The sequence below is a fragment of the Danio rerio genome, chromosome 5, assembly GCF_052040795.2.
Source record: "Danio rerio strain M-AB ecotype USA chromosome 5, GRCz13ab, whole genome shotgun sequence".
NCBI lineage: Eukaryota > Metazoa > Chordata > Actinopteri > Cypriniformes > Danionidae > Danio > Danio rerio.
The window spans coordinates 52,866,285-53,010,463 of NC_141025.1; the positions used below are offsets into that span (position 1 = coordinate 52,866,285).

At 34.8% G+C, this 144,179-nt stretch overlaps 3 protein-coding genes across 17 annotated transcripts; 2 read left to right on the forward strand and 1 right to left on the reverse strand.

Annotated features, from left to right (window-relative positions):
- Positions 1 to 7,534: 7,534 nt before the first annotated feature.
- rasa1a (RAS p21 protein activator (GTPase activating protein) 1a) lies at positions 7,535 to 110,509 on the forward strand. 5 transcript variants are annotated; one of them, XM_087254112.1, is made up of 26 exons: positions 7,535 to 8,456; positions 53,937 to 54,089; positions 57,998 to 58,133; positions 59,658 to 59,728; positions 64,347 to 64,464; positions 64,577 to 64,608; positions 66,418 to 66,470; positions 66,970 to 67,120; positions 73,442 to 73,520; positions 73,608 to 73,731; positions 76,621 to 76,777; positions 76,982 to 77,069; positions 79,284 to 79,364; positions 79,709 to 79,866; positions 83,238 to 83,314; positions 87,662 to 87,834; positions 89,766 to 89,925; positions 91,436 to 91,578; positions 92,239 to 92,354; positions 95,010 to 95,096; positions 95,184 to 95,251; positions 97,465 to 97,553; positions 97,635 to 97,712; positions 97,800 to 97,934; positions 101,404 to 101,483; positions 109,094 to 110,509. In XM_087254112.1, the coding sequence occupies exons 1-26, from the start codon at positions 8,080 to 8,082 to the stop codon at positions 109,140 to 109,142; spliced, it is 3,033 nt and encodes a 1,010-aa protein (XP_087110238.1). In that variant the 5' UTR covers positions 7,535 to 8,079; the 3' UTR covers positions 109,143 to 110,509. The 5 variants fall into 5 exon arrangements, 4 of the variants coding, with proteins under 4 accessions (XP_087110238.1, XP_087110241.1, XP_087110239.1 ...); XM_087254113.1 differs by lacking the exon at positions 7,535 to 8,456 and adding an exon at positions 30,043 to 30,769; XR_015491736.1 differs by lacking the exons at positions 101,404 to 101,483; positions 109,094 to 110,509 and adding an exon at positions 99,264 to 99,938 and having other exon boundaries at positions 97,800 to 98,104.
- Positions 105,557 to 117,013, reverse strand: ccnh (cyclin H). 11 transcript variants are annotated; one of them, XM_087251852.1, is made up of 10 exons: positions 116,968 to 117,013; positions 116,507 to 116,636; positions 115,150 to 115,272; positions 114,931 to 115,004; positions 114,641 to 114,851; positions 114,321 to 114,484; positions 112,218 to 112,288; positions 110,573 to 110,675; positions 105,833 to 105,896; positions 105,557 to 105,754 (listed from the first exon to the last, which is right to left on the reverse strand). In XM_087251852.1, exons 2-10 carry the CDS (start codon positions 116,621 to 116,623, stop codon positions 105,722 to 105,724), a joined length of 960 nt encoding a protein of 319 aa, XP_087107978.1. In that variant the 5' UTR covers positions 116,624 to 116,636; positions 116,968 to 117,013; the 3' UTR covers positions 105,557 to 105,721.
- Positions 117,014 to 117,337: 324 nt separating this feature from the next.
- Positions 117,338 to 118,942, forward strand: LOC100150296 (uncharacterized). Its single transcript, NM_001386791.1, is given in 1 exon segment — positions 117,338 to 118,942. A coding segment is annotated over 1 exon segment (1,308 nt). The 5' UTR covers positions 117,338 to 117,364; the 3' UTR covers positions 118,673 to 118,942.
- Positions 118,943 to 144,179: the final 25,237 nt, after the last annotated feature.

The following is a 144,179-nucleotide window of genomic DNA, read 5'->3' on the forward strand; positions in this document are numbered from 1 at the left end:
GTATGCAGAATTGTATGCATAAAAGCATATTTGTGTTTGTACAGTAGATGCAAACCAGTTAATTTATTAAACTTAACATAAATGGCCACTGCAATGCACAGAGAGAGAGCTCGTATTATTATGACAGAGGCAAGTGTTTGGTCTCCTATACTATGACATTTGAGAAATGTCATTGAGCTTTATATAGTGTCCTCAGCACTAGATGAGGATGTTTTGAATGTACGAGGAACAGTGGACACAGATGAATCTTAGTTCCCATGACTACATCAAATTATTGCCTGATTACTGACATCCAGCAACATCTCTGCATCTTCTCAAGCACCTCAACTGTACAGATACACTATAGAACTCATTCATTCAGTCATTCATTTTCTTTTCGGCCTAAACTCTTTATTAATCTGGGTTCGCCACAGCTGAATGAACCGACAACTTATCCAGCATATGTTTTACGCAGCGGATGCCCTTCCAGCTACAGCGCATCATCATATACACTCAAACACTACGAACAATTTTAGCTTACCACTCACCTGTACCACATGTTTTTGGACTTGTGGGGCAAACCAGAGCACCCGGAGTTACCTACGCGAATGTGGGGAGAAAATGCAAACTCTACACAGAAATGCCAACTGACCCAGCCAAGGCTCGAACCAGCGACCTTCTTTCTGTGAGGCGACAGCACTACCTGCTGCTCCACCGCACTGCCACTATAAAACACAATAAAATTACTAATTACAAATGTATTATATACATTTAAAAAAGTAAAAATAAAAAAACTTTCATCTTATTTTTCTTCGGCTTAGTTCCTGATTTATAAGGGGTCACCACAGCAGAATGAACCGCCAACTTATCCAGCTTATGTTTTACACAGTGGATGCCCTTCCAGCAGTAACCCAGTGCTGTAAGAGAGAGAGAATTTTTATTTTATTTCCATTTCAGCTTCTATGGCTGTCATGAAAAAAAAAAACAGATCAAGTTTACCACATTTTTTAAATACCACTTTTCATTCATTCATTCATTTTTTTTTGGCTTAGTCCCTTTATTAATTTGGGGACACCACAGCGAAATGAACCGCCAACTTATCCAGCACATTTTTACGCAGCGGATGCCCTTCCTGCCACAACCCAACTCTGGGAAACATCCACACCCACTCATTCACACTTATACACTACGGACAATTTAGCTTACCCAATTCACCTATACTGCATGTCTTTGGACTGTGGGGGAAACCGGAGCACCCGGAGGAAACTCACGCGAACGCAGGGAGAACATGCAAACTCCACACAGATATGCCTACTGACCCAGCCGAGGCTCGAACCATTGACCTTCTTGCTGTGCGGCGACAACACTACCTACTGCACTACTGCGTCGCCATACCACTTTTCTATAACTATAAAAATCATCTTAAAATTTTAAGTCATCAACAGCAATAAATAATACACAAGTTAAAATACACAATAATAATATAATAATATATAGGATGAAAATTTTAAACAATCTAAAATCAAGTTTTTTAAGGTTTACTTTTGATAAAAATTTTACAATTTTAGAAGGATTCACATATAAAAATATTTCATTTAAAGACTCTCCAGATAACAATTGTTGTCTGATAACATTAAAAATAGGGCATTCCACAAGTATATGTTTAACAGTTTGGTTTCTGCTGCAATATTGGCATTTTGGGGGTTCTTCTCCTTTGAGTAAATGTTCATGTGTGAGTCTTGTGTGTCCGATACGGCATCTTCTTTAAACAATCTCATATGTCTTGAGTTTAAAAATTAATTTACTTTTCTTCCTATTTCTGGCTGAATTTCAAAAAGTTTATTTTCTGAGCACTGATCCCATTCTGTTTGCCATTTGTTTAGAGTATAGCCTTTTATTAGTGGCTTTAAATCCGAAGTTGGGATTTTGCACTCCTTTAGCTTATCGGCTAAAGGGCTGTTTTGGGGGCTTTGCCAGCTTGTTCATTTTCAAATAGTCCAGCATGTCCTGGGATCCAGCATAAAACTATATTATATAACTTTCTCTTTAGTTTGTTCCCCAGTACTGGGAAACACCCGTACATTCACTTGTAGCACATGTGTTAGACTGTGGAGGTAACCCATGCAAATGTGAGGAGAACGTGCAAACTCCACACAGAAAGGCAAACAGAACCAGCTGGGGCTCGAACCAGCAACCCTCTTGCTGTGAAACGATGGTTAATTGGTTTATTAACCATTTAAATAACAATAAAGACAGTTAATACATTGTTTCCTAGATTTTAAATAGTTTTTCTTTTCCACAAGCAGTTCATGTTGTTCATCGGTTGGTCAAATGCCATTTGACAGTTCACTTGTGGAGGCAACAATCAGATTTTAAGCAATCATGCAATCTCTAAACATTTAAACTGACACAAGAGAAGTCAATACTGTTTTATTTGTCTTATAGTTTTTACACAACACTAAATATTCAATGTAACAAACATAATGCGTATGCACAGTAAGGGACCAAAAAAGGTAAACACATAATTAAAAAATAAACAAGTTTAAAAATGCTGAATTATTTTAACTAAATTTTGGCTAAAATATGGACAAAAACTACTGGTGGGTTCATATTTCAATTGAATTTTTAGGACTAAATTTACTCAACATTTAGGTTTTTCAATATTTTACTCATTTTGGTTTTTCAATATTTTCCTCATTTTGGGTCAAAATAACCCAACATTTGGGTTAAAGTAATCAAGCATATACTGTGTTACAATCCTATGTTTGTCTTGTCTCATCTGTTTTTTTTTTTTTGTTGTTTTTTTCCTGTTTTGCTTAGAACACATCCAATTGGCCACTTCCAGCTTGCTTGATCCTGATTGGCCTACAGTGTTTTAAAAAGCCATGACATCACTTCCTTGGCAGCCATCTTGTTTTTGGTCACTTGCTTGTGTTTGTTGAAATGTTTGAATGTAGTATAGTGCAGAGTTTTTGGATGTGTTAGGACTGGGAATTTTGAGATTTGTGAGTACTGTTTGTTTTGTTTGACTTCTGAGATTATGTTGAGAATTGTGAGTACTGTATGTTTTAGTGTTTGCTTTGTTTATGATACTTTGTTCCACCAGCTTGTTTGACCTTTGTTGCCTGCTGACATTGATTTTGGATAGTCCTTTAAATATGGTTGCCTGTTTTTGTAAATTGATTGTAGATAGTGTATATATTGGGATGGTAAGGAGTTTGACGCCATTTTCTTTGTAAAACCTTTTGGCCTCTGTTTTTGTGTTAGGTAGTTATGGAAGTGAATTGTACTTTCTTTTCTTTTATTTTTGATCAGGTAAGTTAGAGATTTAAATAAAGGAATTTTTGTTTGTTATTTTGGCCTTGTCAGCTCCTGAATTCAAACCCCAATAAATCTTTGAATTCATTTTTGTTGTCGTGTCTTTCATGTTGTGCACCATCCCTAGACAGTGCGTAACAACTGTTTTTTTTTCCTTTTTTTCTTTTACTGCTAACAAGCATTGTGCTATACTGAAGCATGTTTTAAAAACTGTTCACACAGCTGCAACCCACTATAGGAAACACCCATACATTCTTATTCACACAAACACACTCGTACACTATGGCCAATTTAGTTCATCAATTATTCTGTACCACATGTGTTTGGACTGTGGGGGAAACCGGAGCACCCAGAGAAAACCCGCGCCAACACAGGGAGAATATGCAAACTCCACACAGAATTGCCAACTGGCCCAGCCAGAGCTCGACAAGCGACCTTTTTGCTGTGAGGCAACAGTGCTAACCACTGACCCACCGTGTCACCTCTATTAAATAGATGAACAACTTTTATTTTTGAGGTTTGAATGATTCTTTATGTTCATCATTTACCACCTGTTGTGTGTCTTGAATATTATAAGAAATTTGTGATGGGGAAAAAATGTGCAATTTCTTGCAATGTAAATGCAGTACTTTTACAGTAAATGTGAAGATCACAGTTTTTTTTAATCTCTAAATCAGCAAATATTTCAAAACACTAGCTAAAAGCTAGGGGGGCAACCTTTGAGTCGCACAAAACATTTCTTGTATTGTAATACACATCAAAATTCTTCTACATGTGAAAATATAGACAATAGACATGTATCTCCTTCATCATCAATTGATTTTGATCTCATCTGTTTTGTTGTACGGTTTGTACTATTGATGTACCGGTGAAAGTGTGCTTATTAGGCTCTCTAAGCCCAAAGTTTACAACATGCTCATGTGGCCATGGTAAACTCTTTATCTTCTCAACACTCTCACTATCACCATCTTTATCACTATATATCTTCCTTTTCTCTACCAACCTGTATTTTCTGATCCATTTTCCTAACAAAATCAGTTCTAAGTTATTTCGTTTAAAAACAATTAAATAATAAATGCCAATGACAATAAATCCAGAGAATTACAAAACTAAAGTAGGCTTTAGGCTGAATTGTGATCAGCTTGGAACTATCATGACATTTTCAAAATAAATACAGCAAAAATGCATGGATGCATTGTGCAGCATCATTGATGGCATACAAGACCAGTGAAGAGATGAAGCCAACCATCGAAGACTTCAAGGACAACATATACATTTCTTACACAAATACACATCATTAAACATGTACACAAAGACATAATACCTACATGCTATAAAATGCAAGTTAACATTTATAAACAATACGTTCAACTGTTTAAATCTATTGTTAATAGTTAATTAAAGTTATTAGTAACTTGTAATGTTATGGTTTCTATTAACCGTAAAAAAAAATTCAGAGTTTGATTGTATTGCAATAAGCTGCTTCGAAACAATTATTACCTTGAGGAGGGCTGTAAACTTTAATTGAATGGATTTGACCATCAGTCCATTTTGAAACTAATGTTAACACAGCATGTGAAAAAATATCAGGCGAGCTTTTTGCCACTTGTAGAGAATAAACAACAAAAGTGTTTGAAAATTTTGAAAAACAAACAAACAAACAAAAAAGTGTTCAAGCTAATCAATGTCTTACTAGTTATACTTGAAAAATCCAGGCAGGTGTGTTGAAGCAAGTTGGAGCTAAACCCTGCAGGGACACTGGCCCTCCAGGACCGAGATTGGTGACCTCTGCTATAGAGTGTGATATGTGAATTAACTAAGTTGAGGAATGATATTTGAAAACAAGTATACACTTACATCCTTTTCTTGGTACAAAAATAGATTACCATCAACAAAACATCTGGCAGCACATTGGTGCAGTGGTTAGCACTGTCACCTCACAGCAAAAATGTCGCCAGATGGCATTTTGGTGTGGAGTTTGCATGTTTCTCCCTTCGTTGGTAAGGGTTTCCTCAGACATGTGCTATGGGAGAATTGGGCATCAAAATAGGACATAGGGCGAAGCAGTGGCGCAGTAGGTAGTGCTGTCACCTCACAGCAAGAAGGTCGCTGGTTTGAGTCTCGGCTCAGTTGGCGTTTCTGTGTGGAGTTTGCATGTTCTCCCTGGGTTTGCGTGAGTTTCCTCCGGGTGCTCCGGTTTCCCCCACAGTCCAAAGACGTGCATACAGGTGTATTGGGAAGGCTACATTGTCCGTAGTGTATGAGTGTGTGTGTGTGGATGTTTCCCAGAGATGGGTTGTGGCTGGACCAATTTTTTTGGTTCATTCCACTGTGGTGACCCCGGATGAATAAAGGGACTAAGCCGACAAGAAAATGAATGAATGAATGAATTGGACATAGTGTATGAGTGTCAGACTGTATGTGTGTTACCCAGTACTGGGTTGCAGCTGAAAGGGCATTCGCTGTGTAAAACATATGCTGGGTTAGTTGGCAGTTCATTCCACCCCTGATAAATAAGAGACTAAGCTGAAGGAAAATGAATAAGTCACACTTTATTTTGATGGTCCGTTTGTTGAATTTTAGTTGCATTGCATCTACATGCCGACTAACTCTCTTTAGATCACAAGTAGACTGTTAAGTTGGGGTAAGTGTAAGTTGACATGTATTTGCAAAGTTTCTTATAGTCAGTTAAATGTCTGTTATAGGAGCAGAATTAAAAGATATAAAGCAGACAGTCTACGAATACTCAAATATACAATTAAAATAAAGTGTTACCAATGAATGAATGAACAAAACAACTTTAGTTGCATTTGCAGAGAGCCCATGTTTTCTTTATTGAGTGTAGTAACAATTACAAGCAAAACATGACTCTGTTTGAGAGCAAGCAAGCTGTCAGATGCAAGATAGTCATACTAATTACTAAAATGACAAAAAAAAAACTTAAATTCAATGACTTAAACATGAAAAATGTAAATGGATTAATGAAAACTTTATTTGAATAGTTAAATAAAATAATAAATACTTTTGTGTAGACCTACATTGACTTACATCAGCCTGGTGAAAGGGGTGTTTTTTTTTCTCAATAAGTGGACCTTTTTGCAGTTATATGCCTCATTTTCTATTTAACTATGATGTTTAAATAGTGCATTTTAGTAACATCTTAAGCACTATTTCAGCTGGATTCTGTGCATGGTCATCATAACCACACTTGATGTCCAAAAAATATTTCCTAAAGATTTACCATAAAGAAATATGAAATAATTTCCAATTATTTCCAGTGGCCTATTGTTTTTTTATCAGACAAATAACATACAGATCATTCAACTTTCCTCAGTCAGAATTTTGACATTTGAATGATGATAAATTCAAACTTAATAACAACAACAACTTCACTAAGTTATATTTTTTAATGTCATGGATAACAACAATCAAAATTTGTATTTAAATTCATTTTAATGGGCGGCTTTTGGTGCTTCACACATTTTAATTGGTCATTTTTGTTTCAAAGAATAGATTTAGAAAAAAAGTTACTTGTAAAATGTTTTCTCTATTTAAAAAACAATACAGTAGCGAAAGATGGCTTCACTTACGTCAGATAGTATGTTCTCTTGCACAGCTGGATGTTGGACTGATGAAAATAATTTATAGCACTGGCCAAAACTGATTTGAAATCACACAGAAGCAAAAGCTGACAAAGGGTTCCGCTTGGTTTCAAAGCCTTTTTAATGGGTTATTTTCACTGTTTATGGTGGCATAGCAGTCAGAATAAGAAAAATGAGCTCATATATGACAAACTCTGGACTTTTGACAGTGAGGGTGCCACCCAAACCACCTGGCTATATGGGGCCCCTTATTGAGCACTGAACATATATTTTCAGAGATGATCGGATCTTGCTATTTGCAGACAGTTGTTTACTAATTTAGATTGTGATTTCGGCATATTCTTTAGGACAAATTTGATTTTCAAACTGCATGATTATTAAAAGAAGGAAAAACTCAGCTTCTAGTATTTTTATCAGTTAATTTGACCACTGGATTAGATTAGACATCTCTAGAAAGGACACTTAAATCATTTTTAAGTTACATAAAAGTATGTTTTGCGATTATAAACCGGTAATTATGATCCCGAAGCTGCACTATCATGTCTTGTCTTACAATGCTCGGTCGTGTTGCGAGCCTCTGTAATCTACTGGTTTGGTCTGTAATCTGCTAGCAGGGTCTGCGCATGAGCGGGGACGGGCAGGGAGAGGAGTGGGACTGGGAGCAGCTGTGGCAAATGTTCCACCAGTCCAGCAATATCGAGAAGAAAAGACAATTTACGGCTGAAGAAAACACTTTGACGCGCTCTTTGAGCGGAATCGAGTGGGTAGACGCGTGTCGGGCGTCCGCGGTCAACTGCGAAGCGTTGAAAAGTAGCAGATCGGCTCGGTTTCTGAACTCACTGCAAACAAAATAACAAGCCCGAAAGACTGACAATAAAGCCACAACTGACACCAGACTGAACCAGGGCCTCAATACACCATCCTCTAATCTACTCGGACATTCACCCCGCATCAATTCACAAAACCCCTGCTTGTTTTTGTGAAACTCGGGAGACAATGAAGATCTGAACTCATGTGCTAGCCGCTGAGCTGAGTGTGTGTGTGTGTGTGTGTGTGTGATAGAGTGTGTATGAACTCTTCTGTTTTCAGGAAACTTTCTCCCCTCGCATTAAAAGCCTGGACGTAGAAGAAGCTTTAGCAGACTTGGGGAGGAAGCTTAGGCTGTCTTCTTGATCTCTGCATGGAGGTGAGGGGCGAGGACAGGGGATCGGACGGCAGCAGAGGCCCCGACTCGACCCACTTTCCTCTTTACAGCAAACCCGCGCGAGTACGGGTCCCTGTCCCGGATCCTGACATGATGATTTACCCGAGCGCCGGAGGCGAAGAGCTCGCTGGGAGAGCCGCTGCTGCCACCGGCTGCGAGTCTCCCTCTTCGGACGGACCGGGTAGCAGCCGGATGTCGCCCACTGACGGGCCCACGGTCTTCCCACCTTTACCGCCCCCTCCGCCGTCTGGACTTGGGGGGCAGGGGAGTGTGGATGAAAGCGATCAACAGGATGGGCCAGAATATGAGGAAGAGGAGGTTGTTTTCCCCCTTTCAGCACCGCCCACCAACCAGTAAGGATTCATCCCGCACACATGTATCATTTTTTATTCATTTATCTTCTTAATTCATGATGGGAAAGCATTTCTGCAGCTCAGCTGTGCTCATCTTTTTGTCAAGTTATGCTTCTGTGTAGAACTGCTTTTACTAAAACTCGTCTACATATTTACTAGTATAATAGATCACATTTTAACTCTCATAATATGTTTTCAAAATAGTTTGTATTAAAATAGTTAGGTAAAAAACTGTTATCTGTTATAAACAATAGAACTGTTTTTTTCAGCTGGTAAATTGCCACACACTATTCTCAGAACCAATAATGGGTAATAATAGTACTTTTGTCAATACACCCTGGCATATATATATATATATATATATATATATATATATATATATATATATATATATATATATATATATATAGTTGAAGTCAGAATTATTAGCCCCCCTGAATTATTAGCCACCCTGTTTATTTTTGCCCTAATTTCTGTTTAATGGAGAGAAGATTTTTCAACACATTTCTAAACTTTAGTTTTATTTACTAATTTCTAATAACTGATTTATTTTATCTTTGCCATGATGACAGTAAATAATATTTTACTACATATTTTTCAAGACACTTCTATACAGCTTAAAGTGACATTTAAAGGCTTAACTAGGTTAATTAGGTTAACTAGGCTGGTTAGAGTAATTAGTCAAGTTATTGTATAATGATGGTTTGTTCTGTAGAATATCAGAAAAATATCTAGCTTGAAGGGCTAATAATTTTGTCCTTAAAATGGTGTTCAAAAAATTAATAACTGCTTTTATTCTAGCCGAAACAAAACAAAAAAATCATAAAACATGAAAGATATGATATATAACAGAACATGGAAAGTATGCAATTATAAAATATATTTAATATTCTTATTTATTAGTTTATTTATGGTTTTCAGTCATTAATTCCACTTCTTGTTTGTATTGGGGTCAATGACGTGACGCTCATTTTTTTGTGTCCATGTCTTTTAAATAAATTCAAGTAGGTTACAGTTTCAAAATAAATAAGCAAATTACTTGCATACATTCTCTATTTTGAGGACCAAGTTTAATTTTTTGGTTTTAATCCATTTTAAGAAAATTTTTAGGGGATTATTGCAAGAATGTCAATGTGGTGTAACCAAAAAAAATTGGTACCAAATAGTTTACCTTGTTTAAAAAATGTGAAAGCCTCAATGAAACATTGTATCGGCTAGTCTGGCATAATTTTACATTAGACATATTTAATAGTAAATAAAGGTAAATATAGCACAATTGTTTTAAATATTATAATTCATTTGGGGAATTTTTTCTGTCACCTCAAATTTCTGAAATGTCAAGATGGTGTAACCACCATTTATTGAGCCATTTTGTTAATATTGTGCACAAGACAGTTAGACAGGAAATTGAATCACAGAGAAGAACTCTTGATAAGACTAATTGCTGCATGCAAAGGTTAGTAACTCTTTTTAAAATGTGAGATACTTTGACCTTTTTAAGGTATGGTCAGCTATTCTTAGATATGCATGTCAAATGGTAAGACCCCAGAAATGCACTGATAATTGTTCATAATTATAAAAATAAGTATTATATTTAAAAGTTAAATTTGAAATATTCCCACCAAGCCCATGTGCTTACATAGATGTTATTGATAATGCCTGTCAAATTTCATTTTAAGTTGAAATGTCAAGGGGTGTAACTGGTTACACCATTTGACTCATATAGCAGGAGTCTTTCTGTCAGGGGTCAATTTAGTCAAATATCATTAGTTCATGATGCTGATCAAAAATGCGACATAAATTAAACTACTATTTGTGTTCATAGTGTAGATTATTTATTTATTTTTGTTTGAGAAATAGGTGCTTAATCCACAACCTTACTATTAAAGCTTTGTAAACATAGGATAAAATTATTTTACTGCACAACATGAATGTTTTTTTTTGTTTATGTTAATCCATGTTTATATTCACACAATATAATGTACACACTCTCTCATTCACACACACATTCATACACTACAGTCAATTTAGTTTTTCTAATTCACCTATACCGCAAGTCTTTGGACTGTTGTAAGTATTTTTTTTCTTCTTGAGAAAGTCTTATTTCTTTTAGTTTGGATAGAATAAAAGCAGTTTTTAAAATGTTTAAGCAGTTTTTAAGGTCAATATTGTAGCCTTCTTAAATACAGAACAAACCACAGTTACCCAATGACTTGGCCAATAGATCTTACTTGCCTAATTAACCTAATTACATTTTTAAATGTCACTTTAGGCTGAATACTAATGTCTTACAAATTATCTAGTCAAATATTATGTGCTGTCATCATGGCAAAGATTACGGAAGAAATCAGTTATTAGAATTTAGTCATTTAAACTATTTTGTTTAGAAATGTGTTGACAATAATATTCTCTCTGTTAAAGAGCACTTGGGAATTTCTTTTTTAAATAAAAGAAAAAATTAACATGGGAAATGAAACAAGGTTGACAAGCCTCTATAGACTGAGTGCACACAGCCTTAAGTTTTGGAGGTTTTCATACTTGATGCGCTTGCTGTTGTACTATTATTATTAACAACTGGAGGTGACTCGGAGGAACTTTAATGATGAAAAGTTGTGAAGAACAAGTCAGAAGTTGCTAAACAAATGAATTGCAGTTGAAATCAGTTTTGTTTGGGTTTTTTTACAGCATGTCTGATAAAAAATTTTCTTCTGGAGAAAGTCTTATTTGTTTTATTTAGGCTAGAATAAAAGCAATTTTTAAAAGCCATTTTGAGGTAAAAATTATTGGCCCTTTTAAGCTTTTTCCCCGCGATAGTCTACAGAACAAACCATGGATATACAATAACTTATCTAATTACTCTAACCTGCCTAGTTAACCTAATTAAGCCTTTAAATGCTACTTTAAGCTGTATAGAAGTGTCTTGAAGAATATCTAGTCTAATATTATTTACTGTCATCATGGCAAAGAGAAAATAAATCAGTTATTAGAGATGAGTTATTAAAACTATTATGTGTTGAAAATGTGTTGAAAAAATCTTCTCTCTGTTAAACCGAAATTGGGGAAAAAATAACAGGGGAGCTAATAGCTCAGGGGGACTAATAATAATTCTGCATAATTCTGAAGTTAACTGTATAAAAATAAATAGTTTGTGGATAAGTTGTGGATACACTCATGAAATTATTTGTTGTCAGTCAGTCGTGTATGCTTACAAAAATTGGCCTTTAATCCCAGCACCAAGGCAACAACGAGTAAGCAGCAGTTCTTACGTACTAGTGATTTACGTACAGTGTTTGGCAAATTGTTTCTAAATAGCTTAAAAGTAAAATAGTGGATTTTTTTCTAATATCATCTACTTATTTTTATTTTAATTAAGCCAACTGAAAAGAAACAGTGATGGAAAAGGTGTTAAATGTTAAACATGTTTCTTTAGTTTGTTAATTTTCTATTGATGAGGGCCACACATTTAATATAAAGGATGTTATTACTTGGTGTATTAAAGTTCAGCAACCTGGTTTCATTGTTCTAAACACATTTGTCAATGACAATCCCACTGAAATTGTTGACTATCATTCTTAATTTGAATTGATTTTAATTGTCAATTTCAAAATCTTTGGCTGTAGAAGCAACACTGTCAGGTGGTGTAACTGGTTTTTGTCAATTGGTGTAACCAGTATTTTACATAAAAATATAATTATGTACATGGAAATAATGTGAAATTAAAATTAAAACACTTAGTTTAGTGTAATAAAATAGTTTTTAACATTTTTTACATAATTTGTCAAAGATTATTTAGAAACCAGAAGTGTTTTTAGCATGTGTCTGGCCGAATATTGCAAAAACCCATTAAAATGTACATTTAGAGATAATGCGAATACAATAAATGTTATTGTGGTATTTTAAAATGAAGTATTTATTTCAGTGTGTACACTTGCATATCATCTAGAAGGAGTAAATTTTTTAATATTTCACAATTTTTGGCAGTTACACCATTTGACATTTTCAGTTGCATTCAGTCTTAATGTCTGTAAAAAATGGTGTAAATGTTATTTTTAATTACATAAAATCAACATGAATACAATCTGTACATTTTAAAATATCTGACGGATGCTTTTAAATCAACTTTGTAAAAGATTTTTAAATTTCCCATCTTGCCAAACCTGTTTTGTCACTGACCCATTGTTTAGTGTAGTATTTCTACATATTTTTTTACTGGCAGTTTTTGTAACACAAACACACTCGCACTCACACAGTTTTCTATTAGATTAAAGATTGTTTCTATGACATAGAAACCCCTAGACATAACCAACACGGACACGTTCAAAACACTAGATAAAACAAAACATGTTATGTCCTATTTGTAATTCTTTCTAACCAATGAGGACCAATATGTCCTTCTGCAAAGGATTACTTGCATGTATATGAATCCGCTTTTTATGACTTTCAGATGATTTCACTTCCTCATATTGCAGAATGTTAGATTATGCACACTGTAGCAGTTAAACCATTTAGTTTATAAGGTTGGACAGCCATATAATCTAACCACTTTCTTTCATCAGATAAGTAGTTTCATGTTAGGTTTTATTCTCTCTCTTCATTCCACCACTGCATAAGGCATTAAGCATTTTAATATCACTAAGTTTTAACCCCTCTATCGCAACATTCACAATAAAACCTTACATGGATCCAGACTTTCCTTATGCACACATTGTGAAACCAATTACTGATAAATGATTGTGACTGCTTTTTGTGCCGTTCATTATCATCATGCTGGAAGGATCAGTGGCCGAATGTAATGAAGAATGTCAGGGCGGCGACACTGACTGTTTCTGCTTTTTATAAAATGATAAGTTTAATGATAGTGTGTCATTTATTATAGCTCTCTCATATCCTTAATTGCTCAAGAGCAGATTGATAATTGGGCTATGAGCTTTATATTTAAAAATTCTAAATTTGCTTTATAAAAATACATGCAAAATGTTAATACATTTCCAGCTTTATTAGATTACCAGAAGCATGATGTTAGGGCTGCATGATATTGGAAAAAAAACGAACGTTGCATTTTTTTTTATTCTGGGATATTGTAATATCAAAACAGTTTAGCTAGATGTGTTGAATAACTATTTGAAAAAATGTATCATTTTAGATTGATTGGGATGATTCTGTAGGGGAGAGCATATGCATAAAATATAAGAAACAACATAAAAGCATATACATATTCAAAAAAAAGAAAAGAAAAATACAAATCAAATAAGCAGCTTTTGATTGTTTTCCAAAGAGTTGAACTGTATTCAGGTGTACAGTAGTTAAATAATAATCAAATGTAAAACAATACTCTGAAGTCTTTGTTTTATAAACAGTTAAATTCAGTACAAGTTCTTTGCTTTTAAAGAGCCCCTGTTTGCTTTATAAATGGTCATATTTTGGTTCTGGGCTCTCCAACAACAGGCTGATATGCATACAAGGTCAAAAACACTCTCATTGTCTTATAATAATATGCATTTATTTGTACCTAATTATCCCAATGACTCCCATTTGATTCGTTCAGCAATTAATTTGTTTCCAAACCCCTCCTTAGCAAAGCTAATCTGTGCTGATTGGGCCGATAACACAGTCTGTTGTGATTGGTCAACTGCGATCAGCGGGAGACAGAGAGAAACGGCAAAAACTATTGAAATAGCAAACAGAGAATGTGAGAGCCAAATGCAGGAATTCAATAAAGCAATGCAGTTAAACACCAACTATTAAGCAGGTCGCACACCAGAAGCGCCGCTCGGCGGCGCGCCGTGCAGCGCCATGCAGCGCCATGTATTTTAGAATTCTAAACATAGGTTTCTATCAGGATACACACACCGGCGCCGCAAGTCGGCGGCTGTCGGCGGCACCCGGCGACGGCTCAGGACGCAGTTCATTTTTCAGCCGCGCCACAGAGCGCCATCTGATTAGTTTCATGTTAAATATCATTCGAATGTGCGCGTCTGGTGTGCGATACTTTAATCTGTCATGTACGCGCCGTGTCGCGGCGCCGAGCGGCGCTTCTGGTGTGCGACCTGCTTTACTCTACTTTTTATCCTAACCCCATTTGATTTCAAATGCTGTACACTGTATATCACATAGGACTATGAATCTAATTGGGAGCATTCAGAACATCCCGTTTAAAGTTTATATATTGAAGCAAAAGAACCATCCCTTGAAAGACAGTGTTTAAAATTAGCAATCCAATGTACTGTCAAATAAAAATCAAAAAAGGATTTTCAACCTAGCTTTGTATGAAACCCCATCTGATGAATATGGGTGTTAATTATGAAAAGCTTTCACTACCTGATTTGAGCCATATTCCTCTTTGGTGCAACTCAAAAATAAGAATCTTATGGAACTTAACCAAACAGAAAGAAGTCCTTGACTCACCCACACAAATACAAACAAGAATTCAAACAAATAACAGACAGTCTCCCTCATCATAAACCCATATATACAGATAGATCGAAAACAGACAAAGCAGTAACAGCAGCAGTAGTGTTTAAAGATGATGTTTTTGGTACTCGGATTCCAGGAGAAAGTTGAATTTACACAGCAGAAGCTTATGCAATAAATATGGCTTTAGAACAAATGAAAAGAACACAGTACAGTAACTTTTTTTATTTGCACAGATTCCAAATCCCGTCTTCAAGCACTGGAAGCTTCTAAGTGTGATCATCCCATATTTTCCATGATTGTAAAGAAAATTACAACACTAGAAAATAAAAGTTTAACACTATCTTCTGTTGGATTCCAGGTCATATGGGACTACATGGAAATTAACTGTCAGATGAAGCAGCAAAACAGGCTTGAAAGTGACAGAATGTTTAATTCCTCCTGAGGACTTGAAACCCACTATCAATTTGTACATAAACGAAACATGGCAAAGAGAATGGGACAACCGCATAAATAATAAATTACATGAAATTAACCCGGAAATAAATTAAATACATTTAGCAAATTATAATGAGACAAAGCATGATTGGACTGTCTATACTAGATTTGGACAATCTAGGTTAACACATTTATATTTACTGAATAATGAAGACCCACCTAAATGTAATTACCCTCAGGCTGCTCTTACCATAAAACATAGTTTGTTAATGTGGAAGTTTTAAAACCATTAGACAACTTTTTTTAAGGATTGTACTTTGATGGACATTTTTAAAAAGGTACCACAGGGAAAAAATTAAAATTAATGATCAAAAATTTAACAAAAAAATCATATTTAACTTTGGATATATTTTTGTGTGAAATTTATCTAATTATATTTTATATATTTGTCTTTTTATTGTAATACAAATTTGTTTTTATCATGTAATATTTTATGTTTATCCATTTTGCCACGAAATAGCCATAAGTTGCTGATGTGGCAATAAGGAATAAATAAATAAACTTAAACCTAACCCCAAGTTATAACAATGACACATTTAGTATTAATCCACACAGTGGCAAAAGTTGAACTATTTTAAAAAATTGACCTTGCTGTGTGTGTATGACCAGCTGATGGTGGCCATAGCAAAGGCAAACAATGGAGGATCACAAGTTCAGAAACACTTTGAATCGGTAAATGAAGAAGCATGTGTTGTGTTTTTAACGTGGTTTTGGATGCAATATGTGAATAGCCCCATAAAGGTTTAACTTGAGAGATACAGTTCAAGCACTGATCTATAAAGATGCGTGATTACAAGCCGCATGGTGCGATTACAACTTATAATGCAAAATTAAACACATATTTTGCAAACCAAACAAAACGAGGCAACAATCTTAATCACACTTGCATGTTATGATGTGGATAAAGAAGAAACTGGTCCAAGTGAACTGTAACAGTTTTTGACAAAGTTACCTGCCAAAGTCTGACAAAGTCCTAAACATAATAGTCTCTGCTGCTCCTTTCTCTAATAGCAAAAAGCAGACGAATCCTGCATTGCAGCGTTGGTTATTATATCAAAAATCTAAAAAATGACAAGAACAATAACAAAACTAAGTTGGCTATACTGTGGTATCGTTGCGAAAATGAACTTTAACCCTTTATTCTCCACAGCCGAAGCTCTATCTGTTAGTGATTGTCATCTATTGGCGTCATGAGCACTCCAATAGTCCCCCATGGGCCCATACTCTGCTAGTGTCTGAAGGGAAAGCCCGTTCACATTTACCGGAACGGGTACTACATATTTGGTAGTGGTGTAACGGATCACAAATCTCATCGTTCGGATCACACTCATGGACCATTTTTTTCCGATCAGCAAACAATGGAGGATTTGGTTTTCATTTATACAAAATATTATTGCAAAAACCATTTGTTTTAACAAAAATAACTTAAAACCTGCAATTTTAATAAAAATAAAAATCAAGAAAGAACCAGCTGAAAAAAAGAAAAATATTCAACACAAAAAAAATATATTTTTTTGCTACGGTTGCTGATAATGCTAAATATAGAAATGTAACATCTTGTACAACACATCATATTTATTTCCAATTAATGATTCAACGATTCACACAAAAAAACCTATTCAGTGACATCATTTTGATAGTTGTTTGTCGCCACCTATTGGTTAAATAATGCACTGGCTACAAAAGTCACCAGCATTAAGTTCCATTAAACGGTGATTTCAATCTTTGCTATAAGCATTAGTGTTTGTATCTGAACTATGAACTGTTCTCCCAGTACTTCTGTGTTGTTTAATTGTTTGTAACGATCAAACGCAGATTTAAATGCAAAAGGGCATCAAATGATTAACAAATATATGCAAAACATTATCATTTATCGCATGTTTGAATTTAGATCACAATATTTTAATGTTTAATTGTGCAGATTTACATTGAATGCATTAATGCAGGCTAAACAAACAGTGAGAGAAAATACCTTTATTGAATAACCTAAGTATGCATTTAGGTCCCACCAAAACTTTTTCTATTATGTTTTACAGGGAAACCAAAATACTTTCATGCATGTGATTTAAATGACGCGGGAGGCGATTTCTCTGCTGTTGTCATTAATGTTGAATTAACCTACAAGTTAAAAAAAAAAATTTATTAAGTTATTAATCCGCGGGTCACATGCGTTCCAAACTGTGGGTTGTGATCTGTTTCACCCCTAATATTTGATGATGAACTATATCAACGTTGATGCGTTCATGCAAAAGATCCGAACCCAACACGATTCATTCATTTGAGTCTGAGTCGACAATTTTGTTAGAATTAATAGTTTTAAATACAATGCACTTTTAGATTTAAACTTCAGCTGGATGTTTTCATTCATTTAGTGCTGCATAACTCACTGCATGGAAGGTCATTTTCAAAAACCTACAATAGGGGCTTTTTAAATGCCTCACACAGTTACAGGTCTCAGAAAACACTTTTATTATTTTATTATATTTTGTTGTATTAAATAATTATAATCCAAACTCAACATTGTATATACTTATGATATGACTTGAGAATGATAACATTGCTATATTGATGCTGAAACGATATATTGTGCAGCCCTACATAATGTCTCAATCACATTACGTTCCAAAAATACAACAAAAGGTGCTCAGGGGTAGCTTAAATAATGTGTTCGTGCTCTTTGAGTAAGGGATATTAGGATAAGCAGCAAAAGTCATTCCAAGGCACTCGAAAAATGTGGAAAAAATTATAAATATACAGTCAAAATTATTATTTTTCCCAAATCATGTTTAACAGAACAAGGAAGGACATTTTCACAGTATGTCTGATAATAGAGCTGCACAATCTTTTTTGCTTAAAATCAAGATCATGATTTTCTCACGATTCTGTAGATGTAAAATAAAGGTTAATATTAGTGACCATTATTATTGTTAATTCTCAAACGTATGGTAGAATAAAACTAATAATATTAGACCTATGTGTAGCTCTACTGTTGCTTAAAATGCTAAATTTTGTATAGTCATTATGGTGGACCTGAACAGACTTTCTGATGTCCTGGTTGTTAATTCACAGTGACGTGATGACATCAAAATACAACTATTCATAATTTTAAAGTTGATTTATCATGTTTGAAACATATGCTTGTCATTTGTCATTGACAACATTATTAGACCATTTGTTTTCACTGGTAAAACAAGTTATTTTGTGGCTGCAAATACATCATTACATTTAGACAGAAAGGACATTTCTGGGTGAATTAAACCTTATTAATGCAGTATGTGACACTTTTAACGCTATTTGAAGGTGTCTATGTTGCTATGAAGACTTGTGCAGCCGCCTTTACGCTTCTCTCCTGACCTTGAAAATATATTTGGCTGAATCGTAGGAAAGCTGAATTAAGATTGTGTGTAGGGTCGAATCGAGATCGTGATCTTTTTTCGATTAATCGTGCAGCCCTATCTGATAATATTTTTTTTTTCTGGAAAGAGTCTGATTTGTTTTATTTTGGTTAAAATAAAAGCAGTTTTTGATTTTTTTAAAAGACCATTTTAAAATTATAAGCCTCTTATATATTTTTTCGATAGTCTACAGAAAAGAACACCTTCATCAGGGTAACCATGTTAAAACAAAAAAAAAGCATTTCCTGCTTCATTAGACAACCAGAAGCATAATGTGTCCATCAAATGATTTTGCAATGACATTTTGGATGATTTGTGGTTCATTATCAGTGGTTTTATTGAATGTTCTGAAGTTCTAAACATGAGATCTTTGGCTTTCTGTAAAATATATCTTTCATGTGCTGAAAAAATTTGACCTGTGGGTTTTGCACTTCTGCATAGAGTTGTTAGCTGGTGAGGTACACTTTTGCCGTAGACTGGTGACCCAATTAGGATGAAAGTTTCCTCAGAGCTTCCAGATGATTGACTCTGACAGACTTGAATCCCTAGAAGGCTGTGCTGCGTTGCTGAACCAGAGGTGATCCATAAGCTTATATTACTGCATGCACTCAGCGACTGCTGAGTTTTTGCCATGATGAGGTATTATTCACATTTTAGCCCTTCTCTGCTCAAAATGGCTTAGGCTGTGACATAACTGAAGGCTGCGTTGGCTTATGGCTCAGTGCACGTCTAAAATGTGCAACACCTTTGCAGTGAAAAGGAAGCAAGCAAGTGTATGCGAGGCAGGTTACATTAACAGCTTGTAGTCTGTGTTGTTTTATTTTTGATGTACATGTTGACACCGGAATGTCAAAAAAAGAAAAAAGCTTCCTCCTCAGTGTGTAACTTGTAACCTGTATAACCACATATTGTCATGACTGATCATTTCTAGATCCATTTCATTTTCTTTGCAACTGAGATGGTTGTTTCAGCATTTTCTCACTGTAGCAGGTTGAATGGCAGCGCAGCACGCTACACATTCTGTCTTATGTGTGACTAAAGTTAGTGCTTTCGTCACTCACAGAAGACAACCACAATCATTCATGCCTCTCTACTGTGCGCTTCATTCATAAACAATGATGCCAGCAGCAGAATAAATATTTCACAGATGCTTTCTACTGTTTAGCGAAGACAAAAAAAAGGAGTGCACATGAAGAGCAGAGCAGTGCTCCTCTCAAGCCTTGGGTCTTGAGCGAAAACAAACAGCACTGTGGAGAAAGAGCAGGTTGATTATTTCCACGAAGATTAGAAAGGATTTGGAGTCATAAACGGTTTCCCTCAAGAGCTGGAAAGAGAGCGAGAGAGTATGATTTGGAGATCAACAGCGGCACATATTGTGTCTGCTAGATAAGCAATTGCTCAACAAACTCACTTTGAGTCAAGGGCTAATTGAGCACCCATGCTGGTTAATGAACTATATGCACAGCTAGTGATTTCCAGTGATTAACTTCAGGTGAAAGGTTTATGTGAATATTTTCAAAAACGTAAAATTTCAGCATCGATGTTGTAATGTAAATACAAAACATTCTGTAAAATAACTTAAGCATTCATTTAGTTGTTCAAGCGTAAAACGAGGTGAAAGACCATGCAAGGTTATAACCGTTTTGGATTTTTCATTAGTTTTAGTTTTTATTTCGTTTTGACTTTTTGTTTCCAAATTCTATTCGTTTTAATTTGTTTTAGAGTTAGATTTACTAGCGTTTATAAGTTTCTATATTTTGAAATTGCTTAGTTTTAATTTAGTTTTTATTAGTTTCAGTGTTAGTTTTATTTATTTATTTTTTAAATAAGGATATTTGTTAGGTGCAACATTTAAAAATAAAATTCTTAAAAACTCAACCAAAAATACATTTTTTTGAACATGTATTCAGAGAAAACTATTATTTACCACTATGTATTCTCAAATTTAAATACAATAGCCCACAAGACAGCTGCCTTTAAATACGCGTGCAAGGCTGCTTCTGATGTTAGATACAAGTAGTGATAGAGGGGGGAGGGGGGGTAAACTGAATTTAAGTATTTATAATGGATTTATAAAGTCAGTTCACTGGAAGCGCTGAGGCTGGCTGGCTGAAATTTCAAGTCCTTGTGCAAATATTCAATTCCCTTTTTTCCCTCTCTCTTTTTAAATTTTTTTTTTAGAAATACAGGGACTTTGGAATGCCAAATTGTGCAGCAAAACTCCTGGTTCCTCCACTGTAGAGTGTTTATGTAGCTGAGAGGCTTATTTGTTATAGAAAAAGTCTTCTCTTTCCTCAAAAAACAAACAAACAAACAAAAAAAGCTTACAACAACTTCTCCAATTCGTTTTTGTTTCTTTTTTGACTGCATTTATGACCTTTTAGGTTTAGTTAAAGTAATAATTTTTTTAGACCATGCAGGATTTTTCAGAAATCTCTAAATTGCTCTTAATGTTCTTCCAGATGTGCTTTTAACCGCCTGTTTTGTTCCCATTTGGTAAACAACATCTGAGTTCTAGTTTTCATTGTAACATTGCACGTTTAATATCATTCCTTACTGTCCATGCTGTTGCTGGACATCTATTGATTTCTCTCGAAAAGAATGTAGGTCAAGCTCATATGATGCTTTCCCTATTATAAAAGGTCTAATGCTGTAAAAGCTCTGCCCTTTTATGGATTGTCTAAAGAAGTTACTACATCCATTTGTTAGATTTCATCATATATTCACGAGGTTCCATGAATATTAAAAATACATTGCGGAAGTAGAGCATTTGGAGCATATTTTCATTTTGAGATTGTTGGCACGCAAGGATAACCATGTCTATGTCAGTTGCCAATAATGCACAATATTCTATATATTCACAATATTACATATATTAATATTTTAAATCTTAAGGCCCTGTTTACATCTAGTGTTAACATGTAATTTGAGTGATCCAATCAAAAGTGGCCAATCAAGTAGCAGTTTCCAGTGTTAATATGCGTCTCATGACTAGGGCCAGACAGAATTTGTCTGTTTGACCCTAATAATTTTGGGTCTATCATAACTAAAAATAATATGTTAAATAAAAAATAATACATTTAACTTTTATTTAATGTTTTACAATGCAAATCCTATTAGAGCCACTTATTTGGTAAACAAAGCAAGTACCTCATGTAGTACATCTAACACATATCTACTAAAAGACTGCTAAATCTACTAAATTATTACTTTATAAACTGTATTGAAAGTAAATCCTAAAACAGTTTTCATATTAGTAAGTAATATTACTGAATTAATTAAAAAAATGAATAATTATAAATTTGCACACATTTTCACACAATCAAATAAATAGATTCAATGATGGAATGAAAATCTGCGGAAATCTGTGGATTTCTGCATGCGTAGATTTTGTGTAGGCCTACTCATGACCCATGTGTTCAGAACGTTCCCTCTCATTTCATCGTACTTTAACTTTCTGGCAGTCATTAGTCTAATGTTACTGATTGATTGAACTGATCAACTTACAAGGGAATGGGAAAGCAAGTGAATGAAAAGATATGAGTGGCACCTATGATTTCGATCAATGAGTGCTTTTGATAAGCTTACTTACAACAGATGTTGTAGGTAGGAGGAGAGTAGGTAGTTATTTGGGGCTTGTGACTATATCTGAACATTTGCACTACAGGAGCAATCTATTCTTTGAAAGTATAGTCAAACTAAAAATGTTGTGGACTTTAGATCAGAATGACAAAAGTGCATTCCCAAAGGTAAGCTGCTTGTTTGTAGGGTGTTTACTCAGTGTTTTTGTGCAGCTGAATATGTCAGCGCTCTTCTAAAAACTTCTTAAAATCATTTTTTTAATTGCTGAGTAGTTACTATGGTGCTGGTGTTTTAAAAACATGGTGTTTCAGTGACGACAATAACAAAAAATTAACACTGAGCTTGACAAGAAAATAAATAAAAATGCTTTGTTGTAGGCAAGCCCTATAAGCGTGTGAAAGAGACTCCATGTAACTGTAGAAATTTGTTTGGAGCATACACATTTACGACAAAAATGTTATTATATTTAAGTAATTTATTGTTTTAATGTAATTGTATGTTTATAATGGTCCAAAAATTATCCATAATCTTAGTTTTAGTTTTTCACTAAGTTGTGTCGGGGATGGCTGGGACTGTCATTTCTGTGAAGAATAATTGTTATGGGGTCTTTGTTTGAATTTCATCTTAAATTGTCAGTGGCTGCATCTTTATTTTGGAGTTAGTTACAGTTTTTCTTGTTTGCTTTGACCTGGTTAAAGAAACTAGGTTCCACTTCATTTTCATTATCACTATTCCAGCAGAGCAGAAGTAAGGTCTTGCAAATGTGTAAGCCCTTTCTCATTGGGTTGACACATTTTCCCCACCATTTTTTAAAACACTGAACACGGATGTCATTCAAGCAGTCCAAACTCCATTGTTTTAGCTATGGTAACCAAACAGAAACCATCTATTCCTAACCATTAGACACTACCAAGATCAGTATGATTTCACTGAAGCACTGGTTTGACACTCCTTCACACAAATCCTCAGTTAGCAATCAGTCTGCAAACATAAAAACGGTGGAAGCTCTGTGATGTTCTGTGCCAGCATGGATTGAGGAGGTCAATAGTGGCTATGTCCTATACTCCCAATAGATTTGACTGTATATTGGTTTACATGTGTTTTCTTTAATATTTACAGTATTTTATTACTTTTGTCTTTTTTTTTTTTTTTTTTACAGTATTTCAGTTTTCAGCCACACTTTGAAAAATTTCTTTAATTCAATAAAAGTTTAATCAAAGCATTTCTTATTCTAAATCCACTTTTTTGCAAAAAGGCAAATTTGACAGCCCAAATAGAAAGACATCAAATAAGTTCTGTATTTTGTATTTTGTTGTCCATTGTGTAATGATTAGTTGAAAGAGCTCATATACTTGTTTGCAAGTTGTGTTTTTTGAAGGTAAAATTAACTTTTGTTGCATATTTTAAATGTTTTGACACGATATGTGCGTTTTGTTAGCAAAACGTGTCATTTTGACCACAAGTGCCGCTGTTTAGGCCTGTGTGTTAACTGTTTTGTAAATGTGGAGTTTCAGTTGACGGCTACATCAAAGCAATCAAGAAAAACTGTAAAATAAAAGAATGTTTACAACTAATAATGTAAAATCAAAACATAATTACCAACTTAAAAAAAAATGAAGCACTCAGTCAAGTTTAAATTATTTTGTACAAACATAATTTTAAACAAACCCTATTAATGTTACTATTTAGAAGAAAATGGCATGTTTTACCATAGCTTTTATGCTGCGTTCACACCAGACGCGGACCGCTCGTCAAGCGCAAGTGATTTACATGTTAACTTAATGCAAACGCGCGAATAGACATCCTGCGGCGCAATACGCATGAATGACGCGAATTGCGTGAATGGCGTGGCGCGAATGGAGTGTTTTGGGCCTTAATTATTCACCCTCCAGTCTTCTGAGGTGTAGGTTATGGCTGCACAATTAATCAAAGGGGATTGTGTGCATGTTTTATTAAGTAGGTTCTGTAACCGGAAGTAAATCATGCTTTCAGATGGGACATTTTGTTTAATACACAGAGTTGTAGTTCACTTTCAAGCTACTCAAATATAAAATCAAAGATGGACTTAGAGGAGTAGTTACCACTGGCTTGATTTACATAGATATATACATTAGATGTTGCCTATCCTGCTGTTGTCTATTTGGAGGAATCTTTTAACATAGCCGCCATTTTAGTACAGGGTAGCGCTACTTTGAAATGAATGCGGGACCAAGGTGCAGTGCAGGACTGTGGCCATCCAAAGCCAGAGATATGCACACATATATGTATATCTATGATCAGGAGTTTTCCCGGTTGTATGTAAATAATTTTTTTAAATTACTAAAAATACAATTTTACATCTTTTTCACATTAATGGATGTGACCGCACGGGCATAAGAGTGTGTGTTTGTGTGCATGGAAATGTAGTACTGTCCTCCCTCCTCGTTTAATTTGATCTAATCCGAGTCCTGAAACACACCCCTCTCCTGCTTTCACTTCTCAATATGACAGAGGGAGCGATTCGTTTGTAAATGAATCTCCGTTATGAACAACTCATTTACTTAGTCGACAATAATACAAGTTTCTAGCACAGCAGCATCTTGTTGTCATATTTCATAACATTTTTTGCTTATTTTATTCAACAAAACTAGCATAAGCCTAGTATTTAGTGCGAGTTGGTGCTCCTTTGCCTTATGATGAATGCAGTAAGAGACTGTATTATCATCAATAACATTACCTGTTAAGCACAAAAGTTCACAACATAAAAAAAAACTAAATTTTATCTATGAAATGTGATACCTTTGTGCTTTGTTCTCTTTGTTTGCTTGTTACTACACCCGTACACAGCGTTAAAGTCCAGCATTTTCACATTGGCACCCTGTCTTAACCAGTGGGGTTGAATGACATTTGTCCTGGAGCACTGTATAAATGTGGCGACGCTATTGACGCATGCTCAGGGTCTGTATGCGGCATCCAGTGTATATATTTATGCTTAATTTATACCCATCCAATGCAAAAAAAACTTTTGTCTTGTTGTATTTCATGCATTTTCAGCACCATAGAAAAGCCACTTTAGCTGGGTTTGTTTGCACTGCTGTCACGTTCTGCACACCGTTTGTGGATAAGGGAGCATGCTGCTGGCAGCGAGTTGTTCATCAGAGCAGCGATTTGAAATTGACGAGAAGTTTCAGAATGTTACCTATATCATATCACTCATAGAACTCTTAGAACTTGTTGGTCACCAAGTGATTTCGAGTCCACAAGAGATTTAAGTTTATGCACCTGAGCATCGGAGCAGCGAACCGCTTTGAAATTGGGGGTGCGACCCGGCGTGACTGTTCAGACTGACACAAGGAGTCAATTTGTTTCTTTTAGCGACTGCAGTAAATAACTGAACAGTTATTTGAAATGTACAACTGCTAAGCTTAAAATGTACATTTATTTTTGTATCTTTTTTTATCCGCAAAGTGTACAGCTTTTGTCACCGCAGTCTATCGTTCTGGGCTTCTGGCAGATAGATATTGATATTAGTATACTTACTAAATAAAGTAGACTTTTATACTTGATCTTTACTTAGGTATACTTCTTTTTCCTTAAGGTGTATTTACTAATTTAATTACTAAGATCGGTCCTGTACAGCCAAAGAGAGTATTGTCGCTGTGACAGACAAGTTGGGTCAAAGCTAGGGATGCTCTGATCAGGATTTTTGCAGCCCATATAGAGTACCGATTCCTTTTCATGGTGATCGGCTCTTACGGAGTACCGATTCTGATGCTTAAAGCTTTATAATGCATTAAGCACATTTCCCTCTAAATATGAATCTTAAGAGAAGATCTTGCCTTACCCAAGAGAATAAATCAAGGATGCTGCATATAATCCCTTAAACACATCCCTTTAACCATTTAGGTGTTAATGTGTCATGGCCAGAAGCAGCTTTACAGAAAATAATTCATTCATTCATTTTACTCTGGCTTAGTCCCTTATTTATCAGGGGTCGCCACAGCAGAATGAACCGCCACAGAAAATAATATAACATAGATATAAACAAATTACCAAAAAAAGGAATAAGCCGAAAAAGAAAATAAATGAATGATTGCATGAAATTACAAACAATGCAATTTAGAAACATTGCAAATGATAAAAGAAGAGTTCAACATGTCTCAATCAAGAACAAGTTTACAATGCATATTTAATGCATAAGAAGTTAAAATGCACACCTATAAAATATTCATTGCAATAAATATATTGCGAGAAGTTATATTATTAAATTTTCATGTTAAATAAATAAAATTTTATCTATCTATTAATTCCAGCCAGCTTTTAGTGAATTTGCAATATTGTCAAAAACAGAACTTTCAGTTGTTATTTGTAAAAAGGCCTAAATACAATCAAGACCATACAAGTATTTTGCTCGTCTCCAATATTGACTGCAGATCTTTTAATGAGAGGGAGAGAGAGAGAGAACTTGTAATATCTTTACTGCTCTATTCATTTAACCTAGTAAGTTTAGACCATCACTGTGCCTCTTGCGATCTGTTGTCTCTTGTCTCGTCGCCATGATTTCCGGGTAATATTAACTTGGGTCGACATCGCCCAACCCTAATATACTCATAAAATCCAAATCAACAGCTACCAGCACTTTTAGAGTAAAAAAAAACAAACAAAACAATTATACACACACAAGGCAAAATCATTTTTCATACTGTAGCTCCTGACAATTAATTGGTGTTTTTATGCAGTGAAACGATCTGTGTACAAACTAAACCTAATTACATTTGAGCCACATCCCCAGCAGCATGAGTGTGTAACTTCATGCTTTGTGTTTCTAAAAAAGTTATGCTAAATGGTTTTGAATTTTAGTAGAATTAAAAGAAAGGAATTTGCATAAGACTTTGGAAATAATGTAGATTTGCAAAATCATTCACACAAGAGTTACTTTAGTTTCTTTTAAGGCAGTCTTTTTCAGCTAACAGTAGATTCATGGATCATTGGACAGCTCTTTGGGGATATATAATCCATCCCTTATGTGACCCCGTTTCAGCTCGTACAGCACAGTAACTGCTTGCTGAAGATGGACTCTTTAGTCATCCATCTGTGTGCTGGAGGATAGTCCCCGTGTGCTGACTCTAACAAGCTGTGACACTCCATCATGTGTGAAGAAAAACAAAGCTGTTTGGCAGCTGCTCCCAGACCACATTCATCTCCACCTTTTCTCCAGTGTGGAAACTTCTGAAAAATGACGTTGCTGATTCAGCCACTTTGCATAATGGTTGGTCATTGAACAAACCAGTGGGATTTCGATGGTTTTGTGTGCCAGCTTGCTCATTAAGGGTATTTACACTACATTTTCAGCCAAAATGTTTTGCTTGTTCATCTATATGACAATGCATTTTGGGGATTGATAATGCAAAGTCAGTCATGAACAATTGTTCACATCAGTGGTGGTGTACATTGTAATTTTGTCTTCAACAAAGTGGTGTTTTTTAATTTTTTTTTACCAATATTAAAACCAATAGCAGAGATGCATAATATACACCCAGCAAATTCTAAATACATATCAGCATTGAGGGCAATCTTTGAAGCCATTTTACATGAGGCCTGGGAGATCAGGCCTATAAACTACTTTCCACAAAGTGCTAATCCTCACTTCCCTCAAGATACTGTTTACTATCAAGTTGAACATGCCAAATACTGCCCTAGCATACATAATGACAGCATTTTTGGCACTTTTCTTGAATATTTGTTGATGTTCATTTTAGAACTGAGACCAATACGATGCACATCTTGTTTCAAAGCCAACAACACAATATATTAAAGATACATATGAAGCAGCAACTGCTATGATAGGATTCACACCTATCACAATGTTCGATTAAATTTCAATTCAACACAATGTAATAAGATGCAATATGATGCAATGGAAAAAAATATGATCACTTTTTGTGTTACTGTCAGGATAAGCTTGGTTCCTTAAACAGTGACAGTAGGAAAGCTGCTATGTTACCTGCTGATTCTTTCTCATGGGCTTCTATTATAGCTTGTAGATTCTCTATTTTGGTTTATGCCAGCTTTTACTTTTTAAAGATAGCTGAACAGCAGAACATTAGAAAGTATAATCTAAAACTGCTATTTAAAACAACTAAAATCAAATTATAAAAAAAAGACAAAAGTTTAACACATTTGCTTAAAGAAACACTCAACATTTGAGCTTGGACCTTATCCCATTAAAATGCTCCCTTTACAGTTACTGCTGCCATAAAATGTATGTACATGTTAGTATTAATTTCTGCAGAAGGCACATTTAAAGTCAACAGCATATAGCAAAATGCATATTTTGCACAAGATTATTAATCTGTTTAGCACACATGGGTGCAGTCATTTTTATGTGTGTTTTTTTAGCAATTCAAATATATTAAGCATAATGAATAGCAAATTAAATGCCAACTGGTATCTCATGCAAGAATTTTAATCTAATGCATTTTGTCGTTAATTTATTTACAGATGCATCTTCCTATTTTTAGTAGACACTAAAAACTGTCATCCATATGTGAAACTTTTTAAAAAATGGTCAACTAAAAACCGTCAGTCATTGTCATGTAAACAAAAGTCCCTCTCACGCATCGATACCGATAAATATCCGGAAAATTTCCAGAATGACTTTAGTAAAAAAAAAAAAAAAAAAACGCTAGGGATATGACTGTATTATAATTGTTTTGCACAAAAGTTTGCAACACAAATTTGTAAAAAAAACTAAATCTTACCTATGAAATGTTCTGCCTTTGTGCTTTGTTTTCTTTGTTTGCTCATCACTACACCTGTACACAGCGCAAAAGTCCAGTATCTTCAGACAAGTGGAGTTGAATGACTTTTGTCCTGGCAGCACTGTACAAATGTGGCGGTCCATATGCGAAATGTGTGCTGGCGCTCACTGGAGCACTCTTTTAAGTGCACACATGTCAAGCAACAGAAGCAGAGCTTGAAGGTAAACAAACAGTGGTTTATCTTAAACATTTTGTTGATAATTTTTTACACAGTTGGCATTAAGAAGGAACATATAAACTCTATCTGACTAGCATCTAGCAACTAAATGTGTTTGGAAAAACATTCAAAGGCTTTTACTTCCACAAAATTCGCGGATGTGAATTCATTTGAATGTTCTGATTAGCTGGAGTAGACGTCTCATGTCATCACGTTCTAAATGTGAACCGGCACTTTTCCATTTGCGTTCACAGATAGCAGCAAATTACCGTAGCGTAGGCCGATACGCTGTGCATTATAGGATATGGAGGAAAAATATTTGTTGACAGCGCTTTACCAACAGAGAGAGAGAGGGGAAAACATTACCTGATGGATCATTGGTAATATTTCCGCAAGATGACTATGTTACAGTTTAGCTAAATTAATTCACGCCTCCTCCTGAAGTGACGAGCGATGCATTAAAACACTGTTTTCCAGCCGCAACTGTGCTTCATTCTCAAAATGTATAGTTTGTCTAAAGCAGGCATACAATCAGTCAGCGCAGTCGTCCCTCCAGAGTAAAAATGACATTTTGTGTCTGCCGGTTTTGTTTACATGCGGGAGTTCATTAGCATTTTCCCGCACGTGAATTCTAACCAATCAATAAGCAGTTTAGGAAATATGTACAACAACATCAGGCCAATGAGAGATCTGGATTTTGTCAGATGACTGCATTTTTGGTTCGTTTCAACTGGTTTCAACTCGTTTCAACTCGTTTCAACCCAAAGACGGCAGAAAATGCAACAATGTATCATTTATTGCCCTTGGTCCGGACCAAATGAAGCACCCTTAAATCTTTTTTTTTGTTTGATAGGAAGACAAAGGTATGCCTACGTTTTCATTGGATTGTAAAGGTTGAGGAAAAACTCAGATTGAATTTACAGATGTAGCCGACAACGTAAGGGTTGGAAAAAATGCTATTTATACTTTTTCTGTTCAAATCTTGAATTGTCGTCAGGTCCCACCTTTCTTAGCATCTCGCATCCCGTTTGTCCCCTCCCTTCCCGTCCTGCCTCCTCTCTCTTTTGCTGAGCTGTTTTTAATGCTATGCATTATTTGAGTGACTGCCTTCACAGAGGAAGGATGTGAAAAGCAGACCAGGTAAATTCAAACAAAAACTTTATCCTACAGCATCTCTTCGCGTTTACTTGGAGTAATTACCGGCAGGGATTATTTGACTTTTGGATGTCAAATCAGAACATATGTGAGGTGGAACCCTCCTCCTTTTGATGCAGACTGAGTTTCTGTTCAGTGACTTGAAGAGGCGTGTGGTGAGCGAACAGCAGGTTCTCTGGGACATGGCGACAACCAAATGGGAGGTTTGTCTGGTAAGACTGAGACGAGCGACCCCAGCAATACGGCAGCTGAGCGGGATTAGTTTGTGAGTGAGTGAACCGGACAGCCCAGGATGCAGCAGAGGATGAATTCAGCGTAAGTGGGACATGAGAGCTGCTTTTCAGAATCCGAGAAATCCAACTGACAGAACATAGAAAAGAAACATAGTAAAGAACATCCATTTTCCGTTTTACTCTCTTTGCTAAGTTTACGTTCTTGCTTTCCAAATTTATCAGTGAAATTTTTTTGTTACATGCTTATGCTTATATCAGAATTGATACTTGATGTGTTCAAATTAACATGTTTATATTTTCTTTCTTAAAATGAATATTTCCTTAATAATTTGGTCTGTTATCATGCTTTGAGCAAAAAATCTAATATTTTTTAACCACACTTTACAGAAAACAACTACTAAAATGTCATAATTGAATGTCAGACAGGTGGCATGGTGGCTCAGTGGTTAGCACGGCTGTCTCACAACAAGAAAGTTGCTGGTTCGATTCCCGGCTGGGCTAGCTGGCATTCCTGTGTGTTGTTTGCATGTTGTCCCCGTGTTCGTGTGGGTTTACTTTGGGTGCCCCGGTTTCCCCCACAGTCCAAAAACATGCACTATAAAAGCATATTTATATATCTGCATCAAGTGCACGCATATGCTTTGGCGCAGAGATCTGCGCGGGACTAAATTTTGAATCCTGCTCCCGCCAGGTTTTAGCCCGAACCCAACCGCTCCCGCTTGTATTCAGCATTTGTTGTGCCGCTGCCCCCCTCCCCCCACCCCGTTTTCTACCCGCCGCGCCAGTTCCCGCTAACAGGGCGGGGGGAGACGAAAACCGAAAACCACCCAGCTATACAGAGTCCAGACAGCCTATAACAAGCTGTCTGTATAAACACACACACACACACACAGAAGCAAGCAAGTCACACAGACAGCATCACACTCTCTCTCATTCACACTCATACACACACACAGACAGCACAAATCTCTCTCTCTCATTCATTATTTAATAGGAATTTAGGTACTGGTCAGAATAAGTGACTAGCTGGTAGCTAGCTCTCTGCAACTCTCACATCGTCACCCACTGAAGCTAAGCAGTAAGCATTTGGGAGAACAAATGGGAAAGATAGTTGGCTGCCAGAAGGGCTGTTAGTTAGACCAGCTGGGGGTGCTCAACCTGTTGTCTGTGTGGGTCCTAACGCCCCAGTATAATACAGGGGACTCCGTACTGTTCAGTGAGTGCCATCTTTCGGATGAGATGTTAAACCGAGGTCCTGACTCTCTGTGGCCATTAAAAATTCCTTTGAAAAGAGAACGGGTATCCTGGCCGAATTTGCCAAGTGGCCTCTGTCCATCATCCTTATCACTTGATAAGGACAACAAAATAAGACATTTGTGGATGTATTTGTCTATATGCACATTTTTATCAACCTAAAACTCAGCTAGGTTTCTTTTTTTTCTTTTTTTGTAAAAAATATTTTTAGCATTATGCATACAAAAATAAATAAATAAAGGAAAGTTGTTGCTTCAGCATTAAATAGTTAATCTAGTTAGTTGGCAAAAGCTACTCTAAACAAATTACTGTGTTGTTTAAACCCAAATTTGGGTCAAATTTGGACAAACATAACGTATATTTTTAAAACAGCGGTTAGGTATGTACATATTTGATACATATTTGACCTAAATTAGGGTTAATGCAGCTCAACGTTTTTTAGTTAGTCTTGTAATACATAAATATTACATCAATATTGAATATTACCCGAATAGCCTATGGACATTTTTATAAGCTATCACTCTCCACTAGCTAACACTGAAAATATTTGATTGATAAAAAGGCTATTGTTTGTTTTTTTGCCATTTATATAACGTGACTCATACCATAAACATTGCATTTAGTCATGAAATATTAATGGAATGTGACTAAATTCAGATGAAAACCAATTGTCTCAGGTGGACAAATATTATGCATGGTTTTGTTGATGTCGTTTGACAGTTGTTTTGAGTCACAGAATTAGGTTTGTATGTTTTTTATCTTCATTGTAAATGTTTCAAACCATTTGAGTTGATTATTCATTGTTTTCAAATAGGGATGCTCATTTTGGTTAATTTTGCTAACTGACAACTGCCGCTCGTTAATCAGATATTAACGGTTAATTGATCAGAATTATATTAAATTATTCTAAAAAAATTGACACATTAAATATTGATAAATACTGATTTATTTTAACATGCTAGCATATTAATAACAGAACAAAACAACAGAGCATCCTCACGCACCCGCAGTGTTTCCAACAGCATAGAAAAACTAAACAAAATTAATAAAATAAACAGGCCTTCCCTAAAATATTTCTCTCTTAAATGATTAATTTAGATTACAAAACGAAAACACTGACTGAATCCTTTTTAAGAACCTGCATGGGCTGTTTTTTTTTTTTTTTCCAATCATATATTTTTGTCTTTGGTCAAATAAAAATAGCAGATTTCCTCAAATTGCTCGCTCCATGTAAAATATGCATTTATTTAATCCCCGCTGTTATTATTGAAATACAAATCATAATTTTAAAGATTATGTCTTGATATAGTCTATAGTTTCTCCTCTCACTCGAGGTTCAAATGTGCGCGCTGCGTGATGAAAAGACAATGACAACGCACACATAAGTTGACTTTTTGTAAACAGTTTTGTTGTTTAAATATGATATTGCATTAATTTGCATATATGCTTTATAATCTTTAAAATGAAAGCTAAAGCCCCTGTTGTTGTGTTTATGACGCAAATCCAGGAGGCTATCAGCATCAGCACTGGTTTGGCATCAACTCGTCTTTATCAAACAGCAATATTCTTCCATTTTGCTGTTTTGGCAGATATGTCTGTAAGCACGTGTGGTTAAACATTATCGTCCCGGGAGTTAACAAATATGTGTTGCAGTTGTATATTAAGGGGCCGATCGCAGCAAACGCGTTTTTTACTTCCAAAAATGCGAGACGCACCACACCGCTTTTTATGTTGACAAGAAAAAAATAAGCGCAGTGCTCTTTTTTTTTTTTTTTTGTCCCTATGAAACGACTGAGTCAGCTGGGTATAGATTGTGCAAGAGTGTTGCTGTCTATGTTGTTAGAATTGTAAGATTTGTAAAGTCATACAGCTCTGGATAACTTGAAACAGCGAGCACTAGTCTCTTCTATATCTTCAGTGTTTCCTCTAGGATTTTTTCCAGCTGTGGTGGCATAACTTTTACACAAATCTACCAAACTACCTATGTCATTATTTCAATGGCAAATTGAGAAATGTTGTAAGCTCAGTATTATAAGTCGAGATCGTATTTTCGTGCAATACGAGTGTGCTTGTGCGTCGATTTTCTCTGCTTGTGCACGAAACCTCTTGCATGCCCTTAAATATGCTGCTCAAGCGCAGATCTTCTTGTGGGCTCTCAAATAAACGCTGCTGAAATGTGATATAGCATGTTTATGTTGTGAGTATAGCTCCAACATTTATTAGATTTGTTAGGAATATTTATGAATGTCTCCAATAGACCTACAGAGCAGCCTTGATGCTCCTTGCAGTAAAGTGAAACGGCTATAAACTCGAGCAAGACAAAGTCATTATTTCCAGAACCACAGACCTTTATCTAATAATAAAGTATAATTATGCAATGTGTGTTTATCATGGCTGAAAGCTATGTTGTGTTTGCTGGCCTCACGCATCATGCACCTGTCAGTCAGTCAGTCAGTCAGTCAGCCAGCACGTATCCTCAAAGGGTTAAACAAATAACACACAGCACTAAGATTACAGAAGTTTGCGCTGTTATAAATCACTTACCTTTTAATACGTTTTGGTGCAATCATAATCCGCTATTAAAAACAACAACAACAATGACTGAATGTTTTGAATGAGCTGTATGCTAATGTAGCTGTGGCGGGATGCATTTTGGTATGGAAGAATGAATGTAGCGGAAGCCAGGCTCTTTAAAAGTTCTCTGAAGTTGTCTTGACAACACAAACGCTGCTCTGGGATGAGTCGCGTGCAAAACACTTGCGGCCATTAGTAAACCATTTAAAAGATGCCCCTCTTTACACAAAAGGCGCATTCGATCAGCCCCCTATGCAGCCAAACTCTAATAATATTTAAAAAATTTAATAATTTTAATAATTTAAAATTTTAATCATATAACTGATACCATTAATCGGTTACAAACGCACCTTTTCGGTTAACGGTTAATCGATTATTTTTTAGTACAAGTAAATTGTAAGTGTGCAAGATCAGCCAGAAGAGCAGGTAACAAGTATTCCAGCTTTAAAATTAAAGAGCTTGACTAGAAATTGTGCAGCTGTCAGGAAGGTTCTGATCTTTCTGATTTTGCATAGTAAAACCTGCAGCTTATGATTATGCTTTCTTTGCAATGTGATTCTTAAAGGACAGCTGGTCAGTTGGGATTGCCAGCTGTTATCTCATAGATGCGATAATAGTTGGTGATCCCAACTGGATGGAGAAATTGTTGGAGGGAAAACAATAAATTACGAGGTCTGTGCAGCTACTGTTGTATCATCTGGTTGAAATGGAAAAACAGAGCTGTGTCGTTCGGCACAATAGTGATGAATGAAAACTTGTAATCAGGTTATGGGTCATAGTATGTGGCATAAATTGAGAATAGAAGAGTACTTAGAACTGATCCCTAACTGATGTGGTTTGGACACCTATTCCCTCCAGGCAATCCTGAAACATCTGCTGGTGAGGTAAAACTCCAGCCAGCAAAGTGGACTTCCAGTTATGCCCACTGAGAAGAGAGGATGGATGAGTGAATTTGAAGTGTCTCTGTATCATGTAATGTGTAATGTAATGTATATTTGTATAGAGCATTTATTGTGTATGGCCATTCACCCAAAGCGCTTCACAATTATGAGGGGGGTCTCTCCAAACCACCACCAGTGTGCAGCATGCACCTGGATGATGTGACTGCAGCCACAGTACAACGGCGCTAGGGCAATCACCAAACACCAACTCTTGGTTGAGTGAAGAGATAGTGATAGAGCCAATTTAGTGGATGGGGATGATTGGGAGGCCATGATCGTAAGGGCCGATTGAGGGACTTTGGCAGGACACCGGGGTTACACCCCTGAACTTTACGAGAAGTGCCATAAGATTTTTAATGACCACACAGAGTCAGGACCTCAGTTTAATGTCTTATCCGAAAGACTGGCTGCGTCCGAAACCGCATACTTCCAGACTATAGTACGCTAAAATCAGTATGCGAGCCGAGTAGTATGTCCGAATTCATAGAATTCGAAAATCGGTATGCGGGAAGTACCCGGATGACTTACTACTTCCGTCGAGATTCTAGAGTGCACATCCCATGCATGCTGCGCTCTCCCATGATGCCCCGCGAGCGAATTCATGAATGGGAGTAAAGCGACACAATTTATGCAGGTAGGTCATGTGACCATGACAAAATGGTGGATGTAGTACGTCTGAATTCCATTCATACTTTTCACGTTCACACTGTATAGAACAGACTTTTCTAACAGCCGAGTAGCACGTTTAAATTCAAATGCAGCACCTACTGAGTAGTAGGTGGTTTCGGACGCAGCCAGACTCTGTCTATCATAGGCAGAGGACACCTCCAGTTCCCCAAAGCGGAACCTCCTTTAGCAGTCTGTAATGGCTCATTTACACTAAGTGGTACAGTATTGTACGGTAATGGTACAGGTCGGTAAGGGTCACCTTTATCAGGCTTGCTCTTCCACTGCCAAAAGGATACCAATGGCAAATCTCAAAATAAAGCTGTACGGGTCATTTACATATCATATGAGAAGCAATTCTCACAAAATAGAGGCTTTATACAAAAAATACTTGTGTTCATTACTAACCTTTCTTTGAACATGATTTGATTTAAACTGCAGATCAATGCTAAAAAATAGCAAAATATCCTACTGTAAAGTCTGCACTTATATAGAATAAATAAACAAATGCAACGTATATAAACACAAACAGACCCATTTACAGACAGCATACATTAAGTCCTTAATTGGGTTCATTTTTTGCAAACCTCTCATCGTTTTAGGTTTCTTAAAAGAGTCATTTGCTCCTTGTTTTTTTGGGCTTCTCCTTTGTTTTTTAACGCTTCACTCTCATGTTTGTACGTTTCTAAAAGGATCGGATATCTGAAGCACTTCAATAATCACATGTTCGTTATTTCAAATATAGATGCGCGGCAAGCTCAGAAAGTGAAACCGCTTGTGCTTTAGACGGCCTTGTAAACAACGAGGCACACCGTAGATTCTGCTCTTCTAATTGGCTTTGTCGCTGTTCATCAAGACGATGACAAGGTTTGTTTAAGCTTGGGTCGACCATGGCTCATTATTATATGTATATATTATTAAGATGTAATGTCTTGGCTGTGTTTTAAAAATGGCACATTCTTTGTTTTCATCTAGTGACGTATCTCTGTAAACCAATAGCATTCAGCTGCGTGTCTTGCTCTGCCTTTTGGTACCCTTTTGTTGAGCTGGGTACCCTTCCAAAAGGGTAACCAAAATGTGGTACGGTATGGTTTTTGGTACTTTTTGAAAGTGGAAACGGCCATAAAAATGTAGCGAACCAAACCATACCCCTGAGTGGAAATGGGACATAAGGCAGTGATTGAGAGTAGTGCAGTCTTAGTGGAGTGTCTACATTTGAAGCCTGATTGGTTCGCATTATTAGCAGGTTATTCTGAGCAAGAGCAGGTTATTCTGAGCAAGAGCAGGTAATTCTGATCAAGAATAGTCAAGAATTAAGTATTCTGTTGTACAGCATTGCAAAGAGGGGTGAGAGAAAGCAAGTTGATTGGACATGATAGCTTAAAATTTCTCTACAGAGAGGTCATGTTTTGATCTTCTGTTAGTCTTACACAATTACGTGATGCGATTTCACAGGTTAGAGTTGATCAAGTTTGAAATTTGAAATGTGGTGACATTTCCGGTCTGCCGCATCCGTATGTGTATGAATGGCAAAATGGCCTCATGACAAACTGAAGTTTGACCCAATGCTTTACGATGGCAATAAAAACCCATCAAAAACAACCCACTTTCTTGAGACTGAAAAATGAGTTTCCTCAAACTAAATGAGAACTTACCTGGATCGAATTTTAAATGGAGTGCAACAGGCCTTAGGTTTTTTTCATTTGGTGTCCCCCTTGTGCAGAACATGAAGTAGACTCAGTTGACAGCTGGCAGCCTAGTTGAAGGGCACTGTTAATGCCATTTGGTTTCATGACTCTCATACTAATGAATGGTGACATGACATCTTTAGAGGTGTTTCTGAGGCATTTGAGACCCATCAAGAGAGATGGATAAGTCGAAAGCGATTAAGAGAGCGAATATGACCCCTCAATCAAGTCTCAAAAAGCTTGCTCTGCCCTGACTTCCTTCCAGATGAAGTGTTGTAAATTGAAAGGTCCACCTTCTTTTCCTGATATCTGGTATGGACAAATTGCAAAAAAGCAAAAAAGGTCATGTTTTGGCTAGCTAGGAAGATCACATACAGTAAGAATAATGTTCTGCTTCCCAGCTATCTTGTCAGGATCTTTTTGGGCCATTTTTTTAGTGAATAATTTAGACAGTTAGTTTCTTTCAAGGCTTTTTAGATCTAAAAATACCAGCTTTGTCTGGAAATCATAAGATATTCAAGTGTTTCAGATTGAGGTTGAAGTTGAGTGTTGAGTGCCGGCAAATTCACTCTCTTATTGGGTTAATTTTGCACTCAAGGCATTTTCGCTTCATGTGTGAAGTACAACTTTTCTTGTGAAGTGTCATGATGGTGTCTTGTTTGTGGGTTAACAAGCACATGGTTTTCTCATCTTTATTTGTGATACAGAGTTCAGTTCTGTCAAGACTGTGAATGTACTTGCTGATCTTGTGTTGCAGTCTGTTTATTTTTGCCTGCCTTGCAACACACATCATTTGATTTCAATTAAAACAAGGTGCAAAGAAGGCCGTGTCAAGGCAGGCTTTATTGAGAAAATGCCACATGTCCACTTCCTGTTTCTCTTCTTTTGCATAAATCGGGTCGAGGCAAACAGACTTTTGCAGTGATGCTTCAGTATGTTAGCTCTTTAGTCTCAAATGCAGATGTGTAGCCACAGATCTCGAGATGGTTAAAGTGTGTGGTCTCAAGGCGCATACTTGTTTTTTGGCATGAAAACAGGGAGGTTATTGCATACAGTTTTAACATATTGAAATGTCAAAGCTCTGAAAGTTGAAGCATTAATTTGCATTGATTTCTGCTTGTGGCCCCTTTTATATAGTGAAGTTAAAACAGCAGATCTGATATTCTTAATCAGATGAAGGTGGTGATGCTTTTTCTGTACTGGTGCACCTTTCCTTTTTTAAAAATGTATTACTGTTTTTTATTCATTTATTATTTATTTTATTCATTTTAACATTCTTTTTTTTAAACTGCTTTTAAGATTCCCAGTATATATGGGTTTATATTTGAATAAAACAACCTTATTTTATATGAAAAACATGACTTTTTTTTTTGTAATTTTATCACACATTTATAGAATAAAACTATTCATATGTTGTCCAATATTCCTAATGAATCCAGTAAATTTAGTGAAACTATTGATTTATTTTCTGTTTTTCCCATTATCAATGATTAGCATATAAATGTAGAACAAAGATATTTTCAAATTTGGGGAATATGAATGATGCTAAAAATTCAATGATAAAAAAATATTACAATCATAAATATGAAATAAATCTAATCCAGAGGTCACTTTATGAGCATTTCACCATTTAATTTGATTATCGTCATATGAGTACCTAAACTTAAAACATCCTTCGTTTATTTTATCAAAGTAAAACCTTCGCTTATCTTAATTTGTGCAATTTAAACAAGACAAAGGTTTCAAAGCAAAAGCATGCACGTTATTTAAATCACCATATTGCATTTAGTTTTGTTAGTATTTTAATTCAGTTTGTTATTAGATTAGATTGATCTGAAAAAAAATCACGATCTTGATTCGACTCTACACACGATTTTAATCCAGCATCTCTACGATTCAGCCAATTATATTTTTAAGTTTGCAAGAAGCATAAAGGTGGTCGCACAAGTCTTTACGTTTACGTGGTGTGTAAAGTGTCACATGCTGTATTTATAAGGTATAATTTACCCAGAAATGTCATTTCTGTCTTAATGTAATGATGTATTGGCATCCGTGAAATGACACGTGAGCTGATACACTGTTTGTTTGCTACTGAGAGAACATGTGCTTGTCCGCAAATCATGTATAGTGAACAGAACCTGCATAGACTGTAAATAACAGGTAATAAAGGTGTAAATAACTTTCAGTTTGTTGCACAGATTGATTGTTTGGGAGCCACAAGGGAAGTATGATTTGCATGGATGTTTTTTTCTCAGTGATGGCAGCCATGACGTGAGTGTATATATATATGTATATGTATATATATATATATATATATATATATATATATATATATATATATGTATATGTATATGTTTGTATAATTACAAATGATGCCAATTTAGAGTATTGTGTGAGGGGTTATTGATGAACAGGCCTCTTGGCTTTGCTTGTGTGTTTGCTTCATCATCTATTGTTCATTATGTCCAGCACTAAAGAGTCCTTCTTAATTCTTTTCTCATAGCTTTTGTTTTTTTGGGCCAGTGATTCATTTTATTATGCAGTAAAACTGTACATCAAAAGTAATAATTACTCATTTTTAATAACACATTTTTCTTGCATCCATGTGCCATTTTGTCTTCCCAAAAATAAAAGGCATTGTTGCATTTTCATTTGATTCAAAAAGGATATTTATTTTTAAAAAGGTTGTGCCAATACGATTTCCAATTTTCTTTTTTGATTTATGAAACCTTCTGAAATTCTTCTGACATTTCGAAAACCTTACAGCATTTCATAGGCCCTACTATTGTGAAAGTTTGAATGTCATCATTGTACACTATACTGTAACCAAAAGCAGATATGAAACCTTTACCTGCTTCTTGTCAAGTGCACCACATGAATCACTGGACTGTTGACACTGTACACGCATCTAATTTAATACCAGTGTTCCGCTTCCAAAGAGGAAAAGAGATTATGATGTAATTTACTATTTTGATTCATGGTTTCTGTTCATTGGAGGCTTCAGCTAGCGATCAAGCACTGACATGATCAGGCATTCCTCAGGATAGTGTGCTTGTCTTTATCTCATCTGGATGTGTTGTTTACCCATAGGCCTTCGTTGTCGGCACAGGAACTGCTGCTATGAAGGAAAGATGATAAAACCCCTAGCTTGACTGTTTACAATGAACCTGATGCCAGGCCTGTTTCACACACAGTTATGTAGTCTGTATTTTTTCTGTGCCTTTTTTAACATATTGACATACACCAAACAGGAATGTGGTTTTAGGAGCAGTGCGTTAAGAGCATTGCAGCAAGTCTCAAAAATAAATGGATTGACTCAATTTGGTCATTGCATCATAGATGCATGTATTTACAGTCTACTGTGTCTTATAATCAACACTTTTTTTTTCTTCAACTATTGAAAATGAAAGAAAATTATGCCTTTAAGGACCTTTCAAGAGTTCACACTTAGCTGATGATTAATTATAAAGCTTGTTTGGCATGCTTTCCCTGGAGAAACCCCCCTCTCATAAGATTCTCGAGCCTGGGGCTCCCTCCCGTTGCAAGGCGAGAGGGGAGTTTGAGCTCAGGTAGATCACGAGAACTCCTCTGCTGTAGTAGCTAATGAACAGATGGTAATTGCTCTTAAGAGATAACTACTTACTAGGTGCATGTCTATGGTGCCAATTTGGATTAGTCAACTAACTTAAGTTGCATGTTTTCGGATGGTGGTAGTAAATCGGTGAACCCAGGGGACACCCACGCGGGAAATGCACTAAAATGCTGTGAGTTTTAGTTACAAAAAGGAACTGAAAAGATAATAACTAACTCAAACTTCTATTCAAATTTGTTTAGAATATTCAGAAATTAAACACTAATTTTTCTCTAGAGCAAACAATAGTTATGGCGTTAGTTATCACCTGATGCCTTTGTGACAGCTGCAAACAACTCTGAAATTATACTTTGCTGTTGCTTGCTACTAGATATATTGCTTGATACTAGCATATAGCTGCCTGTGGTGCTTTTTTAGGTGATGGTTGTTGTATTTCCTCGTATTGTGGCAACAGTTCTGCGACAGCTTTTACAAATTACCTGTTTTTGATTGGTGTCTGGAACTTTGAAACAAATATTCTCATATTACCATGGGTCAACGATAAGCATTGCCCGATAGCCCGGGGCAAGAATGTGAGACGCTCGGGACAGTAGACAGGATCGTAACAACATCATAACAACCTATACAGCAAAGAGACAGCAACATCAAATGATGATGCTAAAAGAAAACGTTTGTTTTTAACTTTTTGGAAGCAGACATTGTGAGGGTACATCACGACTAAAAAAAATTAAGTGATGTTTTGAATAGTTTGCCATCAGTTTGGCAGGTCAGCCACGTTTTGTTCTGCAATAAAACACTTGCACATTTTCCATACCACTACTTTTGTTTGCATTACACTTTTTAAATTTGCTCATTATACATTAATTACCATTTTTTTATATTTAAATTCTAGATTCACAAACATTTAAAAAAAAAAAAATTGTGGCTAAGAAATAGCTATTAACTTTTTTGGTGGGGCCAGTGAAAAATCTGAACCACTGGTCCAATCAGGCCAGTAGAAAAAATCCTTAGCGTTATACCCTGATTATCGACATGCTGTTTTTCTTTTATATGAATTAATGCTTCTGAAGGGGCAGATGCCATCATCGCACTTGTCTACGCTTTCCTGTTTGTTTATTTTATTTTCAATTTCTGTACCTGAATACTGTTAGACTTCCGAGAAAACCATCAAATAGAGCTATTTAAACTATCTTGTAAAACAGTATATGCATCACAATATTGCAGAAAAAAATTATTTCTCAATATCAGATTTTTCCAATATCGTGCAGCCCTACAAAATACTGTATGTAAGATGCTATTGCTACTTATATATGTATACATCATTATAATAATAGCAATATAGAGTATGGTGTGATGGGCTAGATTTACTCTTAGATTTACGACTTCTGCCACTTGTGTGTTTGCTTTTGTACATCATCTCTTTTTCATCATGGCCAGCTCTAAGGAGTCCTTCCTTATTCTTTCCACATAGCTTTTGTTTTCTTGGGCCCATGATTAATTAGAAGTTTTAATAGAGCACGTTATCCAGCTCACTAAAAACCCTGCATTGCTGACGTCATTTTTATAGTGAACAGAACTGCAAAACAGTCCCGCTGAGAAGAAAACGCAGCCTCTGGGAATTATGAGGGACTCTCCTTCTGCTAACAGTGCACTTTTACTCAAAGGACTTCTTCATAGAGTCTGTCTGTTCAATAAATTAATGCAGAGAGAAGAGGAGCTTAGCCTAGTTAAGCCTGCAGTGTGCAAATTACGCCTACACACTTTATCATGCTTGAAAAAAAATGGGCCAGAAGTTGGCATGGCCAAGTGTGATCAGTTTTTACCTTCAAACTGCATGATATGTGTTATAGAGCAAGCTTTTGACAGTCGTGATCACAACATTTTTCTTTAATTATGTAGCCTAATTTAATATCTGTTTTGTGCCACTTACAGCCTAAGTCATGGAGGGTTGCAAAACTTGTAATAATAAAGTATTCACAAATTGACTACACATTTTTTTGCAGGGGTGTGGAATCAAGGAAGGGAAAATTCACCAAAAACGAAACTTCTGTCATTGTTTACTCCAGTGTTTTCCAAACCTGTTCCTGGAGGCACACCAACAATACATATTTTTGACTTGGCTTATCTGGCTTATCTGAACCATTCATTTCAGGTTTTGGAATCTCTTCTAATGTTCTGCTGAATTGATTCAGGTGTTTGAATTGGAAGAGCAGCGCTTCCCTTAGGTTCCCCACACCTTTTAGCCACATCACATAAATAGTTTTAACACTATTTTATTATTATCTGTTTTAAGCTTTTCTCTTTTCAATGGGTTAAAGTAAAAAAAAAAAATCCACCATTTATTTTATGCTATTCAGGAGCCATGTGCACCAACTGACAGGTCAAATCTGCTTCTCACTCCCACACAAGTTCAGGTGTAATATATTGTCAAGTGTAATATATATATATATATATATATATATATATATATATATATATATATATATATATATATATATATATATATATATATATATATATATATATATATATATATATATATATATCAAGTATATATATCAAATATATATATAATATATAATATATATAATATATCAAGTGTAATATATTGTCATCATCAAATCAATAAAATATACTCACTATAAAACCCTAAAGGTTAAGATAACCTAAGATAACTTAATGTTTTAAGTTCAAAAACTAATCCTAATGAGTACTTAATCTATTTGAGTAAATGAAGCAATTTGAGCACAGTAAAACCCATTAAGTTAAGGCAACTCCAACTGTTTGAGGAAAACGTTTCCAAAAAAAAATAAAATAAAAAAAACATTTGGGTTAAACAACCAATATATAAGAGTACTGTGAGCTTCATTTTACTTAAAGTAATGAGGTATTTAATTAACTCATTTACTTCAACACTGAGTTCAAAGCTCTTTTTAAATGAGTAGAATTAACTTTCAGTCAATTTTGAGTGAACTACATTAATTTCATTTGATAAAGTTGACTGTTGTGTTTTACAGTGCAGCAAATGAGAAATAAATGACAGAAAAAGGAATAAAACAGACAAGATCTCTAAAAAATTATAATAATTACAAGAATAAATGTGTGTATATTGTTTAGATAAGACAAAATAGTTGATTAGCCATTTCTAATGGTGTACAAATATTCTGCAGCCAATTTCGATGTAATTTCGTCCTCTCTGAGTGTTTATTAAAGTTTTTCTGAGTCATTTAGATTTAAAGAACTAATTATTTAATAACTCTCACTCTCACGGCTGTGCGCATAAAATTAACTACAGCTTAGAAAACAAAAGCAAAACCAAACACTGGACATTTTAGGACGTTTAGAAACGCCAGCCGGACGCAAAAAGGTGCAGGTTTCTGTGGGCCTGCAAACTGTCTGTGGTAGTGGTGACAGTTCTTGCGCACACAGACCGAGCAGTATGAAACGGGCAAAGGAGAGATTTTCCACTGCTTAATTGCTCGTGGATGTTTGTTAATATCAAGCGGATACAAAATAAGTGTAAAGTATGATAATAATATTAAAAAATTTGGTGGCTATTAATAAACCTGGGCGGCCTGCCCAAATAAAGTCTATAGCAGTGTTCCAAATGGCACACTATACACTATGCACTTATGCACTTACACACTCAACAGCAGAGTATATGAATGTATGTCATCCCAAATGGGACACTAATGTTTTTTTTACTAAACTGAAATACAAACCGTTTCCCTGATGATGTTTGATGGTTGCTAAATAAATTACCAAAGTACCAAATAATACTTGCCATAAGTATAACCGCATTCACAATCGGGAGGCTGTATAATCACTCTCGTAGGAGAATTTTGCTTTCACAATCTAAAATAAATAAAGTAATCTAACATGTGTGCACTATAGCTCCATACCTTCCACTACATGAGGAAAGCAGCAGCCGTTGAGTGTGTGAAGTGTCCAACATTCCACACTTCATTTTACCAGTTGAATAAGTGCATCATAGGTAATTAAAGCACACTTATTATTTTTAGAGTTTTCAGTGTGAATGCATTGCTTAGACTATTTATACTACAAAATGGCGTAGAATAGTGCATAAGTATGCGATTTTGGGACGCACCTTATGTGTGGGAAGCACTAAGGAGGTTGAAAATGTGTGCTGTTGGTGTGCCTTCAAGAACAGGGTTTAGGAAACACTGGTTTACTTTATTTGATTTTCTTCTGTTGAGCACGAAAGAAGATAGTCTAAAGGGAAAAAAAAATCTGTATGATTTGTTGATAAATATGGACACCAATGCCTCCCTCCTCAAAAAAAACAAATACACATTATTTAGAACATTTTGTTTTGTGTTAAACAAAAGGGTGACACTTTAGTTTAAGTAACAGTTCACACAATTTACTACTCACTTATTACCCGTCTATTATTAAGATATTAAGAATTTATTAGTAGGCAACTTAAAGTACGATCTTATTCTACATCCTTAATCATACCCAATACCTAAACACTACTGTTACCCTTCGAACAATTATTAAGCAGCTAATTAGTAGTTTGAGCAAAAAATTGCAGTTAACGATTTGTTAATAACATTTATTGTATATTAAAATAATGTGCGACCAACGTAAGAAATTCATAAAACCACATAAGAATAAATGATGAGGAAACCTCTTTAGATATGGTTTTTAGCTGAACCCATGGTTGTTGCTGATTCATACAGTATACAAGTCATTTATAATTAGGGCTTGACATTAACATCCACCAACCCACCAAATGCGGGTAAATTTCCGTTATGGTGGGTAAGACAGCTGCTCCCATTAGCCACTTTAGCTGGCTGAAAATTATTTTTAACTTGTAATTTTTTTTAAAACAATAAGGTTTGACAATACAGATGGCCCAAAATGCGAGCTAATGTGATCTCAGAATCAAGATGCAGCAAGACTAACAAAACTAATTGTGTTGGCACAAGCAAAAGAAAACAGGTAAATACCGAATAAGAGGATGATCACTAGCACACACAGGTGATGTGATGCGCGTGACTGTTAAAAATCGTGCTCGAAGCAACCGTGCCTAGAGAAGACGCAACTGGTGAGATCTTGCACCCACAGTCCTGCTGCTTTTAAGAGCTCAAGATTCAAAAATAAAAAAAATATTTTGTAAGCAGCAGCGGTCACTGCTTTTGTTTTAATTATTTTTTGAACAGATTATTAACAGGTCTAACATTAATCGTGTGCTCGATTGATCATACTTTCATTATCACACACAGTATGTTTTTTTTTACTTGCTATCATTGCTTACAAGTGTTGTTGTTAATATAGTTTAATTATCATTTTTTTTACAATAACATTGTGTTAATATGATATTACCTCCCCATTTATGTGTAGTTAATTGCTAATCTGGGACATTTAGCCAGGACAGACTGCTGTGCATATTTTAGATATGACAATAATTATTTTCAATGTAATTTTCTTTAAAAGAAAAGTTTTGAATTAAAAAGTGCATAGCTATATTTTGCTTGTTTTGACACATTATTTAAAATTTGTGGCTAAAATAATTATTTATTTATTTTTGATGTGAGATCAATTTGGTAAATCTTTAATTTTAAGCTTTGAAAAGTCATGTGAAATAAAAACTAATTGCAATGCGACAACCCAGTTGCTCGTGCACATTAAGCAAGCTCATACAAAAAGTGAATACAAACACACACAAAAGATGAAATGAATGAGGAGGTATGTGGACATAACACAAAATCTAAATCAAGTAATTTTAGCACGCCAAAGTCAAATTTATACATATAAAACTTATTTTACCAACAACAAAATTGTGACTAATGAAAATACCAAGTGACTAGTAATGTTGTAATTCTGCTAGCCACAGTGGCCGGTGATCAAAAAAGGTAATGTCAAGCACTGTTTATAATCACTATGAGAGTCAAAACATGAATAATTATTACCTGTGTCTTATAAAACAAAATATTTTGGATTATTTGCAAAAAATACTTTAGAAATGGCTCTTTCCAGAGAACTAGATGAACCATTTTGTGAACCAATCATTTTCAATGTCAAACTCTCGATCAAAACTCAAGTCTGCCAGTCACTTCTTGAAATGAGGCAATGATACTAGGTGTGCCACCCAAAATGTCTCTAACTCAAACATGCTGACCAGCTTTACGCAGATGCTGATTTAATTTTTTTTCCAGGATTTTTATTGGTCTGAGGTAATATTAATTTTTTTGAGCTACTGGATTGGCTTTTTAACCCATAGTCATTTAATTTAAACACCAAACAAAAAATAATATATAGCATAATATCAAAAAAATATATCAGTCTGCCTGTAACGAATCTGTCTCATACGAGTTTCCCTGTTTAAATTGATTTACTGAAATTAACTTTTCTATGATATTCTAATTCATTGAGATTCACCTACACAAAATGCTGGGTTGTTTTTGAGTTGTAAAATATAGACAATCCCAACTACTGGGTTAGTTTTGAGGCCAAAAACGGCAAGTGATAAAAACTGCTTAAAACAGGGACAATCATCATTCTTTTTTGTTTTATACAACATTATATGCAGTAATAAACATGTTTTAACAAGTTGCCAGTGACAATTAATGAGACGAGAGAGATTGCAGAAGTGCTCAATTGTGCATTGAAGGAATCAGCTTGTCTCAGCTTTTTGTGTTACATTTGGTTCAAGTTCAGTTAATCCATGATTTAACAAAATTTGGATTGAACCAAACTGTCCAGCATTAATGTTAAATGATAAATAATCATAGATAATAGATAGTGTGTGTTTACATCAATTATTTTAAAATCAAGTAATGCACCCTACATGCAAAAATCTCTCACTTGTAATATTAGAGCTTATTTACTGTATGAAACTTGTCAGTGAACTATGAAGGCAAAAACATATAAGTAAATAAAATGTTTATTCATTAATTGTAATTAATAAAAATGTTCATTTAATCGAGATTTTGATTGTAGTCCAAATCACCCATGCCTAAAAGCTATAATCAGTTTTCTTTTTTCTCATGGTTTTTTTTTTCTTTGTAATTGAATTTTTTATTGACACAACACTTATAAAAACCTATCCAGAACAGCAGAGATGCCCCACTTTATAATCATTTTACTACCCACACGATACTTTAGAAATGTGAAAAGCCTTTCCTGTAGACTGAGCACAACTTTACAAAGTTCCCTTAGAAAATGTGACATTCAGCACTAGGGATGGGAAAATAACCGGTTTCAAGGTTTACTGCGGTTTGGAAAAGTCAAGGTAATAAAACCGCATCAAAAATGTATGATATATTATTCCTGAGGTATATGTAAAGTTCTTTTTTAAAGAGATTTTTCATGTATTGTAAAGAAATTTCAAATCTGTGTTTTTGAAACTAATGATTTATTTAAATTATTTAGCCTGACATGTTTACTGTTCCAAAATATTATAAATGTTTCTTAAAATGAAATATATTGTGTTTAATTGGGGGAAAAATTGTTGTTTTTTTACTTAGACCAAGGTTATCAGACCTACAAAACCATCCCAATCAATATCAAATTATGAGTTCTTTTCAAATTGAGCTATTCAAGTTAATCTGGTGAAATAATTATATACTTATATTGCAATAAATATTGCAGAAAACAAAATATCGCAATTTTCCAATATTGTGCAGCCCTACTCTAAACATGGTATGAGAGTGCACATATTCTATGGCAATGATATTCTATGATAGAATGTTCTTTGGAAAAATGTACAAAATATAATTTTCGTTTTTAGACATATGCAGTGCACAATCTGCAGATTTAGAGATGGATGTTTTACCTTGGTTTGTTTTTGAAAGGACCTTCGACTTTTAAAGAAAGTTTATTCCTGGTAAAAATCTTTTTGACTTTGCCATTTTTTATATTTGTTAAATTATTTGTTTATTTTGTTTATTTATATTTGTTTCTTTACTGTCAGCTTAAGATTGGGAAAAAAAAACGCAGCTGTCTAGCTCCGTCTCACACCTTCAAATGGCACCACACGTTCATTGCGTGTCGGCATACTGTCTTCTGAGGCACAAGTCATATATTAAATAAGGAAAAGATTCACGCAGCTTCTCCTACCACAGCAAATTCCATCTTTACTGTTGATATTTGGCACCAGTTAATCAGGAAGTAATGATTTGGTTCTTTTTGACTCGTTGGATGGAAACGCTGCTTTATTCGCATGTCTTTTATGCGATAATCCAGTTTTGCTCATAAATTTAATTAGCATCTTTGGATGGAAACATTGCTAATTTTAAATGTAATCTCGAGCTAATCTCAAAATGTAAATGCTTCTTTTGAGACTATTTTTTTATCATAATGTGATTCCTTATCATTATTATTATTACAATTAAACTTATTAAAAGTTATTGTGGTTTGTTTTTAGCACTAAAATGGTTTTACATTTTCAGGTTGTAAATTTGGAAAATGGCTTTAAATTTAATTTTATTTATTGTTTTTGTTTTAAATAAATTATATTGTGATATTAAAATTAATTAATTATATTATAATAAAATTATATGGTATCCAATCTTTCTAAACAAGAATTGAAATGACATCTGTATAAACAAAATAATACAACTTGCCATAATATTCAATGAACAGAGCTTATTTCCCTGTAACAATAAAAGGAACTTACGGAAGATGTTGGCTTCCCACTCATGCTGTATTAACAGAATCTTATGCTGGTTTCACACCAAAAGTGGAAAGTATTTATGCGATTAGATTAAATACCAAGTAGGGGTGTAACGATTTATCGTTGTACGATTTATTGCGATGCAAAAATGTCTCGATATGCATCGTGGCGTTATGACAATTTGATTACGATATGACGTCCGTTTCTCTTATTAGTTGAGCTGTTTGCACGTGGGCTATGTTCCACCTGCTGTCGCACGTGAGTTCAGATTGCAGCAGCAGTAATGTTAGCAGACCAAGATGAGTGGAGTTTAAATAAAGGATGGCCCATCCTCTCAAAATCAGACGTCTGGCAACATTTCGGTTGTAGTCATTGCTTTAGACTCGTCCGCTTTTTGACACGCATACTGGGTCAAACATCCTAAGTTTTAAAGTCTTCACAGTGATTTACATACTTTGCACAGCGACAGGTATACCTCCTAATGGTGTTGAAAGAGTCACAAACTGTATTTATAAGGTACAATTCACCCTAAAATATCATTCTGTCTTCATATAATGATGTATTGGTGGCCGCAAAATCACACATGACGTGAGCTGTTACTACAGAGGGCGGACTATGATAGACGCGCGCGTATGGCAAGCCGTTTTAGCATTTAAACCTTTGATCTGACTATCCATAAATATATTTAGAGATATCTCTAATTATATTTTGACTAGTCATAATTATAATTCGACTAGTCAAAATATAATTAGAGATATCTCTAAATGAATTAAATTAAATATGAATTAAATATATTTATGGATAGTCAGAACAAAGGTTTAAATGCTAAAACGGCTTGCCATACGCGCGCGTCTGCTTCAGTGAACAGAACCTGCAGGTTGTGACTAATAAAGTAGTAAACAACATTCAGTTTGTGGAACAGAGTGATCTTTCAGGAGCCGCGTGGGAAGTATGAACAGCACTTAGCAGTGGAAATGAAACCGAAAACGTACACATTATTTAAACAATCATATCGCATTTTAGAGTTATGATTACGACGAGCATTAACCCTTTTGAGTACAGAGGTACACAAAAATGCACGTCAACATGATACACTTGATAGCGCCGACATCAGCGACGCAGAAGAAATAGTAAACCTGCCTAAACTGCTGAAAAGAGCCACGACTGTCCTGTGTAATGAAAAGACGGCCACCCTGTCACTCATCATGCCCATGAAGACAGCCATCCATAAAAACCTCTCAGACAGATACACATAAGTTCAGGATTATCTTATAGAACTGCTGATTACCTGAAAATGTGGATTTTTTTTGCACACACAAAAAACGCAAGTGACCAAGCAAAGCCTTAAGTTCTTACTGTTAAATTCAATTGAATAGAAAGCTTATTTTTTTTGCACCTTTACTTAAATTGTTCCTTAATTTTGTCTCTGTCATTTCAATAATATTTTTTAAGAAGTTTTTAAATTGTTTTATTTTCCAGAGACAGGCCTGTTTAATATATTTTCTAAAAGAAGGTTCAGTTTAACAAGTTGAAACAAAAGAAATACATAAAAATAGTTTACTTGGTAAAATTTGCATTTCAGTTAAATTGTAAATTTTTATTCCAAATATCGTGATACATATCGAATCGTGAACATTATATCGTGATACACATCGTATAGTGAGCTGAGTGTATCGTTACACCCCTAATACCAAGTCAATGCAAACATGCGATTGACGGTGAATTTCCACCAGGTGGTGCGAACAATGCAGAATGTTTGTGAAATTGGCTTCAATCGACTACGGTGGGTAAAAAACATCCCACAAATAAACTAGAGATAAACTTAAATACTAGATTTTTGAGATAAACAGCATTCTTATCTTATTTCACAGAGGTATTTTTTTTATTTCTTGTAATATTTCATGCCAAATACCTTTTTGAGCGTATTTAACACAGCAAACAAAAGAACGCCTGTGCCATTGCCTGACCCATAGGATAAGAAGTTTATATACACAGTAATTTATTATAGTAATGTTTTATCTGCAGTTCAACTGAGGCATTTGACTGACACACAGCCTGATGATAAATTAAAAGGCTGTGGGATACTGCAGAAATATTTGATTGATTGATTAATTTATTCAGTTTGAAAGTTTACTTACAGTTATAATCAAGCTACAGTTTATTTATGTCCAGCAGTGATCACGTAAAGTTGTTTCATTTGGTTAGCTGATGATTTGTAAGGTTAGGGCACATTGGTTAGGTCTTGACTTTTTTTTGCAAAACGTTAAATCAGACAAGGAAAAACTACCATGATCTAAAACTTCTAAAAATGTGAGCAGTGTTGTTAGAAAAGCTACTGTTTAATTTAGTGAGCTCCGTGTTTTTAATGGATGAGTTCCTGCAGTAAAAGCTTTTTAAAATTTCTCGCTGTGCTGAGGCGCCTTTTTTAGAGCGAGATTTCACTTTTGATATATCCGCATGAGTTTTTGTCAAGGGAAAACTCTGCGGCAGGAACCCTGTCATATCTCGGTTTAGAGGGTGACTTGCAGGATTTTCCTTCTTAAAATCTGTTCAATCTTATAAAATCCTGTTCAAATACAATCTCTGCAAGTCTCTCCTTCTTTTAAGCTAAGCCTTTTTCACAAATATGGAAGGTAATTTGGAGTAAAGTGAATCAAATATAGCAGGGCTATTCAATCAGTTTGTCATGGGGGCCAATTGATGAAAAGCATGCCAAATGAGGGGCCTGAGAGATATGACTTGCAATATAAGTGATGACATCAGCAATATAAGAGCCCATATGTTGTATTTTTGCACCCACAATTTTCTATATTTAAACATTAATATGTTGTATTCTGAAACTACATAACATCACTGCATTGTACAATGTGGCTTTTTTGTACAAACATATTTAAATGTTGTATTTCAAATCTCAAAAAAGCAGTGTATTGCTCAAGTAGGCTTCTTCTACATTCAAACACATTCAAATATTATGTTTTAAACTGCGTAACATTTAATGATGCAAGGATTATAGATTTTGGTTGTACGACTATAGTCTGAAGAATAATCATGGTTTCACGTTTATCACAATTATTAGGCTTTTATTAAATTAAAAAAAGTGCTAGCTTAGAAAATCACAAGAAAACTGCTTATATTTTAAAGTGTTCTTTATTGCTGCTCAGTAACCAAATACAGCACAAAATATGAATAAAAAACAAACAATAGTCCATTTCACTCTTTGGACTTTTTGATTTAAACATGAGTGTTAATTTTACAATTAAAATAAATGACAGAACAATGAATAATAATTAAAAAAAAAGAATTAAAAAAGTATTTGTAATGTTCATTTAGGCTATATATTAGCTAAGAATTCAAATAAACTGTTGTTATTATCTGTGCTCATACATACATAGTCATTTTAATAATTTGTAATAATTCATCTAATGTATCTTTTGTTTACATTGCACTAAAAGCCACGCACAGCTCTCCCCTCTACAGTATTTCGGAGAGCGTGAGTGCATCGGTCTGCTTCCAATATGCATACGTCTCTATTGGAAATAATGAACTTGTGTGCGGAAAAGACGCAATATGTAAACAGCCTGCTGCTTGAGTTAATCCAAAGTGCATGCACAAAGAAACACAAAATACTATGGAAATCAAAGCAGCCAATAATGCAATGACATACATAGTAGAAACCCAAATACTATGGAAATCAACCCCCAATGGGGAATGAGTAATTTATTTCAGAAATGGTGAACTATTCCTTTAAAACTGTAAATATCAAGTGTGAACCTGGACTAAATTTGTAATTTTGTCCAGATCAAAGAATTTAGGATAATTAAACTACAAATCTGAACACCCTTAACCAAGTTTGTTGCAGAATGATCTCATTGATCTGTGTGCTTTTCTTTCAGATGGTACCATGGAATGTTGGACCGAACCATTGCTGAAGAGCGATTGCGTCAGGCTCGGACACCGGGCAGTTACCTCATCAGAGAGAGCGACCGCCGGCCTGGCTCCTTCGTACTATCTTTTCTCAGCGTGACCAGTGTGGTCAATCACTTCAGGTGAGTGGCCTTTACTATCATGAGATTTTCATGTGTGATTAAATAATATTACTAGGGAGGCAACAAAATTAAAATTCCAGGCCAAAACTGGCCCTAAAATGTAGGGTTGCTCTGATCAGGATTTTTGCAGCCGATACAGAGTACGCGTGAAGAGCTGATACCAAGTACTGATTCTGATGCTTCAAGCTTTATAATGCATTAAGCACATTTTCCCTTTAAGTATGAATGATAAGAGAAGATCTTGTCTTACCTAAGAGAAGAAATTAAGGATGCTGCAAGCTACATATAATACCTTAAGCACATCTCTTATAATCATTTAGGTGTGAACATGTCATGGCCAGAAGCAGCTTTACAGAAAATAATTCATCCATTCATTTTACTTCAGCTTAATCCCTTATTTATCAGGGGTCTCCACAGCTGAATAAACAGACCACAAAAAATTATAAAACACAGAAATAAAAAATGGTAAGGGAAATTACAAACAATGCAATTTGGAAACATTGCAAATGATGAAGGAAGAATTCAACATGCCTCATTTAAGAAAAAGTTTGGAGCACATATTTGATGCATAAAAAGTTTAAATGCGTACTTCTAAATCTAATATTTCTTTACTAAAAGGAAACATGCTTATAAACTACTGTCTATAGCAACAAGTGTGTTACAAGAAGTTTTATTATTAAATATTTATGTTAAAAAAAGTGTTGAATTTTTGTTTATCTAATAATTCCAGCAAGCTTTTAATGAACTTGCAATATTGTCAATTTTTTTTTTACTTTCAGTAAAAGGGCATGCAAGACCATTCAAATATTTTGCTCCAACTATTGACATCAGATCCCTTAATGAGAGGAGGGAGAGATTTGCACTTGCGATATCTTTACTGCTCTATTAGAGTACACAGTGCCTCTCGCAATCTGTTTTCTTGCTCATTCACTCTTGTCGCAATAAATTCTGGATATTTTAACAAGTTTTTGGAGATCAAGGAGCTGGTATGAAATTGAGAGACTCGCAGAGCTTCTGGGAGAGGTTCAGAAACGCATTTAAATTGGTAAAGGAAAAAGCACGCATCATGCTTCTAGCATAGTTTTGGATGCAATATGTGAATAGCCCATGAAGATTTAACCTGAGAGATACAGTACAAAGACTGATCTATAATAGATATGTGAGTACAAGCCGCACAGGGTAATTACAACTTATAACACACAATTAAACACATATTTTGCAAACTACAGTGACACAACGAGGCAACAATTTAAATGACACTTACATGTTATGATCTGGAGGAAGAAGAAACTGGTCCATATGAACTGTAACGGTTACTGACAAAGTCCCTATCAAAGTCTGACAAAGTCCCTTACAAAATAGTCTCTGCTGCTCTTTCAATAGCAAACGGCTGGTGAATCCTGCGTTGAAGCTTATGTAGTTGTATCAAAAATCAGAATAATGACAGGAACAAACATGGCTCTAGGTTGGCTATACTGTGATATCGTTGTGAAAATAAACTTTAACCCTTTTTTCCTCGCATCCAAATCTCTCTTTTTGTTTTAAAATTGTATTTGCTAAACATTTCCAGTCATATATATATATATGTGTGTGTGTGTGTGTGTGTGTGTGTGTGTATATATATATATATATATATATATATATATTTTTTTTTTATCTATGTACAATGACATCTCTTTTCTTAATAATAATTCTACTACCACTCAGTATATTAAATAGACATTCAAAATAAAAAAAAAAACAAAAAACAAATGCATAACAGTCCCAACATCCATTCCGCAAAAAACACACGATTCAGATCAACTTTATACCTCTTGAGAAACTGTTTAGTTGGATATATTTTATGTATAATTTTAAAGTAGATTTCACTGACTTTATTAGTGATAAAATATTTGTTGTTATAAGAACAGATTAAGTTCCAATTGATATTCTCAAATTGGTTATTCCAAAAGTATTTGTGTCTAAAAATTGCAGGACAATGAATCAAACTTTTAAGAAACCGCAGCCAAATCTCTATCTGTCAGTGATTGTCATCTTCACGTCATGATCAGTCCCGTGATCTCCCGCGCCTCTGCTAGTGTCTGAAGTGAAAGCACTTTCACATTTTACCAGAAATGGAAGTACATATTTGATGATGTACCGTATCGGTGTCGATGCCATCAAACAAAAGATCCGAACCCAACTCAATTCGTTTATTTGACTCGAAGTCAACTATTTTGCTAAAGAATCAATAGTTTTAAACAAGGTGCACTTTTAGATTTAAACCTCAGCTGGATGTTTTTATTCACTTAGAGCTGTGTTACACACTGCATGGATGACCATTTTCAAAAACCCATAATAGGGGCTCTTTAAGCACATTATACATGTTCTTTAAGTAAAAAAAAAGCATTTTTGGCTGTATTTATAAACTGCTTACTAATGTCTGTTAATGTAGAGGTAATGCTCAGGGCCAGACGGAATCTGCGGACGTTTTTTGCTATTTCTGCGTAGAATTTTGGTAAAAATCTGCGGATTTCTGCAGAATTATTTTGGGAGAAACCAGCAGAGTATCATAACTAAAACCTTAATATTTGAAATAAAAAGTAATAAATTACTGAATAAAAATTTACACATTTACTCAAGTAAATAAACAGAATTAATGATGGGCTAAAAATCTGCAGAAATCTGCGGAATTCTGCGGAAATCTGCACGTGCAGATTCAGTGTGGGCCTAATAATGCTTAACAAATGTTGACATGACTATTTGCTGATGCTTAATAAACCAATCATAATGTACAGTTATTATGAAGTGTTACTGATAATGTTGATGATATAAGCTTGACCTCTAAACAAGAGATACCCAAACTAGGGCCCGCAGGCCAACGGTAACCTTTGATTTGGCCTGAGATCCCTTCTGAGAAGAGAGGGAGAATGGTGGGGATGGTTTAGAGATTGTCATTTCAAACTTAATTTCACCTTTTATTTATTTGTTATATTGTAAAGCCGCAAAAAGCTAACTGAAATTAAACATTTCAATTTAAATCGTGTCATTGAAGCAGATTTTGTTTAAATACTGTCACCTGACGGGTAGAAGACTTAAGTGAGCAAATCAAGGCAAAGACAGATTTTGCTTGGCTAGTGTATTTAGCATTGAACTCCACTGTGTTATAAATGTGATTGATTATGTTTTTGTCACAGTAAGTTATAATTTAAAAAGGTTATACTTCATTAGTTAGTATGATTCAATGTGATGTTTTTTAATTCGTTTCTCAATTTTATGAAATAAATTAGGAAATGATCCATGGCAACTTTAATGTAAAATAGTTTGGAATATTTGTCTTTGGCCCACGGCTGCCAATGCTGTTTGATTTTTAGTCCTTCATATGAAAAAGTTTGGGTATCCCTGCTCTAAAAAAATTAAGAACATTAAAAGCAAGCAAACAGTCAGAAGAGCCAACAGTTTTTGCAAAAGCAGGATTCAGGTAAAAATTAGATTAGCTTGCAAATGCAGCTCACATCTCTGAATAATAAAAACTGTATGCTCAGGGTATTTACAGCAAAGATTACAGTTCAAGCTGCACATCATTAATAATGAACCAGCGCATGCATCTCATAATGATCTGCTCATAAAGGAACAAGCATTAAACAAAGTCTTTTAATAGTATAATAAATTTAAACCACAAGCCACAATCTTCACGAGTGTTGCATTTTGATTCTGCTGCTGAACAAAGCTCTCGCATTAAAACGAACATGCCTATTTGCACTACTCAAGTTATACAGACACTGCAAGTGCCTTTTAAGCATCTGTTGAATATTTGAAGCGACTCAGTCAATACTTTATCCCAGCAATTGTCAGTATGATTTATTTTGCCGTTGTGATTTTAATGCTCTAAGGTAATGCAACATTTTCTCATTGATGTGTGTTTTTAGGATCATTGCGATGTGTGGAGATTACTACATCGGTGGACGACGCTTCTCGTCCCTTTCAGACCTCATTGGTTATTACAGCTATGTGTCTTGCCTACTGAAAGGTGAAAAACTGTCGTCCCCAGTAGCTCCCCCTGAGGTACAGTCAAAATTTTGACAATTTATTTATGTCCTATTTGTGTTTATTGCTATATTTGAAGTCTGCATGAACTGGAATCGTGAAATTTTGTGCTTAATTTACAGTCACACTTTATTTTGATTGTCAGTTTATTGAATTTAAGTTACATTGCATCAACATCCCAACTAATTCTCTTTAGATTATAAGTAGACTGTTAGGTTGGGGTTAGAGTAAGGGTTAGTAAAAGTTGACATGTTCTTGCAAACTTTCTTATAGTCAGTAAGAAGCTGAAGCAGTCAAACATGGGCCTGCATGATATTTGAAAAATTGCACATTGCGATATACAGTTGAAGTCAGATTTATTATGCCCCCCTGTATTATAAGCCCCCCCTGTTTATTTTTCCCCCCAATTTCTGTTTAATGGAGATTTTTTTCAACACATTTCTAAACATGATAGTTTCAATAACTCATTTCTAACAACTGATTAAATTTGATCTTTGCCATGATGACAGTACATAATATTTGACTAGAAATTTTTCAAGACACTTCTATACAGCTTAAAGTGACATTTAAAGGCTTAACAAGGTTAATTGTGTTAACTAGGCAGGGAATAATTAGGCAAGTTATTGTATAACAATGTTTTGTTCTGAAGACAAAAAAATGGCTTAAATGGGCTAATAATTTTGAATTTAAATTCTTAAAAAATTAAAAACTGCTTTAATTCTAGCCGAAATAAAACAAATAAGCCTTTCTCTAGAAGAACAAATATTAGCAGACATACTATGAATTTCCTTGCTCTGTTAAACATCATTTGGGAAGTATTTAAAAAAGAAATTAAAAAGGGGCTAATAATTCTGATTTAACTGTATATTGCGATATGAATACCATTTCACCAGATAGCTCTTTTTGGAAAGAATTTATTAATTTAAACTTATTTTGGATTATTCTGGAAGATTATGGAATTCTTATAAAATATTATTGGGAAGATAAAAACATTTTATATCACATTATTCAGGTACAGAATGATCAAATGTTCAACCACTGTATAGTGGACTGTAACTACAAAGATGTAGTTATTTATACAAACAAATACTGTATAGTCTTCATTGTATAAGTCTATTCTTACAGTCATGGGTCTTTAAAACGTGCAAATGATAAACTTTCACTCCATTATGGTTAAACTCTTTGGTGACTCCAAAAATTTTGTTTTCTGAACTATATCCTGCTAATCCCAACGTATAAACTCAGCATTGCACTTCCTGCAATATAACTATTGCGGATGTGCACATTGCAATATCGAAACAGTATATTTTGCAGCCCTAGTCAAAACCATCAAAGAGCAAATGGTTAGACTTTGATTGTAAACAAACATTTGTTTTCAGTGGATTGACTTGCATTGATCAATTGTTCTGAAGAATAACAATATATGTTAGCCAAATAAACATTGTAAATTTGGATTTTTACTTAAACCGTAAGGTATGTATGTTGTTCATTGGTGTTAATATGTGCTGGTTGTGTTTTAATAACCTATCATTCTATTTGTAGCCAGTGGAGGACCGGCGGCGAGTGAGGGCCATACTTCCATATACCAAAGTGCCAGAAACTGACGAAATCAGGTATAAAAACCTTCTAACATACTCATCTTATCTAAAATTGCTGGGCCTAGACAGTGTCCTGCATGTTTGATGAATTGATTTCTAGACTGTGAATAAAATACAAACGTATGAAACATTATGAAATAATGTCAAATGTTAACAAAATCACTTTATCAGTTGAATTAAAATCTTATCATCTGAAAATACTGTTCTTTAGAGTTTACCTTAATCAACTGAAAACTCCTTCAGGAGGCCACTTGTAGTTTGCTGCAACAAAATCTCTTGAGCAAATCAACACAAGTACATTTACATGGACACCGATAATCTGATTTTAATACAATTAACACAATACACTGATTAAGAGTCTACCATATAAACAGCGATTTTTGATGACCTTAATCCAACTAAAGTCATAATTGAACTAAACCGAAATCCAATTAAGACGGAGTATGCCAATTTTATCAATACATCGCATTTTTGAATTGCAGTACCGACATATAAACACCTTTAATCAAAGTATTACCATTATGGACTTCTCATCATTTTGGGACTAGGATGTTTCATACACACATGGCTGTTTGACACTATTTTCTGCACTTATTGAGTCAGTGAAGGACCACAGACACACAAATTGCAAAATGCAGAGTTTTTTTTTATTCAGTTTTAAATAAAACATCAGTCCTTACTTCATACTCGTATCCAGTACCTCAGTTTGTCACGTGGCATGAATTAAATTTTCCTGAATAAAAGTAAAACTGACAAACTGCATTTAAAGTTGAAATATTAATAATGAACCCCCAGAAATTCCAGAGGAAATTTGGATATTGCATATATGCTATAACATGTAAAACAGATCATGAAAGGAACATTCAAAAAGCAACTCATGTAAACACCTCAATCATATTGTTTTCTTTTTCAGAGTAAAGCTGCGGTCACATTAGAGTTTGTGTGTGCGATATTCTGTCATGCGGCGCAGAATTAAACAAGATTATTAGAGATTTAAAAAAGCGAGGGATGGGTCCATGCTTTAAATTTCTGTCCAGAGATGTCATGTTTCGATCCTCGATTGGTCTCACGCAGTCAAGTGATGCGATTTTGCAGGTCAGAGTTCATCAAGCTTGAACTTTGCACTGCAGCAACCTGCGAAATTTGAAGCATGATCCTACGTTTCCGGTCTGACACATTCGCTTGCGTATGAATGGAAGTCTATGGGAGGAAAAGCCCAGTGTGACCGCAGCTTGAGGCAAATAATTTGATTACTAATGTCCGTGTAAACTTAGTCTATAGCCCCTTTCACACAGTGATACCGGTAAATATCCAGAAAATTTCCAGATTGACATTATGGGTAAATTAAAAAAAAAAAAAAAAAGCGATGTTCACACGGACACAGACTTACTGGATTTTTTCAGGAAAAGAGCATTTACACATCCATTCCAAAATACCAGTAAATTTTGACATCAATTACCAGAAATGACCTCTAAACGGCTGCGCTTGTATTTGTAAACATTTGACTACATTACAAACCCTGTGGATGGATCAGAATTGTGAACAACTTCGACGAAAACATATGGAGAAACACTTTCGCATGTCGAGATGTTCATAATATGTGTGTGTGCTGGTGCTCATCGGCTGCTTTACGTGCACATGCGACACGTCAAGCAACTGAAGGAAGAAGAGCTTGAAGGTAAACAAATAATGGCTTATCATAAGCATCTTATTGATAATTATTTAAACAGTTGGCATTAAGATTGAACATAAAAACGTTATCTGACTAACATCTAGCAGCTAAATGTGTCTGGAAAAATATTCAAAGGCATTTATTTTCATAAACCGTGCGGACGTGAATGCGTCTGACTGTTCTGATTGGCTAAAGTAGACGCCTCACATCAGCGCATTCTAAACGTGAATGCGCTCTTTCTGGCAATCTTCCCACAACACAGCATTCTGTGCAAATTACCGGTAATGTTAGAACTTCTCTTTCCAGAAAATAGCCGGAAGTGAATTTATCGTTTTTTTTTTGTTTTTGTTTTTTTTTTTTAAAAGGCCTGCTCACACAAACAGACCTTTCAGGAAAATTGCTGGTAATTTTTCAGGAAAGGATTTTATGTGTGAAAGCTAATGTCAAACTGCAGTAAGACAAATCATGAATTTCGGCTATGTTGTTTTGGGGATGCCAGTCAACTATTTAAAGTTCATTTTGTTGTTGTTATTGTTGTTGTTTGTTTGTTTGTTTGTTTGTTTGTTTGTTTGTTTGTTTGTTTTTTACAGATATATATTTTTATTTAAGTTATCCTGAAATGTAGGCTGAGATTGATATCTGAGTGAAATGGCTTCTGAAATAAGAAATAAAAAGTTGGGGGGAGGGGGGCTTTATTTCATACATCATGAATTAATTTAATCATTGGATGTTGGCCATTGCTAACTAAATTGTGGCACATTCTTTGTTGACACGCTCGCATGTCTTTTTTTATTTTTTTACTGAGGATACTTATGTTGAAAATAATGGCAATCACACTATACTCATTTGATTTCTAAACAGTTTGTCTCCTGAGTAAACAAACAATGACTACGTTTACATGGACAAGGTGTTGTTTTAAAGGTATTTGATACCTCACGCCATATGTGAACCATATGTGAAAAAAAAATCAGCATATTACCTGTCTGTGGCCCTTCACTGACTCAGTAGGTGCAGATGATAGTGTCGAACACCCGTGTGTGTGTATAGACTATCCTGTCTCAATTATTTTTAAAGTTTGATTGCAGTGTTTACATGCCTGTACTGCACTTCAATAATGCCCCTAAAATTGGCATACTCCACATGTTTTAATTCCATTTCTGTTTAGTTTCAATATGACTTTTGTTGGATTAAGGTCATCAAAAATCACTGTTTACATGACAGACTCTTAATCAGAGTATTGTCTTAACTGTATTAAAATCAGATTATTGGTGTCCATGTAAACATACTCAATGAAACAGATAGGGGTGTCCTGATACAACATTTTAACTTCTGATATGATACTGATATTGCAGCCTTCAGTACGAACTGATACCGATACAAATCCGAAATTAGCACATATCATGAATACTTTACTTTTACCTATTTCGTTGAGTGAAATGTATGAACGGCTAGCTCAAACTGAGAACAAAAGTCAGCAGCAATAAGTATGAAAAAAAACGACCAATTTATTAATTATCGGTTGCATAAATGTAAACCTTTTACATAAGAATATATAAAAAGAATCAAAGAAAAAATATTAAGACCCTAAAAATATCTTAATTGAATAAACAAAAATAGATTTTTTTAAAGTGCAAAATACTAATTAAAGGTTACTTTAGTTATTATTATTTTTTTTTACCATCAGCAAATGGTAAAAACAGCTGAGAGCAGGAACATAAGAAAAAAATAGTGTTAATTGACCAACTGCTAAAGGTTGAGTGTCCAAATTTTCAATTTCTCACACAGCTTGTTGATAAATTTTTGATCCAGTTTCGATTTGAAAAATACATTTCACACTGGGGAGCAGAAATAAGGAGTTGTTAAGAATAGCTGAAACAGAGTTTAGAGCGCATCGGACTGCTTACATCAGAGCTTTTTAACGCTGTCCGATTTAGTTTTTTTGGACTGATATCAGACCTATTTCCGATATCAATATCGGATCGGGAAATCCCTAGAAACAATTTGCAATTGGCAATTTATTTAAACATCGAGATTATTAGTGCACAGATATTTCATGTAGCTCTACAATTTTACATACAAACATAAAAATTTAAAAATTTCAATTTCATGACAACTTTAAAGTCTGTAAGTCCTAGTTGTTGTATGAAAGACAATGATTTTAACCATTTACATTCCCTCATAATGTTTTTAACCTTTATGAGTGTCTGCTCTCGAACACTAGATATGTTGGTTGATAATAGGAAATCAAAAACAATTATTTTGAAAGTCAGTGAGTGCCATCAACCATTCTTAATTGTTTTTATTTTGGGTTCAACAGAAGTAGGAAACTCATAGTTTTTGACCAAGAGATTTCATTTTTGAGTGAACTATCCCTTTCAGATATCTTTAATTGTAAGCAGGAGATTATCCGAGTATTTTCTGACTTTTAAAATATTAGTCATTGCATATAGTTTCACATACTGTGCATAAAGCAATGATTCTAGTCTTGGGGCATGTGGTAGTAAATAAGGGGTATGTTAGTGTTAAATAGGAAAGACAACAATAATGTGCAGTGCTGGGGTACTCCAGGACCAGAATTGAGATGATTTACTCGAATAGCAGTTTGCAGCAATCTTTTGCAATCTTTTGTTGTGTTCAGTAGCACTTATAGTAAGCTGCAAAATGTAGCAGTACAAGAAAGCAATAGCAAGAAAGCAAGAAAAGCGGGAAAATCTTGTGTGACAGACTATTTCACAACCTCATGTATGTATGTATGTATGTATGTATGTATGTATGTATGTATGTATGTATGTATTTATGTATGTATGTATGTATGTGCGTGCGTGCGTGCGTGTGTAAATATAGTCAACAGTGCTTTCATTATTTGTAAAACCAGTGTTTTGCCAGTCACATTTCTAAACTACATTTATGTTTTGTAATTGTTGTTAAAAATATCTTCTGTGTTCTTTGCATGTTTGTTAGTTTTCTCAAAGGAGACATGTTTATCGTTCACAATGAACTGGAAGATGGTTGGATGTGGGTGACCAACGTTCGGACAGAAGAACAAGGCCTTATCGTTGATGATCTTGTGGAGGAGGTGGTATGTGTCTCTAACCCTTTATCCTGTAAAAGCTCTTTACAAACGACAGTGATTTTGTGATCTCCCTGAGAATTTGCATATGGATAATAGATTCTTCTCAATTTATTGTCAGGGTCGGGAAGAGGATCCCCATGAGGGAAAAATGTAAGTCTTTATAGTATAAAACAATATGTCTTTTAACAGCAATTTGAAAATGGGCTGGTGGAACAGCTGTAATGTAATAGAATATGTTGTGATTTTTTATACATTCCCTTTTATGACTTTTAAATGGCTTTCAATGGTCAAATGTGCTTTATATTAATAATGGTGTTTTTACACAATCTACAAACATTAACATCTAAAACTTTGATCCCTTAGCCTAATCTTATTCTCACCAGCTCAACAGTTTAAACTGTTAAGAATTATGCAGCAATCATTTTCAATATGACTTTTGCCTGTAGTAGTGCTGCACAATTAATTAAAGGCGATTGTTTGAACTAGGGCTGTTCGATATGGGCAAAAGAAACCTATCACGATTTTTTTAACCATATTGTTATGTTGTTTTTAATCACGATTGTGTCACAGACATACTGAATCTGTGTGTACAGTGTAAATCTTAAACATATTTTAAAAGAAAATCATTTATAGATCAAGACCTCTTTGTAGCGCTGCCATGAAATATGCCATTCACATAGTGTCTTTTGCGCGCACAAGTTCATTATTTCCAATAGAGCCATGTGGATTGCATGCACATTCCAGGCGCACTCAACTAAAAACATATTTTTTCAGACAAACTTTTATGTAAGTTTTCAGAATGCTGCACCGCGAGTCACATAACAAAAATTGACTGATCAGCTTCATACTTTGTATGGGATATACACATTTTACTTACCTCAGACCAACAAGAAACCTGAACACGCTTTGTTTAGGCGCGCTGTTTCATGATTGGTTCAAATACCATACTGCGGGAAAATTAGAAATTGCGCATGTCCAAATCGCGATTTTGATATGATTTCAATCAAACGCACAGCCCTAGTTTGCACTTTTTTTTGTCAGTAAAGTCGGTTTTGTAAATAGCAGTAAATCTCCAGCGCTGGCTTTCAGATGGGGCAGTGTGTTTACTACCCAGAGCCGCTGTTCACTGTCAAGCTACAAACAATTGCATTCATAACCACAAATGGCTTAATTAGACAGTTATTGAGAACTATGAAATTGAGGATAATCATTCTGTAATTATTGACAGCTGATTGTGGCACTTTCTGTTGCTGAAAGCACATACAAATACATTATTTTTATTAAAATATTATTATTATTATTATTATTAATAAAAAAATAATAATAATAAAAATTAAAGGGGGGCTAATAATTCTGACTTCCACTGTAATAGCATGTTTTTAGTTTAAACTTCATTCATAACTTCAGTCAAGTTTTTGAAATCAGTCGTTCTTTGAGATGATTCTATGGTCATGTGATTATTAGTCATGTTAAATCAATAGCAGGTAAATCTTGTTTATAATGGGGATATATACACTTCAGTTTTTTTTCTGGCTGTTTCTTTATGGGTGTTTGGAGTTTCCATGTGAGAGTGCCCCTTGGACCTCGGAGGAGATTTAGTATTGATCACAGAACCGTGTTCTCCTGAAGAGATGTTCATGAAAATCGCAGCTTTTGATTGATCATGATTGCGAGTTCATTTAGATTTATCATGCAGCCCTACAACTTAAGCTACTTTTGGTTAGTTTAGTGCTCTAGGTTCTGCCAGAATCCTGGGGTGCAAGTATATGTATGAACATGAGCATTTGAGCTTCCGGCTGTGGCTCTGATCAGCGATCAGCTTTAATAGAGGTGTGCTGATCCCTTGCACTGTGACTCTAATGGTCACGCTGACTCACAGAGCCTGAGGTGCTGCCCTCTGCCCTGCTTGCTTATCTCTCATATCCTGTTCCCTCATGATTTCCTTTTTTATCTTTGCAGCTGGTACCACAGGAAGATCAGTAAACAGGAGGCCTACAACCTGCTATTGACAGGTACATAAACATGAGTCAATGCACACAGCAAATAATTGCTCTACAGTTCATTCCAAAATAAAAGTGAATGATTATTTGCCCTTTTTCTTTATTTTGCATATTTAACTGTACATGCTTATTTTATCTAGTTTAACATTAAGATTCGGTTTTGGTTGTAGGATATGTTTTCTCATAATCTAAAGGCACACCAGGATGATTTTGAGTTAATACAAGGATTATGGAAGGAAAAAACAAATAATGACAAACGTAGACTGTTGGATTAAATATATATTTTTAAAATAATAAACAAATAATTAAAATAAAATATCCGTTAACCACTTCTGATTAATTTGTGTTTGACTGCAATTAGGCTCACATTAGCATAGATAACAAATGGTAAATATTCTTACAAGAATTAGAGGCAAATTGCGTACATTAGAGTATAAAAGAAACTGCCATTATTTCATAACTGCCTTTGAGGTTTACTCAAAAGCAGGTCTAACACTCTTTCTTCTCTTAGTTGGCCAGGTCTGCAGTTTTTTGGTCAGGCCCTCAGACAACACACCGGGCGATTACTCTCTCTTCTTTCGTACCAATGAGAACATCCAAAGGTTCAAGATTAGCCCCACTCCCAACAATCAGTACATGATGGGAGGACGCTACTATAACAGGTAGGAATGCAGGCTGGGGTTTAAATGCCTGAAAGCATCAACTGACTTGAGAATAACCACTCATAACCCTAATAAATATATTGTTTTTCTTTATACTACAACATTTTTTTCAAGGCTTTGTTTGTAATTTAACAAAAAAAAAAAATTATTTACATTCTTAATGGTCATTGTGATGATTGTGTATATATATATATATATATATATATATATATATATATATATATATATATATATATATATATATATATATATATATATATATATATATATGTATATATATATGTTTACTAACACTGACTTTTGTCTGTTTGCATAATATGCGAAGCGACAGAAGCATTTAAATACCACAGACATCCAGAAGCACAGAATAGTGCATTGCACTTGCAACTAAATAAACAAGTTTATAATTTAATTAATAAATCTTAAACCTCCTTAACATCACTAAAAGTACATGCTGGATGACTGATGACCCTGTTTGCCCTGATTTCTCAGATCTACCATTCATGTTTAAACTGTATGTTTGCTAATGCTAGTTATTTTATTTTTAAGAACTGACATACACTATCGAGTTGGGTCTGTCTGCATGCTGCAAGACAGGGGCGTAACATAAAGGGATGTAACTTGATGTTATGGAGACCCACATGTCAAAACTATGTTGTAGGCAAGATGGAGCTGTACCCAGTTTAGTTATTAGCTCAGTTATTACCGTTTACACCTGCTCCACACCGAAAACCCAACCATCATAGACATTAACATTTACACTAACCCAACCCTGATCCACACCCATCACTGTTCCTAACGTCTACACCTTCTCTACACTTAAACCCAACCATCATCATTATTAACGTCTACACCTTCCCCAAACTTAAATCCAACCATCACAGTTATTAAAGGGTCACGAAACACCAAAACACATTTTTTGAGCTGTTGACAGTCGTATATGTGTCCCACATTGCTAAAAACACTATTAGGACACCTATATTTCACTAAAAAGTGTAAATTGGTTGTTTTTGCGTTATTTTAAGCAAATTCGTACTTCCAGTTTGAAACGAATTTTTGAAGCTGCGTCACGGTCATGACATAATAGCGTGTATTCCAGCGTGCAGACTGGACGTCTGTGCCAGAGTGTGTCTTATTACGTCTTACAGTGTGTTGCATTAATGCATGAGTAAGGCTTGGGTCAAACCAATCAGCGCACTCTATTGTGCAACTTCATTAATATTCATTACTATCACCGTGTTTTCAGGACAGAGACGCCACGTTGTGTTGGCAAAACAAGCGTGAAGTGTTGCTTTTATAGTTTGCTGCAGTTAAGTTTCGTTTTCATTTTCTCTCTGTGAGAGCTCAGACTCACGTGTGGATTACAGTGTACGCGACGCGCGACAACAATAACTTACGTGTCTAAGGAGGATTATTGTTTACCTGAGAGCTGTTCTCATCTGCAAACGCTGGGATCTGGAATCGTTTGTAGTATTCTCTTCATAAAGACGCGGCTCTAGTTGCTGGTGATTGTCCTGTCTCTACAGATTTGGTAAGTGAGCGACCAGTGCTCTTTGTTTATTCAGTTTGTTCGTATCTAACAAACTATTGCACAGAGTGTAAACACGTTAGCACCACAACCAAACTTTAACCTCGTGTAGGGTTTTTACCGCATTTAGTGACCGGAATAACACGCGCGGCTTTCTGACGCTACCTGTCGTGTGCATCTAAGTTTCTGGGAAATGCAGAGGGTTTTTTTCTCTCATTCGCCGTGCGGTATAAAACATTGCATGAAAAATACACGCTTAGAGCAGCTCCTCGAATCAAATATCTCGTGTGTCGCGAGGGGCATGAATGAATTCCCTGAATGAAAGAGCCAAACTGCAGTTAAAGTCCACCATTTAATAATTTGGCTAATAATTCGACTACAGATGTCCATGTAGGTTAAACACCATCACATTCTCCTGTATGTATGTGTGTGTGTGTGTGTGTGTGTATTTTGACTCTGAAACTCGCGCGTGCCCAAATCGACACTCCCACACCCTCCCACTTTAGTTCCTCCGACACTCCCCCCTAAACAGAGCTGGACACGCCCACTTTTCTGACTTTTTCCAAAGAAGAGGTGTGAAAACACCCTGCTGAAACGAGGGGGTTTCATGGCCTTTTAACATCCACACCTACCCCAACCATCACAGTTATTAACATCAACACCTACCCCAACCATCACAGTTATTAACATCTACACCTACCCCAAACATCACTGTTATCAACATCTACACCTACTCCAACCATCACAGTTATTAACATCTACACCTACCCCAACCATCACAGTTATTAACATCTACACCTACCCCAAACATCACAGTTATTAACATCTACACCTACCCCAAACATCACTGTTATCAACATCTACACCTACCCCAACCATCACAGTTATTAACATCTACACCTACCCCAACCATCACAGTTATTAACATCTACACCTACCCCAAACATCACAGTTATTAACAGCTACACCTACCCCAAACATCACTGTTATCAACATCTACACCTACCCCAACCATCACAGTTATTAACATCTACACCTACCCCAACCATCACAGTTATTAACATCTACACCTACCCCAAACATCACAGTTATTAACAGCTACACCTACCATAACCATCATAGTTATTAACAGCTTCACCAACCATAACCATCACAGTTAACAGCTTCTCCAACCATAACCATCACAGTTTTTAACAGCTACACCAACCATAACCATCACAGTTATTAACATCTACACCTACCCCAACCATCACAGTTTTTAACATCTACACCTACCCCGACCATCATAGTTATTAACAGCTTCACCAACCATAACCACCATAGTTATTAACAGCTTCACCAACCATAACCATCACAGTTATTAACAGCTTCACCAACCATAACCATCACAGTTATGAACAGCTACACCAACCATAACCATCACAGTTATGAACAGCTACACCAACCATAACCATCACAGTTATGAACAGCTACACCAACCATAACCATCACAGTTATGAACAGCTACACCTACCCCAACCTTCACAGTTTTTAAAATCTACACCTACCCCGACCATCACAGTTATTAACAGCTTCACCAACCATAACTATCAAAGTTATTAACATCTACACCAACCATAACTATCACAGTTATTAACATCTACACCTACCCCAACCATCACAGTTTTTAACATCTACACCTACCCCAACCATCTCAGTTGTTAACATCTACACCTACCCCAACCATCTCAGTTGTTAACATCTACATCTACCCGAACCATCACAGTTATTAACATCCACACCTACCCCAACCATTACGCCTCACTAACTTACTACAAGGTCCACTTGTCTTGCACTCTGCAGACAGATACACTTAAAACTATCTGCTGCCACTTTTAGTATGACTAAAAATATCATATAAACTGGTATTCAAACTCGCACTGGTAACATTTAACACTTAATAAAGCACATAATCAGCACCTGAGGTGGTCATTGTCATAGTAGTTTATGCTGCGACATTGCAGAAATAGGTGCTGTTATTAAGTAGAAATTTCACTTGTAACCATCATGGATAGAAAATCCTTTTCAAATGGAATTTTTTTTTTCTTTTTTGTTATGTTGCGTTGGGGTATGGTATGATACTACCCTGACACTCTAAGGCCCTGTTCACACTTGATATTAAGATGCATTTAGAATATTCTCATACATACCACTCCTGTTAAGTTTAAATGTTTTCTTTTCAAGATAGAAAATAAATTCATATATAACTGCAATTTTTTATTTTTCACGAGACACAGCTATATGAATGTTTATTTCATGTGTATTGTCCTTAATGTGCTTTTAATAATTGTATTCTATGCAAGTGAAACACTCAGGGATGTTGTTTACACCATAGAAAACAGTATGGTTTTGCCTGATGGGTCTTTTCGTATGATCAATTCCTGATCCTTTGCATAATGTTTTTTTATGCACCTAATTTAATTATGGAAGAAAAAGCTAGCAGTGCATTAAATAGTGCTTACATTGTGGTAAAAAAAACATGCAAGCAATCTTCTGAAACATGACAGCATAAATGCTGCATGCTTTCAATGTTTTTAACCTAGTTAGTTGCTAGCAGTGTTTCTGTCTGTTATTCAGACTTACACCTTCTTTAAAAGAAACGCATTCAAAGCTTAGTAGTAACAGTTTGTCTTGTGAATTTTTATATCTAGAGGCAAAGATTAATTAACAATGCTTATTCTAATACTATTACTTGTTTGATTGAAATATCGTTGTTGTTAATGCTTTGTCTTTGTTTTTACCATGCAAATAATATGCACAGTAATTCATGCTGGAAACATGCTAACAACATGCTAATTTGTAAAGTGAAACATGCCATAGATATATACACTAGATGTCGCCTGGCCTATTGTTGTCTATTGGACAGAATGCGTCAATAGCGCCACCATCTTGCTACAGGGTAGCGCTCCTTTGAAATGAATGCGGGACCAAGGTACAGTGGAGGACTGTGGCCATGCAAAGCCAGAGATATACACATATACACATATATCTGTGATCGGGAGTTTTCCTGGATGTTAGTATGTAATTTTTTTTTTTCTAATTACGAAAATTATAATTTTACATCACTTTTCTACATTGATGGATCAGTGACCGCATGGGCATTCCTGACAAAAAGCTTGTGTTTGTGTGTACAGAAAAGTACTATCCACCCTCCCTGTTAAATTTAATCTAATCCGTTTCCTGAAACACGGCTCCTCTCCTGCTTTCACTGCTCATACTGACGGAGAGAGCGATTAGTTTTTGAATGAATCCCCCGAACGACTCTTTCACTAACGTAGGCGAAAATGATACCAGTTTCTGGCAGCGCAGCATCTCGTTGTTATATTTCTTTTGCATTGTTTGCTGATTTTATTCAACAAAACTAGCATAAGCCGAGTGTTTAGTGCGAGTTGGAGCTGCTTTGCCGTATGGTGAATGCAATAAGTGACTGTTATCATCAATAACGTTACCTGTAGAGCACAAAAGTTCAGAACATACAAAAACAAAAAAAACTGAATATTACCTATGAAATGTTCTGCCTTTGTGCTTTGTTTTCTTTGTTTGCTCGTTACTACACCCGTAAACAGCGCTAAAGTCCCGCATCTTCACGTAATTACACTGTCTTGACTAGTACGGTTGAATGACATTTTTCCTGGGAGCACTGTACCAATGTGGCGGCGCTATTGACGCATGCTCAGGGTTCCTATGCGATATCTAGTGTATATATCTATGGAAACATGCCAACAACATACTAATCTGTACTTGAAACATGCTTACAACATGCTAATTTATACAGGAGCCATGTTAACATCATGTTAATCCATACTGGAAATATGCTAACAACAAGCTAATTCATACTCGAATCATGACAACAACATGCTAATTCATACTAGAAACATGCTAATTCATACTGGAAACGTGCCAACATGATAATTTGTACTTGAAACAGGATAACATCATGCTAATCCATACTGGAAACATGCTAACAACATGATAATCTGTACTGTAAACATGCTAACAGTACACTGATTCATATTGTAAACATGCTAACTTGTACTAGAATTGTTCTAATAACATGCTAATTCATACTAGAAACATGCTAATCCATACTTGATTCTTGCTATCTGTCTATCTTCATGCTATCTATCTATCTGTCTGTCTGTCTGTCTGTCTGTCTGTCTGTCTGTCTGTTTACATGTCTATCTGTCTGTCTGTCTTTCTATCTGTTCAACTTTCTATTCATCCTTATACCCCATATTTATTTGTCTATCTCTCAATCTATCTATTTGTACACCTGTCCATCCATCCATCCATCCGTCCATCCGTCCATCCATCCATCCATCCATCCATCCATCCATCCATCCATCTGTTTTAAACTATATAAACTATTGCCAACAGGCTCTCAAGCCAGCCTCAAAGTTTGTTCCGACGAACTTTAATAATAGGGTTACTATTCCAGTTCTTTAAAATAAATGTACAAGTAAACCTAGGCATTTATGAAAACTTGCTAGAGAATAATATCTAAATGCAGATTAGAATATAATTTACCCACAAACATCATTTCTGTACAGACTCGTAACAGATTTCTCAGATTTTAATTTCCACTGCATGTCTCCACAAAGCATTTTAGAGATTAAACCTTGTCCCAAATATTGTGGCGCACAGCAAATTTAATTAAAATGCAATACTTTTTAATTTTCCACTCAGCAATGAAAAATCACAGAACTTTACTTTCAGACAGTCTCTAATTAAGTAATGCTTTTTTCCTCTCTTAGTGTTGATGATATTATCGAACGTTACCGAAAAGAGCAGATTGTAGAAGGATATACCCTGAAAGATCCTGTCCCAGTCCAGGTAAATGAATCTCACTGTAATATAATCAAATAATTTTATACCTCTTAATAACAGCCATGACATTGTGTTGTTTCTTTGTTGGATTAGCAAAAAGAGCAAGTTCTATCTGATTTGGTTGATGGCAGAGAAATATATAACACTATTCGACGAAAAACAAAAGATGCTTTCTACAAAAACATCGTCAAGAAAGGATATCTTCTCTTCAACAAAGGTACCCATGATTACTTTTGTTTCCATCCAGCTGCTCTTCTCGCTGAGTTTGACTCTAATAGTGTTTGTATTCGTCGCTCAGTGGGACTTGGACTGATCTTGAGAGGATGTGGGTAATTTGAAGCACATAAGCCCCATGCGAGTGTCTTTGATCTCCTGCGAAACGAAAAAGAGGGCTCTTTACAGACAGCTTAGGATGAGCCATGCTGAACAAAAAGAAAAAGCGTGTACCTTAACGCACACAGAGCTGTTCAGTTCAATGACACTGACTCTGCTTAATAAGAGATTTGGTTCTAGGTGGGGTTTGCTGCTGCTGATAAAAGTGTATTAGTCTGAATCGGTTCTGACACCCTGTCTGGTTATTATTCAGCTGTTGTTTGTATCTAATATCCAGATGGTTTAATAGGTGCTAAAACTTTTATGCCTTCAATGCCATTTGTCATTTACATGCTCGCTCTGTGCAGATTAAATTTCTTAAATCGAAGGCATTAATAGATGCGATGTTCTGCAAGAATTGATATGTGTTTAGACATTGTAGGGGATCTGGGGTTTATCTACTCCATGTTCTGCATGTTAAAATCAATTTCTCGTTGGGCTGATTACTGCAATATTGGCAGAAATATTTATTTCGGTTTTTAGGGGAATTTTAAATATTATTTAAGAAGTTGTTAGACATGTCATAGACAAATAAAGGCCAATTTATACTTCTGCGTTGAGTGTGTGTTGTGTGGTATGTCTTGTGTAGTCTTTCACAGTCGCATACTCTTCATTGTTCTCTGATATGCATTATAACTACACGTCGCGATGCAAGCTAGATCTGTAATAAAGAATGGGTACTGAAACTCTGTACTTATTTATTTAAACTCTGTACTGTAATTATTAAAATAGATTGACTGCATCAAAAAGCCACTGAAACTGCACAAATAAAAAAAAATAGATCGCCCCACCAAATGCATGAAAACGAATTTAACAAGCCTGATTTAAAAATTTAAGGAGTAAAAAGTACAGATATTTGTGTTCTACCATAATACATCTAAAACCCTGATTGCTGTAAAAAGTGTTAGTGGAAGGGAAGCGTTTTCTCTCGTCAACGGCAGAGAAAGAGTTGAGCAAAATCATTTAGCAATTTGATGTACATCATAATACCAGCCATACATGTAAAGCACAAATAGTGTCCTTTAATTCGGTCACCTTCAGTGGCCGTCATCCTTGAACGAATCACCATCATTGTAAGCTGCTTGCTTTTCTGTCTGTTCCATCGCTCCATTTGTTAGATGTTTGCTCCCACTTTCAAATGTACAAGACGCCCAATTTGCGCCATGTTATTCACTCGATTTGCCCCACAGAATGTCTAATCCCTGAAGCAGCTCATCAGGTTTAATAAAGGAGGCAGAGAGTTTTTGACGAGTGCATTTAAATTGTTTACTTAGATGCAATAAACCTAATCAATGAAATCTTCATTGTCTCAGTTCTTTGCTACATACTGTACAAGCATCAATTCTCATCTTTATCGGGTTGGTGATCTCATAGCACATACTTCTTTGCACATATCATCATAATAACATGTAGCACTGTAGCACCAAAGCACTGTAAAGTTACAACAAAAAAAAAAAAAAACTAATAACATAGAAAAATAAACTCAGCAAACATTCACAAAACATCAAACATTTTTTAAATAAATCAAATAATAAACAAAACATACCTCGCTCTGCTTGCCGAAGGGATACTAAAGGATAAAAGCTCATGGCATTTTTCCAAGCTGTACCTGTTAGCTCATGAGCGTAAATTACTCTTACTCTATTTTGCCTCACTTAAATCCTATCAGTCTATACAGCCTCCCTTTGGTGACCCAATTAAAGAAAGCAAAGCGTGTAAATGAATTCATGGCAGTTACACCATCTTTGCATTGATAGTGTTATTATTGTAAGGGCATATCTTAGACATCACCTTTCGAGAGTCGCTCAAATACATCACATGCGCTGTGTCTACAACGTCTATAAGTCATGTAAACCAATTGCAAACTGAAATAAATATAATTTGATTATAGGGTTTGGAATTGGATTTTTTATTAAATTATTTATATTTTTGTCATTATTTTGCCTTAAAAAGAAGAATTTTGCAGGATCGCAAAAAATTGTGAATTCTTTTTGATTTTGGGTTAAATTCAGCCATTTCAAAATCGTAAAAAAAACTAGGGGTCTGAAATATAGGCATATTGTAGACCGATGTCTAGGGCCAGACAGAATTTGCATACATTTTTTGCTATTTCTGTACAGAATATTGTAAAAAATCTGTGAATTTATGTGGAATGATCTTAGGTGTATCTTAACTAAAAACCTAAAATTTAAATAAAAATAATACATTTATAACTTTTATTTAATGTTTACAATGCAAATCCTATTAGATCCTTTTTTTAACAAACAAAGCAAGTCTTTCATATAATATATCTACCATTTATCTACTAAAAACTATTACTAGAAATTATTACTTTGCACACTGTATTCTAACTAAATCATATAAACATTTTTTATTAGACAATAATATTTCTGAAATCAATTTAAATACTGCATAAATATGAATTTACACACAATTACACAAAACTAAACAAATAGACTTAATGATTGGCTAAAAATATGCGGAAATCTGTGGATTTTTGCATGCGTAGATACCATGTGGGCCTACCGATGTTAATTCTTATCCATACTTCTGAGACATTTTCTTATTGGCATTCAGTTGTTGTTTGTATTTAGTATTCAGCTGGTTTGATGTGCACTAAGGCTTGTCTCTTAACAGTTTATTACGTAAATAAATTAAGCGTCCTTCCATGCTTTCATTTCTTAAATTTTGTTTTAAATACTTCTTAATCACCTTCCCGCATATACTTCCACAGGTAAAGGCAAGCGCTGGAAACACTTGTACTTCATCCTGGAAGGCAACGACGCTCATCTCATTTACTTTGAGAGTGAGAAACGAGCCACCAAACCCAAAGGATTGATTGATCTGAGTGTCTGCTCTGTGTATGGGGTCCATGACAGTCTGTTTGGCAGGTATGCTACTGTAATGCTACACAAGCCACTAGTGTACTTGTATTTCTAAAAATGGTTTGCTTGCAGATTCAGATTGGTTTAGTGTTTTGTTTGAAATTCACTGACTGCTGGACTGTATAGCTTAAGTGGCTGCAATGTTTGGGGCCAGTGTGTTAAGCACTATTGATGTTGTGTGTTTAATGATGATGCTATTATTTTGTCCAGGCCAAACTGTTTCCAGATTGTGGTTCAGCACTTTAGCGAGGAGCAGTACATTTTCTACTTTGCAGGGGAAACACCTGAGCAGGCACAGGTACATATCACTTTGACAGCATCCAAGTTTTTATAAGTAGCAGGATTTATTTAGGTCTTTAAAAGTATTTTTATTATACCTTTTAAAAAAACAGGCCATAAAATGATGAAGTTATGGCATTATTTATTAATTTATTTTTATAATAAATATATCTAAACCTCCCCAAGTTGAGACATTTGCTCAAGATGCAAATTTAAAGTTGTGTTTTCTTAGAAATTAAACAAAAATTAGCTTTTGCTTCAAATGAGAACTTGAAATATATTTCGGTGGGTTATAAATTAGGTTGGATTTTCTGAAAATTAAGAACATTACGTCTTCACTTTGTGAAGAAAACAATTTAGAACAAACTGTATTCATATTTTTGTGAAAAAGGAGTTACTCTTATGTTCACTGTTATCAATTTCCTGTAGAATCTATAGTAACCTACTGGCAGCAGTTCACCAATAACTTACTGTAAATCAATTACAGCAAAAATTCTGTATTTACATTTACAACAGCATTTGACTTCCTGTATATGTATTGCATATATTTACTGTTAAATATATATTTATCATCACCATTTAAATTTAAAATACAGTAACATACTACTTAATTTTCCTACTGTAAAATTTAGTTTATATTACAGTTCAGTTCGCTAGTAGCTCACTGTAAATGTTACAGCAAAATACTGTATTTACATTTATACTGCACCATTTATCTTCCTGTAAATGTATTTACTGTAATGTTTATCTTTACTGTAAAGTAATAATTTTCCTAATGCAACTTTAAAATACAGTAACATACTTCATAACTGTCCTGAAGTAAAATTCTGTTCATATTGCAGTTCACTTCGCAGTAACCTACTGCAAATAAATATAGTATTTTTGCTGAAATAGATGTTTAAAGCAGTGTTTATCCTGCTGTATATGGATTCACTATATTGTGTATCTTTACTGTAAAATACAGTTATTTTCACAATACAAATAGTTCAGATTAAAGTTTAGTTTGTCAGTAATTTATTGTAAATCAATTACAACAAAAATACTGTATTCACATATACAGCTGCATTTATCTTGTTGTATATTTATTTACTGTATTGTTTATCTTTACTGTAAAATACAGTAATTTTCACAATGCAACTTTGAACTACAGTAACAACGCATAACTGTACAATTTTGTTCTATTAAAGTTCTCTTCACAGTAACCTACTGCAAATCAATTACAGCAGAATACTGTATTTACATTTACAGCAGCATTTGTCTTTACTGTAAAATATATGCAGTAATTTCAACTTGTCAACAGTATTTTAATTATAACTTTAAAATACTGTAACATACTGCATCAATGACCTACTGTAATATTCAGTTTAAATAAGTTAAATACTGTGTAATTTACAAAAATCGTTAACTGTTTTTTTAAATTAATTAAATTACAATAAATGAAATTTGTATTTTCAAACTGTTTGTAAATGTACACTTAGAAAAGATAGATATATTGGGTTTCCTGCAAACTTATTCAAATTACCTGCAGAGACCCTGTAATTTTTAAACTGTTTTTACCTTTTTCATTTTTGACTGCAGTTTTTTACTTTTATTTTAGATGTTTGTATATTTGTATGTTTTTTAATATAAATTATTTAATATATAAATCTATTTGATTTCTATTAACAAAAATATAATATTATGGTTTTATTTAGTTAACTATAATAATGAACATAAAGGGTTCAGAATTATTTGATATTAATTTAATTTGTTTAATTTAAAAGTCTGTTTGGCGGGATTTATTTGATAACAATTACTGGCAAAATTGTGAAATGCTAATACAACTTCAAATAAAATCATATAATGATATATATTTAAATATAAATCCAACACAGTATAATTATACATTTTAAAATATATTTGTATATTTTACATTTTAAAATATAATTTATTACAACTTATTTAAGTTATAACAACACTTTTATTGTTATCTATGTAAAAATAAGATGAATAATATGTCTTGGAAATTTTTATTGTTGAAATTTGGATGAATATGTCAAAATACTGCATTTATTCAAGTGTACTTTTATTATAAGCATATAAAAATCTTTATTGGGACTTGAATAAATGACACCACTACTAACACTACAAACTAAATCGATTTTAGTCGAAAAACGACAAAAGATTTTTTAGATTGTACTTCATGTATTAATCTAGCTTGTTCAAAAGTACTAAATAAATCTTTCACCCACAGGACTGGATGAAATGCCTTCAGACATTCTGCAATAATCTACGGAAACCCTTACAGACCACATACAACAAGCGTTTGCGTCAGGTAAGAGCGACCATCCGTTGTGTGTCAACTCTCGCTGTTCCCATAAAGCGTTATCCGCTGTCCCTTTAATCATGAGATAAGACGTTTGGATGCCTGGGAATGTGCTGTCTGAAGAGGCCACAGCTGAACCGTCTGCATGCTGGTGAACAGGCCGATGAAAAGCCCTTTCCGAGCACCTGATCCCCAAACAGGCTCTTTGGGCTAAATCTAAAAAAAAATCGTCATTTTCATTACCACAGGCATATTTTTGGGAAAAGATCCATGCGTGTCATTTTGCCTCTGACATCTCATCACTTATTCATTACAGAGAATAGAGAAAATCTCACATTTGCCTCTCGCCTTAGGTTAGCAGTTTGGTTCTATATGTGGAAGAAGCTCACAAACTTCCCATCAAACACTTCACCAACCCATACTGCATCATCTCGCTGAACAGCGTGCAGGTGGCCAGGACTCATCCAAGAGAAGGACAAAACCCTGTGTTCACCGAGGAGTTCATCTTCGAGTGAGTTTATTCCAGTGTTTCCATTGGCCATGTTATTACTGGAATGTTATTGAATTAGGACTGCACGATATTAGAAAAAAATATGACATTGCGATATTGTGTTTTGCTACAATACATATTGCGGTATAAATTAAATTGTACCAGATGATTTGAATAGCTCTATTTGGGAAGATTTCACTCATTTAGATCCACTGGAATGAGCATCTGCATAAATAATAATTAATAACAAGCAAAAATAAATAAATAAACAGTGTTTTATGGTTTTCTGCAGAGTTGAACAGTATTCAATACAGAAGTTGAATCAATTGTATAATAACATGGCCATCATTGTATAAATGATTTAAAAATAATATTTATTAATATCTTTTTATCTTTAATGAATAATTCAGGGGCGTAGATTTAGCATTGATAAGTCCCCACCAGTTTCCAACAACTATCAGAATGTCCTCACCAATAATTTAATTTACTTAAAAAAATCGTGCAGAAAGGGTTACATCATGTTCTTTCCTCGAGCCACACCGCCCCTAAACGCATATGAACAATGTGATTGGCTGTGCCTTTCCCTGCTGTCATGTGAATGGCTGTAGCTGCATTCAATTACAATCAGCGCCAAAACAACTGCGCAGGGGAATTTGCCATGCAATAATAAGGTGTGTGAGGTGTGTGACACACACAAGTGAGAATGGCGCCAGCAAAAAAGGTGGACATAAGGTGGACGAAAGTCACATAAACTCAAGTTTGCCATCATGATAATGCCGTTAATGCTCATGTTTTTCCCCCCATTGTAAAACACAGTCTAACGTTGTAGCAGACTGATATAGTTTGTGAATAATATAGCCTTAATCAACAATAAGTCTTTATTAAACTCTCTTTATCAGTAAATAACTTTCCTTTAACATTTAACAAAAACTGAACTGTTTTGCAGTTATTTTCTATTTAATTGTGATATAATCATTGCATTTTAGTGACATTCAAAGAACTGTTTTTTTGCTGAGTTAGCTTGTGGAATGGATATCGTAACCATGCTTTTTGATGTACCAAAAATATTTCCCACCATTTTGTTAAATTGCTTACCATACTATTTTACTCTTTTAAGTGTTTAATTACAAATGTGCATTTAAACTGTGAGTTTTATATTACAGTTTTATAAATAATGCACATTTAGAGTAAAGAAACATGAAAAGATAATTTTTTTTTTAAAATACAAATTTATTATCATCTACTATACCTTTTTTTTTTTTTTAAATCTGTTTCAACTTGTTTTAAATTAAAAACTGAAGCCTATAGTCAAATAGCAAACCATTTCAATAATAAGAAAAATTCTACTGTAAGCAACTTACTAAAACTAAAATCTTTGTACTAAAATCGTACTAAATTCGTACTAAAATCTTTGAAAGCTTCGTAGCTAAATTAGCTTGGTAAAGTTGGTTTTAGGTTTGATAATTACCGGACATTCACTCACGCAATTTTAGGGATCATCTGGGAATTACATCGATAGAACCAGATTTTAGTACAAACAAGTTGTTAATGACACAAGACCTAATATAGTATACTGTACAAATTCATCACAAAGCCTGCCGTACTTATGGCTGCACAGTTTCTCTGCCCTCCGAAGAAGCCCACGACTCCTGCTGTGGTATGAATGTTTGATGGTTGGTTATCCTGTGTCATCTGTTCCTCTTGCTGAACCAATGCGACAGCTGCTTCACGTAAAGCTGACTAATAGTTTTTACCATTTTACTTCTGTTACGTTAGTAACTCATGCTGTCCTATCCATCAAAACCTTGCTGCTACCCTTGGCCTCTGAAAACACTCAACGTCACTTGAATACGCCCCATCACTTGAATACGCCCCTCCCACTGATAAGCATAGGCTTTGCATGCAGGTTGACATTGAAAATAAAAACTAAAATAAAAGTGTAAATAAAAGTAAAACTTAAATTTGCATTTTAATTTGATTTGTGTCACTATTATAGTGTGAACATTAATAACAAACTTTGTAAAAATTGTGTTTGCATTTTATTTTTCAGTTTGTCTTTTTATTTTAATATTGGCAGGCTTGATGCCGAAATGCAGTGAAAGTGAAATGTTAAATCGGCAGCTTCTTTTCAATTATATTTTATTTCATTTTCGCTTTTGGCAGATATTTTACGAACAGTGTTTTATGATGAAATTGTTAATCTGGATTTCACTTTAATTTTCAATGTTTATTTGATGTATTTAAAATTAGCAGGATTTATCTTCCATATGATTCTCCCTTACCCACCAATGCCAAATGTAAACCTTGGCCTTTGAAATGATCTAATCCAGTGATAGAGCTATCGATGCTCAAACAACAAATTGTTCAGCCCTATATTGAATTTTATAAGGTGTATTCTGAACATTAAAAGTCAGGGAATTTTATTAATTTGTTTTTTCCAATTCATAGTTGTCTGTCATTTAATATTTTTCTTCCCATTTACCAAAATGTATTTTCATTCATCACGTTTTGTCTATTTGTGATGGTTAGCTATTTTTTTAAATATAAATTTTATTCCTTTACTGCTTGTTAACAGGCAATCAAATGCAGTCACCATGTTGTATCTGTTAAAATACTATCTGTGGTTAGTTTTGTCAGCTCAATCTCTCTCCTGGATTTTGTTAATAAATTTTTAGATTATTGTGCTCTTAAATTTCTTCCTTTTATCAAAATCTGTGTTGTTTTGCTCTGGGTGAACGTGCATTGTGATGATGTCACATTATGTTCATCTAAAGTGGGTCTCATGCATAAATAGAAACTTAGCGTCATGCTGTGTTTATGATATCTCACGGTATCACTCACTGGATACCACAACCTTTTCTATGTGAGAATATAGTATTATTTAATGTTAAACTGTGAACAATGTGCCTGCCGGCCAAAACCTGTGGGAAAACTGTCACAATTTTAAAAAAATAGTAAACTCCACACAACTTTGCATTATTAGCTTGGTTTTGTGTTAAATTTAGCAATCATAGAATCAGTAAATTCTGTATGGATTGCTCAACAGAACAGTCTGTTTTCTGATCCTTACAGGTCATGGAAGTTCTGCTTTTTATTCAATAAAATTTAAGGAATTTAACATTTGACTTAAAGTGGGGACCCTGCCATTTTGATTTTCAACACTCATTTTGAGGTTTGAAAGTGATGGTTTATTCAAATTCTGATTATATTCTCTCTCTCTCTCTCTCTCTCTCTCTCTCTCTCTCTCTCTCTCTCTCTCTCTCTCTCTCTCTCTCTCTCTCTCTCTCTCTCTCTCTCTCTCTCTCTCTCTCTCTCTCTCTCTCTCTCTCTCTCTCTCTCTCTCTCTCTCTCTCTCTCTCTCTCTCTCTCTCTCTTCTCTCTCTCTCTATTAGTGACCTGTCGTGCGACATCAACAGATTTGAAATAAGCTTAAGCAACAAGTCCAAGAAAAGCAAAGAAAGTGACATCTGTGAGTATATCTTTAATAGCAAAATGAGGTACACAGCATGCCATATTATTGTGCCAAACACAATCACACACACACAAACACACACACACACACACACACACACACACACACACATTTATATATATATATATATATATATATATATATATATATATATATACACACACAGTTTTTTTTTTCAATTTCTGTTTAACGGTAAGATCATTTTTTAACACATTTCTAAACATAGCTAATAGTTTTAATAACTCGTTTCTAATAACTGATTTATTTTATCTTTGTCATGATGACAGTAAATAATATTTTACTAGATATTTTTCAAGATATAGATAAGCTAAATTGGTTTTTAAAAAAAATTAAAAACAGCTTTTATTCTTGCCGAAATAATGCAAATAAGGCTTTCTCTGGAAGAAAATATTATCAGACTTACTGTGAAAATGTCATTGCTTTGTTAAACATCATTTGCGAAATATTAAATATAAATAAATTTAAAAGCGGGGTTATAATTCTCACTTCAACTGTGTGTGTGTGTGTGTGTGTGTGTACGTGTTTTTGTGACATATTAGGACACAAATCTGTATAATGACATGAGTATGACACAGGTATTACAAAAAGGAGGTGAAATATGAGGACATTGGTGACTCATTGGTGACTCATTTCTCAAAAAGCCTATAAATCCTACAGAATGAGTTTAATCAGAGAGTAAAGCTGTCTCATGTGATGGTTGGGTTTAGGGGTGGGATGGGGTGAGGGTAATACAATATACGGTTTGGACAGTATAAAATGAATGGAAAACTATGTAATGTCCCCACTTTTCACAAAAACAAACGTGTGTGTGTGTGTGTGTGTGTGTGTGTGTGTGTGTGTGTGTGTGTGTGTGTGTGTGTGTGTGTGTGTGTGTGTGTGTGTGTGTGTGTGTGTGTGTGTGTGTGTGTGTGTGTGTGTGTGTGTGTGTGTGTGTGTGTGTGTGTGTGTGTGTGTGTGTGTGTGTGTGTGTGTGTGTGTGTGTGTGTGTGTGTGTGTCTGTGTCTGTGTCTGTGTCTGTGTCTGTGTCTGTGTGTCTGTGTGTGTGCACACTACAAGTTCAACATCCAGAATTAGCTAAGGTGACATGATGGCAAGCAGCAGATACAAGTCACTCAAACGGCTCCACCATTAATTATGCATAATTTTTAGCCTTGATATAAATTAAATGAATGAGTTGTAAAAAAAATCCACCCTCATTTACAGTTGTCATGAAGTGTAATATTAGCTGTACACACTAAAATCATTTATCGTACCAGACTGAAAACTATTTTTTTCTGCTGTAAATTTGGAGGTTTTAACATAAGAGTCTATATTATTGACTCTCCCTTTGGAGCCAGCCTCAAGTGGCCAGTTGATGAACTGCAGATTTCATATTGACTTCACAAAGAAAGCAGGAAGTTGCTAACTGGTTATCAGACTTCTAAAGTAGGTGTTTTCAAACTGTGGGGCGCACCCCACCAGAGTCACGAGACATTGAGGCATGTACTCAAGTAAATTTTTATGTGTTCACTAATGAATCTGATTGATATTAGCTCCACATCTAACTATCAAGCACCTTTAGAGTTAATGCGTGTGAGTAAAAAATACACAAATAAAATTGACCGGGTGCTTTTCAAAACTAATGAAAGTAAAAAGTAAAGTAAAACCTGTGAGCCGTCCGACAAAAAAGTGCCCGTCTGAGCCAAATTAGCAGGATGCTTTTCTGGATCTTTCACTAACTATGAAGACCTTACTGTCTACATTTACATGGACATCTGTGATCTAGTTATTTGCCTTAATAGATAATAATATAATTAAGGTGTTTCCGTGAAGTGCTTTCATGTAAGAGTTTCATGTAATTTTGGGTGACTTTGGGCAGACTCACGCTGTGCCTTTTTCATTCGCGTAACATTGCAAGACTTCGCCCTTCACTATCTCAACAAAGTACTGAAGTGCTAGCTCATGCTCTGGTTACATTACGGATTGATTACTGTAACTCGCTTCTCTCTGGCATTCCTGATAAACAACTTCATAGACTACAGTTGATTCAGAATTCAGTGGCTAGGATAGTTACCTGCTCGCATACTTCTGATCACATACTTCTGATCACATAACTCCAATTCTCTTTCATATGCACTAGCTCCCTGTTCACTGTCGTATACAATACAAAATCCTCCTCTTAACATACTGATCAACATTTCTAATCTTCTTCATTTGTACACTCCTTCAGCTCACTGAGATCATCTTCTGCTGAACTGTTATCTGTCCCACACTTTAAGATGAAGTCATTTGGTGGCAGGGCTTTTATTTGTACAGCACCAAAGTTATGGAATTCCCTGCCTTTGCACATTCGCCAGATGGACTCTATTTCCAATTTTAAATGTCAGATAAAAATGTTTTTGTTTAGGATAGCTTTTAATGATTTGCTGGTTTAATTTTATTCTGATTGTCATTTTTACTGCTTGTATTTTTATGATGTACTTGTGATCTGCTGTAAGGTGTCCTTGAGTGCTTTGAAAGGCGCCTAAAAATAAAAGGTATTATTATTATTATTATTATTATTATTATTATTATTATTATTATTACTACTTTAAATGCAGTTCGGCAGTTTCACTTTAACTCATAAACATTTTATTCATGCTCCCGTGACAAACTGGGGCATTAGACGGAAATAGGGAGTAAGGACAAGTGGAAGAGTGTTATGAAATTTAATAACACACACCGAATAGAAAGAAAAAAACTTCCACATTTTGTGATGTGCATGTCTATGGTTCTTGACTGATAGCCGTGTGTGAGAATCTTGTCGGAAAATTGGGTGGATAGTCCTTGATGACGATAATAATTTGCCGTGTTTATTTTAATAATGCCACTTACATATGCATATTCCATGTCTTAATTCTATTTCCTTTTAGTTCAGTTATGACCTTAGTCAGATTAAGGTAATCAAAAATCATTGTTTACATGCTAGACTCTTAATCAGAGTATAGTCTTAATTGTAATAAAATCGAATAAAGTATTGGTGTAAACGTACTCAATGTTCGACTCAGTCACACCGTCAGGGCTCTAAGAACTTAGCTGTGCGAAGCAACATTTTCTGCATGTACATCAAAAGCAAGTAAGCTATGGCTCACACTTATTGACAGTGAAAGATGATTTACGGTTGGTCGTGTCAGGAATACACCCATGTTGTACTGACTTGAAAAGATGGCTATGTGTTTATTTTTATGTAATTAATGCTACGCACTTTAAACGCAGCAAGTAATATGTGAATGATGTTTGCACATGAGTTATAATTTTGGCTCGGTGAAGGGTGGGTCGAGGGCACAAGTGAAATTGGCCAAACTTGGGGGGATATGTGTCCTAAAAGATTGAAAACCCTCTTTTCTAAAGTAGTGCTAACTATGTTAGAAAGAAGAGTTTCTCAACTTCAGGTAAAAATGATGAATACTTCACTTCATTCTTTTACACCGAGTTAAAAAAAAGACACAGGTTATATGAGAATACCCCAAGGTAGGTGTAGTGTGAACTTTTGTTTTGATACTTGAAGCTTTCTTGTTATTGTTAAAGATTTAAATATAAAATGTTCTTAAATAGCATACATGTAGCCAGTAACACACAAGGCAGTTGTGGTATAAAGTTAATTTTAGACTGTGACCTTTTAATGGAAACAGAATTTGAGGCATTATATCACTAACCACTGTCTGTTTTAAGGGTAGAGAAGGGGGAATTCAAAGCTTATGTTTTTGTAACTCATTGAACTTACAATAAAAAAGTATAATGTATAAAGATAACTATTTTATTCTATTTTTTTCTGTAAGAACTAGATGTACGCTATCCCTTACTTGTATTGGATGTCATTTTGATGCTTGCTGTTGTGTATATAATATGTGTAAAGCTACTGCAACCTTAATCTGAAAATCTAAAGAAAAGAAAATCTTAATTGACTGTATATCATGGATAGTTTACTCAAAAATGAGTCTTCTGTCATCAAGTGAAGTCATCTCACTCTGTACTTTTTCCAAACCTGTTTGCGTTTCTTTCTTCTGTTGAACACACAATAATGTTGGAATCTATTTTATTAATTCATTCCTACTGTGCATGTTAGTGTTTTACCAGTTTCTGACTTTCTTCAAACTATTGTTTACTGTAGAAAAAAAAGAAAAAAATCTCAAAAAAGTTATCATGGTGTGGGAGAAAATGGTGAGCAAATGTTTATTTTTGGGCGAACTATTCCGTAAATATCCCTGTTTTTTTTTTCTTCTTGGATTTGTGTGCCCTCTGCTGGCACTGTACGGAGCAAACACAACCACTTCCCTGATGCTTTTTCTTTATATGTTGTTTCAGTGTTCATGCGTTGCCAGCTGAGCAAGCTGCAGAGGGGCCAGATGATCGATGAGTGGTTTCCTCTGAGCTCCTATGTGCCGCTGAAGGGAATTGAGCCCGGCTCTCTGCGTGTAAGAGTGCGATACTCCATGGAAAAGATCATGCCCGAGGAAGAGTACAGTGAATTCAAAGAGGTGTGTGTGTCTATATGCATAAACAATATATAGTCATTTGGATTTTACTAATGTAGCCTTGTGGTTGAATATGTGGACTAGATATTGGAAAAATCTAACATTGTGATATTTTGTTATTTTGCGATATATATTGCGATATGAATACAATCTCACGAGATAAGTTGAATAACTACTTGGAAAGAATTTATCATTTTAGATTGATTGGGATGATTCTGTGTGGGAGTACATAAAATAAAAAATCCACAAGTATAAACAAATTCAACAAAGAGATATATACCAATTAAATAAACAGCATTTTATTGTTTTTCGAGGAGTTGAACTGTATTCATCATACAATTATTGAACAATTAAATGTAAAATAATACTGCATAGTTTTTGTTTTATAAATAATTCAATCACATTAATCATTATTGTTTATCAAAGATACAATTTCTTATGTCTGAACCCTCACAGTCACAGGCCTCAAAAAACACTTGTGAAATGATCAATTATAATCCAGACATCCAACATTGCGTACACTCGCGATGTGACTACTGCGAATTATCACAATGCGATATTGATGCTGAAACAATATATTTTGCAGCCTTAATATGGACTGAAAACTAAAAGATTTTCAGTTCTTGCCTATATGTTCATAAGCCCTTAAAGTGAAATTATTATTTGTTTATTAAATTGTCTAACCTAAACAAAACAATGTAGAAGTTAGTTTCAGTCTGTTAGCTTTACAATGACAATGACAAACAATGACAAAATTTGCATCTAGAAAATATAAAACTGATAAAAACATTCAAAGCTTGGAGTTTGTCGCCTTAATCAATTGCTTTTCACATCGCCTCATATTTCATAGTTCAGTTTCTTACTCTGTCTCCATCTTTGAAAAGCCTCTCAGGCAGTATGCTGCAGCATTGTGTCTGAATGGGGAATATCAAATTCTCCAAAACTTTAAGCCAAGCTTACATTTACATTTCATATTTGTAATCACTAATAAAGTTAAACATCAACCGTCTCTTAAGTTCTGTTGCTAAACATTCGAATCAAACTAAAACGGCATATTTTCAGGTTGCCCGAGCTAATGCGCATGCACACTTGAAATGACTGAGATCATGACACCAACCTCATTTATTGCCATTCTACACATTATCAAACTCTGGATAATGATTGTCTGATCATGTTGCTCTTCTGAAGTAATTATTGGTCTTGATGGCGAATTTCCTCCAGAAATTACAGCGATGTTTGAGTAGTTGTTGCTGTCATGTGATGTGCTTTTGACATAATGGACTGTACCTCGCGTTTGTTTCATACAGAATACAAGTACATTTAGTTAATTTAAAAGTAGAAATTTTAAGCTTTATGAGGATATATTTCTTATGTCTGTGAAGCAAGTATTCGCATAGATTTCAGTGTATTTGTTGACCACCAAACTGTCGTAAAAGCACACGTCTGGTCCGAGCTTCTCCGGAGAATCGTCAGTCGATAGCGATTGATGATTGGCTCCTGTACTAGTAGGCGGGGCTTCATTCACCATATTGACTGTTACACTTTTCCCCATTCAAAACTATATGTGTGACACATCTTGTGTATTCTGTACACTTTGGCTGAATAATTTTCACTGGCAGTGCTGTGAGGAAACCAAACGCTATTGGCTGTTTTTTTTTAATAGGAGGAGCTACTTATTGCATTTTATAAATTACCAAGGGCAAAAATCTTCCAAAAAAAACAAGGAAAATCTAACTTTTGAATGGAGGTTAAATAAATGTAAATTTTTTTATTTTCAGTTGCTCCTTTCTTTTCTTTTTTATTTTGTACAAACCTGTAAAAAATTTATTTATTTATTTTTTTTTTTACTATATATTTTAGAAATGCAAAAAACAAAGTGATGTATCTTTTGAGTAGATTGTCATTGCTGACTTGCTCTGTCTGTGCTTGTCCAGCTGATCCTGCAGAGAGACTATCATGTGATCTATGCGTTGGCGCACGTGTGTGGTCAGGACCGCACTCTGCTGGCAAGCATCCTGCTCCGCATCTTAAGACATGAGCGAGCGGAAGCCCTGCTGCTGAGGACACTGAACGACAGAGAAATTAATATGGAGGGTAAGACTCTCTCTCTCTCTCTCTCTGTCTCTCTCTCTCTCTCTCTCTTGTTGTTTTATTCACAGTTCAATCTTCAACAGCAAACAGATGTCAAGGCTGGCCAGTTTCCCTCAGGCTTCTTCATCATGCTTCAGCTCCAGAACAATGCTTTGACAGCTTTGTTGCTGCATTTTACACACTTCCTTTTTTGAAGCTATAAGCAATTGTTCATTTAATAGAGCAAGTAATCAGACGCTGTCTTGACGATGTGCAGTGTGTTCAGAGAAGAGCTGTCACTGTACCAGCATTAGTACTAGAAACTTTTTTCATTTGTTGGTGAATTTACAACCACAGTCATGGTGAACGTTCGGTTCGTGAATATGAATTAGATTTTAGAGCGTGACTCTTCAGAAAGATTACAAAATAATCACCATGACCATATTAATATTTATTTTTTAATATAAAAGCATTTGTAAAATTTAATTGATCTAACTCGACAGCTAATTCAAAGCAGATCAGATAATGTACTGTGATTGTAAACATAACATGTACTGTTGTAAACAACATGTACTGTTGGTCTGAAGTAAACACAACAAGTCTCTCTTTTTTATTTTCCTGACGTTAAAATAGGATCCAAATCCTTATTTTGAGGCCGACCACAACATGATATAGAAATGCGGTTTCCCTGCATCGACTTGATTGACACCCACATATTAACATGTCTCCGTAGTAACGTGTATAATCATATCAACAAGACAGGACGTGCGCAAAGTAACCAGGATTAAAAGATCTGTTGAGCTCTCTGTGATCATCAGTCATCATCAAATGTGATCAAGAATGAGTATTACAGGTTTACAACATTTTTAAAACAGTGCATGTTAATGAATTACAGTGATTTTACTGTCTTATCACCACAGCCGCATGTTAGTACAATTATAAAAGAAGATGCTTCAATCCCGGTTTGTGAACGTTAAATCAGGTTTATTTTGTACATTAACATAACGAATATCCATACAGCAGTGGATATTAACATGTATCCTGTCATATTTGCTGTGCAAAAACTGTGGAAAGCTAAATGCGTGGGCTGTGTTTGTGTGTCTGTGTGTTCGGTCTGTCACTGTGCTGTTTATCTGATGAAGCCAAGGCGGAGAGTGATGTGGGCGGGTAGAACTAGCAATAAAGGCACAGGCAACAAAAACAGCTACATTGTGTTCATAGCTGAAAATTATAAAATACTGTAAGCTGTAATAAATAATTTAAGGGGTGTTTTGAGCTGGAACTTTACAGACACATTCTGGAGACACAAAAGATGTCTCTTAAATCTTGAAAAATGGGTAAAATAGTTGCCCTTGGGTTAGCAACATAAATTGTGACTTGTCACTGTAGCTTTTAATTTTTTTATTTTTTTTTGTCATATTCAACCTATAGTCAGAGATTTTTTTTTTTTTTTTTTGAAATCAGTACACTTGTTAATTGCCTAGTGTTTACAACACACCTTTCTACATTATGTTGTTTGGTTTTGATGTTGCAGATGAGGCCACAACGCTGTTTCGTGCCACCACTCTGGCCAGTACATTAATGGAGCAGTACATGAAGGCCACGGCTACACCTTTCGTCCATCACGCTCTTAAAGACACCATACTGAAGATCATGGAGAGCAAGCAGTCCTGTGAGGTACAGCAAATAAACAAATAATAATATCCCACTTTTAAAAGGATAGTTCAGCCAGAAAGAAAATTCAGTCATTAATTACTCATCCTCTGTTTATTCCAAACTTGTTTGAGTATTTTTTTTTTATTTAACAAAAATGTTGATCTTAAAAAAGTTTTAAAACTTGTTGACTTTTATACTATATATTCTTTTTCCTACCATGGAAGCCAATGACTACCAGTTTACAACATTCTTCAAAACATCTTTTGTATTTATCAGAAGAAATTAACTCATCAATGTTTTGTTTGAGGGTTAGTAAATGGGTGAACTGTTTCTTTTATCTCATGCTCTGTTACCTTAAGATCTGTAAGTGTTGTCTTCTGTTCCTCCTGATGTGTAGTGTATATTATATCTGCATCATGTTCTCTCCAAAGCTTTGATTAAATTGGCTTTTGTGTGATTTCTATGATTTTCATTGAATTGACTTCTTTTGTGAAGTAACATTTTTATATGGAACTTGATTCAAGTGATTGCGTAGAATACAGATGTGCAGTGGTAGAGCATTACAGGGATCGCTCAACCAATAATCAATATTCTATCTTCATCACATTATTTCAAGCCTGAATTAATTTTAGGGAATTAAGATTTCCCTTATGTTTAATGCTTTCTGGTTTTTCTCTGTAGCTGAACCCGTCTAAACTGGAGAAGAATGAGGATGTTAACCTGAATCTGGCTCACTTACTTAACATCCTTTCAGAGCTGGTGGAGAAGATATTTATGGCTGCTGAGATCTTACCTCCGTAAGTATGACTGCAATCTGACCAGCATGACTGCTATTAGGGGGGGTAGACATGGTAGAAATAATATGCCAAATATATGCATGCATAGACACAGGAATATTGCAATTGACCATTTCTAGATTAATTTTGAAAACTTACTTAAAAAAAAAAAAAAAACTGCAACATGATTCAAGTTACATTCTCTTAACCATCTGTCTTATTAACGTTTTATTACAAGTGCTTTATGCATTCAAGGGATCTGTGTAAAGCAAACAGGTTTCATCAAGTTTTCATCATTTTTGCCTTGAACTGCACGTTCCACAATTTTTCTATGTAAATAAGATCTGGACATCTTTATTTTATTTTAATTTATTCCTGATTTTTCAGCAGCCATTACTGCAGTAATTAGTGGACCATTATCATTCAGAAATCACTGATATTGCATAAGAAACATTTCTGATTATTTTTACTTAACTATAAAAATACTAATGCATGATCCAATAATATACTTATTGATTATATGACAAAATAGTATGGACTCTTTTCACATTTCTGGGTATTTCAGCAATGCAAGTCATCGTAGTTGAGTAAACCTGGAGCACAGTGAATGAGGGAGTACATATTTTGCATTCCTATTTAATCAAATAATAAAAGAAAAACTCAAAGATCATGTTATAACGACTTCCAGCAAAATTGTGTGAAGAACAAAATGTGTAAGCATATGCGTTGATCAGGCTTTTTTATAATTAAATGGTATAGTACAAAGTATTGCTTTATAAATATACATATGTTTAAAAAAATCTAAGTATTAAAAAAAAGCTTTCTAGGATTTACGACGCTAATAATCATTAAACACCTCATAAGTGTCTTGTGAAAAGGGTTATAGATGTCCAGTAATGGCTATTTATTGGTCATCATCAGTGTTGTGCAAGTTACTTCCAAACTGTAATACATTAGATTACTTGCTACTGTTATTTTAAAGTAATCCCTTACCTTACAATATTACTGTCTCAGAATTTTAATATGTTACATTACTTTTATATTACTTTTTAGTTACTTTCACCAAAATAACTACAGAATCAGAACTTAACATTCTAAAATGACAAAATGTCAACTGCAAAGCATTTAACTTAAAATATATATGCAGGCTACTAACAATATAGTATATAATTGGCAACGTGAAGGCTCAAGACAATGCAAGAAAGGACGACAGCCAGAATTACAAATGACAAGTCTGTTAAAAGTTTGGTAGAGGTAAAGTGATTATCTGGCAATATCTGTGAATAGCTTGGGTATATTCATATTAGACACAACATGACAATATTTAAACTCCAATTCCATGACAGGATGCAGATTTTTTTTCTTATTGTTGCCATTGTTTTATTTACTTTAAATTCAAGTGGTTCACTCAACACAAAACTGTCATGCACAAAATGAACACAATGAAGCTTTATCAGTATAAAATGCAATCAGAGAACCAACCCCCCAACCTCAGTCATTTTAATCCATAGAAATTAACATACTGTATAGGCTAAACATTGCCTAACTGCTTAGAAAGAAAACAGATCAGACAGAGATCTACATGCATCTAAAAAGACTAAATTAATGCACCTAGGCTACAACAACAAGACAAATAGCTATTGGCTCTATGAAACCATAAAACTAGACACACTTTTCAATACCAAAATGAAATTAAAGTGCTTTGGCCACCTCTGTTTCCACTGACAAAGGTGTATCAGCCATGGCATTGGGCTGTTAATCAAATAAAAAGAATTCATCCTCATGGCAGGTGACTTCAGTAGGTTAAGCATAATCCCATCCATCCCTATACTAGATTATATAGAATTCTAGCTAGTCGTCATGTAAACATTAGTTTACCTTGTCATTGCTGCCAGTCACAGGGATCTTGCTAATTAATTGATGGTAGCAAGTCTCCTGACTTCTCAAGGTTCAAGTGGCATGATGGCAGACCGAGAAAAACTCAATTTCTCAATTTTCTCTTCTCTGTAAGTGGAGTGGTCACATGGCAACGGTCAAGATGTTTTTCTTTTTTAATTGCTAGTGCTATTTCTCAATGTCGATAATTCTCTCGGGTTTATATACAAAGGTTGTATTTGACAATAATGTTCTTCTGCTACTTATCAAAATCAAAGTAATGCGTGTACGTCCATCTTGCGAATGTACTGTCTTCTGTCATTTTCATCTGCTCTGTTCATCGGCTTACTGTAGACCGGGCGGAGCCAATAGTCTTGAACCTCGAGCTTAGAGGCTGAAATCATTTCACGTTAAAAGTAAAAAGTTCCAATAGCAAAAGGGAGATTAATTACTACATATGCGTATATTTACTAATCACAAACAGGATATAGAACTTACTTTCTGTTTTTGCTAATTATTTGCTAATGTCCTGTTGGGCGAAAGCCAGTTTTGTTGTAACGCAAGCATTACAGAACATGTACTGAGTAAAATATTTCTGAAAATGTATTATTAATGCCTTGCACTACTACGTTACAAGGAAAAAGAAATAAGTTACTGTAATACATTACTTTTATAATGCATTACTCCTAATTATTACTATATTTATTACTATATTACCATCCTGTCAATGTCATATACATTGGACAATTACTTTTACAAAGCAGTTTATAGAGTTGGTTGATTGTCCATTTCCTGTCCCAGGACCCTGAGGTACATTTATGGCTGTCTTCAGAAATCAGTGCAGCAGAAATGGCCGACCAACACTACAATGAGGACCCGAGTCGTGAGGTAACACCGTGCAAACACGCACAAATATAGCTTGACAAAGAACAGCCTCTTGCAAAGTGCTAAAATGTGTTTGTGTGTGTCCTCCAGTGGTTTCGTCTTCCTGAGACTCATCTGTCCAGCCATCCTCAACCCCAGAATGTTCAACATCATCGCTGGTAAGTGCAAAGCCTCACTCACAAGCTTATTTACCTGATGCAACACATTTACCTCAGGTAATCAGATTTTGACTCTGATTAAGAGTTATTTTTTAAATAAAATTGCACATTTAATACACATTTAGCATTTACAAAATTGTAAAAAGGTTTTTAATATATCTATATAAATAACATATTCGTATCTAATATTTATAATATGTTATTTTCATTTTACTAAAATTTCTGACTTTAATTTTGGTTAAAATGTAAAAAAAAAAATCTATACAGTAGTAATTTTCAAGTCTGTTAAAATCACATACACAAGCACATACTCGATCCGTGCATATACTCCCACAATAACACATGCACATACATATAAACTTGATCCGTGCATATACTCTATCCTCGCATAAACACCCAAATTTACACTGACATACACAAACTCGCTGCATGCTGGCATATAGCACAAACTTACATAATAAAATTCACAAACATATTTATCAGGAATCTGGTTATTGCAAAGCTGATGAAATAAAAAAGAATGGGATTAATAGATGTATTAATTCTGTTAAATAATGAAAATTTGTTATATAAAATATTAGTCTATATAAATAGACTATATAAAATTAGAACTATTTTATGTTATGTTTATATTTAGAACTACGTATATATTTAAACAACTCAAAAAACTCGAAAAAAAAGTCTAATTTTCTATTGCAAATATTAATGTAGCCCATACTCTTTTTTTTATTTTTTATTATTATAATTATTATTCTTTTTTTTATGTTTTTACGATGTGGATGTCATAATTGTAAGATTTTAGTAATATTTTGATTGTTAAATATTCAGCATATATTAAAAAAAAAAAAAACGCCGATAAAAATTTCTGTTCGTCAAGCTAACCTCCATGAACTGTCTATATATTATTTATATAAATAAGCTGAGTCTGAGAGTTTTATTTATTTGATAGTTTATTTCACATTTCTTGTTTGTTAAGGCTAATACAAATAAAAAGTGAACATTATTTTTTATTTTGTTTTTATTGAAAGAAAATTTATAAGAGACTGGAGGTATTATACAGTTTGCATATTCAGTTTGCAGACATTTGTTGGTACAGACATCCATTGTGTGCGTTCTTGGCAGTTTTTTTCTCTGTGTTTTTAATATTCTCCATATTGATATCAGAATTATATCGACCAAAATTAAATATTGTGATATAAATTTTTGCCATATCGTCCAGCCCTATGACATGGTGCGTTATCCTGCTGCAAGTAGCCATCAAAAGATGGATACACTGTGGTCATAAAGGGGATGGACATTGTTAGCAACAATACTCAGCTAGGCTGTGGCGTTGACACAATGCCTAATTACGACCAGCACAATGCCCAATTAGTATTACAAAGAGTGCCGAGAAAATATCCCGCACACCATTACACCACCAGCAGCCTGAATAGTTGATATGAGGCAGTTGTTGATGTTAAATTCTGACCCTACCATCCAAATGTCGCAGCAGAAATCAAACCTGTGTGAATTGTAGCCACAGTTTCCTGTTCTTAGCTGACAGGAGTGGCACCCGGTGTGGTCTTCTGCTGCTGTTGCCCATCTGCCTCAAGGTTGGATAAGTTGTTCGTTCAGAGATGCTCTTCTGCTTAGCTTGGTTGTAACGAGTGGTTATTTGAGTTACTGTTGCCTTTCTAACAGCTGGAAGGAGTATAGCCATTCTCCTCTGACATCAACAAGGCATTTGCGCCCACAGAACTGCCGCTCATTGGATAATTTCTCTTGTTCGGACCATTCTCTGTAAAACCCTAGAGATGGTTGTGCGTGAAAATCCTAGTAGATCTGCATTTTCTGAAATACTCAGACCAGCACATCTGGCACCAACAACCACCTAAATCACCTTCCTTCCCCATTCTGATGCTCGGTTTGAACTGCAGCAGATCATCTTGATGATGTCTACATGTCTAAATGCATTGAAATGCTGCCATGTGATTGGCTGATTAGAAATTTTGGTAACAAGCAGTTGGACCTGTGTACCTAATAAAGTGGCCGGTAAGTGTATGTGCATGACATAATGCAATTTTAGACCCCCAAAACAATTAAAATGAAAAGCTCGAACACAAAGTTTTGTGTATTTTGTTGAACATTGTGTTGTGTAAATCCCCTCTAAAGATATACTGGTATCGGTCCAAACATAATATTAACGATGATGCAATCGTGTTTTGTCTTTTCAGATCCTCCATCCTCCACTGCAGGCCGGACGCTCACGCTGGTAGCAAAGTCTGTGCAAAACTTGGCCAACCTGGTGGAGTTTGGTGCCAAGGTGTTTAGATTTTCACGCTCAGTTCTAAAATGATCTTTGCTGAGAGAATGCTAATGTTGTGCTGATGTGTTTGTGTTGCAGGAGCCCTACATGGAGGGAGTCAATCCTTTCATCAAGAACAACAAACAAAGGATGATCATGTTTCTGGATGAGTTGGGGGTAAAGTGTCCTCTATTCATTTTTAAAGCAGCATGGCTCAGTTTATGAGTACTGTCTGAACCCATTTTCTCTGTTCTGCTCATCCAGAATGTTCCTGATCTCCCCGAATCCACCGAGCACTTTAGGACTGATCTGTCCCGTGACCTTGCTGCCCTGCACGAGATCTGTGCTACTCATTCGGACGAACTCCGCACCCTCAGCAACGAGAGAGGAGCACAGCAGGTATGGGTCTCTTTTGCAGGGCATGCTGGGAGGAAATATAGTGCATCCAGAAGTTTCTATTCATAGCGCTTCCCTTTTTAACACTTTTTTTTTATGTTACAGCCTTATTCCAAAATGGATAACACTCATTTATTTTTTCCAAATGCTACACAATACCCCATAATGACAATGTGAAAAAAGAGTTTTTGAAATAGTTGCAAATATCATTAAAAATAAAAACCTGAAAAATCACTTGTACATAAGTATTCACAACCTTTGCTGTGAAGCTCTAAATTGAGCTCAGGTACATTCTGTCTCCACTGATCATTCTTGAGATGTTTCAGCAACTTTATTGGAGTTCACCTGTGGTAAATTCAGTTGACTGGACATGATTTGAAAAGGCATACGCCTGTCTATATAAGGTCCCAGGGTTGACAATGCATACCATAGCACAAACCAAGCATGAAGACAAAGGAATTGTCTGTAGACGTCCGAGACAGGATTGTCTTGAGGCACAGGGCTGGGGAAGGTTACAAAAAAATTTCTGCTGCTCTAAAAGTTCCAATGAGCACAGTGGCCTCCATCATCTGTGAGTGGAAGATGCCAGGACACTTCCTATAGCTGGCCGGAGAAGGGGGAGAAGGGCCCTAGTCAGGGTGGTGATCAATAACCTGATGGTCACTGTGTCTAAGCTTAAGCGTTCTTCTGTGGAGAGAGGAGAACCTTACAGAAGGACAACCATCTGTGCAGCAATCCACCAATCAGGCCTGTATAGTAGAGTGGCCAGACGGAAGCCACTCCCTGCCTGGAATTTACCTCTTAGGAGTGAATGTCAGGCGTTACGTTTGGAGAAAACCAGACACCGCTCATCACCAGACTAATACCATCCCTTCAGTGAAGCATGGGGGTGGCACCATCATGCTGTGGGGATGTTTTTCAGCAGCAGGACCTGGAAGACTAGTCAGAATAGAGGGAAAGATGAATGCAGCAATGTACAGAGACATCCTCAATGAAAACCTGCCACAGAGTGCTCTTGACCTCAAACTGGGAGGACGATTCCATCTTCCAGCAGGACAGTGAACCAAAGCGCACTGCCACAATATCAATGGAGTGGCTTCACAACAGCTTTGTTAATGTCCTTGAGTAGCCCAGCCAGAGCCCAGACCTAAATCCTATTGAACATCTCTGGAGAAATCTGAAAATGTCACCATCCAACCTGATAGAGCTTGGGAGGTACTGGAATGGGCAAAAATTCCTAAAGACGGGTGTGCCAAGCTTGTGGCATCATATTCAAAAAGACTTATGGCTGTAATTGCTGCCAAAGGTGCATCAACAAAGTATTAAGCAAAGGCTGTGAATACTTATCTACATGTGATGTTTTAGCTTTTTTCATTGACTTTTTTCACATTGTCATTATGGGGTATTGTGTATAGAATGTTGAGGAAATAAATGAATTTAATCCATTTTGGAATAAGGCTGTAACATTAAAAAATGTGGAAAAAGTAAAGTGCTACGAATATTTGCCGGATGATATATCTTCATGTAAAGACTGCTTCGGTTAATTTTTTTTTAGGGTTCACACTTGTCTGTCAGTGAATAAAGGTTATTGCACATGTCTTTTTGTAATCATCATCCAAAAAAGTTGTCATGCACAAAAACCTTGCGCACCAAGTCTGATGGATATCATTACGTAGAAAAAAATCACAAGTCCAAAATGAAGCCTTTGAGCAGCGAGATTTTGTCTTCTCTTTTCTTAAAAAGACATGAAGAAAAAACTGTTCCTCAAATATTCCATCCTGGGATCACGTAGAGAGGAAGATGGCAGACATTTAACCAGATCAAAAGTTTCTAAGGCAGTCTCTGTAAGCGTAAACACAACATAAGGTTGTATTTGTTTTTAATAGAGAATATTTCAAATGAGAATATCAAACTGTGTGCAAGGACATTTAAGGAATCGTGAAACATTTTTTGCACAGCTTAAAATGACAGCACTACAAAAAATAAATAAAAATCAGTGAGTTGCAAGTGCTTTTCTTCTGTCAGAGTATTTGAAAAAGGCAGATTGCTCAGTGCTCTGCATAAAATACACACTCAGCACCTCGCCACGCTGTTCTAAAAAAAGTGGCACTCTCATTGGAAACAATTGAAAAAATATGCTTGCCTTCGAGAAACGCTTCAGTGGACAAGTATGAACGCTGCCATCTCAATCTTTTTGTGCACTGAACATGTGGACCACTGAAAAGATGCATCTAAATCCACTTCCAACTGCACTCTGGTGCAGTTTTAGCAGAACTATGAACTCATTACAGATTAAAGATCTAAAAGGGCCATAAACAGGATATGATTCGAAAGGTAACGTTTCATAAAAGTGTTCCCAAACCTTTTGACTCAAAGGGCCACAATTGTCAACTAGAATTTTCTAGTCACTAGGACAATCCATAGGTTGAACAAACTGTACAAATATTAATATCTAAGTGTAATATTTGACTTAGTTCATACTAATTGCGAATTGTGAATGTTTTGGTCATTTTTGTAAGAATTTTACTTTATGTAGCCTGTTTTAAATGAACCCTCATGTTGTTCCAGTCCCCTGAGACCTTTCTTCATCTCCAGAACACGAATTAAGATATTTTAGATGAAATAAAAGTGCTCCCTTGTCCTCTAAAGACAGCAAGGTTCCTGATTTGCCCAGAAAGGGAATCAAAAACATTGTCAGTGATTCAACTGTAAACATAAAACATACAAGCATCATATTGATCTGGTTTTTGGAGCTTTGTATAATTACAGTTAAACACCTGAAGTCATGGTGAACTTTTGACAGTGTGTTGTTTCCTTTTCTGGACTTTGAATGTCATAAGACCATTTCTGTCTTTTCATTTCATCTAAAATATCTTAATTTGGGTTCTGAAGATGGACTAAGATCTCGGCAATGAAATAACATGTCAAGAATCTCAACAAATTTGTCAAAATATTTTCATTTTGAGTTTCCCTTGAAACTCTGCTGAAAATCACTGGCCTAGCCTGTAGTCCTATTTAGTTGTGCAATTTTTAGGTCAAGTTAACTTAGAACAAGTGTCTCTTGAAGAGTTTATCAGAGGTGCTGTCAACCACTAAGTGTCAAACTTGCATACTACATCTTTAATTCCACAATTAGTGTGAACTCAGAATAAACATGTCATTAACTTCCTGTGTTGGTTCGGCATGCCCTTAACATGTATCACAGTGCGTTTTCACCTAGACTGAGATATTTTTTAAAAACATCTGTGGAGAAACTGGTGTATGTGTGGACATGGCCTAATTCTCCAGCTACCTGTTTTTGTTTATCATTGCCTTTCAATAGCTCAAAGATGTCACCAGTTACATGCAAAACCTTGTGGCCACAAGACCACCTTAAGGAAATGACACACTTACATTGTGGGTTTCACTGTCATTTTTAACCCAGCAGGACAAGCTGCAGTATATAATCCTGTCGCTTTACTTCTGTTCCCAGCACGCGCTGAAGAAGCTGCTGGCCATCACCGAGCTCCTCCAGCAGAAACAGGTGCAATATGCCATGTCCAACAGCAGCAGGTAGTTCCACCTCCGTCTTTCTGTTTGTCAGTTTGTCTCCGTCTTCATGGAGTAGTCAATGGGACCCCCAGCATGTTCCACCCTCATCCTCCCCCATGTCAGATCCCATCCTCCCAATATTTCCCATTCGTCTCATTGCCTGTACCACAAGAACTATGCAAACTACAGCTACAAAACAAAAACGGCTGGACACCAATGACTTTATAATCACGCGGTCGAGTTTGGCGACTCTCAGTATCATGGGTACATATCAAGCTAACAGACACCTTTAAGTCTGCAGAATGACGGTTTAAACACAGCTTGCCAAAGTGTATCTCTTCATCTGCTTGGTCCGAATCTGAACTGACACAAAGCTGCGACCGTTCTTTCTCTATAACTGGATTATGAGCTAAATGCTTTTTATACTGTAATTTGTTACTGATTTACATGGTTATGAATATGCAAAATGTGCCGAGACTAGTGTCCCTTTAACCCACTGTTCTGTTTAGTTCCAATTGTGCTGTAGACTGGATTTACTTTTGTTTGTTTTTCTTTTCATCATCCTCAGAGAGTATGATTTTTATATCCGTACAATAAATTCTCTTGCTGGAATCATGAGTATATAATTTGAGGTAACCTGATTTGTTTTCCATATTGTACAATATGTTTAATTGGTTCCTCCCTAAGACTATTTCAAAGCCAAGATAAGTTCTCAGTAGAAATGTTGACGGTAAAATTTAAACAGAAAAAAGTTTACAGCAGTAAAATTGACTATAGTAAAGATTGTACCAAGAATGCATGCACTTATTAAAAATGTTTTATAAAGTTCTGACTGGCTTATGTCTCAGATCAGCTCATCAAAGCAGCTTTTAATAAAGAACAAGATGGCTGTTGTGCTCCTCTGAAAATATTCTAGTGTTTGTCTACATTTTTAGTTCTTGGTTTTGAATAAAGGACCATTATTATGGTTATAGACTGCATCTGTGGTGTTAATTAAGCATAATTTGAATCCAGAACATCCCTTAATCTTTACTGAGACTGTCCCTGTAAAATCCTGTACTGTATGCATATGGTGAAGTTACAGTACAGACCGTTCACATTCAGTGGATACATCCATTTCAGTATTATTATATATATTTAAAGTCTTTTTTTAAGGCTGCATTTATTTGATTAAAATAACAGTAAAATAATGATGTCAGAACTCAATTTTCAGTAATATTAACATTAAATTGTAATATTAGTCTTCATTGATCATTCTAATTTAAGGGCCGTTGTCATGTAGAAACATATTTTTGTATATATTCTGGAAATGGAGAAATCATTTTCAGCTCAAAATACTTTTTTGATGTAAAGCTGAACTTATCAGGACATTTTTAAAGGTTAAGTTCATCCAAAAAAGAAAACTGTGTCGCTACAACCCTGTGAGAACTTCTATGTCTTCAGAACACAAATCAAGGTATTTTAGATGGAATCTTTCCTGAGATATTCAAAGTCCAGAACAGGAACGAAACTCTTCATTTGATCTCAATGGTTCAACTCAACTGTGACCATGTGAAGGACTTTGTAACCATGTGTTTCGTAAATCAGACTTTCTTTGCCTTTTTCTTCTTTTGTACGTCAGCTGTGCTTACCAATTCTGAATTCAGACTACATGATTTTCAAAGTAGTCGTGTCACAGATGTTTTCACACTGCATGACTATCTGGGCTAGCGTTCTGTCGCTGCTGTTTACACTGCAAGATGGATTGATTGACAGGAGGTTTTACACTGAATGACTTTAAAATTGGAAGAATCGCAGACAACTTTGTCTCAGTCTACTAACAACTCTTACAACCAAACACATGCGAAAAGTAATATGAAAACAACGCAAGATCACACAGTATGTCTTTTGTTGTTAACTACATGAGAAACAGAGCTTTAGTGAAGTCAGGGTTCAAAACATTTTTACTACTAAAATTCCAAGACTTTATACATGGTAATAAGAAAAACAATGACAATCAAATTTATTACAGCACATCATAAAACACGCAACAATCTATTTTGTTTACATTTGTTTTTATATCTAGAACTCCTGAAGTGCGAGTAAATAGTAAGTACATTTTAATCTTTGAGTAAACTGTGCCTGTAAGGCCTGTGACTGTGTGAACGTTTCATATTTTAAAACATCCGGTCAAGATTTTTTTTGTAACATTAAAGATTAAATAATATAAAATGAAGACTGCAATGTTGATGATTCTGTACCTGAATAGTGAATACCTGAAAATTTTAATTCACTTTTATCTTTACTAGATTTAATTTATCTATGCTTGTAATTTATTCGTTATATATTATTCGAGATTCACTGCTCTACAAAATTCAATGATTTGACTGATTTCAGGCATTTGCCTGCGATTTCTCAAAACCTGTAAGTGAATCAAAATCGAGGATAAAAACATGCAGTCTGAACTTAGCATAAGGGCACTAAGATGTATTACCATTCATGCAAGAATCATATTTTTACAGAGTAAAAGCGCACCCTAACCTGACACGGAGAACATAGGCAAACACAATTTTTTTTTTTTTTTGTACCTTCACCTGATTACAGTTGTCACTGAATTCACACATTTTTTTATTATTCCTTTTCTGAACATCTCAGGAACATTGTTGTCTATGGCAGGTTAGAGAGCTCTCAGATTTCATCTCAAAGGGTTAGTTCACCCAAAAATAAATATGGTTATTTATTACTCATGTCGTTTCAACCCCATGAGATCATTGTTCATCTTCAGAACACAATTTAAGATATTTAAGGTGAAATGTGAGAGCTCCATAATCCTCCTTAAGCCCTGCTCACACTGAGATTTCAGCCATGAAATAGTCATCTGAGGCAAATTTGGGAAATCCTAAAAGATTCCTGGACTAAAATCTGTGGTCTTTGATCAATGGTTTGACATGTTCACAGAAAGCTGCTTAATGCCTGTGCGATCAGAAGATGAAGTTCTGGCAGTAGTCAGAAAATTTCGAACACTTTCCTGCTGTGTGACAACAGCTGCGATAAGCATTAATCCAAGAACCAATAGGAGTGCAGAATCTAATGACATAATCCATGTGACAGCTCAAATGATCGTTAGGAAATGTCAAAACTGTTGTTTTTTTCTTCTTGGTTATATTGTTGAGACGACGTGTGCAAAATTGCCACTACTGATTGTTTATGTTTGCTGTGAGGAATCATTTCAGAATGAAGGATAGTGGAAAAAGTGCTTAATGTTAAACTCGGGAGTTTTCTTCCGTGTTTGGTGATCTTCACTGCCGTTCAGTCTGACATGGTACAATCGTTTAGGATTATAAAAAAAAATAAAAAAATCACAGTGAGCCAGCCTTCAGACAGCAAGGTTCCCAACCTATTAGGTCCAGGAAATATAACTCTCAAAAATTTGTCAAAACAAACTATATGCCTTCAGTGGCCCGATCAGAATACTATAAACCTCTTATGTGCATATATATATATATTAAAAAGTTCCCTAATGCCAGTATAGCGCATGCATTCACATGTTATGCACCTGGCGTATAACAAAACCGTGTTTTGTTTCAATCAGGAAGTTGCGCAAAACAGGCACGTGGTCTGTTTTGAGGATGATTTTAAGGTATTTATCTGGACTGTTGCCGTCTATGGAGGATGAGGAAGCTCTCTAAATTCACTTAAAATATCTTTAGTTGTGTTCTGAAGATGTACAAAATTATTACAAAGATGTGAACTAACCCTCTAATTTGGGTTTTGAAAATGTACATAGGTCTGAGGGATTAAAACAATGAGTAATTAAATAACAGAATTTTCAATCCTTTAAAGATTTTTTGCAACAATATAATTTTTAGTTTTTTTTTTTACTGAAAATCTAATAACTCTAAAAAGTAAAAAAATTAAAGCAGTGTTGTCAAACTCAGTTTAGTTCCAACAGGCTTACAATACTTGTACATTTCAAACAAACCTGAAGAACTCAATTAGTTTGATCAGGTGTGTTTACTTGGGGTTGAAACTAAACTTAGCAGAGCTGCTGCCTTCCAGGAACTGAGTTTGACACCTGTGCTTTAATGTCAAAAAACATTCCAGGAATAATGTGATTAAAAAAAAGAAAGATTTATTTTCACATTACTAAAAGATTTACACATCATTTTACTGAAATATTTACAATTTAATAATGAGAAGCTCATCCTCTCCTGTTACCAGATGGAACCACTCGACCTGTTCTTGAAAATCTCTGCTGCCAGTTTAAAGTCATTTACTTATCACAATGCATCCAAATCATCATCAGTCCACTCCTGCAAAACAGAAAACCCATGAGATTCGAGCGGCAGCCAGAAGATGGGCATCTGAAGAACAAATAATCAAAAACATACTTCATCTGCAACCATCTGCCTTTTCACAACGTGATCGTCATCTTCATATCCATGTTTTCTTTTCCTGAATGACACGGAAAAGGAAAGCGTCAGAACCATCAGCTCCTCTCATCTGAAGACTGCATTCAATTAGAAGGCCATCACTCTCACACACATCTGAGCATGTATGCTAGCATTAACCATGTAGATATAGATCACATCTAGTTTTTGTCCATGTCAATTTGTTGATTAACTGTAGCATCAACACAATAGCAGTTGTTTAACCCTCTAATGCAGTGGTTTTCATCAAGTGCCACCTCAGAAAAAAAATTGTCTCTCCAAGTACCACCATAATGAGCAGTATTGAAATACAATAGCGTAGTAAGCCCAGTAAAGCAGCTACAGCTCTGCACAATTCTAAAACGTGGTAGATTAATTTCTATTATTCAGAATATATTTATTCTTACAATGGCGGACATTGTCCGCCATTGTAAACATTATAAATAGTCTAAACTTTAATACTGTACTGTGCTTGTATGTAAAAAGAAAAAAAACATTTAAATTAAAATGTGCTTTTAAAAGTTAAAATTGGTAGGCTAATGTTCTTAAAAAGTAAACAGAAAAGTGCTGTACTTACATGTAAAGTATTAACATACAGTAGCCAATTCATCAACTTATGAAAATGTTGCCTGGACCTCAGAAATATAGACTATGTCATAAAATAAATAATATTATATGTCATTCATATATAAATCATTTTTGATAGATTTTTAAATACTTTATTTATAAATATGTAGCATGTACATATGATACATTTGATATCTACACATACCACAGTTTGAGAACCACTGCTCCAATGCATTCTGGACACGCAATGTATTGGCTATTTGTTGGTCAAAAATACTTTAAATTTATCTAATTGATCTAATCTAAAAAACAAAACAAAAATATATACCCTTTCCCCCATTTCTAACACTTTTACATGGCACGGACGTGATGGTGGGGAAAAAGGTGGAAGAAAAAAACGATAGGAAAATATATATTTTTAAGTTGTTTTGCATTCCCTTGCAAAACTGTTGCTCGACAAACACTTCCTATTTACTTTATACGTGTCAACCCTCCAATTTTTGCTGTGATTCTCCTGTATTTTATCATACTATCCCACTATAAGTATTTCCCCATACTTAAATCTTGGAAGCACATTGTAATTAATATAAAAATGTCTGCATTCACTTTCTTTTCAATAAAGTTGTGCGTTGATCATCACCCTTCATATGCAACCTCTGACTGTGAATGCATGTATAAGCTTTGCCTGACGAATGCGCTCCGTATGATAAACTGATCCCAAATCAGCATCTGTACATGCCTTTTAAAGAAGCTAAAGTGCAGGACATTTTGGGATTCAGGTGTGTGTTTAAACACAAATACACTTAATAATATGTAAACATGTCTTTCTTCTGTGTTTTATTTAAAAACAACTAAGTCTCTCTTAAATGAGCACAATCGGTTACTAAAGTAATGGACTACTTTCATTATAGATACAGAGCGCATCCGTCAGTCAGCACTTATACATGCATTCACTGATTCAGGGGTTGCGTATGAAGGGCGATGATCGATGCACAGCTTCAATGAAAAGAAATTGAATGCAAACATTTTCATAATAATTTTAATCTGCTTTCAAGATTAAAAATATGGGAAAATACTCAGAGATAGTGGGATAGAATGGTGAAATACAAGGAAATATCGGTTAAAACAGGAGTAGACATGTATGAAGGGAACAGGAAGTGTTTGTGGAACAACAGTTTTGTTAGGGAACGCTAAACAACTTTGCGTTGCCTTGCAAAATATCTTTGTGAGGGAATGTAAAATATCTCTGTGAAGGAAAAAACTTAAAAATATATTTTCCCATTCCCATTTTTTTTTTTTCATCCATTTTTCCCCCACTATCACGTCCCTTCTGAGTCTTCTTACTTTTATAACTGAATTGTATTGACAAATGTGTAGGCCTATTGATGAATAATTGAATGCATTTTCCCGCTTCACCTGAATGCTTTTTGCAATTTGCAAGTACAAATATTTAATATCTGGACTTTTTTGAAGTTTTTTTTGTAATTTAATATGTTCCAAATTCAAATAAAAATAAAGGGATATCTTATCTTAAAACAAAAATTGACTATTTATTCTTTCACAAGGGTTTCCAAAACTTTGAGTGCCTTTTTTTTTCTGATTGACATAAATAAAGACGTTTTGAAGAATGTTGGAAACCTGTACCCATTGACTTCCACATTAGGAAAAACAAATTCTTTGAAAAGTCAATGTTTACTGTTACCAACATTCTTCAATAAATAAATAAATAAAATTAGACAGACAGACAGATATTTTGTGTTCAACTGAAGAAAAATCCAACCCGGTTTGAAACAAGTTAATGTTTTTTTTTTTTTTTTTTTTTTTGTGAACTACCCCTTTAAATTTACTTTCAATCCTTCCAGTAATGTTTGTACTTCCAATTCTCCCAATATATATTCTTAGAAATGTAATAAACTAAAGCAGCGTTTACATTTATGGAAACACATATATTTTCCAACTTTTTTCTTGCTGTGGTTCTTGGTAAATTTAAAAAACATTTTTGTATTTGTTAACCCTTTAACTACCTGCTCTACCAAATGGTTGACAATATTTTAAATAATGACTGAAAGTCATTAAAAGAATAATGTAACAAACATAATCCTGTTACTACTACACTTAATTTTAGTGTATAGAAAGAAAACATGTTAACTGAGAATCTGAAATCTTTTAAGGCAAAATTAAAAAAAATAAGATAATTTAGTGTTAAAAAATGATTTTTTGATTGTTTTTAAATAAATTAGTTTTACACTTCATAATTTCAGATTGTTCATAGTAGTAGATAGTTGGTAGAGGTTGATATTTTAGAAATTATGGGATGTGTTGGAAAAAACTGCATAGAGTGTGTTAACTAGCAACATTAGGAGTTAAGAAATGCAATCCAAACAAGTTTTTCCTGTTAAATGGTTATTAATAATAATAATAATAAATGTAAATCTAGTAAAATCCTTCCCCACGTTATGCAAAAATAAGAGACATTCTGAATGCATTATGAGGGTTATATAAAAGCATAAGAAAACATGATGAACAAACTGATTCATAGCTACAATAGCGTGGCCTCCCGAAAGCACTTGATTTCTTGGTCAACTAGAAAAATCGCTCAAGACAAGCTTGATTTCTAAAAAGGTATCCACGCTTAATTTTGTCTTTATTTTGCAGAACTGAATGTACCTTTATGGCTGTTGCCACCACTATCCAGATCCTCTGAAAGACACGATTGGTAGCAAAGACAGCAAGACTCGTTCTCCCCAGATGCAAATGAAGACAGCGGTAACTAGCTCTGACTAGTTAAACGACACACACTGCCAATCTCAAAAACCCACAGAATCACAACAAGATGAACCACACAATAAATGGTGCGAGATATTATTTGCGGTGAAGAACATCTCTTGAATCTTCCAAACTTCCCAAGGGAATACCAAAATCTGAAAACCCTGTTGACTCAAAGCTTCTTGGACCTGACTTTGATTGAACTGACCTATGAGCAGTGACCACTAGACTGGCATCTGTAGCATGCAAGAACTCTGGCGCCGCATTGCTGTTGACCATCAGGGAAGCGAGATGCACTTACGGTGCAAGCCTTAAGAAACCGTCTACACTCAATACTACCGCACAACCTCTTCCTGTTTTGCCCCGCGGTTTCAGGTGCAGGTAGGCTTCGATCCCACAGATAGCAACTGATTCCTATCTTACCTTCTGAGCCGCTTCGCTTGACAAGATGCTGCATCCTGGCTTTTATCTCTGAACCAGTGTTTGTGTGTGATACATAAGCAGATCAGTGAGTCCGATTCAATTTTAGGAAATAGATTACACGCGGTTGGTGCATGCGTCCACTTTTAATAACTTAACCCTCGTTCTTCCACTGAATCGAGAATGGCGACAAACTCAAAACCCTGAATTTATAGCTTTATAGAGTAGATTCTGAGCTTCCTGGTTCATTTTTCATCACAAAAGAACCCAGCATCAAAACGTGCTGACTATCAAATGATATTGGTTTATTATTATCAGCTTGTTTGTTTCTTGATGTGAACTATTATGATTACCTGAGTTATGCAAAACTTTAAATCTTCTCTACAATTTATTAGGCGCATTCCATGATGTGTTCTTGTTTGATTGTTTTGAGAGGTAGTCCTATTGTCCTCCTTACAAAGAAAGTACTATGGTGCTACCATTTGTACACTGGTGATTTTCGATATGCGACGGTATTGAATGATAACCATGGTACATGTCCAAAAAAAAAAAAACTGTTATAACTATTGTGCCATGTTGTAAAAGTATGGGAAACCCTGTTATGTTAATGTGTATCCACAACCGCTGACTGGAAAAGCTCACTTTGTTCTCATTTCCTGTTTCCATCTACAGCTGATGTAGGATTCTCTACGGTGCATTTAGCTGCATTTTATTACCCAGCAAAACCGGCAAAAAAGCATGACGCAGATTTACCCCTTTTTTTCTACTTCAGGTAGCTCATGTATTTTTATTTTTCTATTTTATACTCAAAAACCACGACTTTTGCATCTTAGATACAAAACACCAAGTGACTAACCTGGCTGAATAAAACTCTTAGTATGAGAACGTTTGTTTGTGTGTTTGTTTTTTGCTGGTCTCACCAAATTTAATTCTTCCACAAATACTCACAGGTTTGTAGCAAACTCAGCATAAATCCTTTCCAGTTTCTGTTTGCAGATACTGACTTCCTCAGCTTTGGGAAGCTCGTACGCTTTAACAAGACTTGTCATTCCTACAGTGAAAAACATATTAAGAATTATCCATGTGATACAACAGTGTCACTTATATCAGTGTTTCAACCATGTTCCCGGAGGACCACCAACTCTGCACATTCTTCATATGTCTCCTTAACCAAACAAACCTGATTCAGATCATCAGTTAAAATAGCAGAGGCTGAAAAACCTGTAATGATGGTAACAATAGAGACATCCAAAACATGCAGTGTTAGTGGTTTCCAGGAACTTGGTTGAGAAACACTGACTTATATTATAAATGCAACAATAGTAAATTAACATACTTGATGACAATAATTGTCCTAGCAGGTGCAAATTACCACCATTTTGGCAACAAGTAGTTTTATGGAAGGATATCCAGGACAATTTTCAAATGCAATTATAAATAGGATTGTTTTATGCAAGTAGCTCTGTTTTATTATACTAAATATTTTTTATAGTTCAGTCATAATTCTGGTTTGTGCAGTGTAATAAAAAACACACAACATATTAAACCATCATTAATATTTCTCTACTAAAAAAAAAAATCATACTTAAGTAAAGGTGCCATTACTTGCTTACAAATGTAGTGCGAGTTAAAGTATCTGTTGAAAATATTACTCAAAGTATGAGTTAAAAGTAGACCTATCAAAAGTACTCGAGTAGTGAGTATTACCCTGTAAACGGCTGATGCATTTACATGCAATTTGTGTAAACTTGGCATTCTGTAGTGCATTTAGTTATTGCCCAGCAGCCACATAACGCTACAAGAAATCAGGTTAGATTTAGGTTGTGATGTTAGGTGACAAAAATTCAATGATTAACCAGTGTCTAAGCACATTATTATTTTAAATCAACCTTAACAATGTCAAATGATGTTGTTATTTGGTTGATTTAGGTTGTACACAGACATCGGCCTGATGTTAAGTTAAACGCAATGTCCTCACGCCACGACGTTGAGGTACAATGTCAGTCTAACACCATGTTAATGCCTTGTGCTTGCTGTGTGTTTTAAGGCCATTTTGGTCATCATACAGTAAGCATGTCATCTTCCTATTAGTGACATGCATCTAAACAGTCTCTGGGTCATTGCGTGTAAAGATTTTGGACATCTTCTTGGACACTTAATACTTCCAAACAGTTTGCTGCAATTATAAATAGCACATGTCTTGAGGTAGTTCATTAAGATGCAATTTACCTCTCTGTCCAATCAAATCGCACATGGAATCACAGGACTGATTTTTCTATGATCAGACAAGAAACAATAAAGTAGTGACTGCAGATTGAAGGAAAGTAGAGGAATAAAGTACCGATACTGAATAAAACTATACTATAGGGAACGTAAAACAAAACAATTTAAAACTACTTAGTAAATTACAATTCCTGAGAAAGACTACTCAATTACAGTTATTTTGAGTATTTGTAATTTGTTACTTTACACCACTGCTTATACATATTACCCTGAACCTTATTATCATGTTTAACCACTGAAAATCTGAGGGTGTGAAGGTTTTGTAGCCATGTTTAGTGTTATTAACCTTAAGAAAGAGAAAGTTACTTACGTCTCATTGACTCGTACATCTTTGAGAGGGTCTCTTTATCCTCCTTAAGCCCCATACATTCATTTAAATATCTGTAAATGTCAAAGAAAACGATGCTATATTAACAAAATGTTCAATGTAGCTTTTTTTTTTTTTTTTTTTTTACACAATACAAATTCCAGTATTCATTACATTATATAATTACAGTAATTAGTCAAACACTTCTGTGTTTTTTAATAAAACTGTTCATTTACATTAAAAACAGTACAACCCTAATTCAACCCTATGTCATTTTTGACTGACAAGAAAAGGGATGATGGTGGTTTTTCACCTTTTAATAATTATCATACTTGTATGAACTAAAACACACCTTGTAAAAACATGGTCATACAGTTGAAAGCAAAATGATTAGCCCTCCCCTGAAATTTTATTTTCAAATATTTTTATAATAATATAAAAATAGTGCTGTAGCGATGCGGTGGCACAGTAGGCAGTGCTGTTGCCTCACAGCAAGGCTGGGTCATCTGGCGTTCCTGTATGTAGTTTGCATGTTCTCTCTGCGTTTGCATGGGTTTCCTGCAGGTGCTGCGGTTTCCCCCACAAGTTCAAAGATATGCGATACAATTAGAGTGTTTGGGTGTTTCCCAGTAATGGGTTGCAACTGGAAGGGCATCCACTGCGTAAAACATGCTGGATAAGTTGGCCGTTTATTCCGCTGTGGCGACCCCAAATTAATTAAGAGACTAAGCTGAAAAGAAATTGAATGAATAAAGTGCTGTTTAATGGAGGGAATATTTTCAACACATTTTTAAACACTGATTGCGTCCTTGCTGTGATGACAGTACATGATATTTTACGTGATTTATGTGATTTAAAGACTTAATTTGAATAGTTAGGGTAATTATGAACAGTGTATAAACAGGAATCAGAGAGTGAAATTTAATACCTTTTAGAACCTTTTTTAAGACACTTTCCATATATCTTAAGTCCTTATCACCACTTTAGGTTTCAACCAGGAACATTGGCAACATTTTAACTTAAAGTATATTTACTCAATTCTGATTTTAAGAAAGATTATTTATACAGTATAATGAATATAAATGCTAATCCAGCGGGTGGCCCCTATAGACAAAAACTATTAAAAAACACAATCGTACAGTTTTGAATGGGAAAAAAGTGTAACGTCAATATAATGAATAAAGCCCCACTTTCTAGTACAGGAGTCAATCAGATCGCTATTAGACTGATCAATCTGATGATGAAGACTGATGATTGCATGATGGCTTGGACCAGAAGAGAGTTTCTGTAGATTTTCTGTAGTTGTTGTTGTTTAATTGTTCAATTTTATTGGTGATTCTTAATACGAAATTTAATCGTAAGCATGACAAGCAATTTTGGAGAATTTTCAAAAAAAATGCCTGAGCATACTGCCCGAGAGGCTTTTTAAAGTGACTTGCCTTAAAGCAACTTTACAATAGAACAGCAGGAATAACGGCGTTGCCTTAGTTACTACAGTAAACAAATCAATGTGATGTTAAATCTAGCAGGATTTTATCGATTTCATAAACCACACAGCACCCCAGAGTTGGCAGATTAAAGGCAAAATTATCATACAACTACATTGTATAATCTAAATTTTAAGACAATGTAAAATAGCTTTTAAAATGTTTTTAAACTTTTTTAGGACCTTAAATTTCTCTTAAATGGTTTATCAATTTTTAATACTTTATAAGACGCTGCAGACACCTTGATGAAAGTCATCGTACAACACAGGTTTGTTCTTTAGCCAATCAAAACTAAGGGGTCTAATAATGTTGACCTTAAAAAATTAAAACTACTTTTATTCTACTTTAACTAAAATAAATAAAACTCTCTAAAAATGGTATATAATAAAAATACTGTGAAAATGGCTTTGCTCTAGTGAAAATCACTTTGGAAATAGTTTGGGGGGGGAAACCTTCAACTGCATCTAGATTAGAATTTTTTTTTCACTTATCTAATGTGAAAAACATAAGTGTCAAGTTTACCATCAGAGAATACAAGGTGGAGCTTCTCTTTTGCAGCAATATTCACAATATTTTTATAATCTGCAAATACGAAAAAAATAAATAAATAAAAACGTACACATCCATCTTGAGGCCAGCACGTGCAGCGCTATTGAGGACAGCAGTGAGAGCAATCTGAGATGGAGAGAAGAGCAGTCCGGCATCTGTCATTGTTGCTCGGTTGAGAAAGTCTTCAGCACTTTTTCTAAGCATCTCTGGGTTCTCTAACAATGGGTACCTGGTCTGAAAAATGCAGACGCCATGCACTCAGTTAACCGACTATTGGTAATGTGGCAAATGTAATGCACACCAGCTACAGTATATTCGCCATAATAACATTATCTCAGCCAATGCTGTGCATTAGAGATAGGACTGTTTGCAACTAGGCATTAGGCTCACCTTCAGATCAATCAGAAAACCCTCCAAAGGTCGATACGGATTGTGAACGACCAGATGAAAATTCAGCTGCTGGATAAGGAGCAGTTCATACTCCAGAATCTGATCTACAGCTCTCTCCTGTCCCGCTGGGCTCTCCTGAAGATTCCCCACAAACTGAGTGCTGGACACATTAAACTCATCCACTTTACAGGACAGATATGCACATGTCAACCTGCAAAAACAGACATGGAAGTCAGAATCTGAAATACTTTATAATCTTCTAACTTATTCCAATCAATCACTATGCTTACATTATTGTCCGAGGATGATACTCCATTAATGAGTTGTTCAAATAGAATCTTCGAAAATACATGCAAGCTGTGCCCTGAACAAATAAACAAATAAAATAAGACACAAAAGGCCAGAAGAGCATAATAAATAAATCATTGTTTATTTATTAAATATATAAATCATATTTATTATATATGATATATTAAATATGCTTAACTGGCAACACTGATATTACTTACCACAACAGATTTAGGCATCACAGGCTTAAACACAGCACAAAAGTCTAGCAATCTCTTCTCATAGTGTTTGAAAAGCACTTTCTCTTCCTGCTCATTGAGAAGTGTGGATTCATTTATTCCAGGCTAAAAAAGATAACGTGTTGATTTGGTTATTTAATCTTAGATAATTTTAATAAAGCATTAAATTCAAAAGTTTTAAAATGTTTTATTATTTTATAGACTTAAAAAAGATAGTTTACTACTACTATAAAAAAAAATCTGCCATTGTTTACTCGCCTATTTGTTCAAACTCTGAAATTTTTGTGTTTAACAGATGAAAGAAACTGAAACAAAGTATGCTGGAAAGTGGCAGCAGCCAATGACTTCTGTAGTTTTTGGTTTCTACAGTGGTTGCCGATGACAGCTCATTTGCAACTAGGCATGGGCTGGTGTAAGTTTCTGATGGTATGATGACCTTGAATAAAAATATCAAAATTTCACTGCATCATGGTTTTGTGATTACTGCTTAAAAGTAAATTCTTTTCAAATGTCTGGGTCACCATCGAACAGAACACTATATTTTATTTTAGGAAACATTTAAAATATTATAGAGCAGTAAACATTTCAGGCTAAATAAATAAAATAATTCATTGACTTCTGCTGTCTTAGTTTCAAAAACACAAATTTCTTTAAACACATTTATAAAACAACCCTTACATATAGCATATATAGGACAGTATAACAGAAAATTCTAGCAGTTTTAAAACCTTGACTTTTCTAAACCATTGTAAACCTCGAAACTGGTTATCGTCTCATGCCAATTTCCAACATTCTTTAGAATATTTTGTTTTTATGTTCTACAGAAAAAAGAAATTGAACTTTTTGGGTGACCGATCCCTTTAAAAGAGCTTATAAGTCATAAAGTTCAGTCCTATATTTTTATTAATTAAACTAACATCACCTATTACAAATGTAGCTATTTTCACTGTTGATGCTACTTTTACTGACATTTACTTGTAATGTAAACTATTTTACTTTTTTCAACATTTTGCAATTTACTTAGGTTGAAATATATGTTTAATCAAAAAATGTATGTACAAAAAAAGCAAAACTCAACAGTGTAGGGTCCTTTTTGTTAAGTAAACTTTTTTTGCAACTTGTATTATTGTCATAATATGGTACAATGAGATAAAAGCCTTAGCAATTATCACAACAAGAAAATAATACAATCATTATGCATAATCAAAGATTACTCAGGGTATTTGTAGTAAATCTGTGATTACACAAATAATATGAAATACAAACAATATAATACTTTTTTTTATAATAACACATGGTTATAACTAGAGAAATATAGATCTGCATTCGTGTGAATTACCTTTCCACTGGACAGAGCTTTTGAGCAGAACTTCTGATTAGCTTCAAGTCTTAATTTATCCAAAGTTTCCTCTTTATCATATGTCCAGAATTTCTTCTGTGAGCTGTTGTGATACATGTTTAACCCACGTCTGCTGACAGAACAAGGAAAATATGATTAACGTCAGATGTGCGTTTAACATAATGCAGCTGCGTAGCCCAATTATTAGTTGTAACGCTAATCAAGCTACGTTAATTATTAGCATTTCAATTAATGAACAGTATTACCGAGGCAAATGCATTCGCATCTTATTAAAAGCGTAAGTTACTCTGTTTCAAAGTTTGACTAACGTTAAAACAATAACCTCACCCCTAATGCACACGATGATGTTTCTTAAATCAAGTCTAGTCGTACAAACATCAACTATTATACAAGACGAAAAGCTGCGTATCGCACTCAAAGTTTTACGATTATAAACGTACGTTATCTAAACACGCAAGAAAGCGTCGCATGCGATACACGCCACTTGCGCCTTTGGATGATGTCAATTGTGTTCATCTCTAACGAGTCTGATTCACTTTTTCTAATCGGTTCTTTCGGACAGTTTGTTTTAATGAACCGTTTTAAATGAACACTAAGCAATAAACTTATCACATGTGCTAAAACCAAGCATGAAAGACATTTATAAACACATATTTTTGTTTTTAACAAATTGTTGTTGATGAAACTACAGCACAGTCGCGTTATTTATATATTTGTTTATTATTTTTGAGATGTTACTGCTCGAATCGAATCATTCTGTAAGAACCGGTTCAATAAAGAGATCCACTTTGGACTTCGAAATCGAATCCCCATCACTTCTTCTCACCGCACATAAACATGGCCACGAGGAAATATATCCGTAGATCATTGCAGGAAAGAAAACATATACTCGAGAAATATGATCGACTTCCTCAAATGCCCCTAAACGCTGCTGCGCGTTTGCTAAACGTCTCAGCTCCTCTGCTTAGCATCTGGCTCCGGAAAAGAAACATGAAAAACGCCAAGTCGGACCTTTCTGGAGCTGTCTATCTATCCTGCAAGACACATCAATTGGAAGCAGCACTGTGGAGGTGGATAGATGCTTCGTTTGCCGACGGTATTACAGTAAACGAGCCAATGATTCGTGGAAAAGCGATTCGAGTGGCTGAAGAAATGGGTCTCTCTAATTTTCGGGCGAACTCCGCCTGGTTGAAACGCTTTAAATCACGGGAGCCAGTGATACGAGAGATGTTCCAGGTAGATCAGAAAGAGGGGAATGCCGCTGGAGATCCAAAATCTGCAGATAAAGTGACAGAGTCTCAAAAAAACCTTGGAGCCAGAAAGACTCATCGACTCGAAGCGGCACTCTGGCGGTGGATGGATCATACTCAGCAGAGCGGCGTTGACTTGAATGAATCGACTATTCGTTCAAAAGCTGCTCAGTTGGCCAAGATTGTGGGTTATGGTAACTTCAGGGCAAATGCAGAGTGGTTTACTCGATTTCTAAACAGAGAGGGACACATTCGATCAATGTTCAAGATTGGCAAAAATAATCAGGATAAAAAGAGTATGGGAAAACTGGAGCCAAGGACGAATTTCACAAATGCAAACATGCAACAGCTTGAAGATGCGCTTTGGAGATGGATCGACCATTGCCGTGAGAACAACGTTACAGTAAATGACTCAGTGATTTGTTCTGAAGCATCTCGGTTGGCTCGGATGATGGGTTTCATTAACTTCCAGTCAAATGAGGACTGGCTGAAGTGCTTTAAAGCTAGGGGAAGAGTCGTACAACGTGTGACCAACCCCAACCCATGTCCAGAAAATCCACCAAATGACCAAACTAAGGAAGAAAGTGCATCCTATCGCATGCAAACTGATGAGTCAAGTACAACCGACCAATCGTACAGTGAAAGTGATGTTTTATCAGATCTGGACATTCCCAAACTCGAACCCACAGTCGTCACAGCTGAGCTCAATGGAAATGCACACAGCGTCACTGTACCCTCACTGTGGCAGATGAAGGAGGCCATGAAAACACTGGCAACCGGTTTACTCTACAGGGGATTCTGTGACTTTAAACTGCTTCATCGCTTTGAAAAAGAGGTGGACAATGTTTTGAGGAGATCTGTGACCCTAGGAAAAAACAACAGCTTGCAAGCCTAAAGCCATATGTACTGAAGTGTACAATGTACTTTCATATGTAGTCTTTGTTTTAGCATCATCATAACCTCTTTCTCTGAGGAGACCACACGGGGGCGCCAAGTGTTTGTTATATTTAAACACGTCCCTCTTATGTTGCAAACAGTCCAATCATTTAGTCTATTTTGCATCCAGCTTCACAGTAGAATATTAAGGTCCTCAATTTGTTAACATTTGAATCTCCTTCAATGATTTTATTTTTACACAAAAAAATAAAAGCTGTTCTTAAAAAAATAAGACGTTTATGACTGTTTTTTACTACACACTTGCACACGCACGCAATATTTTATAACAAATATTAGCTTTTTTAAACAAGAAGCCAAGGCATATGAAGCAAGGCAGCATAAATTACCAAGCTCCTATTTGAGTAGGGCTGTGTAACCTAATTTGCATAAACATGAGTAATTTATGAATAATAAATGCCCTTGTATTCAGCGTGATCCATTAATTTGCATATCACCATGGCACTACAGTTATTTTTCCTGTGTGCTGTGCTACCATGAAGCGATAAGAGCCTGCAGAAAACAGAATCAAAAGGTGAGTATTTACTGCCTATTTCTACACTCTCTAATCTGCTGCTGCTGGTTAGGTACGATGTATATGTCTTAAGCTAAATAACTGTCATTTTGTCCAATGCTTTTGAGGCTTGTTTTCAGTGTGTGGTTACAGTCTGGTACTAGTGTTCTGTCATTGTGTGAACTGCATAAACATGATGTTTCGTTGCATTATTGATGAGATCCAAGCTCTGCCTTATAGGCAGCTGGGAAGATGAAAAAACTGATGGATCATGAGTGCATTGTCTGTAGCCTACTATAGATGGTGCCACAACAAATAGCAGCTTCTCAAAACCTCGGTCAGTGTTTTATCATTATCAGCTGGTCTAAAATCTCATTTCCCATGTATGGACTGTAAGATTCCCACTCTTCTGAATCCATCAGAGGTCATTTGCATGATCTGTTTGTCATGCAGCAGCTGATTTCTGGTGTCAGCACTGCTGGAAAAGCAGGCTTTAGGTTGCCCAAGGAATTTTACAGTTTGACATTTTGTCTGCATTGGTATTTGCTGCAGGTGGAGATGAGCAAGGCGTCAGTGCTTTTATCCATGAACTGTGAACACATTGTGGCAGATGACTTTCGTTATTATCTGATGTCTTCTAATTTCAGTCTGTTTAGAATGGGTTACAGAAATTCAATGCACCTCAGTTGATCTTCTGTCAATATTTCCTATGCTATTTCGACAGATAGCAATGATTTTGTAAATTGATGGTGTGGAGAGATAGAAGTGTTGACTGTCCGTGATGAACGGCTGACATTGACGCCTGAATATGCACGACAGAAACGCTGAAGCTTCTAGTTGAGTTCTGAGTAAATCAATGGGGCTTTAATAAACTCATGATGTTGTATTCAGACTCAAGCCTGTTTTATGCACACATTCCAAGTGTGTGTCTATACTTTTTACTATCACCTTGGATATTATTGAAAGTCCAATACTGTGGCATTGACTCTACTAAGTATTTCTGTGATATCGGACAGAAATAAGCTCCTCATATGCGAAAACAGCCTTTGAAAAATCTTTCAAAGGGTTTATACATGTGTAATTCCAGTCAGTTCTCCCCATTAAAGTTTTTGTCTATAGGCTACAAGTGCTATATTGCTCATGAATGCTACGAGAAATTTTGTTTAGAAGATTTATTGAGGCCTTATGAGCACCATACAGAGTAGGGCTGCACAATATATCGTTTCAGCATCGATATCGTATTGTGATTATTCGCAATAGTCACATTGTGTTATAACTGATTATTTTGCTGTGTTTTTTTTTCTTTTTTGAGGCCTGTGACTGTGTGAATGTTTTAACAGCATTCAGGCATAGAATATTGTAGCATTTGTAAATGAATAGTAATTACTTGTATATGTTTATAAAACAAAGACTTGCACTATTATTTTGCATTTAATTATTCAATTACTGCAAACCTGAATACATTTGTACTTCTTCTGAAAGCAATTAGACACTGTTTCATTTCTATATTTTTCTCTGTTGATTTTATCTACGCTTGTAGATGGGTAATTAAGCTTTGACAACATGAAGAAATTGAGTTAACTTATTAGTTTTTACAAATATAAGTGGGTTGAAAAAAACAATTATGTTGTCTAAAAAATCTCTAGACCTGTGTTGTGTGTCTTATTTGATACACACTTATTTGAGTGTATCTAGTGAAATTGTATTCATATGGCAAAGCATATCGCTGAATAAAACAATATCGCAATGCTAGATTTTGCCAATACCGTGCAGCTCTAATACAGTCTATAGTGCACCTGAATGTATAAGTTAAGCACAAAATGTTGGCTAATATTACATATATTTATGTTTATGTGTTTCTGCTAGCACTTCTCAGTCTCCCAGGTGTTGTGTTTTGAGCTCACTTGTAAATTGTAAAAATGTCTTTAAACTTTAAACAGTTTTTATTACACTTAAAAAAAAAAAAAAAAACTTTTTATTATATATTATAATATTGTGATGCATAAACAGCTGATTTTATTGTGTGTGTTTGTGAAATTTATTTAGACAAAAAACTTGAGCATTGGTGATTTACTGTATTTGGATTTGAAATACAATAAAACCTTTTCATACAGACATTATGAGATTCGCAACAATGTGCAGTTTTTTTTATAAATACTGTGAAAATAAATTGAGACTACTTCAAAAGTATAAAAACAATTATGCTTACAAATGTGTATTTTTTGTTTATCTGTAAATTACTTTAATATATCTTCATATGACATATCATCCAAATTTAAATGTAGTTTTTTCTTTCTTATTTATAACACAACGCCAATGTTTAAACACTTGAGCAGTTCAGCAATCAGTGTTTGGTTGAATAACTTGGTTTTTAATGACAACAAAGGGAAATATTTATTATCAATAAACTGTTTCCGGGAAAAGAAAATGCTCTAAATGACAGTAGTTTTAAACTCATCTTTAAATGTATAATGTCACTCTTTTTTCACTTATATAGTGCTACATAATGTCATTAAAAAAAATAGTTGTAGATGATAGAAAGGAGAGCCCAGTTTATCAGTATAATACTGTTGGTTTGGATATTAGATACTGATTTATTTAGTATTTAACAGTTTTCATTACACATTTATCTCAGTGTTTAATGTATTTTTGTTTATGTTTTATTGTATATTATAATATTGTGATGCATAATTGCACATAAAACAGCAGATTTTATTGTGTGTGTAGTTGTTTTATACCAAGATTTTTAGCGTTAGTGATTTACTGTATTTAAATAAAAAATAAATAAATAAAACCCATCTCATACTATGCAGTTTTTTAAAATTTATTTATTCATTCATTAATTTTCCTTCGGCTTATTCCCTTTATTCATCAGGGGTCACCACAGCAAAATGAACCTCCAATCTATCCAGCATATGGTTTACACAGCACATGCCCTTCCAGCTGCAACCCAGTACTGGGAAACATCCATATAGCCAACACTCATTCACACTCATACACTTTATTCAATTCCCCTATACCGTATTTTTTTGGACTGTGAGGGAAACCGGAGCAGTTTTTTTTTGTAAAATAATGTGATAATGAATTGAGACCAGTTTTTTAAATTCTAAAAACAATTATGCTTATGATTATGCTTATGTATGTGTATGAATCATTTTTAGTTTATCTGTAAATTATTGTAACATATCTTTCAAATGTCATGGTATTTTCTTCTTTCTTTTTGATCAGACACCAATGTTTAAATGCTTGAGGACTTCTGCAATCAGTGTTTAGTTGAATAACATGATTTTCAATGACAACAAAGAGAAGTACATGTATTTATTATTAATAAAAAAATAAGAAGAAATAAAAAGAAAACGCTCTCAATTTAACTTTTCAGTCCGCAACGCCTAAAATAACAATGCCAGTGACTTGAGACCTTCACATTTCTTGGAGGGGGTTATAAATATCCAAACGTTGCGCACACAACAATAGGCCTATATACAAAAAAAAAAGTGCAACAGTCTTACAATCTTATCGTTTTTATAGTCATTTATTAATTTATTTTATTTAATATAAGGGCAGCATGGGGCACCCTAAGCTAAATTTTCCGTAGTGAATGAGTGTAAAAGAGAGTGTAGGAGTGTTTCCCAGTGATGGGTTGCAGTTGAAAGGACATCTGCTGCATAAAACATGCTGGATAAGTTGTTGGTTTATTCCGCTATGGCGACCCCTGATTAATAAAGGGACTAAGCTGAAAAGAAAATGAATGAATTTAATATTAACCTCACCTAATGAGACTAATGGACATAATGTTTTCAGCACAAGTCTATTCTTGGTTTAATTTCAAAGATCACAAATCAGAGATCATTCTTGACATTCATTTGTGGAATGTATTTATTTCTAATGTATTTGATTGACATAAATGTGTCAGAAAGTTAAACCTGGTGCAAAACAATCAATCTTCTGCATCTGACACAATTGCTTTGTTGTTAATCTAACATAAACACACCAATCCTACAAAAAAAAAAAATAATAATTAAAAAACTTGATACGAAAAAAACTTTTCTTTTGCATGTTGTTGTTGTTTTTTGTGCAGCTATTAACTACAATTTTTATCTTCTGTGTGTTGTGGATAAAATATGGCAATTCTGATTTTTTTTTTTTTTACTTTTTGAAAGACATTCGTTCATTCATTCATTTCCTTTTCGACTTAGTCCTTTTATTAATCAGTGTTCACCACAGCGGAATGAACCGCCAACTCATCCAGCATATGGTTATTGCAGCAAATGCCCTTCCAGGCACAACCTAACACTGGGAAACACCCATACACACTCTTTCACACATAGGCCTGTCACAATAATCAATATATCGACTTACACATGGACCTAAAAAATTTCTGTTAATGCAATATACAGTTGAAGTCAGAATTATTAGCCCGCCCTTCTTTTTAAAAATATTTTCCAAATGATGTTTAACAGAGAGATTATTGGCCCCTTTAAGCTTTTTTTTTTTTTTTTTTGATAGTCTACAGAACAAAACATCATTATACAATAACTTGCCTAATTACCCTAACCTGCCTAGTTTACCCGATTAACCTAATTAAGCCTTTAAATGTCACTTTAAGCTGTATAGAATTGTCTTGAAAAAATATTTAGTAAAATATTATTTACTGTCATCATGGCAAAGTACAAAGAAATAAGTTATTAGAAATGAGTTATTAAAACTATTATGTTTAGAAATGTGTTGAAAAAAAATCTGCTCTCTATTTAACAAAAATTGGAGGAAAAATTAACAGGGGGGCTAATAATTCTGGAGGGCTAATAATTCTGACCTCAACTGTATATTGCCAATATAAAAAAACATATCTGACCACATTTTGACTAATTGCTGAATTGCAGCTGTCAGTTTTAGAATGGTTAAAAGAACACTCTAGTATTTAATATTAATTACTACAGTATATTTTCATGTGAGTGTCTGATGACTGAAAATGGATCTGTTACTTTTTTCTAATTTCTTGTACCTTTTTTGTTAACATTATTTATTTATTTGTTTATTTATTTATTTATTTATTTATTTATTTATTTATTTATGTATGTATTTATTTGTTAAGGATATCCGTCTTCAGAATATATATATATTTCACATTATATATATATGTTTCACATTATATATATATATATATATATATATATATATATATATATATATATATATATATATATATATATATATATATTTCTTAAGGATGTTGGATTTAATTATACACACACACACACACACACACTAACACACACACACACACACACACACACACACACACACACACACACACACACACACACACACAATTATATATATATAATATAACTTCACATTCTGAAATACATATAGACATGAACTTTACATACAAAATGAATTGTATTCTTCATTTTTAACAAACATAATAACAAATAAACATTTTTTCCCATAAATAAATGAAGAGTTGAGATGCAAAATCCTCTAAGTGCCATCGAAAATTTTCATCGAAAATAAACATTTTTCTCAGCCTCCTTTGTTTATGTTGACTTACAGTATTTCACTTTAAAGACCACAGAAATGACTTATTATTTACCATAAAAGTGAAATTACTGAACATACACACATGAGCCAGATAAAAATGCTCATTTTATAGAACAATTTCAGTGTTTTCATTTAAAACACAAGAGTTCTTGGTTTGGTCTTTGTCATATTCTGATGTGTACCAGACGCTGGCACTGAACAAAGGCAAGCCCAGACGTTCACATATCATCCACTCTTTATGCAAAATTAATGCATGCCCCCCATGACAGCATGATTTAATTTCCTCCTTTCATTTTCTGTCGCTCGTTGCCATGGACACCGGCAGAGGGCTGTTGTGATATTAGCCGCTACAATATGGACAAGTGCGGCTCTCTCCATGAAGCAAACAGCTACTAAATCACATGACCTCATCAAATCTCTATTCTGCTTGCAGACCGACTGGCACTGTGCCATGATCAAGAAATCTAATGTATTCATAGCTTACTTACAATTTCAGCTTAAAAAACACATCGAAAATTTATGTCGGACATGGTGTTCAACTCATCGGAAGTGTTATATTGACAAAACCAAACTATTTGGAGAGAGAAACACAACAAATATTTCTCATTGTACATTTTAGAAAGTATAAGAGAATGCTATTGGCTAGCCGCATTTGTTTCGACAATGGTGATTGAGCTAGACAGGATGGCGTCATAACACTGAGTGCAATGTTGACTGTGTTGCCACCCAGAACATGTTGCCTGCAATGACCAATTGTGTGTGTTTATGTGTGTCTGTGGAAGCATATTAGTCTGCCCGTGGAGTAATGTATGCCTGTGAATCCAAGTGTGGAGATCAAAATTTTTCAGGTTGGCATCAGGCACCTCCTCCCCACCATCAGCTGCACCCCCTCCACACACCGCAGGTCCCATCCTAACCATCTCTCTCTAATTGGGCTCTGTCTAGACTCCTCAGCTTAATATTGCATCCTATATTGTCTCTTGTATTCATGGAATCTCCAGCTGTACAAAACCATGCTGTAATGCCAAATTATTGTGATCAGATTTGGGTTTCAAACTATTAAAATGCGTTCTTAGCATATCTTATCTGGATTGTTCATCTAAAAAACAAAAAATTCCTACATGTCACAGATCATCCAAGATGTAGTGGACTTTTATTTCTTCAGTAGAACTTTAAAGAAGTTTTTGAGCTAAATCCGTGGTCCTTGGTGATGCATATAATGGTAGTGAATGGTTGTTGCTAGATTGGCGGACGGAAGTTAACGTGAATTATTCCCATTTATTGTATTTTATAATGTCTACCCCCACCCCAACCCTAAACCAAACCGTCACAGTAAGGTAAAAACAGTTGTTGTACCGAGTATTATTTATGGTATCTATTAAATGACCCAATAAATAGGATTTTTTAATGCCTACGCCGACCCCAACCCTATCCAAAACCGTCACAGTACTGTAAAAACTTTAATTATTTAAATACAGTGTCATAAATAATGCTGCTATATTGATGTGCATATCGCACTTCCGGCTGGCCGAGTATCCGATCTAGTCTTTATCGTAGTGAATGGACCCTTTTCACATTTACGGGTTTCTCGGTTTTATATGGACAAACTTAGAATGCAGTGAATGGGAGAGTATTACAATCATATTTGCTCAAATAATAAAGGAAAAACTTAATGGTGTTATCGAGACTTTCAAAAAAAAGGAAAGGAAAATTGACAATTGTGATAACTTTAGCCAGAAGAGAGAAAAACATCAAATTTACAGTCTTGTCCATAGACACTGCATTAAAAATGCCTCGCATAAGTGGTAATTTTTAGATTTTTGTATTTTGATGCAAGAATGATATAATACTCATACAAATACTAGTGATGTAAAGATTTACCTGACTCACGATTCGATACAATTCACGATACTGATCTTACGATATGATTTAGTCATGTTTTTTTTTTACAAAGTTATTTGGAACAAATTTAAGCTGAAGAGGCTTTTCATTTTTTTTTCAATTCTGCACAGTAAACTAAATTGCTATCTTAAAAGCAAATTCCAAAAAAAGAAAAATATTAATAGAAACTAAAGAAGTTTTATTAATTTAAAAAAACTAAAACTGTGCTGGGATTTTCCATTTACATTAAAGAGAAATATCAGCATATCTATGTTTTCTGGAATAAGCTGAGGTCTTTGCACATATACAATGCACCCTGCTGATGGAAAACCTCTTTCACTGGATACAGAGATGCTGATATGGAGAGGTGAACCTTTCCTAAACCAGAGAGCACACTGATTATATAATTGCTAATTATATAGTAGGATAGATACAGGAGTTGAAATTGATTATGAAGGTGAATAATTAACATTACTTGTATAATTAATTAGTAAAAGTATCAGTGTGATACACTTAAGAGATAATCTTGAAAATTTTTTAAATATTCCATAATAATAATAAGCAAATTATTAAAGGACCATGAAACCCCCTTGTTTTAGCAGGGTGTTTTCACACCTCTACTTTGGAAGAAGTCAGGAAAGTGGGCATGTCCAGCTCTGTTTAGGGGGGAGTGTCAGAGGAGCAAAAGAGGCATGGTCTGTAAAAAATTTGCATAAAAATGGGAGTGTGGATTTTAGGCACACGCTAATTTTCAGAGTCAAAACACACACACACACACACACAGAGAGAGAGAGAGGGGAGAAAGACAGACTGTGTTCACATGGCCATAAGTAATCAAATTATTTGACAAATTATTAAATGGTGGACTTTAACTAGAGTTTGGCTCTTTCATTCAGGGAATTTCATTCATGACCTCGTGACAAAAGAGATACTTTATTCGAGGAACTCCTCTAAGCGTGTATGCAATATTTGATACTGCACAGCGAATGAGAGAAAAAAACTCTGCATTTCTCGGTAACTTAGATGCACTCGGTAGGTAGCGTCAGAAAGCCATGTTTGCTATTCCTGTCACAAAATGCGGCGAAAATCCTACATGACGGTAAGTTTGATTGTGGTGCTAACATGTTCACACTCACAGTAATATTTAGTTCGATACGAACTAACTTTGCCATCTAAGTAAACAAAGACCACTAGTCACTCACTTACCAAATCTGTAGAAACAGGACAATCAACAGCAACTAGAGCCGCGTCTTTATTAAGAGGAGACGAGCAGCAAATCCGGATCTCGCCATTTCCAGATAAGAAAAGGTCTCAGGTAAACAATGTTCCTTAGACACGTATTGTTGTCGCGCTTTGTGTGCACTGTTATCCACACGTGAGTCCAGCTGTGCTCTCATAGAGAGAAAATGAAAACAAAACCTTCATTGCAGCAAATTACAAAAGCAACACTGCACGCTTGTTTTGTCAACACAACGTGGCGTCTCTCTGAACACCGTAACATTAAAGAATATTAATGAAGTTGAACAATAGAGTGCGCTGATTGGTTTGAACCAAGTCTTACCCATGCATTAATCCAGCACACTCAGAGATGTAATAAAGCACTCCCAGGTACAGATGTCCAGTCTACATGCTGGAATACACGCTAAGATCTCATGGCCGTGACGCAGCTTCAAAAATTAGTTTCAAACCGGAAGTATGAATTTGCTTGAAATAACGTAAAAACAAACAATTTTAACTTTTTAGTTAAATATATGCATCCTAATAGTGTTTTTAGCAGTGTGGGACACATACAACTGTCAACGGCTCAAAAAAAAAGTGTTTTGGTGTTTTGTGACCCTTTAAAACATGCATGAACTCAATTGAAAAGGAGAGGATAAACATAGTCTAATACCTGCTTCTGTAACAGAATAACTATCTCTTTCGGTCAGAAAAACATCTTCACACTTTCACTATGAAAACACTGATGCACCGTGTGATCTCCGTAGCATTCGTCAGACTCGGAGCAAGCGGTGCTGCAAATTATCCGGTCTGCGTGGTTTGGCTTTTTAATAGTTTTTTGCGTATAGACGTTTGTGATAGAAATTTTTCACTGTGCTGATGGTCTATGTGCATCATATTCATTGTTCTGTTAGTGTAAGTAAATGTCTTTTGCACTATTTGCACACAGTTTGTGTTTTGTCTGGCGCACTTCACCGCTGTTATTTTACTCTGCCGCTCCACCTCTTGCATGTCGCTAATGTGCAGGTACAATGAGTTTGCGCCTGTCTAAATCTAAATATTAAAAGCTTTCATTTCCCAATGATGGGTTGCAGCTGGAAGGGCATCCGCTGAGTAAAACATAGGCTGGATAAGTTGGCGGTTCATTCAAATGTGGCAACCCAGATTAATAAGTTAATAACCCCCCCAAAAAAAATGAATAAATAGATGAATGAATTAATTACTTTCATGTATTTAACATTGTGAAAAGGGTCCATTATGATTGTTTTTTTTTTTTTTTAAATAAACACATACAAATGAGTCCAAATCAACTGGTAAGAAATTGAACATTATTCACAAAATTATTAGCTTCTTTCCACAGCCTGATCCAACAGTTCTTGGAACATATGCGACAATAGTAAAGATGCTATCAAACAGACCTCCTGTCCAAGCTCTCGCACTTTCACTATCAAAAGTGACCAAACTACAATCGGACCTCAATCGCATATGTGCAGAGAACTGTTTAACCAGGCTGCGGATTAAAGCTAATAATATTGTAAATGATGTTCAATTTCTTATACAGATTTGATTATTTGGCTTCACAAGATCTCAGTGTGTCATCAGCCATGAATAATTAATTTGTATGTCTTTTTTTATTTTATTTAAAAGATATAACCATTCACTGCTATTAATCACCAAGGACTACAGATTCAGCTCAAAATATTCTTTATGTTCTACTGAAGAAAAAAAGTCACCTACATCTTGGATGACCTGTGAGTAAGTAAATTAACAGGACATTTTCAGGTTTTGGGGAACTAACAATTTAAGGAATAATTCACACTGAAAAATCTGTCCTCATTTACTCACCCTCTAGCAGGTTTATTATAACTAAAATGTAACAGTTATAATGAATGTAAATTGCAAGTAATGTAAATTGCCCTATCCACACGCTATCCCTAAATCCAACCCTTAAAGAAAATATGCTACTTAGTGAGAAAAAAGTATGATTTTTAAGCTTTTTGAGAAATGTCCTTATAATTCACCATCTACCTGTAATACCTGTGTTATAACCATGTGTCTCAAATACAAGTGTGCTGATATGACATGACACACAATATATATATATATATATATATATATATATATATATATATATATATATATATATATATATATATTTATATATATTTATATATATATATATACAGTTGAAGTCAGAATTATTCGCCTCCCTGAATTATTATCTCCCGTAAAAAAATTTTTTCCCAAATTTCTGTTTAACAGAGAGCAGACTTTTTCAACACATTTCTACACATAATAGTTTTCTAATAACTGATTTATAATAACTGATTTATTTTATCTTTGTCATGATGAAAGTAGGGCGACGTGGTGGCGCAGTAGGTAGTGCTGTGTTTCTGTATGGAGTTTGCATGTTCTCCCCGTGCTTGCGTGGGTTTCCTTCGGGTGCTCAGGTTTCCCCCACAGTCCGAAGACATGTGGTACAGGTAAATTGGGTAGGCTTAATTGTCCGTAGTGTAGGAGTTTGAATGAGTGAGGATGGATTTTTCCCAGAGATGGGTTGCAGCTGGAAGGGCATCCGCTGTGTAAAAACATATGCTGGAAAAGTTGGCAGTTCATTCCGCTGTGGCAACCCCAGATTAATAAAAGGGAATAAGCCGAAAAGAAATGAATGAAGGATGACAGTAAATATTTGACTGGATATGTTTTAAGACACTTTTATACAGCTTAAACTGACATTTAAAGGCTTAACTAGGTTAATTAGATTAACTAGGCAGTAGGCATGGGCCGGTATAAGATTCTGATGGTATGATAACCTTAGATAAAAATTTCATGGTATAACTGTATTGTGATTACTACTCTAAAATATATTCTTTTTAAATGTCTGGGTAAAAAAAACTCAAAGCTTTTTTCCACTTTGAATGCAATATCTTTTATTTTAAGAAATATTTGAAATATTTTGGAAGAGTAAACGTGTCAGGCTAAATGAATTATTGATTCTGCTGTCTTCATTTGTTTTAAAAACAGAAAAAAAAAATGGAAACAGCATCTTTAGAGATCTTTTTTGCTTGAGATACTGTTGTCCTAAAACCTAAAAAAAAAAAAAAAATGAACATACTTTAGGAACGGTATTGCAGAAAATTTGTAAAACCTTGACTTTTCCAAACCGCAGTATACCTTGAACATGGTCATCGGCCCATGCCTACTATGCAGGTTAGGGTAATTAATTAGGCAAGTTAGTTCTGTAGACTATCAAAAGAAATATAGCTTGAAGTAGCTAATAATTTTGAACTTAAAATCTTAAAATGTTCTTTAAAAAAAATAAAAACTGATATTTTTTTCACATATATATATATATATATATATATATATATATATATATATATATATATATATATATATATATATATATAGTTTACAAGGATATTTTAAATTGTAAAAACATTTATTATATGGCCTTACTCTACACCTACCCCTAATCCCAACCCCCACATGTAACCTGTGGCAATACTTACATGTTAAGTAAGATTTTAATCATTTTGAATTACAAGGACACAATTCATGTCTTCATAAACCTCCTTAGCAGAGTACAACAATGTTTAAAGTTATCTTAACAGAAATAAAAGAACAGTTTTAGGTATATTTACATGTATATTTTATAAAAACACTTCAATTAAATATATTTATTAAATTTAAAGAACATTTTCATTGGTGTATTATCGTTGTTATTGGTGTAAATCTGACACCTGCAAATAATTTCCTTAATTTTAACAAATATTTAATTGACAGCATAATTTCAGTCCTCGTTGACTTACAATGCAAGATAGCAAATCTTTCTGAAGTGACTGAAATCTTCCGCAGGTTGTCTAGAGGAAGGCCAAAGGGAACAACCTTTCAGCCGAAGCAAGAGAAGTTAGCCACTCCAAATCTGTTCTGCTATTTGGCATCTGTAGAATATCACTAATGTATTTAAGTCCCTCAAAAAAAAAAAAAAAAAAAAAAACAGGATAATGTGGAGTTTCTACTGTTTAAACATTGCAGCTGCAATGGATTGGCAGTTCCATATGAATAAAAAAGGTTGTATCTCAGCATTCAGTGTTCGCTTGTGAATGCACAATATATTGATGCTGATGAGATGAAATTGTTGAATAAAATCATTATTTTTGACTTATACACACAATTGATTCTGATCATTTTGATTTATGCACTTTTATAAGTACTCGAGAAAAAAAATTAAATTAAATTAAACCCGGAAGATGAAATTAGCTGACAAAAGCTCAAAATGATCCAGTGTTCCCCACAATTAAAGCTGACACATGCTAATGTTATATTAACTAATGCTCAAGACACAAAAATCTGTTAACATTTGTAAAACAAAGTACTCCAGGATGTCTTAAACCTTTAAATAAAGCCTATTTCTCCCTCTCAAAAGCCAGTTCTAGTTAATAATAAACGCACTAAACTATCATTAAATAAAGAAACGATTCCAACTAATGAACAATATTATAAAGTTTTACCCATGCTTGCTTTATTAAAAACCTTTATAAGCATTTGAGGAAATGAATTATTTCTCTCCCGATGGCAATGACAGTGAAAATATAGGCTAAGTGGACACTCCTGCAGCTCCAAATCTAAATTCGGCCCACTGTCATTCTGACACACTTCTCAATAGCAGTGTGCCCCTGTCAATATAGCTGGAGGTGAATAGATAATCAGACAGCAATCAGAAATTGAGATCTGCCATTCAAAGGCTATCTCAGTGTGGACGAGGAAGAGGACGGGCAGCCCGAGAGTGCAAGCATTCATGTGAAAATCCAATCCTTCACAGTACACAGCCCCCGCAAAGCCTGCAGAATGACCCTTTTATCAAAGTGCCATGTCCGTAGCTCTCCAAATAGCCAGCATGCTCTCAAGGAAAAGACGCATGTACAAACCTGGCAGAGTAATGTATGACCTGTCTTCACAATGTTCTGGGTTTGTGACCCAGCGTGTGTGTGTGTGTCTATTGCTCGAGTGTTTTTGTATGTTGTCTGTCTATGTTTGGGTGTGCCGAGTGTTAAACGTGTTTTGCGGTTTTCATGTGTGAAAATGAGATTTTTCTGATGTCCTTGGGAGTGTCACAAAACACACTGTGTGAAATGACGCTGTGGTCACTGTAGGGTGAGAAGGGGTTACTGACATTGTGGCATAAAAAACCTGGCACTACAATAGATCATTATTTTAAAATATGTAGTAAAAGTACAGAGTAAAACTGTATTAACCTTGACTGTCAAATTAAAATGATAGTTTGGTAGTGTTGTTTTTTGCCATTATAAGAATCTGTAAATAAAAGTACATTTATACCAAAAATATTTTGTAGTTATTTTACTCTTGTATTATTGTTGCTATAATTCTCCTAAATAAATTACACCAAGACTACTGTAAAACCATTAATTGTAGAGTTAATATGGCTTTACTTCAGTAATGTAGTAAATCAATGGTTAATTTTGTCGCTTTGAGGTCAAAATGTTGTAGTTACTGTTATTTAACTGTTTGTATTTTTGTTATGTTGTTATGTGTTTTAACTACTTATAAATAGTTAAACCATGTCATTGTGGAGTTATTATGGTTTTACTTCAGTACTGTAGTGATTAAATGGTTGATTGTGTAGCTCCTATGATTTTAAAGTCAACCCAAGGTTCATTTTGTAGTTATTGTTAGTTTACTGTTATTTTTTGTTGCTGCTATGATCCTACTACTAAATATTTAAACTATGACTGATGTAAAACCATTCATTGTGGAGTTAATATGGGTTTATTTCAGTACTGTAGTGAAACAATGGTTAATTTTGTAGTTACTGTTATTTTACTGTTGTATGTTTTCTTGCTATGATTCTACTACTAAATAGTTAAACCATGACTACGGTAGTAAAACAATTGTACATTTTGTAGATACTATGATTTTAAAGTCAAACCATGGTATATTTTGTAGTTACTGTTATTTTACTGTCGTATTTTTCGTTGCTATGCTTCTACCACTAAGTAGTTAAAATATAACTGATGTAAAACCATTAATTGTGGAGTTAATATTGCTTTACTAGTGTACTGTAGTGAAACAATGATTATTTTAAAGTTACTATGATTTTAAAGTCAAACCATGGTTAATTTTGTAGTTACTGTAATTTTAATGTTATTTTTTGTTGTTGCTATGATTCTACTACTAAATGGTTAATCCACGACTACTGTATAACCATTAATTGTGGAGTTAATGTGGGTTTACTTCAGTACTGTCGTGAAATAATGGTTATATTTGTAGCTTTAAAGTTAAACCATGGTTAATTTTGTAGTTACTTTTATTTTACTGTTGTATTTTTCGTTGCTATGAATCTACCACCAAATAGTTAAAATATAGCTGATGTAAAACCATTTATTGTTGAGTTAATATGGGTTTACCTCAGAACTGTAGTGAAAATGCTTTGTTTTAAAGTTATTATGATTTAAAGTTAAACCATGGTTAATTTTGTAGTTACTGATATTTTACTGTTGTATTTTCGTTGCTATGACTCTACCACTAAGTAGTTAAAATATAACTGATGTAAAACCATTAATTGTTGAGTCAATATGGGTTTACTTCAGTACTGTAGTAAAACAATGCTTTATATTAAAGAAAAAAACCTACCTAAAATAAAACGTTTCAATTAAATGTTGTAAATAAATCAGATTTTTTTTTTTAAATGTCACTTGACAAATAGAGGACAATGCAGAGATATCAGTGAGCAAATGAAGGCTAAAGCAGATTCTGCTTGACCCATGGTTAATTTTGTAGTCACTGAAAATTGTTAACAAATTACAGTATTTTATTACATTAAACAACATTAAGGAATTTGCTACAATATTTATAATTCTGTTATAAATAATTTAAAAATATGTTTGTGCTAGCTCAAATCCATTAAACAATATTAACTAATTCCTTGAAACCAAAGTTGTATTTTTAATGTTGAAATTATTGTAAAAGAAAGACCTTAAAACTGTTACTGTAATATATTTTAAAATCTGTTGAATTATGTATTTGTTTGTTTTTTTGTTACTAAATTAATTGGCAAGACAAATGACCATGCCAAGCCATTTGTAATGGGATTTTGTGGGTTGAGAAATTTCTATCATTATTGGTAAACTCAAATGCAACAGCAATATTTTTTATTTAGGAGCACTCATGACAAAAGAAAATAAACAAAAACCATACATTTGAAATATTCCCTTCTCCCTCCCATGAACAAATAATGCATGGTTACACAAAATTCATTCATGTCGTCCCAACTCAATCGATTAGGTTAATGTAACAAATTTAAGTGAATTGACACTAAAACAATCAAGTTTCCCCCAAAAAAATCTCCAGAATTGTGTTGTATAAGCTCATCTTAAATAAGTAGTTGGAAAAGGCAGCAAAAGTAATTTTTGAAGTGTGGCTTCCATATTTAAATGCATGCTGTATACACTAATGTAATGACGAGAGTATTACATTGTATTGCACTTCCTTTTGTTCTCGTGAACCAAATGGCCTAAACAGTTACTAAATGGTGTACATGCATGTGCAGGCTAGGTGGACCAATATGAGATTCTGACTGTGTGATAACTCTGGATAAAAATATCATGGTTTGGCGGTATTGTGATTACTGCTCTAAAATATATACTTTTTAAAATATATTTATATAAATGTCTGAGTAAAAAAAAAAAAGAAAACCTTTTTCCCCTTTAAACACAATATATTTTATTTTGAGAAACTTTCAAAGTATTTTGAGACAGTAAACATGTCAAGCTAAATAATTTAAATTAATCATTGACTTCTGCTGTCTTCATTATTAAAAAAAACAAAAAAAAAAAACAGATTTCATTACAATTTAAAACGGCATCTTAGGATATCTTTTCTGATGGAGAAACTGTTGTCCTAAAAAACTAACACATACCATAGGAACTTTACAACAAAACATTTTGGCGGTTTTAAAACCAACTTTTTCAAACCAGAATATACCTTGACCCATGTCTATTGCATGTTATTTAAAACAAATGTGTTTACACTAAACAAAATAATGTTTGCTGCTTTGTTCAAACTACTTATTTAAAATGAGCTAAAACAACACGGATCTTAAGGTTTTTTGGGGGGGACAACTTAATTGTTTTATGTTCAATCCACCTAAACTTGTGAAAACTAATGAGTTAACTTAATTCCTTCATATTGTCCCAACACAAATTGATTGTGTAGAATACAGCATTTTTGCAACGTAGATGTATAGTTGGGAGTAGATTAGGCTTAAGATATTGTAGATATAAAATTCCTCTTATGAAAATTAACCGTTGTATTATTTTTGTCATATTTATCATATGCACAACCATCGCTTTATTACAAATGCAACCCCTGGTTTTATTTTATTTGTAATACAACCAACCACTATTCATCTACATAAGGGTCATTATGTGTACAGAGGTCCCTCCAAAGCGTGTGTTTGTGTGCGAGCGAGTGAAATGTGTGGAATTTGACTTTAATGAGACACTACAATAATCAAATTGCAAATGGCCCCCTTGTGGTCATGAAGATCAAAATGGTCTTTGTGACAGAAAAATGAGCACTACAATATTCATAATCTCATAGCAGTACTTATCGTTTTTGTCTTGGAAATGTGAATTTGTTTCAAATCCACATTCTATTTTCACTTGATAATGTAGCTAAAATATTTGAATACATCAGCGTTTCCCAAGCATGTTTCTGGAGGCACACCGTACAACAGTACATATTTTGAATGTCTCCCTTTACTGACCTATTCATTTCAGGTTTGGTGTCTCTTCTTATGTTCTGATAAGCTGATTCACGTGTGTTTGATTAGGGAAAAGTTTAAATGTGTACTGTTGGTGTGCCTTCAGAACCAGGGTTGGGAAACACTGAAATTCATAATACAAAATGATTTGTTTTTCGTAATATATTAAGAGTGGCGACGCGGTTGTTTTTTGCTGTCACCTCACAGCAAAAAGGTTGCTGGTTTGAGCCTTGGCTGGGTCAGTTGATGTTTCTGAAAGGTGTTTGTCCCCTGTGTTCATGTGGGTTTCCTCTGGGTGCTCCGGTTTCCCCACAGTCTAAAGACATGTGGTACAGGTGAATTGGGTAGACTAAATTGTCGTAGTGTATGAGTATGAATAAGTGTGTATGGATGTTTCCCAGAGATGGGTTGCAGCTGTAAGGGCATCCGCTGCTTAAAAATAAAATATGCTGGATAAGTTGGCGGTTCATTACACAGTGGTGACCCCAGATTAATTAAGGGACTAAGCCGACAAAAAAAAAAAAGAATGAATAAATAGGCTAAATGAATATTAAAAGTTTAGATGCAAACGCCTTAGTTCAATCTGAAAAGTTCTTCTAAAACGCATAGTTATTTCACTACTAAAAATATTATTTACCTTCAAAATGGAATCACTGAACCCAAGCAGAGAAGGCTGAGAAAAATGTGAAGTGGGAGAGAAAAAAAACTCCATATGGTTCCCACTTCCTCCTCAAGATGGCGCACTGACCTCATTGTTCGATTCTAGGTGGCCGGCTCCTTCAAAAAAAAATCAAATAAATAAATAAATAAATCCAAGTGATTATATGACATTTCTAAATGCTCTTCCTGGCATGCTTTGCAAGATTTTGAACACTACACACCTAACAAAGCCACACTCAGAAAGTTGTTTATTCAATATGCGCATGTAACTCCACGAGCACCAAACTGCTGTAAACTGACAGTGGGGTTGAGCACTGTGGTGATTACAAGTGGCTGTTGATTAAGCTATTGGCCTTCATGGGCTACTCATCTGTCTTTCTTTATTCATTGCATTCGCCCGTTTTTCTCCTTGAAAGAGACCAAATGGATCCCAGCAGGTGAAAGTAAAGAAACGTGAAAAGACGCCCCTTTTTGGTTCTGCTTTCACACCAACACAATACCCCGTCCCACCTCTTTCTGTCCGGGTTTCCTACCTGATTAAACCTCTTCCTATGAACCCATTGATAGATGGTGCAAAACCTAAATCAACAAAAGCTGTATGAGCCCCTCTTAAAATTTCAAAGCCTTCTAACAGTACGCTTCAATTAGCTTTTGTTTCTTGCGTAGGCTCTAGTGAATGTGTGTGTGTGTGTCAGAGAGAAAGCAAGAAAAAGGATGTCCTTTATGTGCTTTAATGTAATAGTTTACTTGCTGATTAATTCAGAGATCTCACAGATAAAGCTGGACTCTTTTCCATTAAATCCCGCCTGTCCTCATATCTGCCTGTTTCTCAGTATGTTTGGAGAATTGGTTCAGCATATGCGTTCGTTCTTTATTTGTTGCATTAAGAAGCGCATGGCAAAATTACAGAACTGTTCGCTTTATTGTTAGTCATCAGACTGCGAATTTGTGATTTGCGCCAGGAAGCTTCGGGTTTATTTGTTTTGGAGACTTTCATTTTGTCTCTTTTAATTTCTGGGGCATATGAAAGTGTGCAAATTGATTCTATTATCAGTGCGTTAGCAGGGCCTCCCTTTTTGTCATTCAAATGAGAGTTAAACTTCAAATAAGATTTTTTTTCGTCTCGTCCTCTGTGCGGTGTTTGGTGTTGCTGAGTGACATGGGAACCCGTAATTGACTGAGTGTAAAAAAAGAGGGGAGAAAAAGTAAAGAAGGGTATGGCTTGGTAATATGTAGATGGCGTGCCTCTGCTCTTCAAGAGTGACATTCTACATCTGGGACAATTATACACACTGAAGCTTTTGATCAGCACTCTGTCATACTGTGTGTGCGTTTGGATTTTCACCTCTTTATAACAGCATTCATGTTTTTACATTTTGCCTATGCTAAAAGGTATTATTAAAATAAATAGGGTATAGGGTTTTAATAAATGAGCGCACACATAATATTTATTCATTCCCTCACTGAGTAGTCTCAAAATAAAACTGTAAAATTGAGTGTTACAAATTTTATTTGCTTGTGATTTGACATCCCCTTGTGTGAATTTGGTTTTTAAGGAATTATGCTTATTGATATAATTAAATGACTGTTAAAGAGAAGCTGTAGGCCCATTCCATAGAAATACAATAGTTAATCTCAAGCTTCTCTCAGTTATACATTGAATTACTAATACATGTATTATTATTTTGTATAATAACAACACTGTAACAATTATTATATGATCAATTAGTCCTGACAGCATGTTTTTAGGACATTGTAACTTATTAATCTAAGTTAACCATGTTCTAATTTAATTTAATAAGTTACACAAGCTGTTTTAAGCCAGTTTAACATAATATAAGTTTAATGCACTCATAAGGTTAATTTGAATCAGCTTAAAAAATTAAGGCAATCAGCATTTTTGACAGTGCGCATGTAAAGAATTAAATGATCAATTAGTCCTGACAGCATATGTTTTAGTTCATTGTGACTTAATAAACTAAGTTAATCATGTTCGAACTTAATTTTATAAGTTACGCAAGCTGTTTTAAGTCAGTTTATCATAGTATAAGTTCAAGCACTCATAAGCTTAATGATGAATGATGAATAAATGCAGTGCGAGTGAAGGCTTTGTTTCACTGTAGCCTGATTACTGTGTAATTCTACATTTATGTATTCAATAATGTATGGTGGAACTGTATGTGTACTTATTGTATTCACCTAATAATTTAGTGGATTATATAAAATAACAGCATGGATTAAGGTTATGCAGGGGTAGGTTTAGGGATAGTAGTTCTTATGTAATGACTATAATATGTATAGTTTGAAAAGGGACTGTAAGTGCTGACAAATGTTAACTAACAATAGGTTTCTAATGTAATTCATAAAAACACTGTAAAAAATGCTGGGTTCCACAAAATTCCTTGATCTGTTTTAACACAAATCGATTAAGTTAACTTAATTGTTTCTACAAATGTAAGTTGACTGAGCGTAAAACAACAAAGTTGTCCCAAAAAAAACCTCAAGAATTGTGTTGATTCAGCTCATTTTAAATAAGTAGTTTGAACAAACAGCAAAATTATGTTTTTTTTTCTAGGCCTATGTTAAAAGATATTATTAAAAGGTATAGAAAACACCTACTAAGGGTTTTAGTAAATGAGCGCACACATACTATTTATTAATTTCCTCACGGAGTAGTCTCAATATGAAATTGTAAAATTGAGTGTAACATATTTTATTTGATCGAGATTCCCTTGTATATTTTGTGTGAATTTGCTTTTTAAGGAATTGTGCTTATTGATCTAACTAAAGGACTGCTAAAGTGAAGCCATGAAGCCAAGCTTATCTCATTTATACATTGAAATACTAATAAATGTTTTTCTTTTTAATATATACAATAGCCATTGAATAAAATAATAATGAATAAATATAAGTGTGATTGCGCACTTTGTTTTACTGTATCCTGATTCGTGTAATGATACATTTATGTATTGTGTTTAACCAATAATTTACTGAGTTATATAAAGTAATAAAATGCAGGGTTCAATGCTAAGAATTTATTCTACTGGCCACTAGTTCCACCAAAAAAAAGTTAATAGCTATTTTTGACAATATATTTTAAATAAAAATTTAAATTTGGTATAATGACCAAAAAATAAAAAATAAATAAAAGTGTTATGCTGACAAAAGTAGCAGTATGGATAGAGTGCAGGTATTTTATTGCAGTTTTAAATCATTCAACAAAAAGTGGCGCACTTGACTTACTCATTTGTAATTATTCGTAATGTTGTTAAATGTCAATTAACAAAATATTTGTCCAAACCAAACTTGCAGCAGATTGTACATAAAACATAAATAAAACAAATGCTGGGATAGTCGGTTCATTCTGCTGTGGTAACCCCTGATAAAAAAGGGACCTAGTGGAAGCAAAATTAATGAATTTGACTTTGCTGTTTCCCCACTGCACTGGTTATTACCAGGTTACAGAAAAAAAGAACTTACAATCGCATAAGAGGACCCAAAAAGCAATATGCTGTTTACATCACAGAGAAGGCAGCATTTAAAGGCTTAAAAGCACAAACTGTTTCGCGATTCTGAGACTTTATTTGAACGCAATTCACAAATAGTCACAGGCAAATTGAACGGTAACACTTTATTTTGATTGTCCATTCGAGTGTCTGTTTAATACCTGTTGACACTGCTCTTTCAACAGACATTTAACTGACTATAAAAAATTCATAGTACATTTTATAGTACAAACCCAAACCCTGTCCCAAACCTAACAGTCTACTTATACTCTAATGAGAATTAGTTGGAGAATCAGTTTAAATTTAATTCAACAAACAAACCATCAGAATAAAGTATGACCTTTCATTGTATAGCAAAAAGCTGCATTAACAGCATGAGGGTGAGTAATAGAATTGTCAATTTTTAGTGCGCTTGTGTGTGTGTTAACTTTTTTTTTAAGTAACCAGCATTAAACTATTTATCAATGTATTATGTTCTTTGTGATGTGCAGATAATGCAAGTAGCTTAATATTTAGTGAATCTTTTGTTTAGTTCTAAATTGTAGCTCTCTGTATTTTTTTATCAGTATGTATTTATTTATCTGTAACTGATGATCTGATTGACAAAGCCATGGAGAAAAAGGAATGGGTCAATGTCACTTGGTACCAGAGGGGTGAGGGGTGAGGTTGGCACACCCACAACCCTGTGGTCACCTCCAGGCATGCTATCACACACTGACAGGCAGGCGTGATGCCACGGCACTTCACACAAACATAGCCACATTGACAGCCGACTGACCCAGGCTGACAGCACCAGGAAGAAGAAATGGGGGAGAAGGCAGAAGTTCTCCATGTGTCCGTCACGGTGTGAGCGTGTCGGGGTGTCAACAACTTTTTTCTTCCAGAACCCCCTAAATCCTCCGCATCAGAACACATTCACATACCCAAACATCCGTGACCTTACTGGACACGGGTCACTGTACAGTTGCACTTAAGATGGCTGTGGTGGTTTTAATAGGATAAATGGGATGTGTCCATGTAGGGCTATGCAATATGAGGATATACAGTCAGATTTATTAGCCCCCCTATTTATTTTTCCCCCAATTTCTGTTTAATGGAGAGCAGATTTTTTTCCAACACATTTCTAAATGTAATAGTTTTAGTAACTCATATCTAATAACTGATTTATTTGATCTTTGCCATGATGACAGTAAATAATATTTTACTAGTTATTTCTAAAGAAAAAAACTACATAGCTTAAAGTGACATTTAAAGGCTTGATTAGGTTAAATAGGTTAACTAGTCAGGTTAGGGTAATTAGGAAAGTTATTGTATAACAATGGTTTGTATAACAATACTTTCTCCTGAAGAAAAAATATTATCAGACATACTGTGAAAATTTCCTTGCTCTGTAAAACATCATTAAGGAAATATTTTAAAAAGAAAAAAAAATTAAAGGGGGCTAATAATTCTGACTTCAACTGTTTATCTTATGCACAAAATAAAAAGTCTATTGTTTCAAAAGTCTATTGTTTTTATGCTCAATCATTTATATTGTAGTGTCACAAAATAAAATAAAAAATACTGTAATAGAGATTCATAAATTTTATGAGTGCAATATTACATGTCATTATGGGGATGCAGACAGAAACAAGAATAAAAACATCAAGAGAAAGTTATGATCTTGAAAGTACAATGGTTTACATTTTGCATTTTACTTATTTTATTTTTTATACCTTTAATTGTTAGTTTTTGAAAAGTGTTTTATATCTCATTGATATTTATTTTATATTTTTACTCTCCTAATCAAACATGTGCCTCAATTTACTTCTTAACAAAGCGAGAAATACGATCACACATGAATGAGTAGATTTCCAATTATATAATTTAAGATAAAAGTAGAAAAAAAAGTCCTTTCCATATGGTCAATGTTTAAACATTTAATCTATTGAATTTACAGAAAAGATGCTATATTATGATAATATAATACAATGGTCCTCGACCCTTTTACAACCATGGACTGGTCAACACTTTGACAATTTTACCGCAGACTGTACGCCTGTGGCATTCATGTTGGAAATAACCTGCGTGAACTCCAGAAAAGATGCAATATGCGAAAGGCTCCTAAAAGGCCGCCATCATTTGTGATCTCCAGCGGTTGATCTTCATGCACAGACATGCTGGATTCACCTGATTTGTTGACAGATGTGTTACGGATTTATTGCTTAGCAGTACGTGGGTTTTTCACTGGGCCTTTTCCCCTCCAAAAAGAAACTTTCCAAAGACGTCTGTTTCTCACTCATTTTGCTGCTTGTGGGTCACATTTGGACCGAGGTAAGTGAGAGAATATGAACATTTTTCAAAGTAAAAAAAAAAATTCAAAATAAAAGATTGCTCAGTCTCAGATAATAAATAAAACGGAAATAATTAATGATTTCTTGTGTGCCCGGTACCAATTGATCCACAGACTTCTACCGGTCCATGGCCCAGTGGTGGAGTAACACTGATATAATATATACTTATTTCGTGAGATGAGATTTTTGTCATATTGCCCATGCTAAGGTCCATGTCACTACTGATAGGGTGAGCAGAAAGACTTGTAGACAGGGGCATAGAGTATCTAACTTGATTTAGTTCAGTTAATAAAGCAGCCAGACAAGAGTGGATGGGGTTCTGTGCCAGATGAGCATCTTGTTTAGTCATTGAGCATTATTGATGCATTGGATGTACGTCAAAGGTTTAGTCACAAAAGCTTGAGCTGGACCAAAGCCTTCAATGCATTTTATATGTCTTCATTATGATAACATGCTATAGTGGGCTTTGCTGTTGACAGTTCATGAATTCACCAGTCATAAAAGGCTTTTAATTATGCTGAGACATACCAAAGTGCTTTGTAAAGTCTGTAGCTCTTTTGTTCAAGAAAGTCTTTTGAAGTCATTCTATAGAAACTGGAACTTGTGAGCAACAAAAAAATTGCTATAAAACGACATCGCTGATCATACAGACGACTTTTATTTCAATTTGAGACAGCAAGGCCATCATCCGTTTTTATCCTGTGTTTATGTGGGAAGGGAAGTGGAGGAATCGCATTGTCTTTATATTTACGAGCGAGAGAGGTATACTCTCTGATTCCCCTTGAAGTTTCAAGAGACGCCAGTGAAGATGCAGGCCTCTGAAGTTGATAACCCCAGCATCATGTGACAAGGAGATGAGAATGACTGGAGCCCTGTTGAGATCCCTTCTCATTAAAGAGCAACCTCTCAACTATTCTGTAAAGAAGTTGACCTCCATGGTTAAAAAAGGTGGGGGTGCAGGTGAAGTGAGAAGCAAACATTAACGCAATGTATGATTCCACCAGTATATGGCACAAGATCCACTTGCTTGC

What these genes read in the sequence shown, in the direction of transcription:
- rasa1a (XM_087254112.1), top strand. Translation starts at nt 8,080, where the DNA reads ATGGAGGTGAGGGGCGAGGACAGGGGATCGGACGGCAGCAGAGGCCCC. An exon ending in ATGATCTTGTGGAGGAGGTG is followed by an intron (nt 64,465 to 64,576) that starts GTATGTGTCTCT and finishes ATTTATTGTCAG; the next exon opens with GGTCGGGAAGAGGATCCCCA. An exon ending in TGTTTCTGGATGAGTTGGGG is followed by an intron (nt 97,713 to 97,799) that starts GTAAAGTGTCCT and finishes CTGCTCATCCAG; the next exon opens with AATGTTCCTGATCTCCCCGA.
- ccnh (XM_087251850.1), bottom strand. Translation starts at nt 116,792, where the DNA reads ATGCGAATGCATTTGCCTCG. An exon ending in TATCATCCTCGGACAATAAT is followed by an intron (nt 114,852 to 114,930) that starts GTAAGCATAGTG and finishes CTGTTTTTGCAG; the next exon opens with GTTGACATGTGCATATCTGT. An exon ending in GATGTACGAGTCAATGAGAC is followed by an intron (nt 110,676 to 112,217) that starts GTAAGTAACTTT and finishes TTTTCACTGTAG; the next exon opens with GAATGACAAGTCTTGTTAAA.